This window comes from Salmo salar, chromosome ssa10 (assembly GCF_905237065.1).
Source record: "Salmo salar chromosome ssa10, Ssal_v3.1, whole genome shotgun sequence".
NCBI classification, from domain to species: domain Eukaryota; kingdom Metazoa; phylum Chordata; class Actinopteri; order Salmoniformes; family Salmonidae; genus Salmo; species Salmo salar.
Genome location: NC_059451.1, coordinates 20,964,059 through 21,108,237, shown reverse-complemented (window position 1 = coordinate 21,108,237; position 144,179 = coordinate 20,964,059). Strand labels below are relative to the sequence as shown.

At 42.3% G+C, this 144,179-nt stretch overlaps 6 protein-coding genes across 7 annotated transcripts in view; 1 reads left to right on the top strand and 5 right to left on the bottom strand.

The window, feature by feature from the left end:
- The window catches only part of LOC106613752 (DNA-directed RNA polymerase, mitochondrial-like), a 91,985-nt gene extending 85,921 nt beyond the window's left edge, over positions 1-6,064 (top strand). Inside the window, exons 18-21 of the mRNA XM_014216327.2 lie at positions 266-338; positions 1,613-1,704; positions 4,033-4,106; positions 5,119-6,064. Coding sequence (XP_014071802.2) covers positions 266-338; positions 1,613-1,704; positions 4,033-4,106; positions 5,119-5,168 — 289 coding nt within the window. The 3' untranslated portion in view covers positions 5,169-6,064. The remainder of the gene's footprint in view (positions 1-265; positions 339-1,612; positions 1,705-4,032; positions 4,107-5,118) is intronic.
- An 18,696-nt stretch (positions 6,065-24,760) lies between these two features.
- hcn2b (hyperpolarization activated cyclic nucleotide-gated potassium channel 2b) lies at positions 24,761-93,117 on the bottom strand. Its single transcript, XM_014216326.2, has 8 exons — positions 91,340-93,117; positions 85,001-85,424; positions 82,390-82,551; positions 68,203-68,421; positions 42,883-43,029; positions 40,957-41,197; positions 38,504-38,668; positions 24,761-26,457 (listed from the first exon to the last, which is right to left on the bottom strand). Exons 1-8 carry the CDS (start codon positions 92,236-92,238, stop codon positions 25,499-25,501), a joined length of 3,216 nt encoding a protein of 1,071 aa, XP_014071801.2. The 5' UTR covers positions 92,239-93,117; the 3' UTR covers positions 24,761-25,498.
- Positions 93,118-94,824: 1,707 nt separating this feature from the next.
- On the bottom strand, positions 94,825-108,720 carry LOC106613749 (basigin). Of its 2 annotated transcripts, none has more exons than XM_014216325.2 (8): positions 108,392-108,720; positions 100,220-100,388; positions 99,349-99,437; positions 99,003-99,145; positions 98,469-98,742; positions 96,967-96,991; positions 96,300-96,367; positions 94,825-96,142 (listed from the first exon to the last, which is right to left on the bottom strand). In XM_014216325.2, exons 1-7 carry the CDS (start codon positions 108,453-108,455, stop codon positions 96,313-96,315), a joined length of 819 nt encoding a protein of 272 aa, XP_014071800.1. In that variant the 5' UTR covers positions 108,456-108,720; the 3' UTR covers positions 94,825-96,142; positions 96,300-96,312. The 2 variants fall into 2 exon arrangements, with proteins under 2 accessions (XP_014071800.1, XP_045543430.1); XM_045687474.1 differs by having other exon boundaries at positions 96,967-96,979.
- On the bottom strand, positions 100,303-106,087 carry LOC123724389 (basigin-like). Its single transcript, XM_045687476.1, has one exon. It carries the CDS (start codon positions 102,028-102,030, stop codon positions 101,509-101,511), a length of 522 nt encoding a protein of 173 aa, XP_045543432.1. The 5' UTR covers positions 102,031-106,087; the 3' UTR covers positions 100,303-101,508.
- A 2,816-nt stretch (positions 108,721-111,536) lies between the features above and the next one.
- On the bottom strand, positions 111,537-116,579 carry LOC106613748 (E3 ubiquitin-protein ligase RNF126). Its single transcript, XM_014216322.2, has 9 exons — positions 116,274-116,579; positions 114,997-115,055; positions 114,763-114,823; positions 114,304-114,542; positions 114,043-114,111; positions 113,838-113,907; positions 113,598-113,691; positions 113,318-113,433; positions 111,537-113,097 (listed from the first exon to the last, which is right to left on the bottom strand). Exons 1-9 carry the CDS (start codon positions 116,346-116,348, stop codon positions 112,942-112,944), a joined length of 939 nt encoding a protein of 312 aa, XP_014071797.1. The 5' UTR covers positions 116,349-116,579; the 3' UTR covers positions 111,537-112,941.
- Positions 116,580-134,314: 17,735 nt separating this feature from the next.
- On the bottom strand, positions 134,315-141,044 carry fstl3 (follistatin-like 3 (secreted glycoprotein)). Its single transcript, XM_014216321.2, has 5 exons — positions 140,758-141,044; positions 139,033-139,218; positions 136,330-136,545; positions 135,970-136,197; positions 134,315-135,806 (listed from the first exon to the last, which is right to left on the bottom strand). The coding sequence occupies exons 1-5, from the start codon at positions 140,831-140,833 to the stop codon at positions 135,754-135,756; spliced, it is 759 nt and encodes a 252-aa protein (XP_014071796.1). The 5' UTR covers positions 140,834-141,044; the 3' UTR covers positions 134,315-135,753.
- Positions 141,045-144,179: the final 3,135 nt, after the last annotated feature.

The following is a 144,179-nucleotide window of genomic DNA, read 5'->3' as shown; positions in this document are numbered from 1 at the left end:
TTTGTGGCCCCCACCACCATCAACATTGCCCATCCCTGCTACGGTATAAGCTCTCATGACCCCTCTGAACTCTGCATGGGATAGCCATCTCAAAATTGAACCCATAAACTGTTGTCATACTATGTCAGATTGATTCAAGTCTTAGTATGTCTCCCAGGCTGTGTAACCTCATGTTACGGTGTCCAGTTTCCACCACGATTTCCTTCCACGGCGTCTAGCCCTATATCTCATGTCTCTCTCTTTCTTCCTCTGTGTGCTTCTCCAGCGCCGGCCTAACGTTTGTCTCTGTCCACGACTGCTTCTGGACCCACGCCATCACAGTCGACACCATGAACAAGGTACGTCATATTCATCACCTTCATCATTCCTCCTTTGACCTTAGCACACAGCTCCTTGTGGCTAGGTGTGGTAGAATACTTAAGCAATAAGGCCCAAGGAGGTGTGGTATATGGCCACTATACCACGGCTAAGGGCTGTTCTTACGCATGAAGCAACGCAGAGTGCCTGGACACAGCCCTTAGCCGTGGTATGCTGGCCAAATACCACAAACCCCCGAGTTGCCTTATTGCTATTATAAACTGGTTACCAACGTAATTAGAGCAGTAAAAATAGGTTTTGTCATACCCGTGGTATACGGTCTGATATACCACAGCTGTCAGCCAATCAGTATTCAAGGCTTGAACTACCCAGAGTATAACACCAAATATAGGCCTTCCCTGGTGGCCAGAGTCAATTACTTTACACCACTGGCTGCCTGGCTGTTAATACATGGCTTTACAGCTATTGGCAGCAGACAGCACCATATGTCCCAGAGTTGCATCCTGTTACAGCCATTACGGAGTATAGATGGCTGTGTTGGCCTGTCCTTTTTAGCGTGACTCCGAGGTGTCAACAACACTAAATTGAGACTCTCCGAGGTGTCAACAACACTAAATTGAGACGCTCTGTTGAGATCCAAAATGGCCGAATTACCATAATGGCATTTCTGTGTGAATTATGTTAAGGAAAGTGTTATTTCTTCATCCAATCTCCAATGATTAGCATTGAAGCACTCTAAATATCTTGGTCAGCACCTTAACATATGACATGGGATATTATATTACCATATTTCTATTCTTCAGGCAAGCATTAAATTGGCACCGACCTGGCAGCATAAATGAATGGCCCCAATCACTCTAGCTAGTCTCCTATCCCTTTCCTCCCCCATTTCTACCTCCTTTTCTCCTTCTCTCCTCCTGTCCTCCCCTGTTGTCTATGTAGTATCAGGGTATGTGACCGGTCTCCTCTCCTTCCTCTCGGAGGGATTGTGAGCGTTTCATCAACCTAGTTTAGATCTCCCCAGTCACACAATGGAGACCGACAGAACTAGAGGACAACTGGAGCAACCCCAATGGAGATCATGAGCATAACTAGAGTCCAGTGTCAATGAAGCTGGAGAGTTGAGTAGTGTTGTTGGTTCTGCTTGTATCATGAGGACAGAGTGAGTGACTCCCTCAGATTGCCACTCTATAACTCCCAGTACAGTCAAATGCCAGTGTTGAATAGAGTGATTGCTTGAGTGTTGGGAGTACAGTAGAGTGACTGTGTGTGTTGTGCTCTCTTGGGTTGCCAGGTTTGCCGGGAGCAGTTTGTGGCGCTGCACAGCCAGCCCATCCTTCAAGAGCTGTCCAACTTCCTACTGAAGAAATACTGCTCTGGGCTACTGTAAGTTTCTACACAGCACACACTGGACCTCTGATACACCACACTGGTACTGGCAGTTTAGTTTGCTTTATTTAGCTATAAGATAGAAGGAGGAAAGGAGCATAGAGGGAAAAAAGTGCTGGGGAGGGGAAAAACCTGACTTTATGTCTTTATATGCAAACCTTGCCTATTTTGTGCATTAACAGAACTTGATATTGTGCAATTTTACTGAGAATACATAACTCAACAAAAAGTAGATACAACAGCACTGCCGATGAAACTTTCACTTTCTCTCAGCCATGTATGCAAAGAATGGACAAACATTATCTACTTGGGAGTTTACTGCCGTGATCTCTCTCTCTCACCCTGTATACGCTATGTACTTGTTAAGCCTGGACAAGCCATAGCTGGACTTTAATGATATACAGTGCATTCAGACACTATTCAGACCGCTTGACTTTTTCCACATTTTGTTACGTTACAGCCTTATTCTAAAATTGATTAAATTGTTACAATACCCTATAATGACAAAGCAAAAATAGTGGGTTTTTTTTTTGCAAATGTATAAAGAATAACAAAAAGGATAGCACATTTACATAAGTATTCAGACCCTTTACTCAGTTCTTTGTTGACACATCGAGTCTTCTTGGGTATGACACTACAAGCTTGGCACACCTGTATTTGGGGAGTTTCTCCCATTCTTCTCTGCAGATCCTATCAAGCTCTGTCAGGTTGGATGGGGAGAATCGCTGCACAGCTATTTTCAGGTCTCCAGAGATGTTCGATCAGGTTCAAGTCCGGGCTCTGGTTGGGCCACTCAAGAACATGGACACTTGTCCCGAAGCCACTCCTGCGTTGTCTTGGCTGTGTGCTTAGGGTCGTTAACCTGTTAGAAGGTGAACCTTCGGCCCCAGTCTGAGGTCCTGAGTGCTCTGGAGCAGGTTTTCATCAAGGACCTCTCTGTACTTTGCTCCGTTCATCTTTCCCTCGATCCTGACTAGTGTCCCAGTCCCTCCCAGTCCCTGCCACTGAAAAAAATCCCCACATCATGATGCTGACACGACCATGCTTCACTGTAAGGATGGTGCCAGGTTTACTCCAGGCGTGACGCTTGGCATTCAGGCCAAAGAGATGAATCTTGGTTTCATCAGACCAGCGAATCAGGTTCTTAGTCACCTCTCTGACCAAGGCCCTTCTCCCCTGATTGCTCAGTTTGGCCGGGCAGCCAGCTCTAGGAAGAGTCTTGGTGGTTCCAAACTTCAACCATTTAAGAATGATGGAGACCACTGTGTTCTTGGGGACCTTCAATGCTGCATAAAGGTTTTGGTGCCCTTCCCCAGATCTGTGCCTCGACACAATCCTGTCTCTGAGCTCTACGAACAATTCCTTCAACCTCATGGCTTACTTTTTGCTCTGACATGCATTGTCAACTGTGGGACCTTATATAGACAGGTGTGTGCCTTTCCAAATCATGTCCAATCAATTGAATTTACCACAAGTGGACTCCAATCAAGTTGTAGAAACATCTCAAGGATGATCAATGGAAACAGGATGCACCTGTGCTCAATTCTGAATCTCATAGCAAAAGGTCTGAATACTTATGTGAATAAGGTTTTTCTGTTTTTTATTTGTAATACATTTGCAAAAATTCTAAAAACCTGTTTTCACTTTGTCATTATGGGGTATTTTGTGTAGATTGATGATTTTTTATTTGTTTTAAATTTATTTTTAGATTAAGTCTGTAACTACACAAAATGTGGAAAAGGGGAATGGGTCTGAATACTTACCTAATGCACTGGAGTTGCATGGTGAAGCATACACACATCGTTAAAGTAATAATAATTTCAGCACTGTAGAAACTAAACATACTAAACGCTGGATGGGCTTTAAACTATGCTATCCAATACAGACATGATTTTTAACGTGAACAAATTCCTAGATCCCAGACTGCCTTTGAAGGTAAATGTGTTTAGAATCTCAACAGACCACTTGTATTACAGTAAAAATGCTGTTTTACTGTTAGTGAGGTTGCTTGTAAAAAGTTTTGTTTTTACGGTAATCCCCTGGGCTTGGATTAAGTGTACATGGTATCCACACTGCTCCTTCTGTCGGGTAATTGGGCACCTCAGGCCAGCCCCTCACCCCCTGTGCCCAGGCCCCATGAGGTCATTAGTCCCTAGGAGGAGAGGCGAGGAGAGACAGAGGAAAGCTGGAGATTAGGGAGATAAGCCTGAGGATCCTGCACCACTGTCCTGCTCTTCTCACTAACCGGGCCTCCTGACCAACCTCTCACCACCACAACAACAACAGTTAAATAAGGCTTTTATCCTGTCCTCCCTTCTCCTCCAGGAGCGAGGTCAGAAGCAAAAAGTTTCTCGAGTACCAGAGAATGCTGCTGCTGCTGGCAAAAGTGCCCCAAACAGGTCAGTGTTTTTCTTTTTCTCTCTCTCTCTCTGCGTCGCTCTCTCTTTGCATCTCTCTCTGACTCTCTTTTGTCTCTCTCTCTCTTTGCATCTTTGTCTCTCTCTCTCTCTGCACCCTATGTGACCTGTGTGTTCTGTCCATCAGATTCCACCTCTAATCCCCACAGCATAGACAGAGGATGATTGATAGCAGCATCCGTTGTTCTGTCAGCACCACGTCCATCCATTAGTTCTGAAGGAGGCTTTACGCAACCTCTCTCTCTTTCTCTCTCTCTGTCCATCTGTAGTGGCCGGTTGGCACCAGCAGCTGAATTGCATAAAATTGATTACCATTAATTGTCCCCACCCTCCACCCGCATTCATAATCTGTTTACATGGCTCAGGCAGATGTGGTGGTTTGCTTTGTGTCCGAACCACACAGAGGCCATCACCACGGTAACCCCGGGCTGTCTCCTCTAACAGGATACAGTGGACGAATACTAGCTGGACATAATCCAGGATGATTTTCTGCATCACTCCGCCAGGTTACATTGAACAGGTCGTGGTTAATTTCAGCATCGCCCATTGTTATACAACATAATCGGAACATTTTGTTCCTCTCACATAGTAGGTTACATGTATTAGTTGAGATAGAATAGCTATGCACAGAGTGGGTGTCTTGCCTAGCTGCCGTTTCCCCTCCTCTAAATGACCGAATCAGTATTATAATCTGGTCCCTTATATAGACAGACAGGCTCCTCCACTCAAATATGACAGGTTACAGTCAGCAGTCTGGCCCACCTATATAATGGTAGGGGAAGCATTGACTCCTATAATGTATCTATAGGAGTCGACAGTCATGTACAGGGGCAACTTTTCAGAGTTGAATTCACTGCGGATCTGAAGATAGAGATTTATATTAGACTTGATCAATCACTCAGAATTGGAGAACAATATTTGACAGATCAAAACTTAAGCAATCATCACGCATCACTTTTCACTGAGGTGAGTTTGTGTTGTGTTTGTCTCCCAGGCAACTTTGATCTCCAGCGGGTGAAGGAATCCACTTACTTCTTCAGCTGAGAGGAACAGACAGACAGGAAGCAGAAGCCAGTGGAGGGAGATGAGTGGGATTGACAGGCTGTGAGGCTGAACACTGGGAGGGCTGCGTGGGGCCTGGGAGGCTGGGAGGTCTCGTCTCCCTCAGACATCGGCTGATTGATCCACAGCCCGCTGGGCGAAGCCAAGGCCTTCGGAAGCAGCTCAATCACTCATAATGACCCAGACAGACAGCCAGCCACAGACCATTGTGGGAGGAGAGGAGGAGAGGCCAGCTCTGGAGAGGAGAGCAGCTCCCCCACTCTGGACTGAAGAAGATCTCAACAGAGCTCAATTTTGACCCATGCTTTGACTTTCACGCCCCTGTTACTGTAGTGTGTGGGTGGTTGTGAGAGAACGCTTCCGTGTGTCAGTGTGTGCGAATGACATTTCTTGACGAGAATGTGAGTGTTGCATTATACTGTATTACGCTCGTGTTCCTCGCACCTGTGTGTCCTCCCCTTATCAGGAATACCTCCATTACATAAAGAGCCAGAGACACTGAGAGAGACTTCTGAGTGAGCGTTGATCAGCGGCGTAGCCCAGTGTGGTCAGTCTGTGCCCTCCATCCCCCCCTCCTCCTCTGGGCAGAGTCGGTCGGCTCTCTCCCTCCGGCTAACACCTGGGTCATTAAGCACATGATCCTGCCTTTCATCGATTCAGAGGCACCCAGGAAGAGATGCCCACTCTCATATTTCGAGCGATACTTCATTTACCTCACAAATTTCCAATAGAGACAGTTACTCTCACTTATAGAGAGAGGGACGAAGATATAAATAATGGATGGGAATGAGGGAGAAATCTGTGACTTTGTGTTCTTATTTTCACCTTTTGGAGTAATTAAGCAATAGATTTTTTAAAATAAACATGTATTTCTTAAAGCATCTCTTGTTCATTTGATGATAAGAGTTTTGAATGGATTGTGTTTACAGACATGGGGATTTATTTCATTATATCTGTACCCTTTAATTGTATCGAGCATCATAAGATGGTCTCCTTTTATGAGGCACCACAAAGGGTTTGAAGAATCGCTAATCAACCAAGATCATATTTTTCTGGGCCAGTGCCCACATCTAGAGGTAAAAGAAGCAGGAATGGTATCTGATCTGGGCTTCAAACGCTACAGCAGTTTCAGACAAAAGGTGTTGAGTCGATGTTCAAATGCAAATGTAGCCTTGACCCAAACAGAACTGGCTGTGAGAGGGAGGATGTCATGAAATATGGATGATCCTGCAAAAAAAAAAATGCCACATTCTTTTTTTCTGCTTATCCACTGTGTGACTGGTCATTTTTTTGCCATGAATCTGGCACAGTTACAATTGTATGTAGCTTTGATGAATTCTTTTAGTGTTGCAGTTGAAACGGAATACTTCGGCGACACTACTTAAACTAAACCATTTCATAAATATAGTATTACTGAACAATTCGCATGCCATCTGTCTCGTGCCATCTGTTTACCAACTCCTCATAATGTTCACAAGTGATTACAAAGAAGTAATATTTGCTCTTTAGGCATGGATACATCCTCTTATTCTGAGCAAAGCCCTCTATCATTAACTCAAGTGCCTTGTTTGCAATCACCTCAGAGCCATCTGTATTAATTCCACACTTAGACTTGGTTCATTTTCAGATTTCAATTGAACAGACTGGTTTTTACTCGGCCTTCCCCACTATGCCTCTCGCTGTGTTATAAACCTGTTGATTGTGAGAGGTCCTCTGTTACCGCTGTGTAATTTCAATGACAAAGCAAATCAAGTCGGGGTCCTCGAATGGTCTAAAAAGCACTCTCTGCATATCTCAGCTCTCCCTTCTCCCCGTCAGTGTTCATGTTCAAGGGCACTGCTCTGATTGTTACTGTGAAGTGCTTTCAGGTTCTCATACACTTACGCATATTCCCTTTCACAACTTGGCCACTGACACAGAGTACAAAGCTCTATCTGCAAAATCTGAGCAGAGCACTAAGAAGCGATTGGTGAAAGGGTTTAATCTGTCAGACAAACAGACAGAAAAAGGCTCTGTACATGTCTGGGCTGATGGAACATGGCTGCTAGGCATGGCTAAATGGAGTTTCAATAATGATCTGTGGCTGAGGTATAGATCTGTTGTTCTGATGCATTATGGCAGATTCTCTCTCTCTCTCTCTCTCTCTCTCTCTGGGAGAACACCTTACAGACCAGACTAGGGTTGAATATTTTACCGGTATTTTACAAGTGTTCCATCCCGAGAATAAATCACTGTTCACCAGGGTAACCTGGTATTTCCTTCCAAAACCGGAAGCGTAATTCAAAAGCATATAAATAGGCCTATGTCTGGATTTGATTAGAGATTTGATTGAAAATTCAAGCCTGATGCTACCTGAGCCTGATGAGCCATACTTTAAATGGGATCTGCCCCTTTTTTTCAATTTTCGGCCAAAATGACATACCCAAATCTAGCTGCCTGTAGCTCAGGACCTGAAGCAAGGATATGCATATTCTTGATACCATTTGAAAGGAAACACTTTAATGTTTGTGGAAATTTGAAATTAATGTAGGAGAATATAACACATTAGATCTGGTAAAAGATAATACAAAGAAAAAAACATGAGTTTGTTAATTTGTCATCTTTGAAATGCAAGAGAAAGGTCATAATGTATTATTCCAGCCCAGGCACAATTTAGATTTTGGCCACAAGATGGCAGCAGTGTATGTGCAAAGTTTTAAACTGATCCAATGAACCATTGCATTTCAGTTAAACATTTTGTATCAAGACTGCCCAAATATGCCTAATTGGTTTATTAATACATTTTTTAATTCATAACTGTGCACTCTCCTCAAACAATAGCATGGTATTATTTCACTGCAATAGCTACTGTAAATTGGACAGTGCAGTTAGATGAAAAATAATTTAAGCTTTCTGCCAATATCAGATATGTCTGTGTCCTGGGAAATGTTATTGTTACTTACAACCTCATGCTAATCACATTAGCCCACGTTAGCTCAACCATCCCGCGAGGAACTCACTGATCCTGTAGAGGTTAAACAAATGAAAATATATTTTATATTAGAGATTCTTCGATTCATCCACAGTTTGCCTGGAAGACAGCTTTGCACACTCTTGGCATTCTCTAAACCAGCTTCATGAGGAAGTCACCTGGAATGCGTTTCAATTAACAGGTGTGCCTTGTTAAAAGTTAATTTGAGGAGTTTCTTTCCTTCTTAATCAGTTGTATTGTGACAAGGTAGGGGTGGTTTACAGAAGATAGCCCTATTTAGTAAAAGACCAAGCCCATATAATTGTAAGAACAGCTCAAATAAACAAAGAGAAATGACAGTCCATTATTACTTTAAGACATGAAGGTCAGTCAATCCGGAAAATTTCAAGAACTTTGAAAGTGCAGTTGCTAAAACTATCAAGCGCTATGATGAAACTGGCGCTCATGAGGACCGCCACAGAAAAGGAAGACCCAGAGTTACCTCTGCTGCAGAGGATAAGTTCATTAGAGTTACCAGCCTCAGAAATTCCAACCCAAATAAATGCTTCACAAAGTTCAAGTAACAGACACATCTCAACATCAACTGTTCAGCGTAGACTGCGTGAATCAGGCCTTCATGGTCAAATTGCTGCAAAGAAACCACTACTAAAGGACACCAAGAAGAAGAAGAGAAACACGCGCAATTAGACCGGTGGAAATCTGTCCTTTTGGTTTGATGAGTCCAAATTTGAGATGTTTGGTTCCAACAGCCGTGTCTTTGTGAGATGCAGAGTAGGTGAAAGGATGATCTCCGCATGTGTGGTTCCCACCGTGAAGTATGGAGGAGGAGGTGTGATGGTGCGGGGGTGCTTTGCTAGTGACACTGTCTGTGATTTATTTAGATTTCAAGGCGCACTTAACCAGCATGGCTACCACAGCATTCTGCAGCGATACGCCATCCCATCTGGTTTGCACTCAGTGGGACTATAATTTGTTTTTCAACAGGACAAGGACACAAAACACGCCTCCAGGCTGTGTAAGGGCTATTTGACCAAGAAGGAGTGATGGAGTGCTGCATTCGATGACCTGGCCTCCACCATCTTGACTTCAACCCAAATGAAATGGTTTGGGATGAGTTGGACCGTAGAGTGAAGGAAAAGCAGGCAACAAGTGTTCAACATATGTGGAACTCTTTCAAAACTGTTGGAAAAGCATTCCAGGTGAAGCTGGTTGAGAGAATGCCAAGAGTGTGCAAAGCTGTTATCAAGGCAAAGTGTGGCTACTTTGAAGAATCTAAAATACAAACTATATTTGTTTAACATTTTTTGGGTTACTACATGATTCCATATGTGTTATTTCATAGTTTTGGTGTCTTCACTAGTATTCTACAATGTGGGAAATAGTTAGAATAAAGAAAAACACTTGAATGAGTAGGTGTGGCCAAACTTTTGACTGGTACTGTATGTACTTTTTATAATACTATATTTCCCCTAATGTTATAGCCTACCTCCTCTTTCTCTCTATTGTTGCTTCATTCCTTCCTCGCTTTCAACAGTTAAATGAAATACATTTTGTTGTCCTTATCTTCATCATTCTAATGTCATGCTTCCACAATATAGGACTAGAATTAGGTGCAGACTGCTTTCACTTCTCTTCTCAAAGATTGAATGGTTATGGGTCTGAATAAATAACTGGTATAGCCTACCATCATTGCGCATTCGCTCTTCTTTCAAACTACACCTGAGTTCTATTGGCTGCTGTATTTTGCATTCAGCAAACAAGAGCTTGCATCTGTCTTTGAATAGTTTATTTGTATAAAAAGAAGCCCGGCAAGCTATTGTAGTCTAGCTTTTCCTGCATGGGACTCCAAGAGCTAAGGAGCATTTTTTTATGGAGAGGCCAGCGGAGCACAGGTGCTTGCATGTTGCGCAAGAGACAGAAGCTATAAGTTAGAAGCTTATTATGCATAACCCATTATTAATTAGCCTAATATAAAGGCTGATACTGCATTGAATGTATTACCTGAAAGAGATAGACTAGGACATCCATATATAAATCTAGAACAGGATTATCTATTTAGGATGCAATTTGAATGGAATTGAGAAAGACTACAAGAGTGTTCGCTTGTGAACTGATTTAAAGCAACGATATTTGAGTGATATGCTGTTTTAAAACTCTGCAGCAGCAATAATAAATATAAAGACATCTTTACAATAAAAAAAAATAAGGTAGTCCTCCCGAGTGGTGCAGCTAAGGCACTGCATCTTAGTGCTAGCTGCATCACTACAGATCCTGGTACGATCCCAGGCTGTGTTGCAGCCGGCCGCGACCAGGAGACCCATGAGGCGGTGCACAATTGGCCCAGCGTCGTTAGGGGAGGGTTTGGCCGGGTTGTCCTTGTGCCATTGCGCTCTAGCTACTCCTGTGGCTGCCCGGGCGCAATGCACGCTGACACGTCGCCAGGTGTACTGTGTTTCCTCCGACACATTGGTGCCACTGGCTTCCGGGTTAAGTGGGCATTGTGTCAAGAAGCAGGCGGCTTGGCGGAGTCATGTTTCGGAGGACGCAAGGCTCTCGACCTTTGCCTCTCCCGAGTCCGTACGGGAGTTGCAGGGATGGGACAAGGCTGTAACTACCAATTGGATATCACAAAATTGGGGGGAGAAAAAAAAATCCTTAAAAAAAGGTGACCCTGAAAGCCAGATGGAGATGTGTAAATTAGACGCACATTTGGTCTTTATATTACTGTAGCACAGGCTATGCTGCAGCAAATGTAGGTCTACCTGTCACAAGAAAAAAAAAGTTACCATGATGAGATGATAGGTCTACATGCATTGTGAACTGTGCTACATACTGAGATGGGCTGTATGTCCCTATCCTGAGCGCAGTGGTGTAAAGTACTTAAGTAACAAATACTTTAAAGTACTACTTAAGATGTTTTTTGGGGATATCTGTAGAACTTTTACTTTTACTTCACCGCATTCCTAAAGAAAATATTGTACTTTTTACTCCATACATTTTCCCTGACACCCAAAAGTACTCGTTACATTTTGAATGCTAAGCAGGACAGGAAAAGGGTCCAATTCACACAATTATCAAGAGAAAATCCCTGGTCATCCCTACTGCCTCTAATCTGGCGGACTCACTAAACACAAATGCTTTGTTTGTAAATGATGTCTGAGTGTTGGAGTGTGCCCCTGGCTTTCCGTAAATAAATAAAAAACAAGAAAATGGTGCCGTCTGGTTTGCTTAATATAAGGAATTTGAAATGATTTTGAAATGATTTGTACTTTTACTTTTGATACTTAGTATATTTGAGCAATTACATTTACTTTTGATTCTTAAGTATATTTAAAACCAAAACTTTTAGACTTACTCAAGTAGTATTTTACTGGGTGACTTTCAGTTTTACTCAAGTATGACAATTGGGTACTTTTTCCACCACTCCCTGAGCGTTGATGATTGATCATGCAGTTAGCAGAGAGAAGGCCGTAGAGAAGCCATATTTAGACATTGCATATAATTTAACAATTCCATTTCACGTCATGCTGTTCATGTAAGTAATTTATTATAATTTACCAGTTTCTTGCAGTTATTTATCCAGGGAAAAGGGAGTGGTTTTGTCGGGAAGTCTCGGTAAACATGTTCCCACCATTCAACCCTAGACTGTCATCATACCTAACCAGTCCACACTGAGAAGAAACCAATATCACTGAGGAAATACATAGTGCATTCAGAAAGTATTCAGACTCCTTGACTTTTTCCACATTCTGTTAGTTTACAGCCTTATTCTAAAATGGATTATATAGTTTTGTTCCCTCATCAATCTACACACACTACCCCATAATGACAAAGCAAAAACAGGTTTTTAGAAATGTTTGCTAATTTAAAATAAATAAAAAAATGTTAAGTAACTTTTTTTGTTGCTAATTTCAGACCCTTTCCTCAGTAATTTGTTGAAACACCTTTTGGCAGTAATTACAGCCTGGAGTCTTCTTGGGTATGCCCTACAAGCTTGGCACACCTTATTTGGAGAGTTTCTCCCATTCTTCTCTGCAGATCCTCTCAAGCTCTGTCAGGTTGGATGGGGTGCATTGCTGCACAGCTATTTTCAGGTCTCTCCAGAGATGTTAGATCGGCTTCAAGTCGGGGCTCTGTCTGGGTCACTCAAGGATATTCAGAGACTTGTCCCGAAGCCACTCCAGCGTTGTCTTGGCTGTGTGCTTAGGGTTGTTGTCCTGTTGGTAGATGAACCTTTGCCCCAGTCTGAGGTCCTGAGCGCTCTGGAGCAGGTTTTCATCAAGGATCTCTCTGTACTTTGCTCCGCTGAAAAACACCCCCACAGCATGACGCTGCCACCACCATGCTTCACCATAGGGATGGTGCCAGGTTTCCTCCAGACTTTATGCTTTGCATTCAGGCCAAAGAGTTGAAACTTGGTTTCATCAGACCAGAGAATCTTGTTTCTCATGGTCTGAGAGTCTTTAGGTGCCTAGCGGGCTGTCATGTCTGTCTTACTGAGGAGTGGCTTCCGTCTGGCCACTCTACCATAAAGCCTGAATGGTGAAGTGCTGCAGAGATGGTTGTCCTTCTGGAAGGTTCTCCGTCTCCACAGAGGAACTCTAGAGCTCTGTCAGAGTGACCATCTCGGTTTTTGGTCACCTCGCTGACTAAGACCCTTCTCCCCCGATTGCTCAGTTTGGCCAGGCGGCCAGGTCTAGGAAAAGTCTTGGTGGTTCCAAACGTCTTCCATTTAAGAATGATGGAGGCAACTGTGTTTTTGGGGACCTTCAATGCTGCAAACATTTTTGGTACCCTTCCCCAGATCTGTGCCTCGACACAATCCTGTCTCGGAGCTCTACGGACAATTCCTTCAACCTCATGGCTTTTTTCCTCTGACATGCACTGTCAACTGTGGGACTTTATATAGATAGACAGACAGGTTTGTGCCTTTCCAAATCATGTCCAATCAATTGAAATTACCACAGGTGGACTCCAATCAAGTTGTAAAAACATCTCAAGGATGTTTAGCAAAGGGTCTGAAGACTTACACTACCATTCAAAAGTTTGGGGTCACTGAGAAATGTCCTTGTTTTTGAAAGAAAAACGAATATTTTGTCCATTAAAATAACATCAAACATCATATTGATCAGAAATACATTGTGGACATTGTTAATGTTGTAAATGACTATTGTAGCTGGAAACGGGTGATTTTTAATGGAATATCTACATAGGTACAGTGAGGGGGGAAAAAGTATTTGATCCCCTGCTGATTTTGTACGTTTGCCCACTGACAAAGAAATGATCGGTCTATAATTTTAATGGTAGGTTTATTTGAACAGTGAGAGACAGAATAACAACAAAAATATCCAGAAAAACGCATGTCAAAAATGTTATAAATTGATTTGCATTTTAATGAGGGAAATAAGTATTTGTATACAGAGGCCCATTATCAGCAACCATCACTCCTGTGGTCCAATGGCACGTTGTGTTAGCTAATCCAAGTTTATCATTTTGAAAGGCTAATTGATCATTAGAAAACCCTTTTGAAATTATGTTACCACAGCTGAAAACTCAACAGTGAAGAGGCGACTCCGGGATGCTGGCCTTCTAGGCAGAGTTGCAAAGAAAAAGCCATATCTCAGACTGACCAATAAAAAGAAAAGATTGAGATGGGCAAAAGAACACAGACACTGGACAGAGGAGTTCTGCCTAGAAGGCCAGCATCGCCTCTTCCCTGTTGACGTTGAGACTGGTGTTTTGCGGGTACTATTTAATGAAGCTGCCAGTTGAGGACTTGTGAGGCGTCTGTTTCTCAAACTAGACACACTAATGTACTTGTCCTCTTGCTCAGTTGTGCACCGGGGTCTCCCACTCCTCTTTCTATTCTGGTTAGAGACAGTTTGCGTTGTTCTGTGAAGGGAGTAGTACACAGCGTTGTATGAGATCTTCAGTTTCTTGGCAATTTCTCGCATAGAATGGCCTTAATTTCTCAGAACAAGACTAGACTGACGAGTTTCAGAAGAAAGTGCTTTGTTTCTGGCCATTTTGAGCCTGTAATCGAACCCACACATGCTGATGCTCCAGATACTCAACTAGTCTAAAGAAGTTTTATTGCATCTTTAATCAGTAAAACAGTTTTCAGCTGTGCTAACATAATTTCAAAAGGGTTTTCTAATGATCAATTAGCCTTTTAAAATTATAAACTTGGATTAGCTAACACAGCGTGCCATTGGAAAACAGGAGTGATGATTGCTGATAATGGGACTATGTACGCCTAGGGAGATATTCCATAAAAAATCTGCCATTTCCAGCTACAATAGTCATTTACAACATTAACAATGTCTACACTGTATTTCTGATCAATTTGTTGTTATTTTAATGTTCCAAAAAATGTGATTTCCTTTCAAATACAATGACATTTCTCAGTGACCCAAACATTTTGAAAGGTAGTGTATGTAAATAAGGTATTTCAGAATTTTAATATTAATACATTTGCAAACATTTCTAAAAACCTGTTTTCACTTAGTCATTATGGGGTATTTTTTATTTAATTCCTTTTAGAATAAGGCTGTAACGTAACAAAATGTGGAAAAAGTCAAGGGGTCTGAATACTTTCCGAAGGCATTGTACATGTGTGCCTGAGACAGAGAAGTTGTAGTGAAAAATATAGCAAATTCGAATGTTTCTAAGTGGAACAAAGAGAGTAGCTCCAGCACGCTGCATCAGTTGCATGGCCATACAAGCCATCTCCACCAAAGGGGGTAATGCTTGATAAGGAGGCTGTGTGCATGAACTCATCCTCTCCCTGCAGTTATTTGAGTGCATTAGTACTGTTGCTATCTCGCTCCTGATTCTGTTTCCCCCAGCTTCGGTTTAATGAGATGTAAGCACCCTTCTATTTTGTAAAAAAAAAATAATAATCTGCCGTCAAAGGCCCTGAACGATGGGGAAATGGTAGTCTTTCTACTCCACTGCAGTCCTGGAAGGATTTCCCTTCATTTTGACCCTCTCTTGTTCTGCTTGTCATACTTATACCTCAGTCTGTTTGTTATCACATTCGCAAGCCCATTTACCCCTCAAAGCCCTCCAAATGTAGAGGTTTTTGAAATGGTGTAGGTAATCCTCTCACCAAACACTTGAATAGTTTAGCATGGGAATAATGGTGAAAAGGACATCTCAGTAAATTAACTTGTATTATATTGATTCGCTAGGGGAGGCTAGGGATATTACTAATAGATATTTCAAGGCTTATGTAATACCCTCTTAGAATCACTACATTTTTACTACAGCCGTTGCTGTTGAGCCTGTGATTGCATTACATCAAACAATTGTTGCTTTCATGTGCAATAATCTAACAGTCAAGTTGGTAGATTTCTTGCCGTCCACTAAATGATTTTGCCCTTTTATGTTCAAGTGAACTAAAGCAACCTGGTTTGGTTTAGCCAATAATAAACATTGTTACGTTTTGGGACAACGTGTGCATTTGGGGGTTTTCTGTTGGGAGGAAGACTTTTTGGGACTCATGACTCTCTGCTCGAGCTGAGAAGAGAGAAGGACACTATTTGTTGAGTTTAAACTTTTACATCTGTGAAGGTACGAATTGCATTTATTTAGCAAAAATATCTAACTTACCTGAATTCGCCTGCTGTGGATTATTTTTTTATTTTCTATTTCACCTTTATTTAATCAGGTAGGCCAGTTGAGAACAAGTTCTCATTTTCAACTGCGACCTGGCCAAGATAAAGCAAAGCAGTGCGACACAAACAACAACACATAGTTACACATGGAATAAACAAACATACAGTCAATAACACAATAGAAAAGTCTATATACGGTGTGTGCAAATGAGGTAAGATAAGGGAGGTAAGGCAATAAATAGGCCATAGTGGTGAAATAATTACAGTTTTGTAATTGAACAATGAAGAGATAGATGTGCAGAAGATGAATGTGCAAGTAGAGATACTGGGGTGCAAAGGAGCAAAACAATAAATAACAGTATGGGGATGAGGTAGTTGGATGGGCTATTTACAGATGGGCTATGTACAGGTGCAGTGATCTGTGAGCTGCTCTGACAGCTGGTGCTTAAAGTTAGAGAGGGAGACATGAGTCTCCAGCTTCAGTGATTTTTGCAATTCATTCCAATCAGTGGCAGCGGAGGACTGGAAGGAGAGACGGCCAAAGGAGGAATTGGCTTTGGGGGTGACCAGTGAAATATACCTGCTGGAGCGTGTGCTACGGGTGGGTGCTGCTATGATGACCAGTGAGCTGAGATAAGGCGGGGCTTTACCTAGCAGAGACTTAGATGACCTGGAGCCAGTGGGTTTGGCGATGAATATGAAGCGAGGGCCAGCCAACGAGAGCATACAGGTCGCAGTGGTGGGTAGAATATGGGGTTTTGGTGGGAAAACGGATGGCAATGTGATAGACCACATCCAATTTGCTGAGTAGAGTGTTGGAGGCTATTTTGCAAATGACATCGCCGAAGTCAAGGATCGGTAGGATAGTCCGTTTTACGAGGGTATGTTTGGCAGCATGAGTGCAGGATGCTTTGTTGCGAAATAGGAATCCGATCCTAGATTTAATTTTGGATTGGAGATGCTTAATGTGAGTCTGGAAGGAGAGTTTACAATCTAACCAGACACCTAGGTATTTGTAGTTGTCCACACATCAGAACCATCCAGAGTTGTGATGCTGGATGGGCGGGCAGGTGCGGGCAGCGATCGGTTGAAGAGCGTGCATTTAGTTTTACTTTCATTTAAGAGCAGTTGGAGGCCATGGAAGGAGAGGTGTATGGCATTGAAGCTCGTCTGGAGGGTTGTTAACACAGTGTCCAAAGAAGGGCCAGAAGTATACAGAATGGTGTCATCTGCGTAGAGGTGGATCAGAGACTCACCAGCAGCTAGAGCGACATCATTTATGTATACAGAGAAAAGAGTTGGCCCAAGAATTGAACCCTGTGGCACCCCCATAGAGACTACCAGAGGCCCAGACAACAGGCCATCCGATTTGACACATTGAACTCTATCAGAGAAGTAGTTGGTGAACCAGGCGAGGCAATCATTTAAGAAACCAAGGCTGTTGAGTCTGCCGATGAGGATGTGGTGATTTGAGTCGAAAGCCTTGGCCAGGTCAATGAATATGGCAGCACAGTATTGTTTCTTATCGATTGCGGTTACGATATCGTTTAGGACCTTGAGCGTGGCTGAGGTGCACCCATGACCAGCTCTGAAAGCAGATTGCATAGCGGAGAAGGTGCGGTGGGATTCGAAATGGTCGGTAATCTGTTTGTTGACTTGGCTTTCGAAGACCTTAGAAAGGCAGGGTAGGATAGATATAGGTCTGTAGCAGTTTGGGTCAAGAGTGTCCCCTCCTTTGAAGAGGGGGATGACAGCAGCTGCTTTCCAATCTTTTGGAATCTCAGACGACACGAAAGAGAGGTTGAACAGGCTAGTAATAGGGGTTGCAACAATGGTGTACATCTTGAAGCAAGTGGGGACAGCAGACTGGGATAGGGAGAGATTAAATATGTCCGGTAACACTCCAGCCAGCTGGTTTCAAGGGTTTGCTGCGGTACCATGAGTAACATTGCATTCACGTTCATTGCTGAATCATTAATTGAGCTCCAACGTGAGTCAACATTAGCTTGCTAGGTCAAACAGTGTCATTGACTGAGTTTTAAGAGTGCACTCTATAACCAGGATTTTATTTTTGATTTCTATACTGCAATTGATTGTATTGCATTTGTATACCTAGTCATTATTATTTTAGCTAATACATTTAAGTCAAATTGCATTCATTGTGTGGTTGTATTTTCATACTACCATTATTCTATTGCAAAGGAGTACATTCTGAAAACAATAATCTAAACTTTAAATATCTATTAGTAATATCCCTAGCCTCTCGTTTTTCCCCTAGCAAGTCATTATCATAGAAGTTAATTTACTGAGATGTCCTTTTCACAATTATTCCCATGCTGATCCGTCCGAGTCACAGAGATGACTGTTTTCAGGATGTTCTCCCATGCAATCATAACTCAATAAAAATACAACTACACACAGAATGCAATTAACTTTAATATATTATTACACAAAATGATTAGCCACACAACACAATCACAATACAGAAATAAAACAAAACCCTGGGTATAGAGTGCACTCTTAAAACCTCTCTCACTGAAGTGATGAATGACTCAGCAAACAAATGGAAATCCAACATCACTCACGGCACCGCAGCAAACTCCCCGAAACTATAATTCCAAGGCCGATGCTTATCTATAATCCATGCCGGAAAATGCCCTGCATGTAATAGAAACGATGTCCAGTGTCATAAAATAAGTCCTCCTCTCGCTTGGAACAACTACCATTGAAGCAACGATGGCTACACTCCATAGCAGGTGAATTCAGGTAAGTTCGACAGATAGATAGTTGAAGCTTGCACATGAAAGCAACACGTGTTTGATGAAATGTAACGGAACTACAGCCTTTGCTGTTAAGCCAAAGTGTTTCTAATACATGATTTCAACAGGATATAGTATACATTTGAGGGATTTACAAACACTTAACTAATGATCTGATGTCATGGTACATAATGTGCACAGTAGCGGGTATCCTAGCTATTGAAGCTGCCTAGTGTGAGGAATTTTAGCATGGCTCAAGCTGTAAGGGATCCAAATGTCTCCATGTGTTAGCCAGAACACTCACTCACTGAGCGAGTTCTTTGGGTCATCTGCCAAGCTCCCCCAGTATCGCTGCGTATCTGCTGCCCCGTGGCGTGATGAGTGCCCACCTCTCAGCAGAGCCGGCAGCGGGGCGCTAGGCACTGGCAGCCCCAGAGAGGGATGGGGGGCGGAGAGGTAAAGTAGCATGGGTGGGGTGTCCTTGATCTGACCTAGAGCTCTGATGCACACTAATGGGTGGCGGGGCTCACTGACTGTCACACACACCTCATTACTGATGCAGCAAACTTAGCTATTGTCACTGTCTGCTCAGTGATGGAGTGTTTTTGTGTGTGTGCGAGTGCGAGTGCACGCCATGTGAGTGAGTGAGTTATTGTGCTGGGACGCATTGAGTAAATTAACCTTGGAAGAATAACAATAAGGTAGTGTATTGACAACCATGTCAATTTTTCCCTGTGTACAATTACAATTTAATCAAGAACAGTCAAGAGGATGTTCCATCATTACAGACATTGGCAATGAATGTCAAGGGTCATGACCACTTAGTCATATTGATGCAGCAATTGTCACTAATGGAGGAAAAAGCAACCTTATGAGTGAATGCTTTATTGCACAGTAAATGGTGTATTTCAAAGGTGATAGAAAAGCCAATCAAAATGTTGAGTGCAGAGAACAGGGGAACACCAGTTGATTATATAATGATATAAGGATATGTATACTAATATATATGATAATATATATATATATATATAATGATAATATAATCCCTATTAACATTTGTTAGAAGTGCAATGTGTATTATGTAATAGCTGATCAACAAACATTAGTAATCCAAATGGTATTTATTAGCTTTCCTTAGTACATGTATTGCAGTTAGATATACATCACAACTGGATTTATTTGCATTTGGGGAGCTTTTGTTTTACAGCCACAGAGACAATTAACTAGATGTAGTACGTGGAAACTAGGTATGCTAGGCACTAGGTATATACAGTACATGTGTAATTGGGATCCCTTTTCAAGAGAAATTAGACACGTACTGTTCTTTAAAAGAACCAGCTCCCAATTCTGATTAGCATGTGTACTTTTATTGTTTCTGTTGCTCTGACTAGCTGTAACTATATATATTTTTTCTTCATGGCGAGCCTGGGTTTCCAACCAGCTCTGAAAAGAGACCATCAGCTGTTAAGTCAATTGAGTGCTGTAGTTTAGGAACAATGTTTGGCAATAACAGCTGACTCTGCCACTTTTTTCTCTCAATGTCCACACGCTCTCAAAGACACACTCAAATTGAATCTTATAGTCTGTGACGCAGCTAAAAATGACAGGTTAAATGGGGTCAGTATAGAAAGGAACAAAAACAAAGACCATATTGTGCAGCATACTGTACATGTGCTCGCATCACATCGCTCACAACAGTGTCCGCCAATAGAGATGGAAAGCATCTCAAACAGAAAAGCATTGTTTCAGAAACTACTGTATCAAAGTAAGATGTGTAGGTTATGAGTATGAGGAACATTATACACGTCTATGGCCAAAAATGTGAACTGATCAGGAAGAGGGAGGGATATGAATTCACACTTTTTGGGGGGAATAGCATTCATGAATATACCATATATCTTGTTGCTTACAGTTTAGGATATTGGTAATAAACCAACAGATACTGATTTTGTTCAAATGTCTAAAATATTTGTCCGACCACAGCAACACTTGAAATATAACATGTCAGACAAAGTTCAACTGAAAGGACTAACTGATCATTAATTTCATTTGGTGGAGTGATTATTCCAGAGGCACCCATCATGCAGTGTCAATGGGATTTCTGTTAAAGTTCAAGTTTGAATCTCAAGTTAGGATTAGGCACTACGATGTTTGTGGAATTTCTGGACCCAGTCTCTTCTATGTGAAGAGGACAGGATGATGAGTTAATAACTCCTCTAAAATGTGAGTTTGACGACTGGGCCAAGCTTTCTGGTAGACTACAAAGCCTGTGAAATGTCAGCTCAAGTAACAGTCACCCCAAACGCTCTCTCTCCACCATGACTGGCCACTTCAAAATGACCTCTCTCCCCATCGCAGCTATTTGAATATTTTATTTGCGAGGTTGATTAGTATTAAATTGTCGCCCTTCTCTAATCCATGTTCTGCCTGATTTATCTCCCAGCTTTACATGCTATTTCTCCAAAATGACCTGCCCGGCAACACAACAAAAAAAACAGCCATCAGTGTCTCCCTAAATTAACTCACTGAGCTGAAGCCATTTCTAAAACTGCAACAGTTTCTGTAAAGTACACTATATTTGGACAGGAGGAAAGAAATATGGGGGGGCTAATAAAGCATTTGGAAAACACAGATGCTGCGGATTGTGACAAACGCAGATGCCTAACTTGGCCCAGGGGTGTTCTGTGTTTTTCTGTAAAAAGCTCAGGCACATTATTTTTTTTACAGAAAATAGCTTTTCTCTGACAGTGTGAGAGAAAGGGTTACAGGATTCAAGGCTAAATTGATAATTGGTTTGAGGATACTTCAGGAAAAGTGGTCAGGAACGTTTGCAGAGCTGAGAGACAACAATGCCCTGAATATAGTGTTGATAGATATTTCATGTAATTGTATTGCACTGGAAAAATCAAATGAGCAAATAAACACTTCGTTCAAATTCTTGATAGAGTTCCTGTTGTGTATAGAGATTAATAAAACAGTACCACACGTTTCATTGTTTCAGTTCCTCTGAATAGAACAAAACGTACTAATTGTTATAGAATATGACATATACAGTACATACAGTTAATGTAAGGGTTTAAAAAGTCATTTCAGTCTCTTCCTGGAAATGTAAACCAAAACATCAAGGACTCTTTCTTATACTGCTTGTTATTGCTTCATATATTTATTCAAGTTACAATTTAAATCACAATTTGGCAAGGAAACATCCCAAGAAAGATGCTGGGTAAAGGCTAAACACATGACAACAAATGTAGCTATTGGAGAGGATAACTGATTCTACCCTGACAAAATGAACATGCTTCAGATAGGATTGTAAATGGATTGTATACTAAACACAAATACAGTATAAACGCAACATGGAACAATTTCTAAGTTTTACTGAGTTACAGTTCATATAACGAAATCAGCCAATTGAAATAAATAAATTAGGCCCTAATCTATGGATTTCACATGCCTAGGAACATTGACATCAGTAAACCGCTTTCCCACACAACGCCATACACGTGGTCTGCGGTTATGAGGCCGGTTGGACGTACTGCCAAATGCTCTAAAACGACGTTGGAGGCGGCTTATGGTAGAGAAATGAACATTCAGTTCTAGTGGACATTCCTGCAGTCAATATGCCAATTGTACGCTCCCTCAAAAATTGAGACATCAGTGGCATTGTGTTGTGACAAAACTGCACATTTTAGAGTGGCCTTTTATTGTCCCCGGCACAAGGTCCACCTGTATAATGATCTTGCTGTTTAAACAGCTTCTTGATATGCCACACCTGTCAGGTGGATGGATTATCTTGGTAAAAGAGAAATGCTCACTAACAGGGATGTAAATACATTTGTGCACAACATTTGAGAGAAATAAGCTTTTTGTGCGTATGGAACATTTCTGGGATCTTTTATTTCAGCTCATGAAACATGGGACCAACACTTTACATGTTGCGTTTATATTTTTATTCAGTGTATATGGATTGCATGAAATATTCCCACCATTTACCATCTTAAGTGTGTCATGTACAGTAGATATAAGAACTTCCAAACACTTCCCATAAACAAATCTTAAGCAATTCAAAAACATTGACATTTTATTAAAATTTTGGCTTTTCATCTACACTGTATTGTATGGTATTTATTACATTTTTGTTAAATGCCCTACTTTATTGCTAGACAAATAGTCTCAAAACCTGCTCAGCAATCTAAAAGGAAGTTGGCCATTAAAACCACCTTCAAACACATGAAAGTTCCCAAAGAAGTTTCATTGGGCATAATTTCCAGCAAGAAATCCCTTTCAAACCCACAACCTTGGCACCACCGACAAGGTGGATGATACAGTAAAACGTATGATGAAACACAATGGAAAGTAATAACAGTCCAAAATAAATGGGGCCTGAGGGGATCCAATCTTCTCTCTCATTACATAGTAATGGTGGTGGTGGTGGTGGGGGGGTTATTGAGCAGCAGATGAATTGGATATCAGCGCTTGGAAAGCCTCTTCCACTAATACTTTTGGACACTAATCAGTGGAGGCCGGTACACACATTCAGTGGCATCACTTATGGTAGGAGACACATCATTGAAATGCACCCTCCAAAATGTCTGCTCTGTCCTTGCTGCAGATTAGAATAGAATGGGAGTCATTTAGATTTCAGCATTCCAGAAGCATTATGTAATTTATGCACACAAAATGTACCTCAATTTGATGCAATATTACTGTTAGAATTTGAGAGGAAAGGGAAAAGAAAATGGATTTGTTTGTAACTTCAAATAATCTAAAAAGTCTTGTAATGGATGGACAATGCAGATGAGATGAAAAGTTCAATGCCAAATGGTGTAATGTGTGGGATCTTACCAGGGTGCATCAGTCTCTGTACAGGATAAGAATACATATTAGCGTAATCAATTACACTGCACAGTGCCTTCAGAACATCAGTCAGACTATTACCTTGGATATGTTTTAAAATATAAAACTATGATCTGTCTATTCTAAACTTCAGCTATGCAAATAACCTCATATGCATTTCCATCAGGGTTGAATGAGATACAGTATGTTGATATATTCATGTGATTCATAACCCAAATCAACATGCATATGCATTGTCCAATGGGGATGGATGACTTGGTTTAAACACTATATATATACACAAAAGTATGTGGACACCCCATCAAATGAGTGGATTTGGATATTTCAGCCACACCCGTTGCTGACAGGTGTATAAAATTGAGCACACAGCCATGCAATCTCCATAGAAAACGTTGGCGGTAGAATGGCTTACTGAAGAGCTTTCAACGTGGCACCGTCATAGGATGCCACCTTTCCAGCAAGTCAGTTTGTTAAATGTCTGCCCTGCTAGAGCTGCCCCAGTCAACGGTAAGTGCTGTTATTCTGAAGTGGAAATGTCTAGGAGCAACAACGGCTCAGCCCAAAGTGGTAGGCCACACAAGCTCACATAATGGGACTGCTGAGTGCTGCAGCAAGTAGAGCGTAAAAATTGTCTGTCCATGGTTGCAACAGTCACTGCCGAGTTCCAAACTGCTTCTGGAAGCAATGTCAGCACAATCATTTTTCATCAGGAGATTCAGGAAATGGATTTCAATAGCCAAGAAGCCGCACACAAACCTAAGATCACCATGCACAATGCCAAGCGCAGGCTGGAGTGGTTTAAAGCTTGCTGCCATTGGATACTGGAGCAGTTGAAACGCCCTGACCTCAACCCCATCGAACACCTTTGGGATGAATTAGAACGCCGACTGCAAGCCAGGTCTCATCGCCCAACATCAGTGCTCGACCTCACTAATGCTCTTGTGGCTGAGTGGAAGCAAGACCTCTCAGCAATGTTCCAACATCTAGTGGAAAGCCTTCCCAGCAGAGTGGAGGTTGTTATATCAGTAAAGGTGGGGACAAACTCCATATTAATGCCCATGTTTTTCTAATGAGATGTGGTCGACGAGTATGTGTCCACATACTTTTGGGCATGTAGTGTATATCACTTGCACCCTAGCTGTATTCTGGCCAAGCTAGAATGAAATGTAGGCTGTAGACTCCAAGAAAAATACTGAAATTATACCTACACTGTCATCTGCAAATACAATTTGAGAAAGGGGGAAGATATATTTTATAGATATGAATTCCTTATAAAGACACACACACACACACACACACACACACACACACACACACACACACACACACACACACACACACACACACACACACACACACACACACACACACACACACACACACACACACACACACACACACACACACACACAAAGGATATGGCTTCAAATGTTGAAATCAAGGCAGTGAAATTCTGTCCACTCGTTTTTTTTTCAGAAATATATTATTAATCCCATTAATACAATGCAACATTTTGTTTAAGCCCAACCTGTAAAAAAAAAAAAAGAAATGCAATAATTTAAGACATGGTCTAAAAAAAACATTTTCTTGTTTTCTGAAACAATATTACAGTGACATGAGTAGAACTTTTGTTAAAACCAGTCCGTAGAGAAAAGAGGAAATCCCAGAACAACTTCTGCAAAGCGTTGATGTCATGGCCGTCATCTGAAGCAGGTTCCTGATTTTCTTCTTGTCCCTGCCAGTTTGTATTGTTCGACTATATAAATAGTGGGTGAGAGATGCGTGCTATTTATGTTGAATATGGTTACAGTAAAGAGAGTAAATAAAGGAGAGATGTGGGGAGAAGGTGCTACTACTACGTACGGCCGGTATCTACTATCTATGTCTGTGGGTGGAGTAGAAACATCCCACCTCTGATAATAACTATATTGTTAGTTATACATTGTCTTTCAGCTCCGGTCTCCCGCTCCCTCTCCAAGGTCCCACAGCATATAGTCATATTCAGCCCCGCGTGACAGGGAGAGGGGAGATTATTGGGTAGAAGGACGAAACCTTCCACAGTTCCCACAACCAAAAACCCCTGGCTCTGCAGAAATCTAATAAAGGTCACAAATTGGAAGATAGCCTCGATCTGACATGGTCTGTCTCAGGGTGGCTGGCTTTGGAGTCCTTTTTGGGTAAACCCGAGTCCGGCTGGGCTGGCGCCAAGCCTGCTCCCATGCCCACTCCCATACCCATGCCTGTCCCCAGCGATGTCAGAGTCCCCGGGAGGGAGGCTAGAGGAAACGCCCCCACAGACATCTGGTGGGGCAGCACCATCCTATGAGTCACAGTGCTCCTGAGCCCCACAGAGCCAGGGGGGGTCTGAGGTGGCCCAATGGAGGTTGAGGAAACACGGTTGGACTGTGGTGGGCTCGGGGCCACGGGTTGAGCCCCTCCCTGGGGCAGAGAGGGCTGAGAGGCAGACAATGCCCTGGCGTCCTGACTCAGACTGCCCATGTGCAGAGAGCGGGTGCTGTTATGGGTGTTGGGCCGGTGTGGGGAGCTGGGCACGATCTGCTGGACCAGGGAGAGCTGGGAGCCAGAAGAGGGGCCGTACTGGAATGTCCGTCCCCCAGCAGCTAGGGGGCTCTGGATGGGGGGGCTGGAGAGGGCGGAGGCGAAGGCACCACCGGCGTGTAGCTGGGGCTGCATGGTCTGCTCAGTCTGGGGAGGAGGGGAGGCTGACATGCTCTGCATCACCTGGAACCTCCGTACCATCCGGGGTGACTGCAGGGCCCCGGCCCCTACCAGAGGGCCTGCCATGGGGGGACAGAAGCTCATAGCCACAGCCTGCTGGAGGGTGGCGATGGCTGAGCTCTGAGGTGGGGCTGGAGGAGCGAAGATGCCCCCGTGCGTGGGGGGGTTGGACATGGACATGGCACGAGGCCTCTGCATGTCCACCTGCTGCACCATCTCACGGTCATATTTCACAATCTCTTGGATAATTTCATTCTCTCGGTTGTTGAAGACACCCGAGTTGAGGTCATGCTGAACCTTATGCATTAGGATTGAGTTCTTCTTCCCTGAGGATGGAAAATAGAAGAGGAGAGATGAGACTCTGTTACCTGAGCAGACACTGTTACACTGTAGAATCAGCACAATCAATACATTATACAAAGTAATAAACAGCCAAATGGTCCAATGAATACTCCTAACAGTGCCCTACAGTAATAGCGCTCTCCCCCCTGATTAGTTGGTATTAGAGAAGTTGCTGGCATAGCAGAACAGAGTGTGGGGCAGCTGGAAGCAGTTAACCTGATCAGGACAGACATTTATTCATATCTCTTTTCAGTCTGCCTATCTGGAGGTTGTCTGTAATGGCTAAGGTGCATAAAGATGGAGGAATTCAGATATGACACCATTGTTCTAGCACTATCCACAGACTTTTTAATCTACGGCGCGCAACATGGTTCAGTGTGTAACTCAGCACAATCTACTTTTTGTTTTTTTTAATTGCTGCCATCTTGGAGCTAAAATTGGGATCATGTGCTAATGCCAATATTAAAAAAAGAGTAATGGACAGCACTGTACAATACAGCAAACTTAGGAAATTAGGCGTTTGTGGTAAGTACATGGGGGCCGCCATCTTTATGCACCTTCGCTATTGAATTCACAGACAGTAATTTTGCACTGAGAAGGGAAGATACACTCAAGCCTCCGTATGTGTCAGTGGGCTCACTGTAGATGTTTTAACTTGTGTGTGTTTGTGTACTAGAGCTGGACAAAATGTCATATTGTAATCAATTGAATTCTTGACCCATTTTGCTCGATAACAATAAATAAATAAATGTCAAAAGTTTGGACACTCATTCAAGGGTATTTCTGTATTTTTACTATATTCTACATTGTAGAATAATAGTGAAGACATCAAAACTATGAATTAACACATATGGAATGATGTAGTAACCAAAAAAGTGTTAAACAAATCAAAATATCTTTTACATTTGAGATTCTTCAAAGTAGCCACCCTTTGCCTTGATGACAGCTTTGCACACTCTTGGCATTCTCTGAACCAGCTTCATGAGGAACGCTTTTCCAACAGTATTGAAGGAGTTCCCACATACAGTTGAAAATTGGAAGTTTACATACACTTAGGTTGGAGTCATTAAAACTTGTTTTTCAACCACTTCACACATTTTTTGTTAACAAACTATAGTTTTGGCAAGTCGGTTAGGACATCTACTTTGTGCTTTACTCAAGTAATTTTCCAACAATTGTTTACAGACAGATTATTTCACTTATAATTCATTGTATCACAATTCCAGTGGGTCAGAAGTTTACATACACTAAGTTGACTGTGCCTAAAAACAGCTCGGAAAATTCCAGAAAATTGTCATGGCTTTAGAAATTTCTGATTGACTCAAATGATGTCAATTAGCCTATTGGAGGTGTACCTGTGGATGTATTTCAAGGTCTACCTACAAACTCAGTGCCTCTTTGCTTGAGATCATGGGAAAATCAAAAGTAGTCAGCTAAGATCAGTCAAAATTGTAGACCCCCACAAGTCTGGTTCATCATTGGGAGCAATTTCCAAACGCCTGAAGGTACCACGTTCATCTGTACAAATAATAGTACGCAAGAATAAACACAATGGGACCACGCAGCCGTCATACCACTCAGGAAGGAGACGCGTTTTATCTCCTAGAGATGAACATACTTTGGTGTGAAAAGTGCAAATCAATCTCAGAACAACAGCAAAGGACCTTGTGAAGATACTATTGTACCCGTTTCCTCCAGTATCTATATCCACATTAAAACAAGTCCTATATCGACAGCAAGGAAGAAGCCACTGCTCCAAAACCGCCATAAAAAAGCCAAACTACGGTTTGCAACTGCACATGGGGACAAAGATCGTACTTTTTGGAGAAATGTCCTCTGGTCTGATGAAACAAAAATGGAATTGTTTGGCCATAATGACCATCCTTATGTTTGGAGGAAAAAGGGGGAGGCTTGCAAGCCGAAGAACACCATCCCAACCGTGAAGCACGGGGGTGGCAGCATCATGTTGTGGGGGTGCTTTGCTGCAGGAGGGACTAGTGCACGTCACAATATAGATGGCATCATGAGGACGGAAAATTATGTGGATATTTTGAAGCAACATCTCAAGACATCAGTCAGGAAGTTAAAGCTTGGTCGCAAATGGGTCTTCCAAATGGACAATGACCCCAAGCATACTTCCAAAGTTGTGGCAAAATGGCTTAAGGACAACAAAGTCAAGATATTGGAGTGGCCATCACAAAGCCCTGACATCAATCCTATAGATAATTTGTGGGCAAAACTGAAAAATCGTGTGCGAGCAAGGAGGCCTACAAACCTGACTCAGTTACACCAGCTCTGTCAGGAGGAATGGGCCAAAATTCAACTTATTGTGGGAAGCTTGTGGAAGGCTACCCGAAACATTTGACCCAAGTTAAACAATTTAAAGGCAATGCTACCAAATACTAATTGAGTGTATGTAAACTTCTGACCCGCTGTGAATATGATGAAAGAAATAAAAGCTGAAATAAATCATTGTACTATTAATCTGACATTTCACATTCTTAAAATTAAGTAGTGTTCCTAACTGACCTAAGACAGGGAATTTTTACTAGGATTAAATGTCAGGAATTGTGAAAATCTGAGTTTAAATGTATTTGGCCAAGGTGTATGTAAACTTCTGACTTTAACTGTATGCTGAGCACTTGTTGACTGCTTTTCCTTCACTCTGCGGTCCAACTCATCCCAAACCATCTCAATTGGGTTGAGGTCGGGTGACTGTGGAAGCCAGGTCATCTGATGCAGCACTCCATCAATCTCCTTCTTGGTCAAATAGCCCTTTCACAGCCTGGAGGTGTGTTTTGGGTCACTGTCCCCTTGAAAAACCACACATGCGGAGATCATCCATTCACCTACTCTGCGTCTCACAAAAGACACGGCGGTTGGAAGCAGAAATCGCACATTTGGACTCATCAGACCAAAGGACAAATTTCCACTGGTCTAATGTATCTTGCTCATGATTCTTGGCCCAAGCAAGTCTCTTCTTCTTATTGGTGTCCTTTAGTAGTGGTTTCTTTGCAGCAATTTGACAATGAAGGCCTGATTCATAAGGTCTCCTCTGAACAGTTGATGTTCAGATGTGTCTGTTACTTGAACTCTGAAGCATTTATTTGGGCTGCAATTTCTGAGGCTGGTAACTCTAATGAACTTATCCTCTTCAGCAGAGGTAACTCTGGGTCTTCCTTTCCTGTTTGTTTAACAATTTTTGGGTTACTACAGGATTCCATGTGTGTAATTTCATAGTTTTGTTGTCTTCACTATTATTCTACAATGTAGAAAATATTCAAAATATAGGCAAATCTTGAATGAGTAGGTGTGTCCAAACTTTTGACTGGTACTGTATATTTTTTTAATGCACAGTCACTTTCCGTTAACGGCAGGACTTTTAAGGTGCCAAGTAAGACATGAAAGAAGTTAGCTACTTTATTTAACATGTTCAGGGAATATTACATACATACATACATACATACATACATACATACATACATACATACATACATACATACATACATACATACATACATACATACATACATACATACATACATACATAACATGTCAAAATAGGATCTAGAATGATCAGATTCATTTGAGGCTCTTTAGAGATTAAGTTACCTGCATCTTTTTGTGCATATTGGCTTAGGCTTTATACTACATAATTCAACACCTAAGGAAGTGGAAGTCAAAACATATTAGCTGGATTGCCAACCCTAAATATGATATTGTTGCTAGATAGCCATGTAATTGATCTAATTAATGTCCAACAAAAACTTTCCATTGGTTAGGCCTATGTAGGCACTTGATGATGCATTCACCACAAATGGTGCGCACGGTCCGCCAACGCATCACCTCAATTATATACTCTGTTTGTAAAGCGGTGGTATTTTCTCAATATTTAGTGTTGAGAAATATTTTTCATACATACAGGAAGCAGAGACTCCCCTCTCTTTAACAACAGAAAGATTAGGCAAAAAGGGGTTTTCCTGCAATTACATTTTGAAATGTTGTTCGTATGCTCCTTTCACTCCGTGCACAAGGTGGGGGGAGGGATTGAGAGCGGGCAGCGAAACAGGGGCGGAGGGACAGATACTTTACTTGCAGGAAGCAGGTTAATGCACATTACAGTTGACCAAATAATGGTATGAATAGAACCCTAAAAAACATTGTGTAGCCTAATCACCAGTTTACGGACGTAAGCAAAATGCTTTGGTAAGAGGCGGGCAATGTCGGTATCTGCAATTTTCAGTTAATCGTCCCAGCTATAGCATGCACCACCTGAATTGTAAACACAAGGCCCTATGACCTTTCTGTCATGGTATGTTAAGTCTGACCGATTACACACTCAAACACCTGGGGTGAAGATGGGTGGCCTGTGTTTTCTCAGACATGAGGTGGATCAACATGTGCCTGTGGTATGTGCATGTGTGTAGTGGTTGTGTGGGCCTGGGTTGGTGATGGTGCTGGGGGAGAAACCAATTTGCAGCTGAAATTGCCTCCTTCACGGAGCTCACGCAGGCGGCCAAGTAAGATCACAGATCCATCTCTCTCATCTCTCCAGCGTTCAAAACATTTCTAGTTGAACGCGCATTAAAAAAAAACTCCCAGCATTATTACTTCCGCCCCCTCTCAAGTTTCAGAGTTTCATCTTTACTACTCTGTTTTTCCCCCCCATCAGCAGGGGATTTTCAACTTGTCCGTCTCTATCGGACTTTTAAAAACAAATAGAGTGACACCCACATGAAAACATCAGGTGGAATTGAAACATGAGTCTGAGGGACTGGGAGAACATGGAAAATACAGTCTGACAGGGACATTCACTCTAATTCAAGCTGCATAACTAGCTAGCATGGTACAACACAGTCCAGTTGACTGCAGAGTGGTTGGCTGCTATAGGCTCCAGGCCAAAAGGGCCAAGTCTATTATGTTTCCTTAGGGTCAGGATAGAGTTCAATGAGTCTAGTCTACTGTCTCTTCCATAGACACCTAAAGGCGCCAGAGCACTGTAGTACACACCCTGATCTGCTAAACAGAAGGATCATAGTCTCCTGTCCTGACATTGTGTAAACTACAAGACTTTATAAACATGATTTCTTTGAATGCTTTAGGTGAAGGTGTCGGAAAAAGACTGCGTTCCAAAATAACTCCAAGGTTAACAGAGAATTGTCATCCTCTGAATTACTGTTTAGATCTGGAATTCATTAGCTTTCTACCCGCCAGTTACTTTTTAGTCTAATACTATGCCTTTGATCCAGGATGCTTCTGTTGTCAGTAAATCTAGAGAATAGCTAAACAGCAGACGAATTAACCCATTCGCGTCCTTGTACAATATTTAGCACAATATCAAAACGCACCACAAATCAAATTATGTTTGGTATGAATGCAAAACATTTGGTGTCATCATAGTTAGTACAAGTGTCTAAACAGGCCACAGTGACATTCTAAGATTGTCATTTTCAATTATAATTCCATGGAAAGAACAGGTGTTCTTAATGGTTTTTTTACACTCAGTATATATGTATATATATATATACACACATACTGCTCAAAAACATAAAGGGAACACTTAAACAACACAATGTAACTCCAAGTCAATCACACTTCTGTGACAAGAAATTTCACATGCTGTTGTGCAAATGGAATAGACAACAGGTGGAAATTATAGGCAATTAGCAAGACACCCCCAATAAAGGAGTGGTTCTGCAGGTGGGGACCACAGACCACTTCTCAGTTTCTATGCTTCCTGGCTGATGTTTTGGTCACTTTTGAATGCTGGCGGTGCTTTCACTCTAGTGGTAGCATGAGACGGAGTCTAAAACCCACACAAGTGGCTCAGGTAGTGCAGCTCATCCAGGATGGCACATCAATGTGAGCTGTGGCAAGAAGGTTTGCTGTGTCTGTCATCGTAGTGTCCAGAGCATGGAGGCGCTACCAGGAGACAGGCCAGTACATCAGGAGACGTGGAGGAGGCCGTAGGAGGGCAACAACCCAGCAGCAGCAGGACCGCTACCTCCGCCTTTGTGCAAGGAGGAGCAGGAGAAGCACTGCCAGAGCCCTGCAAAATGACCTCCAGCAGGCCACAAATGTGCATGTGTCTGCTCAAACGGTCAGAAACAGACTCCATGAGGGTGGTATGAGCGCCCGACGTCCACAGGTGGGGGTTGTGCTTATAGCCCAACACCGTACAGGATGTTTGGCATTTGCCAGAGAACACCAAGATTGGCAAATTCGCCACTGAGCACATGTGACAGACGTGACAGAATCTGGAGACGCTGTGGAGAACGTTCTGCTGCCTGCAACATCCTCCAGCATGACCGGTTTGGCGGTGGGTCAGTCATGGTGTAGGGTGGCATTTCTTTGGGGGGGCCGCACAACCCTCCATGTGCTCGCCAGAGGTAGCCTGACTGCCATTAGGTGCCGAGATAAGATCCTCAAACCCCTTGTGAGACCATATGCTGGTGCGGTTGGCCCTGGGTTCCTCCTAAGGCAAGACAATGCTAGACCTCATGTGGCTGGAGTGTGTCAGCAGTTCCTGCAAGAGGAAGGCATTGATGCTATGGACTGGCCCGCCCGTTCCCCAGACCTGAATCCAATTGAGCACATCTGGGACATCATGTCTTGCTCCATCCACCAACGCCACGTTGCACCACAGACTGTCCAGGAATTGGCGGATGCTTTAGTCCAGGTCTGGGAGGAGATCCCTCAGGAGACCATCCGCCACCTCATCAGGAGCATTCCCAGGCATTGTAGGGAGGTCATACAGGGACGTGGAGGCCACACACACTACTGAGCCTCATTTTGACTTGTTTTAAGGACATTACATCAAAGTTGGATCAGCCCGTAGTGTGGTTTTCCACTTTAATTTTGAGTGTGACTCCAAATCCAGACCTCCATGGGTTGATAAATTGGATTTCCATCGATTATTTTTGTGTGATTTTGTTGTCAGCACATTCAACTATGTAAAGAAAAAAGTATTTAATAAGATTATTTCTTTCATTCAGATCTAGGATGTGTTGTTTAAGTGTTCCCTTTATTTTTTGAGCAGTATATATATATATATACACACACACAAACAATTCTTAAGATCTGAGAGAGAGAGATCCAGTCTCCATTGAATTTACTTATAAAGCATATATTCTAGGGTTGTGTACATGGGAGAGAGTGTGAGTGGATTTCTTTAGATATTTTTTGGGTATATACTGAGTGTACAAAGCATTAAAAACACAGGTGAAAGCTATGATCCTTTATTGATGTCACTTGTTAAATCCACTACAATCAGCGTAGATGAAGGGAAGGAGATGGATTAAAGAAGGATTTTAAAGTTTTGATACAATTGAGACATGGATTGTTTATGTGAGCCATTCAGAGGGTGAACGGGCAAGACAAAATATTTACAGTGGGGGAAAAAAGTATTTGATCCCCTGCTGATTTTGTATGTTTGCCCGCTGATAAAGAAAGGATCAGTCTATAATTTTAATGGTAGGTTTATTTGAACAGTGAGAGACAGAATAACAACAAAAATATCCAGCAAAACGCATGTCAAAAATGTTATAAATTGATTTGCATTTTAATGAGGGAAATAAGTACTTGACCCCCTCTCAATCAGAAAGATTTCTGGCTCCCAGGTGTCTTTTATACAGGTAACGAGCTGAGATACTCCCTTTAAGAGTGTGCTCCTAACCGCAGCTTGTTTCCTGTAAAAAGACACCTGTCCACAGAAGCAATCAATCAATCAGATTCCAAACTCTCCACCATGGCCAAGACCAAAGAGCTCTCCAAGGATGTCAGGGACAAGATTGTAGACCTACACAAGGCTGGAATGGGCTACAAGACCATGGTGAAAAGGTGACAACATTTGGTGCGATTATTCTCAAATGGAAGAAGCACAAAAGAACTGTCAATATCCCTCGGCCTGGGGCTCCATGCAAGATCTCACCTCGTGGGGTTGCAATGATCATGAGAACGCTGAGGAATCAGCCCAGAACTACACGGGAGGATCTTGTTAATGATCTCAAGGCAACTGGGACCATAGTCACCAAGAAAACAATTGGTAACACATTACGCAGTGAAGGACTGAAATCCTGCAGCGCCCGCAAGGTCCCCCTGCTCAAGAATACATATACATGCCCGTCTGAAGTTTGCCAATGAACATCTGAATGATTCAGAGGACAACTGGTGAAAGTGTTGTGGTAAGATGAGACCAAAATGGAGCTCTTTGGCATCAACTCAACTCGTCGTGTTTGGAGGAGGAGGAATGCTGCCTATGACCCCAAGAACACCATCTCCACCGTCAAACATGGAGGTGGAAACATTATGCTTTGGGGTTGTTTTTCTGCTAAGGGGACAGGACAACTTCACCACATCAAAGGGACGATGGACGGGGCTATGTACCGTCAAATCTTGGGTGAGAACATCCTTCCCTCAGCCAGGGCATTGAAAATGGGTCATGGATGGGTATTCCAGCATGACAATGACCCAAAACACACGGCCAAGGCAACAAGGAGTGGCTCAAGAAGAAGCACATTAAGGTCCTGGAGTGGCCTAGCCAGTCTCCAGACCTTAATCCCATAGAAAATCTGTGGAGGGAGTTGAAGGTTCGAGTTGCCAAACGTCAGCCTCGAAACCTTAATGACTTGGAGAAGATCTGCAAAGAGGAGTGGGACAAAATCCCTCCTGAGATGTGTGCAAACCTGGTGGCCAACTACAAGAAACGTCTGTCCTCTGTGATTGCCAACAAGGGTTTTGCCACCAAGTACTAAGTCATGTTTTGCAGAGGGGTCAAATACTTATTTCCCTCATTAAAATGCAAATCATTTTATAACATTTTTGACATGCGTTTTTCTGGATTTTTTTATTGTTATTCTGTCTCTCACTGTTCAAATAAACCTACCATTAAAATTATAGACTGATCATTTCTTTGTCAGTGGGAAAACGTACAAAATCAGCAGGGGATCAAATACTTTTTCCCCCCACTGTAAGTGCCTTTGAACAGGAGATGGTAGTTGGCGCACCAGTTTGTGTCAAGAACTGCAACTCTGCTGAGTTTGTATCAAGAATTGTACACCACCCAAAGGACATCCAACGAACTTGACAACAGTGGAAGCATTGGAGCCAACATGGGCCAGCATTCCTGTGGAACGCTTTCGACACCTTGTAGAGTCCATGTCCCAATGAACTGAGCTGTTCTGAAGGCAAAAGGGGGCGCAACACAATATATGTTTTGTAAAACCTTCCTAATATTGAGTTAGGGAAATTGCTGTAAAATGACTCACTGTGCAGTCTCCATTAACTTGCACTGGATTTCCTTATACTGCATGTACTCTAGCGCTGTGTGTGTAAAAGAGAGTGTGTATGGATGTGTTTGGATAGGCTGTTCTGAATGTGTTCCTAATGCGTGGTATACTCAGTGTACAGTGCATTTCGGAAAGTATTCCGACCCATTTCCTTTTTCCACATTTTGTTACGTTACAGCCTTATTCTAAAATAAAACAATTTCCTCGTCAATCTACACACAATACCCCATAATGACAAAGCCTAAACATCTTTTCGATTTTTTTGCAAATGTATACAAAATAAAACCAGTAATACCTTATTTACATAAGTATTCAGACCCTTTGCTATGAGACTCGAAATTGAGCTCAGGTGCATCCTGTTTCCATTGATCATCCTTCAGATGTTTCTACAGCTTGATTGGAGTCCACCTGTGGTAAATTCAATTGATTGGACATGATTTGGAAAGGCACACACCTGTCTATATAAGGTCCCACAGTTGACAGTGCACGTCAGAGCAAAAACAAAGCCATGAGGTCGAAGGAATTGTCCGTAGAGCTCCGAGGCAGGATTGTGTCGAGGCACAGATCTGGGGAAGGGTACTAAAACATTTCTGAAGCATTGAAGGTCCCCAAGAACACAGTGGCCTCCACCATTCTTAAATGGAAGAAGTTTGGAAGCACAAATATTCTTCCTAGTGCTGGCCTCCCGGCCAAACAGCAATCGGGAGCGAAGGGCCTTGGTCAGGGAGGTGACCAAGAACCGAGATGGTCACACTGAAAGAGTTACAGAGTTCCTCTGTGGAGATGTGAGAACCTTCCAGAAGGACAATCATCTCCACAGCACTCCACCAATCAGGTCTTTATGGTAGTGGCCAGACGAAAGCCAATCCTCAGTAAAAGGCATATGACAGACAGCCTGCTTGGAGTTTGCCAAAAGGCACCTAAAAGGACTCTCAGACCATGAGAAACAAGATTATCTGGTCTGATGAAACCAAGATTTAACTCTTTGGCCTGAATGCCAAACGTCACGTCTGGAGGAAACCTGGCACCATCCCTATGGTAAAGCATGGTGGCGGCAGCATCATGCTGTGAGGATGCTTTTCAGCGGCAGGGACTGGAAGACTAGTCAGGATTGAGGGAAAGATGAATGGAGAAAAGTACAGAGAGATCCTTGATGAAAACCTGCTCCAGAGTGCTCAGGACCTCAGACTGGGACAAAGGTTCACCTTCCAACAAGACAATGACCCTAAGCACACAGCCAAGACAATGCAAGAGTGGCTTTGGGACAAGTACTTGAGTAGCCCAGCCAGAGCCCAAACTTGAACCCGATCGAACATCTCTGGAGAGATCTGAAAATAGCTGTGCAGCTCCCCATCCAACCTGACAGATCTTAAGAGGATCTGCAGAGAAGAATGGGAGAAACTCCCCAAATACAGGTGTGCTAAGCTGGCAGCATCATACCTAAGAAGACTCAAGGGTGTAATCGCTGCCAAAGGTGCTTCAGCAAAGTACTGAGTAAAGGGTTGAATATTTATGTAAAGGTGATATTTCAGGGTTTTTTTTTATACATTTGCAGACATTTCTAAAAAACTGATTTTGCTTTGTCATTATGGGGTATTGTGTATAGATGATGAGGGGGGAAAAATAATTTAATACATTTTAGTACAAGACTGTAACGTAACAAAATGTGGAAAAAGTCAAGTGGTATGAATACTTTCCGAATGCACCGTATATAATGTTCCGGACAATCTATATACCAACATTTTTTAAGATCGGATCATTTAAACATGTATTCATTCACATGACTTGATTCATGAAATGTGTAAAAACAGTAACCCCATGTGTCCGGAGACAAAATATAGTACAATATCAACAACTCACATTGTAGACAAGTGCTTTGGCCGATTTAAAAAATGTCTTCAGATTCGTCCATCAGTAAGCTCAGAGAACAAGTGTATTAAAATAAATGTAACATTTCTGTTACGGACATGAATGGGTTAAACAGAATACGAAACCTTTCGTGCTCCCCTATGCTCTAATCAGGTTAGGTGTTAATCTGTTGTCAAAGATCAAAGACAACTCAATCTCCTCTGAATGTGTGAAACCGAACGTCTCGTACTTGATGTGGAATCTGGCTGCTATGGCAACCACTGGCAGGTGGTGGATGCAGGGCCCTTGCACGTCACCGAGCGGTGACATCAGCATCACATTGACCTTGCCTTCGCTGTTTAATAATTTATATGTTTACACTCAGAGCTCGGAATTCACTAACCAGGTGCTTTCTGATGATAGCTGAGTGACTGACAGCGTGGCAACACTGGAGGTAACACAGCAACCAAGAGAAAATATGGTAACTTCCTCCCTTCCACACAGAAGAGGAAAGCATAAGGAAGCTGTTTAGACAGTGTGCTGAGCAGTCCCTTTCACAAATGAGCATCACTCCTTCTGAGAGCACATTTACAGTAAACCCAGGGGAGTACGACACACACAGTCATTTTGAGATAATAATCATATCTTGTGAAAATCATATGCTGAAGATACAGCAGCTGCATCTAAATAAAGGGTCCAAAATGAAATCAAAGAAACCAGGAAAGTCAAAAAGAAATGATTAATGGCATAGTTACAGTAGGTTCCATTGATAGAATACAGTATGCCTGTTTTTGTTCTGCGGATTCTATGAATGACAAAACGCCTCAACTATGCGCATAGCTAATCCTGTATGGGTCAGTGGCTTATTTATTGGTCAGTGGTAGGCTGGTCTCACCTATCCGGTCCAGTCGGTCGATGGCCACAGTCTCGAAGGCTCGTCTCATCATTGGGTACTCCTCCAGCACCTCATTGAAGTTATCCACAGACAGGGAGTAGAGACGGCAGTACGTGTCCGCCCGCACACTGGCCGTCCGTCTGCCTCGGGTCAACAGACAGATCTCTGAGGGAGAGAGAGAAAGACAGGCCGGTCAGAGACAGACACAATTACTACACAGCCAGAGGGAGCATCATTACTGTAACTAAGCTACAGAAAACATGTCAAGAAAAAACATGAGCCATTCGAATGTCATGATCCCATGACAAAGTTCCCTTGGACGTCACACTCGTTAGTCTTCTTATTTCTATCTTATAAAACACTGCTACACTATGATTCAAATATAATGCACACACAATCCTACAGTATCAATTTATCACGTGTGGAAATAGGTCATTTACAGAGAGGATACAGAGCATGAATACAGAGAGGAGAAAGGCATTTAAACCGAAGACCCTGTTGAGACGGCTTAGTGTATGGAGGGAGCTACAGGATTGGATACGTCGTAAAGCCAAGGTTCATTACATTCAGGTGTTACCCTTCCTTCTCTGGCCTGTGGCTGATGGTTGTCTTGACAACCATATGCTCTTTTTACTCTGCTGCCTCCCCGTTCTCCCCCCTCGCTCTCCTGTCGCGTGTGAAGGGTATCCTCTGGCTCTCAGTGAAGGGAAAAAAAAGTATTTACTGTATGCATGGGGGAACTGCACTGGCTCCACTCTACATATCAGCTTTTACAGTGGTAGGCAACCCCCCCGGGGACCATGGAAAAAGAGGATTTAACAAGAAGTGCAGTCAAGTAAAAGATCAGCTACCGCCAGCCGGACAGAGGCCCACACACCATTAAAGAGCAACAAAGGGATGTTCCATTCATGAGTTATACATTTACATAATAATCTTGTCAGTAAGCGGCAGTGACAAACCCTCTCCACCCCAGCTCCCCTCCCACTCTCAAAATGGCTCCTTATTCACAGGGTATTAAAGTGTGACCTTGAGTATCAGCTCTCTCCGCTATCTGATGGGGGATTTACAGTTCTTCACAAGATTAATGAGATTCCGTTCTCTCCGCTATGCCGAGCGCTGCAGAGGAAAGCAGCAGAACACAATGCTTGGATGTTATTCTGACTCCACTTACTCACTCCGGTATTTCCTTCTTTAAAAACAAATTACGGCAAATATGGGCCATGTCGTTTCCCTTATGCCCACATTTAATTTATCTTAGGGCAACTATTACAGTACCTAGTTTCTACCTTCTTTCCATATGCCCTCATCATACTACAACAACAGGACCAAAATGCGGTATCTTCTCCAGTAATATTATTAATTGTAAATAATAGCAGATGAATCGGCAAATACCACCATAAATCCAACAGACATTCTGATTCAAGTGTGCACCTAGCCCCTGCCATGTAGAAAAGGGTTGGCTTCCTGGTGGCATACAGTATAATGGCTTGGCTTTGAACGTTGACGGTTGACATTACTAATTGCTCTGTCATTGGTGTTCTGTGGACTAATTAGCTGTTATTTATGAGCCGTGGGTGTTGCTGTAGATCTCTCTCCTTCAGCATCCGCCCTTGGCTCCTGGCACCTCACAGCCCAACCTACAGCACCACTGAACTGAACTCTGCTCTTCTGAAGAGGAGCCGGATGTGAAGAAAGCCCCCAGACCATGGCCCAGACACATTGGGAAAAGTTGTGCCATTTTTGTGGATCAACAGCAGCGATGCATTCGAAAACAGGCAGGGAAGAGGACAGGCTGCATGGGAAATGGGGACAAAACTGGCTGCAGGGCGAAAAGACTAGCGAGAAGAAGTCAAATGTCAGGGTGTTTTTATTTTATTATCTTGCCTGCTACAATTTTTAGATGAACATAGTTGAGACATTGGTGGTTTGGACCATAGGATTTAGAGCAGGGTTCCCCAACTGGCGGCCCGCAGTTGGTTTTATTTTTTAATACATTTTTTAAATTTGTATTGTTGGACATAAAAGACTAAAAACACCAGGAAATCAGCTCCAAGTAATTTTTATTTTGGAAAACTGTTCCCATGTATTCCCACACATAAAAGATTGTATACAAATGTTATGTTTTAGTCAGATATTTTATCTGTTTGGTCTTCTTGCGGTCAATTTGCAGTCTACAAATTATTTGTAAATACGTTCAGGCCCCCTAACCAGAAAAAAATGTACTTGATGATCCCTGATTTAGAGCGAGAAAATAATGGGAATTAAGTCTACATGAATGTACTGTAACTTATTTAATTTCTCTTCCATAGTAGATGTATGTTATCAGCATCACGATAGAATACAAATGAATTGAATAAAATATATATATATATATATATATTTTTTTTTATAATATGTTTTTCAGCAGCAGCAGCCAGGCAAACATAAAAAAGGTCTGATATTGTTGAGCATACCTCCAAAGTAGGATCCATCAGAAAGCTTCATGCCCATAGTTCCTTTGGTCAGCACGCTGGTCACACCGTGTTGGATGAAGTACATCTTCTTGCCGATGGTGCCCTCCCTGATGATATAATCTCCGGGTTGGAAGACCTCGAAGCGGAGCTTGGTCAACATGGCTGTCACAAAGTTTGGGTCAGCATTGGCAAACAGGGGCATGGATGCCACCAGCTTACGGCAGTTGAAGTTGACAATTTCCTGAGGGAAAATATAATTAATGTAACTGAATTTGAATTGTTAAGTCTAAGACTAACATACACTACATACACACAATCATGTGGACACCCCTTCAAATGAGTGGATTTGGCTATTTCAGCCTCACTTGTTCCCGACAGGTGTATAAAATTGAGCACACACCCAAGCTATCTCCATAGACAAACATTGGCAGTAGAATGGCCTTACTGATGAGCTGACTTTCAACGTGGCATCGTCACAGGATGCCACCTTTCCAACAAGTCAGTTCGTAAAATTACTGCCCTGCTAGAGTTGCCCCGGTCAACTGCAAGTGCTATTATTCTGAAGTGGAAACATCTGGAGCAACAACGGCTCAGCCACGAAGTGGTAGGCACACAAGCTCACAGAACGAGACCGCCGAGGGCTGAAGTGCATAAAATCTTCTGCCCTGGTTGCAACATTTACTACTGTGTTCCAAACTGCCTCTGGAAGCAATGTCAGCACAAGAACTGTTTGTCAAGAGCTTCAGGAAATGGGTTTCCATGGCCGAGCAGCTGCACACAAGTCTAAAATCACCATGAGCTTATCGTGGACTATAGGAAACAGAGGGCCGAACATGCCCCAATTCACATCAACGGGGCTGCAGTGGAGCGGGTCCACATCACTAAGGACATATCATGGTCCAAACACACCAACACAGTCGTGAAGAGGGCACGACAACGCCTCTTCCCTCTCAGGAGGCTGAAAAGATTTGGCATGGGCCCTCAGATCCTCAAAAAGTTCTACAGCTGCACCAGCGCTTGGGTATGGCAACTGCTCGGCATCCGACCGCAAGGTGCTGCAGAGGGTAGTGTGTACGGCCCAGTACATCATTGAGGCCAAGCTTCCTGACAGCCAGGACCTCTATATCAGGCGGTGTCAGGAAGGCCCTAAAAATTGTCAAAGACTCTAGCCACCCAAGTCATAGACTATTTTCTCAGCAAGTGGTACCGGAGCACTAAGTCTGAACAGCTTCCAACCCCAAGCCATAAGACTGCTGAACAGTCAATCAATCAAATGGCTACCCAGACAATTTACATAGACCACCTTTATTACTTCTTTATTTATCTTGATGGTTTTGCTCTGACCCCCATTCACTGGCTCTTTGCACATTCACTAGACTCTACCCACACACTCACACATACTACACTGACACTCCAACACACACCACCACGTACGCTCACAGACACACTTTCACACATGCTGTTCTTACTCTGTTTATTATATATCCTGATGGCCTAGTCACTTTTATCCCTACCCACATGTACATACTGTATTACCTCAATTACCTCAACTACCTCGTACACCTGCACATTGACCTGGTACTGGTACTCCTTGTATATAGCCTCGTTATTGTTTTTATTGAGTTACTATTTACTTTTTAATTCAACAAATATTTGTCTTACTTTTTAACTCTGCATTGTTGGGAACGGGCTCATAAGTAAGCATTTCACTGTAAAGTCTACACCTGTGGTATTCGGCGCATGTGACCAATAAAGTATGATTAGAGTTTTTGTGATTTAAAAGAAGTGGTTCAGAACTTCAGAACTTCTCAGTGGGCATGTTTGCAAAAGACATGCGGGGCAGAGACATTGTTTTTCAGTTCCTTTGTTCCTTTCTTTAAGTGTCAGACCTTGTCAGGGCTTTGATGGTGTGTTTGGTTGTTTTACCTCCCGCAGTGGTTCATTAAGCTCCTCCAGGATGCTCTCTTCATCAAACATCTTGCCCTGGTATCTGTGTTCATAGTAGTCATGGATTTTCTGTCGGAAGTCAGCCGGCAGTTTGTGGAAAGACATGTACTGCTCCACTTGTTTGTACTAGAGAACAAGAAATAGAGGGAGAGGGAAGAGAAAGAAAGAGGGAAGAAAGAGGGCACACTCCAATTAGCATGATATGTTACGTTTGGTATGGTTACATAAGACAGAAGATTACTGAAAGCAAAAATGAAAGGAGGGTGGTTGGTCACGCTTTTAACGTCTAGCAACCCAATGGTTGCGTGTTCGAATCTCATAATGGACAACTTTAGCATTTTGGCTAATTAGCCACTTTACATCTATTTTCCAAGTATTTTAATACTAATTTGAGTGTCCTGGATTTTCATTTACAATGTTACCTCTACCCCTGAGTCCAGGTTGATATAAATGGAGAATGTGGAATTTGTTCTATAGCAGTGTCTTCGAACTCTGGTCCTCGAGTCAACAGCACACATTTTGGTTGTAGCGCGGACAAAAACACCAGATTCAACTTGTCAAGGGATTGATGATTAGTTAACAAGTAGAATCAGGTGTGCATGTCCGGGGCCACATCAGAAATATGTACTGTTGGGGGCACTCATGGACTGGAGTTAGCACCTGCTTACTAAAGGAACAGTTTGTCCAAAAAAATGATGTTTGGCAGACATAGCTATGCGGCTCTAAGACCAACGTCCTCAGGGGATGCACAGCCCGAATGTGCAACTCCCCAAATTCCCAACCAACGCGGCTCCACGTACACGTCAGCCATCCATTTGAATGGGGTGAGGGTTGGAGAAATTGCTTGAGCAGCGCTGAGAATTTGAAAAGTATGAAAGCCAACGGTCCAATATTCTAGAACACTGCTGTGTGTACGCATTCACGTGTTGGACTCCGATAGATGCTTAGACAACGTTTGATAAATATATATTTAACCTAACTATTATTTTAAGGTCATGAGGATATTAACACTAGTACTCAATGCATTGTGGTTGTTGTATGCATTCTCATACAATACAATTCACCATAAACAACCTATTGCATATCCATGAAACCATGAGCTAAACATATGTGGTCCTATACCTCTTACTGTACATTGAACATAAACATACATAGGGAAGACAAGGAATACACGTTCACAGCAATCACCTGACCTATATATGCTACAGAGCTGCTGGGAGAGGGAAAACATTTAGTTTTTGAGGAAAAGTGACAGCTCCTAAAAGCCCCAGAGATTTCCTACATTTACATTTTAGTCATTTACTGTGTCAGATGTGTACCAGGCTCTATTTGACATATAATAAACCACAGGCCTGCTCTCAGTCAACACAAACCAATATAACCCTGCCACAACTGTTTATCTGGCACAGTAGTCATATTATTGGACATGGAACCACTCTTTGGCATGATGATGATGGCTGTATTCAGTGGAGGACAGGGTATTAATTGGAGCAATATGCATTCCTGTACTTGGGTACTATTCTAAGAGGCATAGATGTAAGTTACTTCTAGTGGAATTGATGGGTATATGCACAGGGGTAGTTTACCATTCTGATCTGATGTTTGTAAAGTGGTGGCTGGACTGTAGTACTCTAAGTATACTCTATGCTTGTTCATAGAGAGAAGGTCCCTGCTCAAATGGAATTTCAATGATTCAAAGCATATTCAGTGTTAAAATCCAGTGTTTCCTTCTCTCTTTGAGGTAGCTGCCAATCAAATTGTGTCAATTCTGCTTCATCAAAACATATTTAATGCCTGGTTTTATGAAAACATATACTGTAGTCACAGTAGAGTAAAATGGTGCCCTTTCATGTATACACAGTAATGTAAAATGGTGCCCTTTCATGTATACACAGTAGTGTAAAATGGTGGCCTTTCATGTATACACAGTAGTGTAAAATGGTGGCCTTTCATGTATACACAGTAGTGTAAAATGGTGGCCTTTCATGTATACACAGTAGTGTAAAATGGTGCCCTTTCATGTGTACAGTCTGTTGCTGCAACTGAAGAATAAGCAGGGTATTTGCTCATCCATTGATATAAGAGCAGAAAATTGAGTTTTATTCTAGTTTCAAGCATCATTGGATTTCAGTTAACAATACACACACCTGTCACACACACAACGCGAAACACAAGGACAGAGAAGAAGGTAGCTTAATCATGTGACTTAGCTGTGTATTAAAACAATACAGTAAACGCCCCCTTCCAACCATGGACAACCTTTTCAGCTTCCGTTGAATTATAAAACGTTGAATAGATTACTGTACAGATGCAGAAACAGCCAGAAACAATGGTGAAATATGTTGCGTTTGTAATCAACGGCCTTGGTTTTTATACTACCGGTCCCCACCCATCATTACATCACGGAGGGGGAAGTATCAATGAATCCACACATGAATGAACCAACAGGAAGCTGTGGTCCTATATAGAGTCATAGTGATTAATTGACAAGCCACATGGGCTGATAATGCTAGCCCCATCTGAAGGAGGATTTTGCATAAGCTCTCTCTTTCACTCTCTCCCTCTCTCATTTTCTCTATCTTTCTCTCTTTATTTATCCTTCTCCATATTGTTCTCTCTGTCTCTGTGGTTGGGTTAAATGCAGAAGACACATTTCGGTTGAATGCATTCAGTTGTGCAACTGATTAGGTATCCCCTTTCCCTTTCCTTTCTCTGACTGGGTTCAGCTGTGAGAAATTGCTGCAGTACAGATTCAGTACTCACTACTGGACTCACCAAGGAGGAGATCAAGGGCCAGTCCAGCCACCTCCCACCTCAAGGGCTTTGGTTTCTCTCCCTCTCTGCCCCAACATGGAACAGGCATTTTGTTGCTGTTATGTATGGGCCTGGGGAGGTATATATGTGTTTTAGTCCATGTTTTTCATGAAAGCATCAAACTTGGTACACGTGTACAGTTTAGAGTCCTCAACATTTTCAGAAAAGGAGCCATTGCAAAAACGCCTAGCCGGACAACGCCATAGCTGGACAATGTATTTCCTTCATATTTGCTAAACCAAACATGATAACAGAGAAAAGGTGATGTCTACTCCTATGTTTTTATGGTCAAGGACTACAATGTTGCCATGTACAACCTCAAAAAAGCCCCCTGGCAGCTCTGATGGCCATTTTGCTATTCCGCCATAGCTGGAAAATGCATTTTCCTTCATATCTGCTGAATCAAACATGACACCACAGAAAAGGTGATGTCTACAGCTATGTTTTTATGGTCAAGCATTACATTGGTGCCAAGTACAACATCATAAACAGTTCAGATTATTATATAATGGGGAACTTGGGTAAACTATGGTGAAAAAATCCAACTAAATCGCAGTTTCTGACAACATACACAATATAATGTTGTCTGCTTTTAATTCGAAAATTGGAAATCTATAAATATTTAGCTTTTTCATTGAACATAGCAGTTAGACATACAGTGGATAGTCATATTAATAAAATTATCTGCCGAAATTGTTGCAACCCCTATTACTAGCCTGTTCAACCTCTCTTTCGTATCATCTGAGATTCCCATCGATTGGAAAGCTGCCGCGATCATCCCCCTCTTCAAAGGGGGAGACACTCTAGACCCAAACTGCTACTGACCTATATCTATTCTACCCTGCCTTTCTAAGGTCTTCGAAAGCCAAGTTAACAAACATCACCGACCATTTCGAATCCCACCGTACCTTCTCCGCTATGCAATCTGGTTTCAGAGCTGGTCATGGGTGCACCTCAGCCACGCTCAAGGTCCTAAACGATATCGTAACCGCCATCGATAAGAGACAATACTGTGCAGCCGTATTCATTGACCTGGCTAAGGCTTTCGACTCTGTCAATCACCACATTCTTATTGGCAGACTCAACAGCCTTGGTTTCTCAAATGATTGCCTCGCCTGGTTCACCAACTACTTCTCTGATAGAGTTCAGTGTGTCAAATCGGAGGGCCTGTTGTCCGGACCTCTGGCAGTCTCTATGGGGGTGCCACAGGGTTCAATTCTCGGGCCAACTCTCTTCTCTGTATACATCAATGATGTCGCTCTTGCTGCTGGTGATTCTTTGATCCACCTCTACGCAGACGACACCATTCTGTATACCTCTGGCCCTTCTTTGGACACTGTGTTAAGTAACCTCCAGACGAGCTTCAATGCCATACAACTCTCCTTCCGTGGCCTCCAACTGCTCTTAAATTCAAGTAAAACTAAATGCACGCTCTTCAACCGATCGCTGCCCGCACCTGCCCGCCGGTCCAGCATCACTACTCTGGACGGTTCTGACTTAGAATATGTGGACAACTACAAATACCTAGGTGTCTGGCTAGACTGTAAACTATCCTTCCAGGCTCACATTAAACATCTCCAATCCAAAATTAAATCTAGAATCGGCTTCCTATTTCGCAACAAAGCATCCTTCACTCATGCTGCCAAACATAACCTCGTAAAACTGACCATCCTAACGATCCTCGACTTCGGCGATGTCATTTACAAAATAGCCTCCAACACTCTACTCAACAAATTGGATGCAGTCTATCACAGTGCCATCCGTTTTGTCACCAAAGCCCCATATACTACCCACCACTGCGACCTGTATGCTCTCGTTGGCTGGCCCTCACTTCACACTCGTCGTCAAACCCACTGGCTCCAGGTCATCTACAAGTCTCTGCTAGGTAAAGCCCTGCCTTACCTCAGCTCACTGGTCACCATAGCAGCACACGCTCCAGCAGGTATATCTCACTGGTCACCCCCAAAGCCAATTCTTCCTTTGGCCGCCTCTCCTTCCAGTTCTCTGCTGCCAATGACTGGAACGAACTGCAAAAATCACTAAAGCTGGAGACTCTTACCTCTCTCACTAGCTTTAAGCACCAGCTGTCAGAGCAGCTCACAGATCACTACACCTGTACATAGCTCATCTGTAAATAGCCCATCCAATCTACCTCATTCCCATACTGTATTTATTTATTTATCTTGCTCCTTTGCACCCCAGTATCTCTACTTGCACATTCATCTTCTGCACATTCTACCATTCCAGTGTTTAATTGCTATATTGTAATTACTTCGCCACCATGGCCTATTTATTGCCTTACTGCTCTTATCCTACTTAATTTGCACATGCTGTATATAGATTTTTCTACTGTATTATTGATTGTATGTTTGTTTATTCCATGTGTAACTCTGTGTTGTTGTATATGTCGAACTGCTTTGCTTTATCTTGGCCAGGTCGCAGTTGCAAATGAGAACTTGTTCTCAACTAGCCTACCTGGTTAAATAAAGGCGAAATAAAACATTTAAAAAAATACTGATTATCGTTTATAGGGATTAGCTCTGAATGCGAAAACAATTTAATGGACTTTTCACAAGCCTACTAATATGACTACCTTGCTTGTAAATATTTCACACCACTTTATATTGGCAATATGAAATGTGTGCTGAAATTGATTGTTCCTGTCAAGTCAGCTGTCAAGCAGTAAATTAATCAAAGCTACATACGTCACATGGCCACTCACATCGTATAATATTGTCAAGATGGTGCCATGTGTGGATGAAAAATACAGCATGCATCACAGAAGACTATCTCCACCAGTGGAGGCTCCTCAGAGGAGGAAGGGGACCATCCTCCGTAGTCAATTTCATAAAAGTAGTGAAACATTTAAAAAGTTATCCTTTTCAGATAAAACTATACTAAATATTTTCACATCACCAAATAATTGATTAAAACACACTGTTTTGCAAGGAAGGTCTTCATTAGCCTCAACAGCACTCTGTAGGGCTGCACCATGGTATGGCCGGAGGACAGCTAGCTTCCGTCCTCCTCCGGGTAAATTGACTTCAATACAAAACCTAGGAGGCCCCTTCCATAGACTTACACAGTAATTCTGAGTAATTATGAGTAAATTCTGAGTAATTTACTCATAATTATGAGTAAATTATGAGTAATTATGAGGTGTTGTCCACCCAATCAAAGGATCAGAGAATTAATCTAGTACTGAAAGCATATGATACAGCTAGCTAGTACTGCAGTGCATGAAATGTGGTGAGTAGTTGATTCAGAGAAAGACAATAGTTGAACAGTTAACAAATTAATTTCTTAAAAAATGAAGGAGAAGCAAGAGAGAGAGAGTGAGAGAGCAATATTTCGTCATTTCTTTTCACTTTCACTTACACATACTTAGCAAACAAATGCAGCTAGCTAGCTAGTTTAGCCTACTCAATGACTCGGCTCAAACAGAGGGATACTATGGTAGCTAGCTGGCTATGACTATCCAACACTACACTGGAAATCTTGGTTTTGGTTTTACTAATTTATTGCCACCTGGGCCTGCCAGTGTAACTGCTAAGCTGCTTATTGAACTGCTTACTAACTGTACACTGTAACGTTACTGCATGATTGTAGCGAGTTTACTAATGCGTTAGTTCTATTAGCTATGTTGACTATGATGTTACTTTAGCTAATATGGTGAAAACTATGTAGGCTGTGTGTAGCGGTTATGATATGGTTTGGCATGGAAAGGTTTTTCGCTTATACACATACAGCTGATGTGTTGTGCATTGAAGTCCACAAACGAAGGGAAATGGTGAGAGGAGGAGATCGCATAGATGCGAGAAGGAATACAACGTGGCTGTTATGAAGTGAACTGTGTTTACATGTGATCAGGGGTGTATTTATTCCACCAATTCTGTTTTCAAACGTTTCTTAAACAGAAGCAAACGGAATGAATTAGGGATAAACATACCTGGATTTGTCCAATAGATACTGTTGGACTAATGATTACACCCAAGATCAGCTAGATGCGGGCAAGAGTGTGCAAGGCAGTATTGAATGTGTCACTGTCTGTCACCTAAAAATTCTCTCTCTACCTGTGTACACCTACATTGTAAACTTTCATTCATAGGCTAGGTTGTAGCAACCTCATTATTAGTATAGGGAAAATGTTTGTATCATGTAGTAGCCTGAAACTATCGATGTTACATTGAACTGGGTGAATGGAATATGAATGACAGTCATCCAATATGCTGTAATAGAAATAAGGCCATGCTCATGAGAAGTGTGTAATTATGCAATTATCTCCACGTGTGTGTGGTTATGCAGTTGGGGAATTCAGTGCAGCATCAGACTTGTCATACATTCAAACTCCATTCTTTAATAATTTATAGTGTTGATGTGTTCCATGCATGTCAATGGCCCATCCCAACATTCAGGATGTACAGTCGTGGCCAAAAGTTTTGAGAATGACACAAATATTGATTTTCACAAAGTCTGCTGCCTCAGTTTGTATGATGGCAATTTGCATATACTCCAGAATGTTATGAAGAGTGATCAGATGAATTGCAATGTCCCTCTTTGCCATGCAAATGAACTGAACCCCCAAAAAACATTTCCACTGCATTTCAGCCTTGCCACAAAAGGACCAGCTGACATCATGTTAGTGATTCTCTCATTAACACAGGTGTGAGTGTTGACGAGGACAAGGCTGGAGATCACTCTGTCATGCTGATTGAGTTCAAATAACAGACTGGAAGCTTCGAAAGGAGGGTGGTGCTTGGAATCATTGTTCTTCCTCTGCCAACCATGGTTACCTGCAAGGAAACACGTGCCGTCATCATTGCTTTGCACAAAAAGGGCTTCACAGGCAAGGATATTGCTGCCAGTAAGATTGCACCTAAATCAACCATTTATCGGATCATCAAGAACTTCACTTCTCTCCAGGAAAAACATCAGGGACAGACTGATATTCTGCTAAAGGTACAAGGTTGGACTGCTGAGGACTGGGGTTTTCTCTGATGAATCCCCTTTCCGATTGTTTGGGGCATCCGGAAAAAAACTTGTCCGGAGAAGACAAGGTGAGCGCTACCATCAGTCCTGTGTCATGCCAACAGTAAAGCATCCTGAGACCATTCATGTGTGGGATTGCTTCTCACCCTTTGCCTTGATGACAGCTTTGCACACTCTTGGCATTCTCTCAACCAGCTTCACTTGGAATGCTTTTCCAACAGTTTTGAAGGAGTTCCTGTTATGTGGAGTGGAACAGGGAAACCCAAGAGCAGACTCAGACAAGGAGACTGGGATGAAGTAACCAAGGTATTTATTGACACACAGGGGGAGATGAAGTGCAGGTCAGGGGAAGCTCGGGCGGGTTGCTGGAAACCAGGTGCAGAGGCTGAGGCTGGAGCGAGGGGGGTTGAGACAGGGTAAGCAGGTCCTGAGGGGAATCCAAGGGAGTAGTAGAGTGGGGAATCCAGGACAGAGTAGCAGGATGATGAGATGTGGGACTGGAGACAGGGACCAGAGTCAGAGCGGGCAGAATGAGCAGAGATTTCGATCTGGCAGCGTGGAAGTGACAGGGTTGAGTATTTGTAGAGGTCTTGATTATGGAACAGGTTGCAGCTGGTGGGGATTTGCTCTGACTCCAGCATACCTGTCTCCGCCCACACAATCACACACACACAGAGAGGGAGAGGGAGAGAGTACTGGGGGAGTGGCAGCAGGTCAAGGAGACACAGGATGAGCAGTAGAGGGCGTTGCAGGAGAAAATGTGACAGGTCCCACATATGCTGAGCACTTGCTGGCTGCTTTTCCTTCACTCTGCGGTCCAACTCATCCCAAACCATCTCAATTGGGTTGAGGTCGGGTGATTGTGGTGGCCAGGTCATCTGATGCAGCACTCCATCACTCTCCTTCTTGATCAAATAGCCCTTACACAGCCTGGAGATGGGTTGTCCTGTTGTCCTGTTGTAAAAACAAATGATTGTCTCACTAAGCGCAAACCAGATGGGATGGCGTATCGCTGCAGAATGCTGTGGCAGCCATGCTGGTTAAGTGTGCCTTGAATTCTAAATAAATCACAGACAGTGTCACCAGAAAAGCATGGCCACACCATCACACCTCCTCCTCCATGCTTCACAGTGGGAACCACACATGCGGAAATCATCCGTTCACATACTCTGCGTCTCACAAAGACACGGCGGTTGGAACCAATAATCTCTCTTGGACTCATGAGACCAAAGGACAGATTTCCACTGATCTAATGTTCATTGCTTGTGTTCTTTTGGCGCAAGCAAGTCTCTTCTTCTTATTGGTGTCTTTTAGTAGTAGTTTCTTTGCAGCAATTCAACCATGAAGGCCTGATTCACGCAGTCTCATCTGAACAGTTGATATGTGTCTGTTACTTGAACTCTGTGAAGCATTTATTTGGGCTGCAATCTGAAGCTGGTAACTCTAATAAACGTATCCTCTGCAGCAGAGGTAACTCTGGGTGTACCTTTCCTGTGGCGGTCCTCATGAGAGCCAGTTTCATCATAGCGCTTGATGGTTTTTGCAACTGCACTTGACTGACCTCCATGTCTTAAAATAATGATTTATCTTTGCTTATTTGAGCTGTTCTTGCCATAATATGGACTTGGTCTTTTACCAAATAGGACTATCTTCTGTATACCACCCCTACCTTGTTGCAACACAACTGATTGGCTCAAATGCATTAAGAAGGAAAGAAATTCCACAAATGAACTTTTAACAAGGCACAGCTGTTAATTGAAATGCATTCCAGGTGACTACCTCATGACGCTGGTTGAGAGAATGCCAAGAGTGTGCAAAGCTGTCATCCAGGCAAAGGGTGGCTACTTTGAAGAATCTCAAATCTCAAATATCTTTTTATTTGTTTAACACTTTTTTGGTTACTCCATGATTGCATATGTGTTATTCATAGTTTGATATCTTCACTATTATTCTACAATGTAGAAAATAGTCAAAATAAAGAAAACCCCTTGAATGAGTAGGTGTGTCTAAACTTTTGACTGGTACTATATATAATGCCTATATAAAGGAAGAGAAGTTTAGGCTTAACCCCAGAGATAAAGATACAGTATGCCGGTGGCATCCTACGACACCGACATGTATTTCGTTATGTGAGATAGCTACTGCGTCTGCTATACAGATATAGATGTACAGAAGGAGTGTAACTAGTAAAAATGTTATTAAAATGTTTTTTATAAAGATAAGCATTTTATTGTTAGATTATAGGAGTAATTCTGATAGGCCTGAAACAGACTTCCTCACCTCAAGTTCAAGTGTTGAGTCAGTTGGAGCTCCGGGGCACACTGCCTTCATATCATAGTCCTGCAGTAGCTAAAGTTTAATAATAACCACACCATACCAAACCTTCACAAACGTTTCTAAACTTTATTAGGGTAATATAAAAAGTAAGTCAAGCCATTGTTTATAGGGAAAATACGAGCAGAAGAGCGAATGTAAACCAGGGAAAAAACACACAACCTCCCCTGTACCCAATAAAAAAATACACAACCTCCCCTATACCCAATAAAAAAACACACAACCTCCCCTGTACCCAATAAAAAAACACACAACCTCCCCTGTACCCAATAAAAAAACACACAACCTCCCCTATACCCAATAAAAAAACACACAACCTCCCCTATACCCAATAAAAAAACACACAACCTCCCCTATACCCAATAAAAAAAACACACAACCTCCCCTATACCCAATAAAAAAAAACACACAACCTCCCCTATACCCAATAAAAAAACACACAACCTCCCCTATACCCAATAAAAAAAACACACAACCCTCTCCAAAGCAAAAAAAATAACAACCCTCCTCTATTTTGGACCACCCCTCCCCCAATACATTTCGATCTGTCCCTTACAGAGAAGAGCATAATGTCAGAAACAGAGTTGTGACACTTTGGGCTGTAGTCCTTGTTGTGGGGTTATCTGGCATAACCCTTCTCACTGTTAAATCATCTAATAAGAAAATAGTGATAAAATATGAATTGGCTATGTATTTGACAACCTCTTCTTAATGAAGCTCCAAGTAAAGCTCAGTGTACCTGCAATCAAATGTGTGTCAGAAACACTTTCAATCACACTTAGCATGAGACTACAAATGTATTTTCTTCCTCAACTGTATAATAATTAGACTTCTTTTTACTTATACAAAAACACCAGGGTAGGCTTTGATATATATACATTAAAGGGCAGTATTAAGAGAGTGATTACATAAGTAGAATAAGTCAACGTCCCTTTTAAAGACAAAAAGATAAATCAGTATTTTATGAAACAGTTATGAAATATCTGTCAAACAGGAAATATTAAAAGTTTTGTAAACAGAGAATTCTCATAGCCAAATACAAAAACACACCCACGAGCACACACAAACACACACAGTTTTGTACAGCTAACCTTGTGGGGACACACAATTCAGTCCCATTCAAAATCCTATTTTCCCTAACCCTAACTCTTACCCTAGCTCCTAACCCTACACTTAGCTCCTAACCCTAACTCTAACCGTAACCCTAAACCCCGTAGAAATAGCAAAATGTCCCTAGTTGGTCAAATTTTTGTTAATTTACTATTCTTGTGGGGACCAACACGTCCACACACATGTACACACACACACACACATGTACACACACACACACACACACAGACACACAGACACACACACACACACACACACACACACACACACACACACACACACACACACACACACACACACACACACACACACACACACACACACACACACACACTCTCAATCTGGATATGTGAATGTTGAAATCATTAACTGTATGGAAATCCCCCTCAAACCATTCAGTCAAACCCTTTTGTTTTCCAAATAATCTGATTTTAATCATAATCTAATTCATTCAAAATTAATTACAATCGGTCTTGGCTTTTTGGCATAAACATCCATAGAAGCTTGCAATTTTCACTCCCGATTCCTATCAAAACAATTGGCTAATCAATGCCTATTGATTATTTATTAATGCCTATGATTCTTGTAATTTATCCTGCTTGAATGTTTAAAATGCTTAGAAATATTTATGATTGCATAAAGAAAGTCATTCTAAAGTGTTAACAAAGATTGATTGACTGGAGAGAGCAGTAGCCAGTTTGCTATCATCTCCCAATCCCATAGTGCCTTCAGAATGTATTCACACCCCTTGACCTTGTCCACATTTTGGTGTGTTACAGCCTGCATTTAAAATTGATTTCATTTAGATTTTGTGTCACTGGCCCCATAATGTAAAAGTGGAATTATATTTTTAGAAATGTTTACAAATTAATAAAAAATGTAAAGTTAAATGTCTTCAGTCATTAAGTATTCAACCCCTTTGTTAAATACGTTCAGAAGTAAAAGCTTGCTTAACTAGTCACATAATGAATTGCATAAACTCACTCTGTGTACAATAAAAGAGTTTAACAGTATTGTTTTATGACTACCTCATCTCTGAACCGCACACAAAATAGTAAGTTCCCTCAGTTGAGAACGGAATTTCAAACACAGATTCAACCACAAAGACCAGGGAGGCTTTCCAATGCCTCACAAAGAAGGGCACCTATTTGTAGATGGGTAAAAAAAGCAGACAGATTATCCCTTTGAGCATGGTGAAGTTATTAATTAAACTTTGGACGGTGTATTAATACACCTAGTCACTACAAAGATACAGGCGTCCTTCCTAACTCAGTTGCCAGAGAGGAAGGAAACCGCTCTGGGATTTCACCATGAGGCCAATGGTGACTTTAAAACAGTTACAGAGTTTAATGGCTGTAATATGAGAACTGAGGATGGATCAACAACATCGTAGTAACTCCACAATAATAACCTAAATTACAGAGTGAAAAGAAGAAAGCCAGTACAGAATAAAAATATTCCAAAACATGCATTCTGTTTGCAATAAGGCATTAAAGTAAAACTGCAAAAAATGTGGCAAAGAAATTAACTTTATGTCCTGAAAAAAAAGCATTATGTTTGGGGTAAATCCAACACAACACATCATGGGGACACCACTGAGTGCACCATTATTCATATTGTCAACATGGTGGTGGCTGCATCATGTTAGGGGTCTGCTTGTCATTGACAAGGACTAGGGAGTTTTTTAGGATAACATGACATTGAATATTCCTGAGTGGCCTAGTTAGAGTTTGACTTAAATCGTCTTGAAAATCTATGGCAAGACTTTAAAATGGCTGTCTAGCAATGATCAACAACCAACTTGACAGAGCTTTATGAATTTTAAAAAGAATAATGTGCAAATTGTACAATCCAGGTGTGCAAAGCTCTTACACACTTATCCAGAAAGACTTACAGCTGTAATCATTGCCAAAAGTCATTCTGACATGTATTGACTAAGGGGGTTTAATACTTATCAAATCAAGATATATTAGTATTTTCTTTTTCTTTTTTCCAAATGCTTTTCTTTCACTTTGACAGAATATTTTGTGTAGATCGTTGACCAACTTTTTTTTTTTTACCCATTTTAATCCCATCTTGTAACACAACAAAACATGTAAAAAGTCAAGCGGTGTCAATATTATCTGAAGGCCCTGTAGTAGTCAATATCAAGGTACAGTTGAAGTCATTTAAACTCGTTTTTCAACTACTCCACAAATTTCTTGTTAACAAACTATAGTTTTGGCAAATCGGTTAAAACATCTACTTTGTGCATGACACAAGTAATTTTTCCAACAACTGTTTATAGACAGATTATTTCACTTATAATTCACTGTATCACAATTCCAGTGGGTCAGAAGTTTACATACACTAAGTTGACTTTGCCTTTAAACAGCTTGGAAAATTCCTGAAAATTTCAAAGCTTCTGATAGGCTAATTGACATCATTTGAGTCAATTGGAGGTGTACCGGTGGATGTATTTCAAGGCCTACCAGGAAGCAGGAAGCAGACGGAAGCAGACGTGTTCTGTCTCCTTGAGATGAACGTACTTGGTGCGAAAAGTGCAAATCAATCCAAGAACAACAGCAAAGGACCTTGTGAAGATGCTGGAGGAAACAGGTACAAAGGTATCTATATCCACAGTTAAACGAGTCCTATATCGACATGAAAGGCCGCTCAGCAAGGAAGAAGCCACTACTCCAAAACTGCCAGACTACGGTTTGCAACTGCACATGTGGACAAAGATCATACTTTTTGGAGAAATGTCCTCTGGTCTGATGAAACAAAAATAGAACTGTTTGGCCATAATGATCATCGTTATGTTTGGAGGATAAAGAGGGAGGCTTGCAAGCCGAAGAACACCATCCCAACCATGAAGCACTGGAGTGGCAGCATCATGTTGTGGGAGTGCTTTGCTGCAGGAGGGACTGGTGCACTTCACAAAATTGATCATCATGAGGACGGAAAATTATGTACATATATTGAAGCAACATCTCAAGACATGAGTCAGGAAGTTAAAGCTTGGTCGCAAATGGGTCTTCCAAATGGACAATGACCCCAATAATACTTCCAAAGTTGTGGCAAAATGGCTTAAGGACAACAAAGGCAAGGTATTGGAGTGGCCATCACAAAGCCCTGACCTCAATCCTATAGAAACTTTGTGGGGAGAACTAAAAAAGCGTGCAAGGAGGCCTACAAACCTGACTCAGTTACACCAGCTCTGTCAGGAGGAATGGGTTGAAATTCACCCAACTTATTGTGCGAAGCTTGTGGAAGGCTACCCGAAACATTTGACCCAAGTTAAACAATTTAAAGGCAATGCTACCAAATACTAATTGATTGTTTTTAAACTTGTATGTAAACTTCTGACCCACTGGGAATGTGATGAAAGAAATCAAAGCTAAAATAAATCAATCTCTCTACTATTATTCTGACATTTCACATTCTTAAAATAAAGTGGTGATCCTAACTGACCTAAGACAGGGAATTTTTACTAGGATTAAATGTCAGGAATTGTGAAAAACTGAGTTGAAATGTATTTGGCGGTGTATGTAGGTGTATGTAAACTTCCGACTTCAACTGTAGGTAGGACAATGTAAGGATGTCTACTTTCTACTGCTATCAAACAACTGCAGCAGATAAAGGACGAACAAAGCGGTCTCACTTAAAATTGACAAATTATGTTTTATTTCCAGCATGTCACTAACAATAAAAATCAGACTTGGCGCTCCAGTACTGCTTGTCATGCGGTAGCAGAGAGAACAGTCTATGACTTGGGTGACAGGAGTCTTTTACAATAGTTTGGGTCTTCCTCTGACACCGCCTAGTATATAGGTCCTGGTTGTCAGGAAGCTTGGCCCCAGTGATGTACTGGCCCGTACGCATTACCTTCTGTAGTGTCTTATGGTCAGATGCCGAGCAGTTGCCATACCAGGCAGTGCAACCGGTCAGGATGCTCTCGATGGTGCAGCTGTAGAACTTTTTGAGGATCTGGGGACCCATGCCAAATCTGTTCAGTCTCTTGAGCGGGAAAAGGTGTTGTCGTGCCCTTTTCACAACTGTCTTGGTGTGTTTGGACCATGATAGTTTGATGGTGATGTGGACACCAAGGACCTTGAAACTCTCAACCTGCTCCACTTCAGTCCCGTCAATGTTCGGCCCTCCTTTTCCTATAGTCCATGATCAGCTCCTTTGTCTTGCTCACATTGAGAGAGAGGTTGTTGTCCTGGGACCACACTGCCAGGTCTCTGACCTCCTCCCTATAGGCTGTCTCATCGTTGTTGGTGATCAGGCCTACCTTTGTTGCGTCGTCAGCAAACTTAATGATGGTGTTGGAGTCGTGCTTGGCCACGCAGTCGTTGGTGAACAGAAAGTAGAGGAAGGGACAAAGCACGCATCCCTGAGGGGCCCAGTGTTGAGGATCAGAGTGGCAGATGTGTTGTTGCCTACCCTCACCACATGGGGGCGGCCCATCAAGAAGTCCAGGATCCAGTTGTAGAGGGAGGTGATGAGTCCCAGGGTCCTTAGCTTAGTGTTGAGCTTTGTGGGCACTATGGAGTTGAATGCTGAGCAGTAGTCAAGGAACAGCATTCTCACATTGGTGTTCCTTTTGTCCAGATGGGAAAAGGCAGTGTGGAGTGCAATTGAGATTGCGTCATCTGTGGATCTGTTGGGGCGGTATGCGAATTGGAGTGGGTCTAGAATTTTTGTTATGATGGTGTTAATGTGAGCACTGACCAGCCTTTAAAGCACTTCATGGCTCCCGATGTGAGTGCTACAGGGCGGTAATCATTTTGGAAGGTTACCTTCAATGTCTTGGGCACAGGGACTATGGTGGTCTGTTTGAAACATGTAGGTATTACAGACTTGGCCAGAGAGAGTTTGAAAATGTCAGTGAAGACACTTGCCAGTTGGTCGCACATGCTTTGAGTAGACATCCTGGTAATCTGTCTGGCCCCGTGGCATTGTGAATGTTGACCTGTTTAAAGGTCTTGCTCACCTCGGCTATGGAGAGCGTGATCACACAGTTGTCCGGAACTGCTGGTGCTCTCATGCATGCTTCAGTGTTGCTTGCCTCGAAGCGAGCATAAAAGGCATTAAGCTCAACTGGTAGGCTTGCGTCACTGGACAGCTCACAGCTGGGTTTCCCTTTGTAGTCCGTAATAATTTTCAAGCCCTGCCACATTCGACGAGCATCAGAGCCAGTGTAGTAGGATTCAATCTAAAATCAGTCCTCCAAGCATATAGTAGGTGTATGGATGGACTATGAAGGGTTTAGTATAATTATTATCTGACATTGCTCCAACTGACCGAGGAGTCATGTGACATGTTGGGGGGGCGTGGCCTTGGCGTATTTTGGACTTTGAAAGGGCCTGAGGCCAACTTTGTCATATATGCTTACTCAAGTGTGATGCTGGGGTGCCTCATGGAGCCACCCACTGAAGGTACAAGTGTCTAGGGGCAAGCCTTCTTATATACATTGGCTTGAGACTCACATATGCATCTCCCCTCATCAAAATAGACACGTTAAAGCGTTGACCCTGTCACACCAGCCTTCACATTGGCTCCCCCTCCTGTCCAGCTCAGCCGTTCGGTGTCACCAGCCTTCTAGCTGCTGACAAACCTGCTGCTGGCAAACACCCTTCACTCATCAACCCCGGACTTGTCTCGTCATCATTACACACACCTGGTTCCAATCCCCACTCAATCACTGTACATATACTCCCTCAGTCATTTATCTTTGTCAGTCATTGTAAATGTTGCTTGTTTTCCTGAGAGGAATCTCTCCTACTATTTCCTGAGTACTTCATTATTTTGCACTTTGGGTTTCGTCCCGCATTTATATTATGGTGCTCTAATAAATTCAGTAGTTCTAAACCTGTGACTTCCTCCTTGCCTACTTCTCTCTACACTTGTGACCGACCCCCCCCAGAGAAATCCCCTCTAAGTTTAAAAGACTAAAAATCATTCAAAGACTTTAATCTAAGGACAGTCTGACCCTGACAAGGATAGAAACAGGTGATCTTCAGATATGTTGCTCTTTAGATGCCCCCAACCATGACGTGGAAGGAAATTCAATTCAGAGGACCTTAAGGGTTGTATTAAAAATGGATTGAATCCCTAACTTAGATTACATTTAGAGGTCTTCCAAAAAGTTGTTAAAAAAAGTTTAAATTCAGATTTGGACGTTAGTAGATCAGATTTGGACATTAGTAGATCAGATTTGGTCTCATCCGTAATTGATCTATGACATCCAATTTCGATCTACAACCACAATTTCGCCCTTACAACCATTACTCTAAATCTCAAGTTGGATTGAAAAAGGGTTTTGTGCCATTTCCAATCTATTGCCTAACAACCATGTATGGACTCCCCAGCCAATCTCAACACATGATACTACATTTGTACAAAGCCCTTACCAAATCCATATCTGAGCCTATCCACACTACCCTAACCCCAATTGGATTGGAGTTTAGGAGTTAGCTAAAAGGTTTAAGTTTAGGGTTAGGGGTAGGGTTAGCTAACATGCTAAGTAGTTGTAAAGTAGCTAAAAAGTAGTAAGTAGTTGAAAAGTTGCTAATTAACAAAAAGGCTTAAGTTGTCCATGATGAGATTCGAACTCGCAACCTTAGGGTTGCTAGACGTTTGCGTTAGAAACCCACCCATCCACCCTGACCAACTACCCTACTTTCATTTTTGCACCAGTCTCAATGTCAACAGTGAAGAGGCGACTCCGGGATGCTGGCCTTCTAGGCAGAGTTCCTCTGTCCAGTGTCTGTGTTCTTTTGCCCATCTTAATCTTGTCTTTTTATTGGCCAGTCTGAGATATGGCTTTTTCTTTGCAACTCTGCCTAGAAGGCCAGCATCCCAGTGTCGCCTCTTCACTGTTGACATTGAGACTGGTGTTTTGCGGGTACTATTTAATGAAGCTGCCAGTTGAGGACTTGTGAGGCGTCTGTTTCTCAAACTAGACACACTAATGTACTTGTCCTCTTGCTCAGTTGTGCACCGGGGCCTCCCACTCCTCTTTCTATTGTGGTTAGAGACAGTTTGCACTGTTCTGTGAAGGGAGTAGTACAGTGTTGTACGAGATCTTCAGTTTCTTGGCAATTTCTGGCATGGAATAGCCTTCATTTCTCAGAACAAGAATAGACTGACGAGTTTCAGAAGTTATTTGTTTCTGGCCATTTTGAGCCTGTAATCGAACCCACAAATGCTGATGCTCCAGATACTCAACTAGTCTAAAGAAGGCCAGTTTTATTGCTTCTTTAATGAGAACGACAGTTTTCAGCTGTGCTAACATAATTGCAAAAGGGTTTTCTAATGATAAATTAGCCTTTTAAAATGATCAACTTGGATTAGCTAACACAGCGTGTCATTGGAACACAGGAGTGATGGTTGCTGATAATGGGCCTCTGTACGCCTTTGTAGATATTCCATTTAAAAAAATCTGCCGTTTCTAGCAATAATAGTTATTTACAACATTAACAATGTCTACAGTGTATTTCTGATCAATCTGATGTTGTTTTAATGGACAAAAATGTGCTTTTCTTTCAAAAACAAGGACATTTCTAAGTGACCCCAAACTTTTGAAAGGTAGTGTACATTCCTACCAAAACCCCTGCCACTGTCACTTTAGGCACAGGGTGTGTGGTACAAGGATGAATGGTGGGATTTAGGGCAGACACAAGCCATGGAAAAGTATATATTCTTTTACCACTAAATTGCCAGGCCGTCGGTGGCTCAATGCAGCTGATGAATGTCAGTCAGTAGCTCTGATCTCGACAGCTCTGACTCACTGTATCACTGCAGGCCAAAGGGCAGCTCTGACACCACATCACACTGAGCACAAACACACACACTCTGTCACAAAGCTCCGGGAGGAAGTACAGTATATGATAAAGGGACCCCCATGGCAATCGAACACACACATAGAACATACAGTCAGTGTTTAAAGACAAAGACCCCCCCCCCCCCCCCATACAATACCTGTGTAAGACGGAAACCTATGTGAGTCTGTGGAGAGTCAGTTATACAATAGTTACTGCATTGGATATTCCACTTCACTAGAAGTCAGACAGAAAGTGTAGTTCTTTAAAGCTCCACTGACATGTGACCCTCCATGTCTGCTACAATACAGCTTGTCCTCCAAGGTCATATTTCTGTGCCACTGTCCATCTTATGAAATTAGGCTCAGTGCAGAGATACAGGCAGAGCCGGGGCTATATCTCTTCCTGCACTTATATAAAGATGCATTACATTTTCTGAAATCCAATTTGTTCCCCTCGGCCTGTAGACTTAGGGGAGGAAGAGATCAGAGTTCCTTTATATATTTTATAGGACTAAAGCCACTGGTCTGTGGCGTACTGGCATGATGCATGGCTGTCATTAGGAATGGGAGCTGCTACAGAACCAAAGAAGGAAATTAAATTGTTCCTTGAACTAACACAGGATGCCGTAGGCAGGCAGGATGAGGTGGGGCTCAATGACTTATGTGTGGATGTGTGGAGAGGGGGTGTCCAGGGTGGATCACATCAGAACTGACTTAGCTTAAGCAGGATCCTATAAAACTCAACGAGCCGGGAATGTAAGTGTCATGGACTCGTGCTACACCCCCAATGAAGCATGCTGCTCAAAAGGAAGGACAAGGGGGACCTGAATAGGGACAAAGTCATATACATGAGCTAATACAGTGGTTCCTCCTTTAAAAGTTGCAGTGTACTGCGGCACAGCTTGCATGTTGCCGCAGAATTCTATGGCACTTTATTTAAGTGTGAACCACTGGTACCATTAATGCTAGTTAGTGCTAGTTTCACCAGCAGAGGGCATCTTTGAGAAGCATTTGATAGCCTTTAATAATGTCTGTACTAGAGAATGCGGGCACACGGGAGACCGGGGTTCAATTCCCAGACGGGGAAGAAGGAGTAAGCTGTCCTTGTAAATAAGAATTTGTTCTTAACTGATTCCATAAGTGTTCATAGTTGTGATGTCTTCACTATTATTCTACAATGTAGAAAATAGTAACAAAGAAAAACCCTGGAATGAGTAGGTGTGTCCAAACTTTTGACTGGTACTTGCTTAATTAATTTGAGTAATATTATGATGTTTCTATTCCAAGAAAAATGAAAAACCCTCAGGGTTTTTGTTAGGATGGAACGGAAAATCTGGCGCTGTACAACATGATGGTCTGGAGTACAGTACTGTGCTATTTAGCTAAAGAATCACTGTGTCGTGCGGGCAGGGCATGCGGGAGACAGGGGTTCAATTCATCGACGGGAGGAAGGAGTAGGCTGTCCTTGTTCTTAACTAAGAGCATAACATCTGCACCCTCATTTTCTAATTCTAGTCTAACCAAAAACCCAAACGGAGATTCAGTGAAAATAAAAATCTAATTGATTTATCAAGATCAGTCCCTATGCTTGTCTCAGAGCAGTGCGAAACGGTGCTAAAATAGTTGTAGGCTATTGCTTCTAACTTCAATATACTCTTTAAATAAATAAGACCTACACCATTTTTAACAGCACATTACTCAACACTAGTGACGGTAGGCCTACAGTATATCAAAAAATATGACGTGACTCTCCGCCAATAATTACATATAGAGGATTGGAGGATATTTCTGTAATTCAGTGATATTTATTCCCATAGTAATTTGTTATGGATCCATAACTAAATAAACATAGGCATTTTGAAAGAGTATTTTTATCATTATTTTATTAATGAAAGCATAAAGATGCCATTATTAGTTACATTTTTTTAGTTTGAACATGCAGACTGGCACTAAGAAGAGAACACCGGGAACGCTTCCTTAGTCAGCGCCATTATTAGTGCAATGCCCCTTAAATATTTTAGAGATGATTTCGTTTTCAAATAACGTAAAATGAGCGAGAAAAAGGCAATTCTTGAACATGGGGTGAGACATTGTTATTAATTTGTAAATAAAGCCAGTTTGTTATTCAGAATGATTTTTTTCTGTTTAGAGGGAGAGAAACCAAAAACCTATAGTCATCTCATGGGTCTCCCAGTCGAGGCCGGCACGGGTATTGAACCAGCTTCTGTAACAACACAGCTTGCACTGCTATGCAGTGTCTTAGACCATTGCACCACTCAGGCGCTGTACAACATAACCTGTTGGGGGGCTACAATACTACAGTAAGAGCAAAATAATCCTAACAAAATAAAATAATAAAAACCTTAGTGTAACAACAGATTTAGTAAGTAATACTGAAGTCGTGCACAATTATCAATTTCTATTTAGGTTTATGTCGCCCATTCATTGTCTGTTAGAGACACAGTAGGACCCAAAAGTATAATTAGTACTTTAACTCCCCCTTGCGCTGGTCTGGAGCAATGAAGTGGTGACGCAGGGTACCGTACTAAACCACAAATGACCTCTAAGTCCCGTGGCGTAAGCTCGCAACTATTAAAGGAGTAACCACTGTACATGTAAAGTGTTTCTACACCATCATTTCCCATAACACATTTCATAGTATTTTCTTTTGATTTGTCTTATTCCAATGAGCTTTCACAAGTAGCAAATAAATACCAATCACACTATGGAAATATTGACTCATGTACCAGAGAGGGCACAGGGGTTGTGGTGTGTCAACGAAGACAGTAGGTTGACTGGACCCCAGTGGAGAACTGTTCTGCCCTATAGAGGCCCCTTGGGTCACATCTTTCTTCAGAGCCTATTCAGCAGCGCTGCTGCATCCCTCTGGAGGAGGAGAAGGACAGTAACAGTTACATAAAGCCTAGCGCTCTGGGCGGCGTGGCCACTTGCACGCTGTGTCCTCTGGCGGATGATGTTTCACCCAGTTAGATGTCAAGGACGGAGGGAGGTGAAAGAGGGATGGGGGGACAGAGAGAGGTGAGAGGGGGACATGCTGCTGCTGCCTCATCTGTTACCACACTGTCCTCAATATGAGAGACAGACATGTTACGACAGTGTATCTGTGTTCCATGTCTGTCCTCTACTCAACACCATCAGACGATTAGGACACAGGTTGATGGTATTCCTTGTCTCCTATGTGAGAAAACCCAGCAGACATGCCTGCGTGTGCCCGTATGAGTGTGCGTGTGTGTGGAACCCTTTCCCCAGAGGGTTCTCCTATGGGAACAACTGAAGAACCCTTTTGGAACCTTATTTTCGAAGAGTGTACATGGAATGTGTGACCGGGTGAGATACATGGAGAGGAACAATGTGTACCTTTAGAGAGCCATTGAGAATGAGCTGCTGAATGTCTAATGAGAAACAGAAACTCTGACCGCCTAAGGCCCAGACGCCACACTCTGATAAATCAGTAGCCTACGCATTGTCTAACAGTGTGGATATTGCAAACAATGACAATACCTTTCTCTCAACATAAAAGTGGATTTTCTGGGTGTTAGAAGTACACTACATCACCAAAAGTATGTGGACACCTGCTCGTCAAACATCTCATTCCAAAATCATAGGCATTAATAAGGAGTTGGGCCCCCCTTTGCTGCTATAACAGCCTCCACTCTTCTGGGAAGGCATTCCACTAGATGTTGGAACATTGCTGCAGGGACTTGCTTCCATTCATCCACAAGAGCATTAGTGAGGTCGGGCACTGATGTTGGGCGATTAGACCTGGCTCGCAGTCGGCGTTCCAATTCATCCCAAAGGTGATTCATCCACACCGATTTCGACAAACCATTTCTGTATGGACCTCACTTTGTGCATGGGGACATTGTCATGCTGAAACAGGAAAGGGCCTTCCCCAAACTGTTGCCAGAAAGTGGAAGCACAGAATCATCTAGAATGTCATTGTATGCTATAGTGTTAACATTTCCCTTCACTGGAACTAAGGGGCCTAGCCCGAACCATGGAAAAACAGCCCCAGACCATTATTCCTCCTCCACCAAACTTTACAGTTGGCACTATGCATTCGGGCAGGTAGCATTTTCCTGGCATCCGCCAAACCCAGATTCGTCCGTCGGACAGCCAGATGGTGAAGCGTGATTCATCACTCCAGAGAACGCATTTCCACTGCTCCATAGTCCAGAGAGCTTTACACCACTCCAGCTGACGCTTGACATTGCACATGGTGATCTTAGGCTTGTGTGCGGCTGCTCGACCATGGAAACCCATTTCATGAAGCTCCCAACGAGCAATTATTGTACTGACAATGCTTCCAGAGGCAGTTTGGAACTCGGTAGTGAGTGTTGCGACCGAGGACAGACAATTTTTACGCACTTCAACACATGGTGGGCCCGTTCTGTGAGCTTATGTGGCCTACCACCTTGCTGCTTAGCCATTGTTGCTCCTAGACTTTTCCACTTCACAATAACAGCACTTACAGTTGACCGGGGAAGCTCTAGCAGGGCAGAAATTTGACGAACTGACTTGTTGGAAAGGTGGCATCCTATGACGGTGCCACGTTGAAAATCACTGAGCTCATCAGTAAGGCCATTCAACTGCCAATGTTGTCTATGGGGATTGCATGGTCATGTGCTAAATTTTATAAACAACGGGTGTGGCTGAAATAGTCGAATCCACTAATTTGAACGGGTGTCCATATACTTTTGTATATATAGTGTATCATGACTAATCTGTTTCAACACCGAAATCACGGCTAACTTTTTACACTGCGCTGTCAATACGACCACGCACTGACGCCTGTGTTTACACTATCCTGTACAAAGAAACACTTTTGTGGGGATCGGAGGCGAGAGTTCAGACTCATTGTGTCATTATCACTGTGTTATCTGATGCCTGCCTCAGTGTGTATCCCGGTATACTGTATCTCAGTAGCTGATGATGAATAAAACACCCTCATGTCTGTTGGCCTGAGGAAGATCTAGATGTGATGAGCTGTCTTAGCTGGATCACTGTAGTCACATCGTTAGTTATAACATTAGGGAAGAAGGGGAGCATGAAAGCGAGAGCAGTTCCAGGAATAACGGGGCCTTCGTGGCTTTACATGCTCTTCCTGTGATAGGAGACGTGTGCATCTCTTCAGCTAGAGATCTCTCTCTCTCCATCTCCGTCACTGAGTAGGGAGTAGTGGGGATTGATGTGCTGTGTCAGGAGCATACTTATTGTAACAGGTCTGAACAGTCCTGAGATAAAGTAATGGGCATATTGTTAGCTAGGGAACAGAGAGTGTGGTTTCACTCTACATTAAGTGGCCTAAATGTATGTTTTTAAGAAGTTACATAAAGAGGTAGTGTAGTTACAGAGTAGGTACAAATTGCTACATAGCACTAACTGTTGTATCTCCATCACTAGGGAGTAAGGAATAGGGAGAAGCACATCTCTATTGAAAGTTTGTATTCATTATCCCATGCAGGTGAAATTACTTACATCTGGTGCACTTGTGTATGAATGATAGTATGCAGTGGATACAGATCATGTAAAACTGGTTCAGGGAAACCCTTTCCTGTGAATTTAGTCTGACTTTTATCTTACTGTACTAGCCTACTTAATGTTATCTGATTGGAGACTTGGTTTATATAATCCCTCATTCAAATGCAAATTCATTCTGTTTCAAGCACACAATTTCCCCTCGTCGCTCCCTGATAGTATTGTGAACCAGAAAACAAGATGATTATCTCTCCAAGATAATAACAAAAAGGTATTGGAGACTGAGACAGAGGGACAGAAACTAGAGACAGGATGGAATCATGTCTCAGGTCTTGAAGAGAAGCCAAACAGTAGATGACAGAAGCGGAGTCGGAGGCACTGTTCTCCTCTGTTCTCAACATTAACCAGATGCTGCAATTAGACAACAAAGCCTGGCAAATTATTGCAGGCCAGGGGGACGTGCTGCTGACAGACTGAATAATACACCACCAGATCACCCAGTATCTAAGAACTCCATGGAGACTCAGCTGCAATGTCCTTATAGAGCAGTGTTCTCCTTCTTAAGAGACTTGACCACATGCTTTGATCTGAGGACACTGAGACTGGTGAATGCTGGTAGGGACAGGGATTCTCCTGACTACGTGACTTGACCAGGGAAAACTCTAGGCCGTACTATAACCTATGTCTACGGCTCTGAGTTTCTCCTGGTCACATGGCTTGGTCCTCATCGACAGCGGTCTTACCTTCTCCTGGTACTGGCGCCGGGATGAGTCCAGGGACTGGATGAGGGCGGTGGCGTGGCCAATGAACATGGCATAGCAGGTGGCACCCACGATCATACTGAGCATGGTCAGCCAGATATCAGACATGCTTTCTGGGGCTTGGCGCCCGTAACCGATACACAGCATGTGACTCATGGCCTTGAACAGGGCAAAGGAGTACAGCTCGCTCCACGAGTCGTTCTGTTGGGAGAGAGAGAAAACAGGGTTTCTGTTACAAAAGAGGATATTATGTAGAAAGAATAACATTGCATTAAAACCACATTTTCAATATCACTGTACAAAAAACATGACTATGATCCCAACCTAAAAGTCTAAAATAGAAAGCCTTTAAAAAGAGAGAGAAAGGGAGAGCGAGGGGAAAGAGAGAGAGGGGGGGGAATATGAGAAAGTTCCTGAAAGAAAGCTACGATCACTCCTCTGGAGTAGGTAAGGAGTTTGGCTCCATTGTACTAGCTTGCTGCTTGTTGAAGGCCTAATCACTCCACCATAGTGTTGTTGACTCAGGTATAGAAGGCCTCTTCAGACTGGGCTCTAATGAGGAGCCATTACATCTGCCTCCTCCACTCTGCCTTTGATTTGTGTATACAGTGAGACTAGTCAAGTTAGAGTGATTATAAACACTGTCCCCTCAGCCCTAAACAGCAACACTGACTGAGAAACGCTGCCTGGCTACAGGTTCACTCATCCAGGGAAATGTCACTGTTAATCCAGTGCTTTTGGTTCAGAGTTAGACTGGCCTGGCGGTATTAGTTATTCCGTTATTTGGCAGGGACAATATACAACAAAACATACGTCTCAGAGTAAGAGAAGTGATCCGTTGCACCAACTTTAACCAGCTTTAGCTCATTTACATCTGCAGTCCCCTGGCAGGTGAACATATAAACATGAAAACATTAAGTACAAACAGACATTTAAAAAACAGAGATCAGGACATGCTTTACAGAGCTATCAGAATGCTGTAGAGAGCAGCGCTGAACAGAGCAGTCTCCACTACCAACGATTGACTCCTTCTGGATTTGATTATATCTGCTTTGAATTTATTTGAACTCCATTTGCATTCAATTCAAAATGCTTTAGTTGGGAGAGGAGTTGGGGTGGAAATGAGGAGAAATGAGTGGGAGGCGCCATCAGATTGTTTTGAAATGTGACAGAGAGACGTGGATGGAAGGGAATAATGGAAGGGGATAGATAGGTACTGTGTGGAATTGCATGGGGATGAGATGAGATCTTGGGAGCACTCAGCAGTCAGCACTGAGGAGGGACTGCCAGTAAAGAGCCAAAGCAGAGATGGAGATGTATTTGTGTGCCCTCATATGGAACCTCCCTCTCTCTCTCTTTGCTAGGGGCAGCTTTAGCCCCAGACCTTGTCCTGGTCCCAATACCTTGGGTGTGCAATAGAGGCAGAGCTGCATCCCTTTCTCTCTCTCTCCCTTTCTCTCTCTGTCCCCCTGGTTTATCAGCATGCTGCCTACAGAGCGTGCCCGCCAGGCAAACAGCAGCAGCAACCCGTCACCCTAAGCTCCAAACTCTGAGCCCGGAAATAAGCACACACACACAAACACACGCACCCATCCAATGCCAGATCAGGACAGAATTAGCAGCGAATGATCACGTCTGTGGACTGTGGTCCCAAGACTGAGCTGAAAGCTTGTCTGATGAATATATATATATATTAACCTTTATTTAACTAGGCAAGTCAGTTAAGAACAAATTCTTATTTACAATGACGGCCTACCCCGGATGATGCTGGACTAATTGTGCGCCGCCTTATGGGACTCTCACGGCCAGATGTGATACAGCCTGGATATGTATACTCCCTACCACCAGGCCTATCTGACTGACATGCACAGGTAGCTACAATAACTCTGTCAGAACCAGAAAAACTGTCCAACATGGACGAAAAAAAACCAATGGCGGAGGAATACATTCAGATAAAGTCATGCCTATAAGAAATGTGACAGGGAGATGTAGCGAGCTGCTCTGGCACGGCCTGCTTGACGTAGCTTATCTGAATTTACAATGTTCACCCAGGCTTTTATACTAACGTCTCTATGCTGCCTCACTGCACCCCGAGTTTGAGGAACTGAGCACAGCACACACACAGACAGCGCCTGTGATCTAAAGACCCAATCCCCAATGCAGATGACTGAACATCCTCCACAGTACTGACACATCCATTTTCTCTGTCTCGGTGGGACAATACCATATTTTACCCACCACACTGTGTGTGTGTGTGTGTGTGTGTGTGTGTGTGTGTGTGTGTGTGTGTGTGTGTGTGTGTGTGTGTGTGTGTGTGTGTCGCACCACACCATTACTGCTTCCATACCGACAGGGAGTTGACAGAAATGCTAATCTATTAGAACATAAATCCATCCTACAGGTACGGGAGCTCAAATTTGTGATCAAATGATGAAACATAGTCCCCAATACCTGCAGCAATAACGTCAACAGACAGCCTGGTGTTTAGACAGGAGCAGGTGAGTCATCTCTGTTCTGTACACGCTCTGATTCTCACACCAATATGATATAGGCATACACTTTCCACTAAAAATAACCCATTATAATGACAATGGGTGACATGTGGACCCAGCTCATAAGGTATTGGCTCCGAGGCTCTGTGGAATAAACACGACAGCTCCAGTGGAGCAGGCTACAACCCAACATTCTCTGCCAAGGAGAAGGTGCAAATGCTAGAGAAAATCAAATCCCTCAGTCTAGTGTACAACCGTCACTTAGGATCAAACTCTACACCTTTCACTACATGATGCACGCCACTGAGCTCTGTTTGTTATTCACAATTCAGCAGCAATACAGAGGATAATCTCCCCCATTCATTGCATTAGTCATTCCCCAGCTAAAGGAACAGGGGCAAAGCCTAATTGTACATAATCCATTTACAGAGAGGAGCACTCATGCAGTATGGGTTGTGCATGATCTATGATGGCATAATCAGAGATGAACGCAGATTTGTTCCAAGATCCTGGAGGGAGGTAAGATGTGGAAGGAGAAGGGAGGAGGGGTCGTGGTGTGTGTGTACATGTGTACGTGTGTGCAGGCGTGTGTGTGTGTGTGTCTGTGGGCAGGCGTGTGTGTGTGTGTGTGGGCTTTTTGTCACTATTGCTCCCTCACTTCTGCACTGTGCCTTGGAGCTTACGTTTAACCTCTGAGTGGCCTGCCTTCATAGCTGGATAACAGTGAGTGCTGAGTAAAAGGCTCTTTCTTCAGCTACATTTACCATGTCAGATGCCTAAACTGGCACAGCCATCTTTACCATCCCTAAGGGCCATGGGTAGGCATGATAGGAGGGTTGAGATGCTGAGCCACTCTAATGGAGTCAGTCATTTAATAAATGGAGGATATCCTTATTAGCCATTGAAACAAGGGTATTTCCTGTGGCTCCGTGTGTGTGTGTGTGTGTGTGTGTGTGTGTGTGTGTGTGTGTGTGTGTGTGTGTGTATACAGTGCCTTCAGAAAGTATTCACACCACTTGACTTTTTCCACATTTTGTTGTGTTACAAAGTGGGATTATAATGGATTTCATTGTCATTTTTGGCCAACGATCTACTATGTAATGTCAAAGTGGAAGAAAAATCCTAACATTTATAAAAAATAATTGTGTCAAATAAAACCCTAATATATCTTGATTCGATAAGTATTCAATCCCCTGAGACAATATATGTTAGAATCACATTTGGCAGTGATTACAGAGTCTTTTGGGTAAGTTTCTAAGAGATTTGCACACCTGGATTGTACAATATTGCCCTTTTTTTTTATTCCTTAAACTCTGTCAAGTTGGTTGTTGATCATTGCTAGATAGCCATTTTTAAGTCTTGCCATAGATTTTCAAGCCGATTTAAGACAAAACTGTAAGTAACTAGGTCACTCAGTCTCGTCTTGGTAAGCAACTCCAATTTAGATTTGGCCTTGTGTTTTAGGTTTTGCTGTTCTTAGCTCCATTCCGTTTCATTTTATCCTAAAAAATATCCCTATTCCTTGCCGATGACAAGCATATCCATAACATTATGCAGCCACCACCATGTTTGAAAATATGAAGAGTGGTACTCAGTGATGTGTTGTGTTGGTTTGGCCCAAATGTAACGCTTTGTACTCAGGACAAAAAGTTTACTTCTTTGCCACATGTTTTGCAATGTTTTGCCTTGTTGCAAACAGGATGCATGCTTTGGAATATTTGTATTCTGTAACAGGCTTCCTTCTTTTCACTCTGTCATTTAGGTTCGTATTTTGGGGTAACTACAATGTTGTTGATCCATCCTCAGTTTTCTCATATCACAGCCATTAAACTCTTAACTGTTTTAAAATCACCATTGTCTTGTGAAATCCCTGAGCGATTATCTTTGTCTCCGGCAACTGAGTTAGGAAGGACGCCTGTATCTTATAGAGACTGGGTGTATGGATACACCATTCAAAGCCTAATAAATAACTTCACCATGCGTAAAGGGATATTCAGCGTCTGCTTTTTAAAATGTGTACACATCTACCTATCGGTGCCCTTCTTTGCGAGGCAATAAAAAACTTCCCTGGTCATTGTGGTTGAATCTTACAGATGCAGTAGTTGTATGTGTGGGTTACAGAGATGGGGTGGTCCTTTCTAGCTCAGTTGGTAGAGCATGGCGCTTGTAACGCCAGGGTAGTTCGATTCCCGGGACCACCCATACGTAAGATGTATGCACACCTGACTGTTACTAGGGCCTATTTATTGCCTTACCTCCTCACGCCATTTGCACACACTGTATATAGACTTTCTTTTTTTCTATTGTGTTATTGACTGTACGCTTGTTTACTCCATGTGTAACTGTGTGTTGTTGTTTGTGTCGCACTGCTTTGCTTTATCTTGGCCAGGTTGCAGTTGTAAATGAGAACTTATTCTCAACTGGCCTACCTGGTTAAATAAATGAGAAATAAAAATACAATTTTAAAAAACTAGGTTGCTTTGGATAAATGTTTAATATATTACATTATTACTTTAACCACTATTATTGAACACAGAATGAGTCCATGCAACTTTTGTGATATGTTAAGTACATTTTTACTCCTGAATTTATTTAGGCTTGCCATAACAAAGGGGTTGATTACTTATTGACTCAAGACATTTCAGTTTTTCATTTTTTATTAATTTCGAAAATGTTCTACAAACAAAATTCCACTTTGATATTATAGGTTATTTGTGTGTGTAGATCGGTGACACAAAATCTCAATTTAATACATTTTAAATTCAGGCTGTAACACAGCAAAATGTGGAAAAAGTAAAGGGGTGTGAATACTGTCTGAAGGCTCTGTACACATGTGTGTGTGTGTGTGTGTGTGTGTGTGTGTGTGTGTGTGTGTGTGTGTGTGTGTGTGTGTGTGTGTGTGTGTGTGTATGTATGTATAGGTGTTTTTTAAATAAAATAAAAATAAATATATATTGCACCTTTATTTAACCAGGTAGGCAAGTTGAGAACAAGTTACAACTGCGACCTGGACAAGATAAAGCAAAGTAGTGCAACAAAAACAACAACACAGAGTTACACATGGGATAAACAAACGTACAGTCAATAACACAATAGAAAAGGTCTATGCACAGTGTGTGCAAATGTAGTAAGATTAGAGAGGTAAGGCAATAAATAGGCCCTAGAGGCAAAATCATTACAATTTAGCATTAACACTGGAGTGATAGATGTGCAGATGATGATGTGCAAGTAGAGATACTGGGGTGCAAAAGAGCAACAACAACAACAAAAATAACAATATGGGGATGAGGTAGTTGGGTGTGCTATTTACAGATGGGCTGTGTACAGGTACAGTGATCGGTAAGCTGCTCTGACAGCTGATGCTTAAAGTTAGAGAGGGAGATATAAGTCTCATCTTAGTAATTGTATTTTCCCTGGCTGCCCTGCATCCTCTAGCCGGATGAACCCTGGCATGAGATCCGGATTACTCTACCTCAGGTCTAAGATCATAAAGGACAGATGGATAGTGAGATGATCCAGGGCTTTATTATAATTCCATTGATCTAAGAGCCATACAGGATAAGGTACATGAGATGAAAGCACCTGGCCCTGACTTGGGCTTCATAACAGAGGGGACATTTTGATTTAATTTGATCAGCCGGCTATAAACTTAAATCCTGGCTTATAGTAGAACCGTCTGTATCTAATAACAATTAGGTGGGTGCTTATATTTGTCCTATTTCAGACATGTACCAAGTGTGTATCATACTCATGTGTGAATTGGAAATCCCAACTCCCCGAGACACCCAATGGCATCCCTGGAGCAATTAGGGTTAATTGCCTTGCTCGACGTAGTTGGCTTGGGGATTCAAACTAGCGACCTTTCGGTTACTGGCACATCACTCTAACCGCTAGGCTACCTGCCGCCCCGTATCAGTGGTCAGATCAGGGAGGGTCAGGTATATTAACATGTTGACTGGCTGTTTGATGGAAGGACCTCCTGGTAATTCTCTCCCACAGGGCCTTAAGATAGTTGGAGGAAAGCCTCTCCCACACCTGATGCTCTGGCTCAGTGAATTAGCCCAGAATGGGACCTGAAGAAGTGGCTTCCTGTGTGTTTGTGTTACGGCCGGGTGGAATACCATATTTTACTATACTGAAGACCGGTATTGATGCAAGGACCGGTTTGTGTTTTTACTTCTATAACGGTATTTCACTGTTTGGTTTGTTAAATGTGATACGTCACTCTGCCGCATGTAACGTCCGTTTGTATAGGTTACTTCGCTATACTTAATTCGTCTCTCTCCCTCAACAAGCCCCACCCTGCCACCTGTGACTCGAGGAGCGCAGTTGTTGTTTCTCGACCATGAGACCATTTGCCGTTGACTCTTCAGCCTTCATGGTCAAGACTGACAACATTGCTGCTTTCCACTTTGCTTCCTAATATAAATCCGCAAGCATTCTATCATTACACTTAGTCTGTGTATCTTACTGTCTGCAAACAGCTAGTTTGTCTTTTCTTAGAAAGTTGTGGCTACAATAAATCATGTTTGCTCCAATTGCTTTTCGCTAGTTAGCTGGCTAGCTAATAAATGTACTGAGTCAGAGCAAATGTAGCTAGCTAATGCAGCCTGATACCAGTACTGGTGTAGGCCTAAATCAGCGTGTTGTTTGTGTGTTAGTATCTTCTAAATCAGAGAGAAATAGGCAAAGCATGAATATGTTAGCTACATTACATTTAATGAAGACAAAGATTAAAGGGTCCCCTTGGAAACACTGACCAACATTTTGGTTCCTACCCTGTCACAATAATGCCTCCCTGGCCTTTTCATTCGTTGTCATGTCAAACAACACTGTATTCAAACTGCTCATTATTATATTCTAATTATAGATTTATAATAATCATTGTATTCCCCTTTTTCCAACAGTTTACCCAAGTGTTATGATCTAAATTGCAAGTCAAATCGCAATTTCAATAGTTTGTTCAAAATAAGGCCTAAGTTTTGCACATGTTGTGCAGACCTACATGGCAGTGTGGAAATAATCTCAAACGTGTACAGGAAATGCAGAAATGTATGAAAATGCAGACTTATTGGGGGGATGAAATGAAATTGAACAGTATAAAACAATCAGAAGGGAGACAGACCCATTGAAATCACGTAGAATGTACAGTTGAAGTCGGAAGTTTACATACTTTGGTTGGAGTCATTAAAACTCGTTTTTCAACCGCTTCACAAATTTCTTGTTAACAAACTATAGTTTTGGCAAGTTGGTTAGGACATCTACTTTGTGCATGACAAGTCATTTTTTCAACAATTGTTTACAGACAGATTATTTCACAAGTCCAGTGGGTCAGAAGTTTACATACACTAAGTTGACTGTGCCTTTAAACAGCTTGGAAAATTCCAGAAAATTATGTCATGGCTTTAGAAGCTTCTGATAGGCTAATTGACATCCTTTGAGTCAATTGGAGGTGTACCTGTGGATGTATTTCAAGGCCGACCTTCAAACTCAGTGCCTCTTTTCTTGACATCATGGGAAAATCAAGAAATCAGCCAAGACCTCAGAAAAAGATTGTAGACCTCCACAAGTCTGGTTCATCCTTGGGAGCAATTTCCAAACGCCTGAAGGTACCACGTTCATCTGTACAAATAATAGTACGCAAGTATAAACACCATGGGACCACGCAGCCGCCATACCGTTCAGGAAGGAGACGCGTTCTGTCTCCTTGAGATGAATGTACTTTGGTGCGAAAAGTGCAAATCAATTCCAGAACAACAGCAAAGGACCTTGTGAAGATGCTGGAGGAAACAGGTACAAAAGTATGTATATCCACAGTAAAACGAGTCCTGTATCGACATAACCTGAAAGGCCGCTCACCAAGGAAGAAGCCACTGCTCCAAACCCGCCATAAAAAAGCCAGACTATGATTTGCAACTGCACATGGGGACAAAGATCATACTTTTTGGAGAAATGTCTCTGGTCTGATGAAACAAAAATAGAGCTGTTTGGCCATAATGACCATCCTTATGTTTGGAGGAAAAAGGGGGAGGTTTGCAAGCCGAAGAACACCATCCCAACCGTGAAGCACGGGGGTGGCAGCGTCATGTTGTGGGGGTGCTTTGCTGCAGGAGGGACTGGTGCACTTCACAATATAGATGGCATCATGAGGAAAGAAAATTGTGTGGATATATTGAAGTAACATCTCAAGACATCAGTCAGGAAGTTAAAGCTTGGTCACAAATGGGTCTTCCAAATGTACAATGACCCCAAGGATACTTCCAAAGTTGTGGCAAAATGGCTTAAGGACAACAAAGTCAAGGTATTGGAGTGGCCATCACAAAGCCCTGACCTCAATCCTATAGAACATTTGTGGGCAGAACTGAAAAAGTGTGTGTGAGCAAGGAGGCCTACAAACCTGACTCAGTTACACCAGCTCTGTCAGGAGGAATGGGCCAAAATTCACCCAAATTATTGTGGGAAGCTTGTGGAAGGCTACCCGAAACATTTGACCCAAGTTAAACAATTTAAACGCAATGCTACCAAATACTAATTGAGTGTATGTAAACTTCTGACCCACTGGGAATGTGATGAAAGAAATAAAATCTGAAAGAAATCATTCTTTCAACTATTATTCTTACATTTCACATTCTTAAAATAAATTGGTGATCCTAACTGACCTATGACAGGGAATTTTTACTAGGATTAAATGTCAGGAATTGTGAAAAACTGAGTTTAAATGTATTTGACTAAGGTGTATGTAAACTTCTGAATTCAACTGTATGTGTTGCCACCCTAGGGTCATGGACTACTCATAAAGCAGATGTAGAACTGTTATTATTCAAAAACACAAAATACAGTCAAACCGTCAAAAATGTGAAAAGTATTGTGGCCATAGCGTGTGTGTGTCTCTGTTCTCTGAGCAGCATGGAGGATGCAGAGCAGGATGTGGTGAGTAGGCAGCAGTACCGGGATGCAGTGAGTAGACAGGCAGCCACTCAAAGTGAACAAGTCTCGAGTGGCAGGGAGATGGATCATTTAACGCTGCGTCTCTCATTTGAAGCCATCCGCCTCCAGAGAAATGCTGACCTTGGTTGCTGGGAGATGCCAGCCAGCCTGCGCCTGCCTGCACCGATCGCCCAGGACGACTGTTCTCAGGGAAATTGACATGGAGTACACAGAGTAGAGGCCCAGCTCAGAGGAACAGAACATCAACAGGACCGAGAGGCATGGGTCCATGTGTATGTTTGTGCACGTGGCGTACGCTCACAGTGTGTCAGAGTGGGTGTGTCTGTGCGTTCATACCTGTGTGTGTGTGGCATACACACAGCACTGCACCCTAGCTACCATCATCCCAAATCAAAGAGGGAGGGGAGGGGGCCAAACACAATTACTGCACAGTAAGAGACACTGAGTCAACGTCTGCGCTAGCCATAATCCTGGGCCTGGTTCAGGGACAGTGACGTAGAGCTGGCACGTAGTAGTGGAGCAGTCTACCCAGGCAGGCACAGTCCACCCAGGCCCAGGCCAGTCTGAGGGGAGACGTGGGAGAGATAGAGCCACCCTCCACCATCTGACTGCTCTCTACTATGGGGTAATGGTGGCCATCTGGAACTAGAGACCTGGAACATACAGCTCTTTTAGTTTAAATCAAATCAAGTGCAGCTAAATGCATCGGTTTCTAGCTTCAACAGTGCAGTAATATCTAGCAATAAAAAAAAAACAATACACACATAATCCAGAAAAATACAAAAGTAAGTTATATAATATGAGCCATGACTAGAATACAGTATATACAGTACCAGTCAAAAGTTTGGACACCTACTCATTCAAGGTTTTCTTTATTTTGACTATTTTCTACATTGTAGAACAATAGTGAAGACATCAGAACTATGAAATAACACATATGAAATCATATAGTAACCAAAAAAGTGTTAAACAAATCAAAACATATTTTATATTTGAGATTCTTCAAAGTAGCCACCCTTTGCCTTGATGGCAGCTTTGCACTCTTGGCATTCTCTCAACCAGCTTCACCTAGAATGCTTTTCCAACAGTCTTGAAGGAGTTCCCACATATGCTGAGCACTTGTTGGCTGCTTTTCCTTCACTCTGCGGTCCAACTCATCCCAAACCATCAACATTGGGTTGAGGTTGGGTGATTGTGGAGACCAGGTCATCTGATGCAGCACTCCATCACTATCCCTCTTGGTCACATAGCCCTTACACAGCCTGGAGGTGTGTTGGGTCATTGTCCTGTTAAAAAACAAATGATAGCCCCTCTAAGCACAAACCAGATGGAATGGCGTATCGCTGCAGAATGCTGTGGTAGCCATGCTGGTTAAGTGTGGCTTGAATTCTAAATGAATCACAGACAGTGTCACCAGCAAAGCACTTCCACACCTCCTCCTCCATGCTTCATGGTGGGAACCACACATGCAGAGATCATCCTTTCAGCTACTGGGACCACCCATACGTAAGGATTGATTTCCACCAGTCAAAATGTCCATCGATGGTGTTTCTTGGCCCAAGCAAGTCTCTTCTTCTTATTGATGTCCTTTAGTAGTGGTTTCTTTGCAGCAATTTGACCATGAAGGCCTGATTCACGCAGCCTCCTGTGTTGAGATGTGTCTTACTTTTATTTGGGCTGCAATTTCTGAGGCTGGTAACTCTAATGCATTTATCATCTGCAGCAGAGGTAACTCTGGGTCTTACTTTCCTGTGGCGGTCCTCATGAGAGCCAGTTTCATCAATAGCGCTTGATGGTTTTTGCGACTGCACTTAAAGAAACTTTCAAAGTTCTTGACATTTTATGGATTGACTGACCTTCATGTCTTAAAGTAATGATTCTCTTTGCTTATTTGAGCTGTTTTTGCCATAATATGAACTTGGTCTTTTACCAAATAGGGCTATCTTCTGTATACCCCCCCTACCTTGTCATAACACAACTGATTGGCTCAAACGCATTAAGAAGGAAAGATATTCCACAAATGAACTTTTAACAAAGCACACCTGTTAATTGAAGTGCATTCCAGGTGACTACCTCATGATGCTGGTTGAGAGAATGCCAAGAGTGTGCAAAGCTGTTGCGGAAGACACATTTCAGTTGAAGGCATTAATTTGTACAACTGTCTAGGTATCCCCCTTTCCCTTTCCCAATGACTATGTACATAGGGCAGCAGTCTCTAAGGTGCGGGGTAGAGTACTGGGTGGTAGCCTGCTAGAACAGTTACAAAGGTTCAGGGCAGGGTCCTGGGCGGAGGCCGGCTAGTGGTGACTGTTTAACAATCTGATTGCCTGGAGATAGAAGCTGTTTCTCAGTCTGTCGTTTCCAGCTTTGATGCACCTGTACTGTCCCCACCTTTTACATGGTAGCGGGGTGAACAGGCTGTGGCTTGGATGGCTGAGGTCCTTGATGTTCTTCTTGGCTTTCCTTTGACACTGTGTGCCATGGATGTCCTGGAGGGAAGTATGTCCCCGGTAATGCGTTGGGTTGAACCAGCCTGACAGGATGCTCTCAATGGTGCATCTGTAGAAGTTTGTGAGGGTCTTAGGGGCCAAGCTGTTGCACCTTCTTCATCACACTGTCTGTGTATGTTCCCGCTGGCATCTAGCCCCCTCTGGCCTATACAACCCCTCCCATCTGGGACCAAGTCTTTCTGGTGTCTGGGGCCATATTGAGTTAAAAATACATTTTTCAGCCCAACTCTCTGTCCAATAAATTGCAGCGATCCGATATGTTTAAGCATGTGTGTGTGTATGCCTGCATGCCTGTGTATTGATGAGCCCCCTGCCTCTCCTGTGCCCTCTAGGGTTGAGGAATAGAGTTCACCTGGAACGGAGGAGCTTTAGCAGACAGGTGGTGTGACTGACTAGGACCGTACAGCTGAGAGAGTAGCTGGCAGCCCCAGAACCCCCCCCCCAGGTCTTCAGGACCTTTACTACCATGCCATTACAGCTAACAGCCATGCCATCAGCACTGTCATGCCATCAGCACTGTCATGCCATCAGCACAGGAGACACATTTATGTTCTACAAGCATAGAGTAACCTGCAACCTGTTGAGTTGCCTTAATGATATTGCTGTGCTGTAACATAAAACTCCAATGGGTAAAAACACAAATGCTTCTGCACATGCTATTTCCAAGTCCAAATAAGAAAGTATTGAGACATGTCCATGTGAAAACAAATAGTTCAGGCAGGAACTAAAATAACCAAGCAATGTGTTGAATCTCTGAGTCAGGTGCATCTATGTTGATCCTCAGTCATGCTAGGCCTCAGCCTGTTCAAAACACATTTGTCTGTGAGCACTCAGCCAGAGATTGATGGCTTGTGAGGGCTGATGGATTGCTAGCACTATGATATCTGGAGGAAGAGAAGGAGAAGACAGGTGTGCTGCTGCAACGTGCCCCCTGCCTGTTCACGTCTTCTGACTTTATTCTCTCTGTAGTGTTGTCAGTCTCCTCTCTCTACGAGGAGTCTGCAGGTGGACACAAACAATGAATCATCTGTGAGTCCACAGACATCAGAGCAAAGAAAAGGAACGAAGTGCCGAGAGAGAATGACAGGGCCTTTTTGTCTTCCTTTCTGACAGCGAGAGAGTGACATGTGCTGAATGATTGGGGTCCGGGCCTGAGACTAGAGAGAGCCTGTTGTGACACGTGACAACAAACCTTCAACAAGCCTCTTAAGTACTACTATAATTGCTTGTTTACAGCAGGCCTGGGTGAGTGTGTCATTCTTAGCAGGAGCTGGTTAGGAAACACCTGTTGGTCCTTGAATGTTTTTGTCTCAGTGAAGACAATATATTCACTCTAATATGGTCTGTGCCTCGGGATTCTTGCTTTTCCCAGCACTGGTATTTTGGATGAGCATCTACTTCAGACCTCTTTTGAGGTAGGAAATACTCCTTCACGGCAGCACTTGAATGACTGATTTTCCGGACCTAGATTAAGCTTACTCCTGGACTATAAAGCATGCTCTGTGGAGAACCACTGAAGGTGTTTTTAGTCCAGGAATAGGCTTCATCTGTGTCCGCAGCCTAGCCTCAGGGCAATTCGTAAGATTTGGAATGTAAATCTGTTCCCCTCCATTTAGTACGAAACATTACACTACGTTAGGTTACATTACAAATGGAATGGCGGTCGTACAATATATATATATCATACGAATTAAAGGACGTATTGTATTATACGTGTTACCCGGTTGTACAACAGCATACCAATTAGATGAGGTAAGTTCATACCTCATGGGTGATGTATAGTATTATACGTTCTTCTCTGAGACCAAGTTGTTTGTTACATGGTAACAACAAAGGAGAATTACGGGGTGGATAAATATCATTGGTGGATAACTATCAACAAAGGTTAGGATAATTTATGTAAAAAGTCAGGGGAACTAAAACAACGAAAGTTAGGAAAATGTAACTAAAAAAGTTAGATGAATTGGGTTAATACGGTTAGAATATGGATTAGCTAAAATGCTACAGTTGTCCCTGCTAGACGGTCACGGTCCAACTTCCCTCCTATCGTTTCTGTCTTAAGTAACCATACCAAATGTAACATATTAGACTTATTAGAAATGCAAATATTTACGTAAAATACCAAACGTCTGCCCAGTAGTCCAGTCTGGTGTCCAGGAATTGGCCCCTAGAGTACCGGATGGATCTAGACTCTAGAGTGTGTATTAAGCAGCACTTACCACCATCTTGTTGAGAGAGACCCAACAGTCCTGGGGGAAGTCCTGCAGCATGGGAACCAGGAACTGCAAACAGCCATCCCAGTGACACAGCAGCAGCATCATACCAATCAGGTTGAAGATACGCATCACTGCACTGGCCAGGTCATAGGTCATGTGGAAGATCTGTCACGAGAGGGTCAGAGAGAGAGGAGTCAGTGGTGTGTTACACACCTCATTCATTCACCATTTCACATGGACTTAGCCTGTTAACATAGCCAATGAACACATGATTAAAAAAAAATAGAAACAGATTCCATTATTTGCATTATCTGGTTACAACAGGATTTGGATTCATGATCGGATTAGTTATTGTAATTAAATAAGTAAGTTTACCGGTGCCAATGATGCACAGTTGCTTTTCTGTACACACAGAAGTTGAACTTAGTTTGCCTTGAGAAAGGAAGTACATCAAATGACTTCAGTGATGACGGCACTCCTTTCCTCATCAGAGGCACTAAAAGCTTTGATGAGTCAAATATGACCAAGAGAGATAAGCATGGAGTGTCAAAATTAGAGCTCCATCGAAGTGTGAGCCAGGTGATTCAGTCACCTCACAAGACCTCACGCAAACCCATGGGTTCAAAGCTTAACCGAACACAAAATGAAAAGCAGCTCTGATAGACAACACAAGGTTGGAGTGCCTCCTTTCGTTGTTTGTAAAAGTGACTGTATTGGAATATCGGTGGTGAAAAAGGCCAAACAAGCATCCTTCTGCATGACCTCTTTCTAGCTTTGTCTCAAAAGCCCTAAAATGAAAAACAAAATCCCTGTATTACTGAGTTTGGGTGATATTGGGTTATTTTCACAGTGCCTATGCAGCTGTTTCTGTATCTGTTTATGGACAATTTACCTGCAGCGTACACACACACCTAAATAAATGCAATGGCTTGTCGTACACCATTAAGGTCAGCGGGCTCAGATTGGTGCATTTAGCGTATCGCGGTGCCCTCACAGGCAGCTGCTCGCCATCTCTCAACTCCCCCTCCATGCTTCTGCTATCAGACTCACTGCCCGCAAGCAACAGGAGGAGGAGGAGAAAACACTTGAAGGCCTTGCATTTTGATTAGGATCCAATCATGGGCTAAAACGAAGTCTTCAGCTAACTAGCAGAACTATGACATGTAACATGTGTCACTGTCAGTTGGCTGGAAGGGTCAGGGCACATAGCGTAGATGTGACAAGAACCTTATGGCCTGCAGCCCATTACTCAAATAAAAAGAGGTCAAAGCATTACGCAATCCACTCTAACACATTACACAACAGTTCCGCAGCCACTAATATGGAAATACTGTATCAATTCAATTAAAATGTAATTGTTTATGGATTCTGATGAAATCATAATGCTCTAGACGGGAATCAGAAATGAGAGCATGCTAAGTGAAAGTCCTCCTAAACCCACAACGCAATCCTAGAGTACCTAGTGCACTGCTGCCTGGCCAGCCTAGCTCATGAAAAAGGTAACATCCACTCAGTCTGGACGTGACTGCAAATGGAAGAGGTTGATACAAGCTTCATATTCCCGGAAAGCCTCAGTGTTTTTACTGCTGCATCCTGTCTAGCACCTAGAACACAAACTAACAAGCACGTACACATAAACAGCCCAATGCAGAGGGGATGACACTCAGGGAATACGTGGGCCTAGATAGGGTATCAGAGAAGTGCTCCAAACAGCTGTCAGCTACAGGCAGTAGTAAAGAAGACTGTGTGTTCCCAGGTGTTCCAGGTACATCTTGATGAGCACATTGCTCTCTAACAAAATGAAGTCATTGTATGACATGGAGTTAAGGTTCCTCCTTTATTCAGTGAGTTGTCTAACTGGCCCTCTCATGCTCCAGATGAGGTGAGCAGCTGCCCTGTGCAGAGCAGAGCTGAGCAGTGGACGAGAGGCACTCGGTTACGCAAGGGGTTGATTCAATAATTAGGGGTTGTGTCTGGCTCAAATTACCACTCTGGAATCAAGAAAATAATTGTCCCATTAAGTAGAGTACAGAACACACACACAAATGAGTCATCAGACTAGCACAGAAGGGGCATGAATGTATGTTTGGCCATCCTCCCCTCTGTTTGGTCAGCACAGCTTTACACATCCAGTCACATCAGGGTAAAACAGGCCACTGTGACTGGCTGCACGCCACAGCCAAATGCTGCGATGATGAGGCTAACTGGCCGACACAGTCACTGAGAAAGCAAAGCTGTGAATCTCAGCATCCTGCTGATGTATATCACTACAGATACAGAGAGAAAACAGTGTTGAAGGCCTGTGATAGTGTGAGACTAGCCTATTATTGGAAGGACATTACCCTGAAGTAGGTTGGGTTGATGATGTTCATATCTGACTCCCTTCTGTACTTGCCCTGATTTGACAAACTAAAAGAGCTTATTCCTTCTACTGCTGCCTTAACATTGCGGCCTACCCCCTCTTTCCATTGGTCGATGCAAGTACTTATGCAAGTACTCCATTGGTCGATGCTATTTTTCTTCTCCTCAAGACCAGTATGTAGGAGATCTAGTTTCAGGCACTTCTTTCACGCTTGCTATGTTAGGTCAAAGTAAGTTCTAGAGCCCAGTTTACCTCTTCCCATTGGTGGATGTAGCGGATGAGCCTGGACAGCCTGAGCAGCCTCAGCAGACTGAGGATCTTGGTAAAGCGTAGGATCCTCAGGGCTCTGGCCGTCTTATACAATTCGGAGTCTATCCCCTTCTCAACGATCAGGAAGATATAATCCACAGGGATGGAGGAGACAAAGTCCACCAAGAACCAGGTCTTTAGGTACGTCCTCTTGATCTTCCTGGGGTCCAGGATGATCTCGGTGTTGTCCTCAAATACAATGCCTGTGCGGAAGTTGAGGACCAGGTCCATGAGGAAGAAGGTGTCAGAGACCACGTTGAAGATGATCCAGGGCGCGGTGGTCTCGTCCTTGAAAAAGGTGATCCCAACGGGGATGATGATGAGGTTGCCCACCATGAACATCAGCATGGTGAAATCCCAGTAGAACCTAGAGGGCAGGAGAAGGAGGTTAGGGGACAGAGACAGTTATGGTGGAAGAACTCGGGACACCTGAACTTCAACTCCTGTTCAATCGAGTACAGGCGTAACTAAATTAAAAACAAAGAATGCAATATAACATTTTATGAAATAGTTTGGGGAATGGCCTTGTCGCGAGGGAAGATCCTCAGAGACAGATTATGTGATGACAGTTAGCCCTATGCGGGACCAATTGACAGGTGCTATTACTTAGTAATAATAGTACAATAACAGTACAGTAAGTGACTAGGGTATATCATGATGAGTACTAGTTCAAGTAGAAACTGTAGTATCACTGTTTTCATTGAGCAAATGTTCTTATTTGCTGTTTGCTGTGCATATCACATGCAAGTAGTTGGGAAAGGCCAGGAACGTCGCAATACATTATCACTATACTGAGGAGCTGATAAGATACTGTATGTACTGCGATTCTCAAGATTCCCACCATTCTCACAAATCACGATTCTACATTTAATGCAATTTGATACTGCAATTTAATTGCGATTTGATGTTCCAAACATATTCTCACTATATGTCTGCTGCAGAGACAAGAGAGAGCATGAGAAAACAAGTTTTGATCAGACCGGGTAATATAAGTGCTGAAAACAAATAAGCACCCTAAATTTAAATAAAGATGGAGAACAAGCTATGAAGGAAAAATACTGGTGTTTGGGTGCAAGTAACTAGTACAAGCTGATGCTACCTACAGTGGCAAAAATAAATAAACAATACTAGGAGACAAATATCAATATAGCATCATCCAAAAATAATATCACGATATGTAACTATATGGATTTTTTCCCCCCCATCACTAAAAGTCGCTGATGTTGCTTTATCCATCTGACAAGTACCCTCTCGACTTACTGCAGCCTGCTCTGTACTGTCCACATCTCACAACACCCTCTGTCAGACAGGGGCACACGGACAATAACACACACACGCACAGAGGCAAGCTCACACACACACACACACAAGGCTGGTGGCATAGCTTACTGTGAAACAGTTCACAATCAACAGTCATATCACTGCAACCTGTCAAAAATCAAGTCAAGGTCACGTCAAGGACAGGACAGGAGGGGAGACGATGGGGGAGAGGGTAATATGAGGGTACAGCTGGTTGGTGAATTGATTCTAAATCCTTGCTACAAAGACAAAGGGTGGCATAAGTGAAACCAGAATAGTAGGCCTATCAGTATATTTGAATTATTGTGACTGCCAGGTTATGTAGGATAGTTACACTACAAGTTTATGGAATTTTGCATATGGAATGTTACACTTGACAATAACATGTGTGAGATAAGAGATGGATTAATATTGAAGAGCTCAACTGAAAATACATATTGAATTGTGCACCTAGTGTAATATCAGTGGCTATCAATATTGCTGTCTAATCAACCCAAGGTAACGGGAGTCAATGCTTGGGAAGAGTGTAACTGATAGGTGGGCCGCTGAGTCATGTCTTGATTGACTGATCCTGCCTGATCGGAAACGAACATCGATGACTCCACTGAGTGAGTGATGAGATCATCCTTCCAACGATAAGTTGCTACAGGAGGCTACATAACAGAAATGCCCTAAATGTTGCCGTGAAGTTTGCAAATTGCTCAAACTTACTGTAGCGGAGAAGTTATTGGTTGTGAAATAGGCCTACTCTACCAAAATTGCTCTCCGTCTAAACGCACAGTATGTGACAGTATGCTGTCATGTTGACAGTTTTGACTGTCGGGCTGTTTTTCATGGTTCGGGCTAGGCCCCTTAGTTCCAGTGAAGGGAAATCTTAACGCTATAGCATACAATAACATTATAGATGATTCTGTGCTTCCAACTTTGTGGCAACAGTTTTGGGAGGCCATTTTTGTCCTGTTTGAGCATGACAATACCCCCATGCCCAAAGCGAGGTCCATACAGAAATGGTTTGTTGAGATCCGTGTGGAAGAACTTGACTGGCCAGCACAGAGCCCTGACCTCAATCCCGTCGAACACCTTTGGGATGAATTGGAACGCCGATTGCGGGCCTAATTGCCCAACATCAGTGCCCAACCTCACTAATGCTCTTGCGGCTGAATGCAAGCTTGTCCCCGGAGCAATGTTCCAACATCTATTGGAAAGCCTTCCCAGAAAAGTGGAGGTTGTTATAGCTGCAAAGGCGGGACCAACTCCATATTAATGCCTATGATTTTGGAATGAGATGTTCGACGAGCAGGTTTCCATATACTTTTGGTCATGTAGCGTATCTCACCCTATGTGAACCTAACCTGCAAACTGAATGCTACCTTACAAACATACATAACAGTACTACTTTACATTTGTATTACTGAGTGATGAGTCAGTGTACGTCCCTGTGTGTCTCTCCAAAAGATAAGGTCATGTTGAGGAAAGAGGGAGCAACGGGATCGGGGTGCTGCTTAATAACACAACTCATCATTCACTTTAAAAACCACTCCAACTTTAACCCTAGAAGAGATGATGCCTTAACTCTTTCTTGACATAAAGACCTGGAATTCACTTAATAAAAAATTGTGGTGCCTCATAATTACACGTGCACGTAATGGCATTGATTATCAGTTTAAAATAGCTGTCTCCATACGAGGGAGAGTCTGTCTTAGACCGAAGCGTCTGATTTCGGGGGAAAGCCTAAACGTTTATAGGAATCTGTTGTAGAGCGATGTGTGAAAATGAGAGGAGAATAGTGAGGTATAGGGACGAAGCAGCTGCAGTGAGATAGCTCAAGCTGATTTTGCATTCATGAAAGAAATTGATCCCGATTTTAATTACAGAGTACTAAATTAACACCGACACCTACCCATAACGAAATCCAAAAGATCAAACTAGATTGGTGTGTTTAGTATTTTCAATATGACATCTAATATTAATATATTTGCATGCAATAATATCCTGTCAAGAGTCATGCATGCATGGTTCCGTTCATGTAACATTCATATTTTATTAATATGCAATGACAAAATAAATATGAAACATGTTTGACCAAGTTGTGTGACAAAACAATATCAGATGTTTGTGTATGATACTGTAATCCAGGGATGGGCAACTGGAGGCCCACACACCCTCTTTTGAAGGCCCTCGGATCAATCCCCCTGCCCCCCAAAAAATATATACAGTACCAGTCAAAGTTTGCACATACCTACTCATTCAAGTGTTTTTCTTTATTTTTACTATTATTGTAGAATAATAGTGAAGACATGAAATAACACATACGGAATCATGTAGTAACCAACAACAAAAAAAGTGTTAAACAAATCAAGATATATTTTACATTTGAGATTCTTCCAAGTAGCCACCATTTGCCTTGATGACAGCTTTGCACACTCTTGGTATTCTCTCAACCAGCTTCATGAGGTAGTCACCTGGAATGCATTTCAATTAACAGGTGTGCCTTGTTAAAAGTTCATTTGTGGAATTTCTTTCCTTCTTAATGCGTTTTAGCAAATCAGTTGTGTTGTGACAAGGTAGGGGTGGTATACAGAAGATGTGGTATACATCTTCTGGGTGGTATACAGAAGATGTGGTAAAAGACCAAGTCCATATTATGGCAAGAACAGCTCAAATAAGCAACACCATCATTACTTTAAGACAGGTCTGGGCAATTCCAGTCCTCGGGGGCCTGATTGGTGTCAATGTTTTGCCTCAGCCCCAGCTAACACACCTGACTCCAATAATCACCTAATCATGATCTTCAGTTTAGAATGCAATTTGATTAAATCAGCTGTGTTTGCTAGGGATGGAAAAAAAGTGTGACACCAATCAGGCCCTCGAGGACTGGAGTTGCCCACCCCTGCTTTAAGACATGAAGGTCAGTCAATCAGGCCACAAGTGCAGTTGCAAAAACCATCAAGAGCTATGATGAAACTGGGTCTCATGAGGACCGCCACAGGTGAGGAAGATGCAGAGTTACCTTTGCTGCAGAAGATAAGTTCATTAGAGTTACCAGCCTCAGAAATTGCAGGCCAAATAAATGCTTTACAGAGTTCAAGTAAGACATATCTCAACATCAACTGTTCAGAGGAGACTGCCTGAATTAAGCCTTCATGGTCAAATTGCTGCAAAGAAACCACTATTAAAGGACACCAAGTAATAACAATAAAATGCTTGGGCCAAGAAATATGAGCAATGGACATTAGACCTGTGGAAATCTTTCCTTTGGTCTGATGAGCCCAAATTTGAGAGAGTAGGTGAACGGATAATCTCTGCATGTGTGATTCCCACCGTGAAGCATGGAGGAGATGTGATGGTGTGGGGGTGCTTTGCTGGTGACACTGTCAGTGATTTATTTAGAATTCAAGACACACTTAACCAGCATGGCTACCACAGCATTCTACAGCGATACGCCATCCCATCTGGCTTGCGGTTAGTGGGATTATAATTTGTTTTTCAACACGACAATGACCCAACACGCCTCCAGGCTGTGTAAGGGCTATTTGACCAAGAAGGAGAGTGATGGAGTGCATCAGATGACCTGGTCTCCACAATCACCCGACCTCAACCCAATTGAAATGGTTTGGGATGAGTTAGACCGCAGAGTGAAGGAAAAACAGCCAACAAGTGCTGAGCGTATGTGGGAACTCCTTCAAGTCTGTTGAAAAAAGCATTCCAGATGAAGCTGGTTGAGAGAATGCCAAGTGTGTGCAAATCTGTCATCAAGGCAATGGGTAGCTTCTTTGAAGAATCTCAAATATATTTGATTTGTTTAAAGCTTTTTTGGTTGCTACATGATTCAATGTGTTATTTCATAGTTTTGATGTCTTCACTATTATTATACAATGTAGAAAATAGTAAAAATAAAGAAAAACCCTTGAATGAGTAGTTGTGTACAAACTTTCGACTGGTACACACACACACACAAATACACACACACACACACACACACACACACACACACACACATAGTGTTTTTAAGAACTCAGTCAGGGTCTCAATTTACTGTTGCGATTTAGAGTAGTAGAGTACACAAGGTGCAATTCAGAGATTTGGCTGTGCATCAGCAGTTTTACACTCAGTCAATTAGCCCATGTCAGCCCAGAAAAACTAAATATTGCTAAATTAATTTAGAGGCCAGCTATCTAAGCTTGCTATCATCGTAGAATTAATGGCGTCCCCCCCCCCCCCAATTGATTTTGTTAGTGTCACTCAGATATCATATTAAAAACAGCAAACATTTCTCATGATGAGCTCAGACTTTTTGTGGCCCCCGCCCCCATCAAAGATGCCCATCCCTGCTTGTAATATGACTATATTATTAGGGAATCTGAGGGAAACGCGTTATAATAGGCTACCATTAATAAAAAGCGCATGTAGCATTTCATAAAGGTGATAACCTGGGACACATTTTATCAACAGTGGGGGTGTTTTAGATTTATTTCATGCGGTATATGTTTGCCAAGTAACTTCACCAACAAGGCCTTTTGGTCAGCTGATTTACGCACGCGTCCTCACTGTAAATCTCGAGACATAAATAGGCCTTTCCTTATAAACTACTGATGTTTCAGCAACGCAACTCTCATCCCTAAATCAAGTATTTTCCATGGACTAGGTCTTTAGACCCCAATATATCAACACTGCGAAATTATGAGAATGTGCAACATACCTTTTCAGCTTTTAGATTCGGTGTTCTCCCAATATATGTTGCCTAATTTGACATTTAGTGGCAATGCGTTACTCATGAAAAGCAGCAGACCGCACTGACAGCAAACGTCAAAATGGATGTCAACAAATCTTATAATTTAACATCTCATAACCAATTTGTTATAAAGCATTGGAAGTAGTTTATGTTAATTTATATTCAAGTTACTTATTGGCTAAATTGTTTAGCCCATAGATCACATGACCAATTTTAGCCCACCTCAGAGTGGCACTTGACTCAACCCATACCTGAAATCGCTGTATGGATGAATAATCCAATTACCGGCCGATTGGACGCGCTCTTGTTCCTTTTCCACCGCTTTTTGGCTCCCAAACATACGCAGGGAAAATTTATTAACTCCAGGCTGAAGCATGGAACTAAATTGGCGCTGCATATAAGTCCGATTGTCCTGCGGTTCCCCATCATCTGGCACAATCTGGGGTCCATCCTCAGATTTAAAAAATGCGAGAGAACTCCTGTTCTGTTGGTTCTGCACAGAGGACGATGATTTTCTATTAGGGGCATTTGAGAAGGAAACTCTGGAGTCCTTTTTCTCATTGCCAGTAGTTGTGGCCCCGGCCACCTCGGGCCCTTGCCCCTGTGCTAAGGACCCGGCTGAGGTGATCGAACCGTCCATGCTGGCGACTCTGGAATTACATCTGGTTGGCCTTTTCCCGTTGTCCGGTGCAACGATTCCACCTGTCCGTTTCTCCTGCCTAGAGACGATGGAGGACAGGCTCCCTGAAATGTTGGGGTCCCTTCTGCAATCTCCGTTGTTGTTGCATATCACACCGGTAGTGCCTTCACCTGTCCAACAAGTAGCCAACCCGGTTACCGCTGATCCTGTGGCTGAGTCCCTTCCAGCCCTATAGTATGAGCCGCCACGGGCAGCAGCATCTCCCTGGCATAACAGAGCACAGTTTGTGGCGCCTGTAGGAGCACAAGGTGCGGAATCTTCGCCTTGCATGAACCACAGCTCATTGTTGGAGTTCTTGCGCGCTGTTGACGATGCTCCCCCTCCTGGCGTAAATTGCTTCATCTTCAAACTTAGACCGTTCCTATCGCCTCCGCCACCAACGGAGCCGGTTCCGCACAATAGAGGCTGCTGGAATTTGGACTCATCTTCTCCATCCTCGGCCTCGTCCATAACAGCGCGCGGGAATAGAGTGCGCGCCTTCGGAACCTTTGCGTGGCTGGGCGGCGACGAGTTCAAAGCAGCCCCAGCCTATTGTATCCAGTGGAAACCACTTTAGGATACAGCACCAGTGGCGTTGCTATGGCTGCAATCTGGCTATTCGTTTCATGTCACAGTGAAACGGAGAGCCCGTCCTATTACCTATAACCTCAGAGCCCTCCTCTCCTCCTCACGAATGACATCCAAGGGAAAGTTCCAGTGTGAGATGACAGCATGGTGAACCAAAGAAAGTGATGAAAAAAAAGTCATACAAGTGTGAAATATTTTATATATCTGTTTTGAATATTGTATTTTCAATACAAATAGTTTGAAACATTCAAATGCAATAGTAGCCTTGAAAGGTCAATCGATCAGCACATCGGCAAATTTACTCCATTTTATGCACAGCATGCATGTGTAATCACCAAATAATACTGTTGGATTACTTCACCTGAGAAATGGAATATGTGCCAATATAGGCTACAATATCCACCAGTACAGATGTCGATTTATTCAAACACATTGATAGGCTACGTCAACCATGCCACCTAGAATCACAATGGTTCCTCCACTGATGATTAAATGGCACCCTCTGGTGTCGAATCTTCTCAGAATTATTTGGATGTGTAGACCTACTGATGTAATATTGTACAGCGAGTCTATATCGGTTTGGACTATGAAATCAGACTTTTAGTCCACTCATTTACTAGTCTCCCTAGGACCTAGGCAGACAAATTGCCTCCCACAACATAAGCAATGTTCCAGTATACAGTTGTGGCCAGAAGTTTTGAGAATGACAAATATTAATTTCTACAAAGTTAGCTGCCTCAGCGTCTTTAGATATTTTTGTCAGATGTTACTATGGAATACTGAAGTATAATTACAAGCATTTCATAAGTGTCAAAGGCTTTTATTGACAATTACATGAAGTTGATGCAAAGAGTCAATATTTGCAGTGTTGACCCTTCTTGTTCAAGACCTCTGCCATCTGCCCTGGCATGCTGTCAATTAACTTCTGGGCCACATCCTGACTGATGGCAGCCCATTCTTGCATAATCAATGCATGGAGTTTGTCAGAATTTGTGGGTTTTTGTTTGTCCACCCGCCTCTTGAGGGTTGACCACAAGTTCTCAATGGGATTAAGGTCTGGAGTTCCCTGGCTATGGACCCAAAATATTGGTTTTATTCCCTGAGCCACTTAGTTATCACTTTTGCCTTATGGCAAGGTGCTCCATCATGCTGGAAAAGGCATTGTTCGTCACCAAACTTCGTGGATGGTTGGGAGAAGTTGATCTCGGAGGATGTGTTGATTCTTTATTCATGGCTGTGTTCTTAGGCAAATTGTGAGTGAGCCCACTCCCTTGGCTGAGAAGCAACCCCACACATGGATGGATGCTTTACTGTTGGCATGACACAGGACTGGTAGCGCTCACCTTGTCTTCTCCGTACAAGCTTTTTTCCGGATGCCCCAAACAATCGGAAAGGGGATTCATCAGAGAAAATGACTACACCCCAGTCCTCAGCAGTCCAATCCCTGTACCTTTTGCAGAATATCAGTCTGTCCCTGATGTTTTTCCTGGAGAGAAGTTGCTTCTTTGCTGCCCTTCTTGACACCAGGCCATCCTCAAAGTCTTCGCCTCACTGTGCATGCAGATGCACTCACACCTGCCTGCTGCCATTCCTGAGCAAGCTCTGTACTGGTGGTGCCCCGATCCCGCAGCTGAATCAACTTTAGGAGACGGTCCTGGCGCTTGCTGGACTTTCTTGGGTGCCCTGAAGCCTTCTTCACAATTGAACCGCTCTCCTTGAAGTTCTTGATGCTCCGATAAATGGTTGACTTAGGCGCAATCTTACTGGCAGCAATATCCTTGCCTGTGAAGCCCTTTTTGTGCAAAGCAATGATGACGGCACGTGTTTCCTTGAAGGTAACCATGGCTGACAGAGGAAGAATAATGATTCCAAGCACCACCCAGCTTCCAGTCTGTTATTCGAACTCAATCAGCATGACAGTGAGCTCCAGCCTTGTCCTCGTCAACACTCACACCTGTGTTAACGAGAGAATCACTGACATGTCAGCTGGTCCTTTTGTGGCAGGGCTGAAATGCAGTGGAAATGTTTTTGGGGGATTCAGTTCATTTGCATGACAAACAGGGACTTTGCAATTAATTGCAATTCATCTGATCACTCCTCATAACATTCGGGAGTATATGCAAATTGCCATCATACAAACTGAGGCAGAAGACTTTGTGAAAATCAATATTTGTGTCATTCAAAACTTTTGGACACAACTTTACGTAATGCTGTTGTCGTAGGTCTGGAATTTCCAAGACTACTCCTTTACCATTAGGTAACTCCTTCTGTATGTATGCCAGCTTCAAGTCATGCCATTTACCAGAGGACCAACACCTTGCTCTACAAACCCATCACCAACGACCATCCAGGGCACTTAAAAACAGTAACTTCATAGCTTTACGTGTGGGATGGCCTATAGCATATTGCCCTGAGGAAATAAACCAAAATGTCCATCTTATTCAAGCAGTAACAGACAGACCATGTCTCTTAAATCAGATCACTTTATTGAGATTGTGCAAATTGGTACAGTTGTGTTGAATCTAATTGGTTACTTTTAGGCTAAATAATTGACAAAGTCATATTTTCACATGTACGTCTTAAACTAACAGTGCACATCCAGTCACAACACTAAATCAGGTTAGTGCAACATGTGGCTTCTGAGTTGTCTACAAAGTGGAGGTTAGAAAAAGGACAATGCTTCATTAGTGTCAATCATGTTTAGGTTCCACATACCCTTCAAAAAAACAAACCATTTAAAAATCGCCTTCAATTCTGATTAATACATTAGTATTAGAATTTGTCGTTGTTCAGAAGCAGAAAACCCATCTCTTACACTTGGTCCTTTTTCAGGAAGTATTACTATGGATGTGACTATGGCAAAAAAAAGCAGACAATTCAAAACTACACCTTATAACATTTTATTAAGTAGTAAAACTCCAAAAAGCTTGTATTTTGTTTTGCAATGATTAGCCTTTTAAAATCTCAACAGCGCATGTATTAAATACAGCAGAAACTCAGGGGAAATTGCATTCTAATCCTACCTGCTGCGTTTAATTTAGGAACTACCTACAGTATTATAACTTCCACTGCGGAAAATCAAATACAGTGGAGGAAGTAAAATGGACTGTGTTAAGGTGTATCCTATAACTCAGCCAACTATGTGATGTTGAAGGGTCAGGGCACACATCTGAAGTCAAAGGCTTCAAGTCATTACTTTACCTACAGCAGGGATGGGCCACTCCAGTTCAGGGGCCTGATTAATGTCATTTCCACCCAGCCCTATATCTAAACAGACCTGATTAAACTAATTGCATTCTAAACTGAAGACAATGATTAGTTGATTATTGGAGTCAGGTGTGGTAATAGGGCCTGGGGCAAAAGCTTGTCAGTGTCCAAACATTTCTCATTCTTAGCAGGATCCATGTTGCTTAACAGGTGGCTGTTCACGCTTGCAAATATAAGAGCAGATATTTAGAAGTGAAGGACAGTGGAGGAAGCTATAAGCACAAATAGAAAAACCACCAATAGATCATTCCCACGTAAACGTTTACAATGGACTTCACTACGAACAAACACTTCTAGAACGGCAATAAAACTCATGCAAAAACATGTTTTTTTTTGCCAATGGCCTTAAGCCGAAAGCACAATATGGAGAGAAATATAGAAGAGGACAATTCAGTCCATTTCTCAAGACATCAACGTTCAAGAATTTTTAAATTTAAAGTTGTTTAAAATTCGCAGGGTGCACTAGATTATGTGACGCTCAGCAAATGATCTTCATCCTGGAAGATAGTCATCAGGATATCTGTCAGGAAAGAAAGGGGACTGACAATTAGATTGAGAGCTCAACCTCTACAGGAGGTTTACTGCTTTGATTTTGCAATCAGAATAAATGTATTTGAAATAGGCTCATCCAGTCGAGTGGGTTGATTCTAAAAGCCCTCACACACACACACACACACCTCTCATCTTCTCTCAGTTGGAGTTCCTTTGCCTGACATCCTTGTGGTTTGTAGCAGCATTGCTTTTCCTGAAAGACATTTTTCATCCAGAACTTTACAAACAATACAGCAATGTATATCTTTATTTTGGGGGGGGGGGCACCAATTTTTTTTTTATCCCTTTTCCGTGATACCCAAATTGGTAGTTACAGTCTTGTCCCATCGCTGCAACTCCTGTACTAACTCAGGCGAGGGTCGAGAGCCATGTGTCCTCCGAAACACGGCCCTGCCAAGCCGCACTGCTTCTTGACACACTGCCCGCTTAACCCCGAAGCCAGCCGCACCAATGTGTCGGAGGAAACACCGTACACCTGGCAACCGAAGTCAGCGTGCGTGCGCCCGGCCCGCCACAGGAGTCGCTAGAGCACGATGGGACACCGACATCACGGCCGGCCAAACCCTCCCCTAACCCGGACGACGCTGTGCCAATTGTGTGCTGCCTCATGGGTCTACCGGTTACGGCCACCTGCGACAGCCTGGGATCGAACCCAGGTCTGTAGTGACGCCTCTAGCACTGCGATGCTGTGCCTTAGACCCTTGCGCCTCTCGGGAGGCCCATTTATATATTTTCTTCGTGAGATATGAATTGTATTGCATTTTTACATGTCAGTGTAAAATGTGTACTTACAGGGGAGCAGAACCTGAGTCCTCATCTATAAAGCAGCACAGGGACAAGAGAAAAGATGTGTCAACAGCTGAATTGGTCAGAGACTGTCTGGTAGGGAGACATTCTAATGAGAGCAAGGCATGGAGAAAGAATGCTTTCCACAGACAATGGAAATGGTGACAAAGTTCCAAATATTTCTTTAAGTAGGCCATTGTCAAGTGATTACAGTCAATTAAGCAAAACAAGCATACACTGCCATAGTTCTATCTACAATAAGCAAATACAGTTACATCGCTTGAACTTAATTTCATTTAAAAAGAAAACTGCAGTTATGACAAATCTACCTACACTGTATCCCAACTATGATACCATATCGTCGATCAGGAACAATCTGTTCTAAACATCACTCAAAATAACGCAAACAGGACAACCAAGTGAAAAGAGAAAACTTGCAGGGACAATGCAACACCGAAAACGGTTCTAAACAAAGCGTACAGGCATACTGCAGATTAAAAGGAACCGTCTGGACATGACCGTTCAGTCACCGGTTAAATCAAAGAATAGGTGCCCTCAGGCAATGAATGAGATCAATGAAATGATATCCCTATTATAAAAAATGTAAATTACTTGTCATGCATGAGATCAAGATGCAGATGGCATGCAAGACAAGATATTAAAAAAGGTACACAGAAATATGACATGAGCAACTTCCTGCTTACAGACGTCAACAACTGTCTGCAAGCAGGAAGTTTCCCCGTGATGTCATACTGCTGTCTGTACCTTTAAAACCCTAAACCCTTAGGTGTTTCCAACACTACAAACCATGACATTAGGCCTAATTTCCATCTCCACATAAATCACATGACTTAGGCTATTTAACCCTTTTACTGGCATGACAAAAACACATTGATTGGTGGGCATAAAAATGTGGCTAAGTTTTAGCAGTCTGACAATGTAAGTCAAATTTTGCCCAAATTGGTCCAATGTATGAATGCAAGGCCAGTGGAAGAGTTCCTTATTAGGTACATTCTTAACGAGTGAACGCAGTGCATTCCCATAGCTTCTCAGTTACGTTCATCTCTGGTCAACCACTTCCATCTGACATGCAGCTTTGATCACTTACCAAAACGCAAACGCAGCAGCGAACAGAGAAATACAAAATGAAGAAGAAAAAAAAGTGTTCTAATAGAAAACCAATTGCTTTTGATCAAATGAAATTACTAAAATCATAAGTGGAAAACATTTAAATTGCAAATCAAGAAGACCAAGTAAATAACAGTAAACCTGCTATATCCAAACCATTAAGAAAAGACAAAGTGTTGAGATATCATTAAAATGGCAGCTAATGCACAGCAATCTTTGGAGAATGACAGCGCATCTGAAACTAAGAGTGTTCTGCCACTGGAGGGCAGCAGACACTCACAGCCAAATCATATTGACTTAGCGAGGTATGCCACTTCAGAAATCAATGGCAAAACAAGAGTACTTCTTTTCGGCATTTCTCAGCGGGTGTGTCTACGTACCGTCGTTGATCTCATCAGGCTTTCTCCTCTTCTCGTAGATGAAGATGATGCTGACCAGGATGATGACCTCGGCCACGATGCCCAGGAAGGGCCAGAGGGCGGCCAGGCGGCTACGGACGCGCAGGTGGATCTTGTCGAAGGCCGAGCCCACTTCGCTGGCACCGTAGCACATGTAGTCGCCCATGTCCATGGCGATGTCCAGGTCGTTGATGGTCAGGGTGGTCCTGTTGGGGGTGCTCTTGATCTCATACCTGTCAGTACCGTTGGTGATGGCCTGAGAATGCCATAAAAAGGGAGCAAAAAGTCATTGAATACTCAACTCTTATCTCGGGCAGAGACCTCTTTGGATAGTACTAGTGCGTGTGGCATTACTGTGACTTCAATCAAGATATTGATTTAGTCAACGATTCCTAACATTGGAAAATAACTGCAGCATGTGACTTCAATCACTCATTTCAGCATCAGGGGTTATTCTGGCTCAGTGAAACTAAGTGTGTTAAGCCTAATGGTGTATCAACGATGGCAAACGCATACCTTCTTCAGCATTTCTTCTCCTTCCAGTTTGTACCACTTCCAGTCAGTAGGCAGTGGATATCCATGACTGACACACACCAGCACACCCTTGTCCTGCTCATTTCCATGCTCAGAGCGTTTGTAGGCCGAGACATGGACAGCAGCTAGTGACAAACACACGGATGCAGGTATTTATTGGATTGCCGCGATTCATCAAACACACCTGCAGTTGTATAAAACTGGCTATATAAGCCCATTACAGCTTTCAGATACTCAAAGTGCACTAAAAAGGTAGTAACATTCAGCGGCATAACTAACATCAGTAGAAGAGTCTTCACTTTAAAAGAAGTTAAAACGGATTACTTACTTTTGACTTCAATGGATTTCTTCACCACAGGATCAGACAGGAAGACGCAGTCATATACTCCACCAGAATGGAAATCAATTTTAGCCAAGCTAATGGGGGGAGAGAAAAAAAACAACGTAAGCCCTAAGGATGGGAAACAAAGACCTACAGACTTCACTCAATGGCTTCAAACACATCCCAGTCATGAAGTCACTTTGCCTGTAAAAACACACTACAAAAGATGCTGCCCCAACAGGCTGAACTTCAAATGGCTTCCTGTTGCTGTTGAGAATGAGAAGCAACCGGATAAATATAAACTGCCTCTCTCCTTGTTACAAACGCTTCTACTTCCCCCTGGTAACAACGATCGGACTTGTGTCGGCACTGAAACCCTCCCTGCTCTTTACGTCTGATGGGGAATTATGGTTATCATGTGAGAGTGAGAGAGTGGAACTGCTAGGGGGGCGCTTATCCGTGCTGCTGTCAAGGCTACAACCAAAGCTGCACAGTTCATCTCGCTGCTAATTAAATGGCAGGGAATGCCTGAGCAGGGCCTGGAGTGTTACCATTAATGGATGGTATGTGTGTGCTAGCGAGCGATAGAGTGAAGGAGAGCTAACATGTAGAAAATATATGGAGGATAGGTTGGAGTGGTTGTTCATTCAGTGCTGCTGTGCGGTCAAAATCTGTGTGACCTACCGCCCTGCTGACCAAACATTAAAAAGGCATGGTCGCTAATAATGACAAGAAATGACTGCTAGGTTCAGAACAATAGCTGAATCTCAAATCAGCGAGCCCAGCTCCGGGAAATCGTTCTATAGCTCAGAGGGATTCCCGTCCATCTGGTGGCTCAAACATGCAAACACACGCTGCCTGCCTGGCAGGCACTTACATGTACTCGGTGTAGAGAGCAGCAGAGTCCTGCTTGGATGCCTCGATCACATTGCCATTCCTCATCCAGTAATGACCTTTGACTGTGGACGGGGGGTTGGTCAGGTTGCACGAGAGGATGGCAGAGGTCTGGTTGTTCACCTCAATAGGTGAAGACACAATTAAGGGATCTGTAGACGAAGTCAACATATTAATAAGCCGTCCTTTGAAAAGATCACTTCTAGTAGGATCATTACTGTAGTAATGTTACCACGACAACAAGCCAAGTGTAACTAATTCTTGCATGTCTTTTCACATACAGGATATTGCTAAAATAGTTTAGGGTAACTAAAGACAAAAAAAAAATGTTATATCTAAGTAGTGGATTTAATCCAAACGTATGTATGTATAGGGTTTACAGGATAAAAGGCTCTATTGATACCAACATGTTGCAGCACAAACCTTGACTGTTCGGGGCTTGACATGGCTTTACTATCCTTTAGCCTAAACTTCATAGTGACAACTGATAAGGTCTAGCTTAGCTTGTCAAATGTTATTACTTTCATAATCAAATTTCAAGCCAAGAACAGCACAATATAAAAGGCAGTGCAGAGCTTTCCAAGAAGAGGCGGATCACATGGGCAGGCACCTAAAAATGGAGAGCTCGGGCTGAACAAAGAGTTCAAGAGAAGAGGGGTTACACAGGGAAGTTAATCTAGGAGACCATGGGGAGAGGAGCTTGTAATCAACACATGCAGAAGAAGCAACTGGCAAGGTATGGTAGGTTGGTGTTCCACTGACAGAAGAGGATCTTTTGGTTTGGTCCAGGTAGAGAAAACAACAAATACTGTCAATAAATACTGGAAAGATGCCCTATGGCTGAGAATCAGAAAGCTGGGTTGCTGTCTCCTGTAGATCATTTAGTACTCCTAAAGAGCCTAAACAGGTCTAAAGAGTGTAACCACCACAGGACAGTGTCAATGTTAGTATCAATTACACATTCTATACCTTGGACAAGACAGCAAAATAGACAAAATGGAAGCCAACAAGAAGCTAACCAACCCATAATCTGACCCCTTTAAAAACAAAATTAACATTTTATGATTCAAAAATTAGATCTAGCCATTTACAGGTTTCAGACCTTATGACCAGTATTATCAATATTATGAGAAATATTTTCCTAATTCTTTTAAAATAAGGCTTTGACATAGGCCCAGTAAAAAAAGGCATCAGATTGAGGGTAGTGCTACGGCAGGTAGGACACGTCTAAGGAGAGGCCCGGCCACGCCTTGTGGTCAGGTTTGCTCTCCACTACTGGACATCATGGGAGCTCAGTGAGGGGAGAGTAGGGGAGTCTGGGTGAAACAGGGCAGAGGGCAGGAGAAGGTGTGGGACAGGAGCTGGACCCCTCGCTGTCCTCTCTACAGGGAGATGCTGCCTGGCTGTACATAAGGCCTCCCAACACTCACATTCAAACACTATAACGTTAGCCTGTGAGCGGATCCACTTGATTTTGGGTGCAGTCTTCAGCTCGTTGCGGTCAGGGTCGTTGGAAGCGCGGCATTCGTACGTGCCGGTGTCATTGAGCGTGAGGTTTAAGAGGTGAATGGAGCTGGTGGCGTGCAGGATGTAGGTGGCGTTGATCCCGACACGGTCTTGCCGCGCCCCATCGAACAGCTGGGTCATGGTCTCGTCGGGCTCCTCACCCTCTATGAACCACCACTGCACCTCTGGGATGGGGTTCCCTGTCACCTCACAGTGAAGCTCTGCAATGTCCTCTATCAGTTTCATCTGGGACAGGGGCGACTTGACAAAACCAGCTGAACCGGCCATTGTGGGGTGGTTTACATTGATTTGGGTTCAGATTGGTTTTTAGCAAATCCGACAATTTTATGGAGGTGAAAGTAAAATGCGATGGAAAAGGCAAGCAGGCAAAAAAGAAAGAAACAAAAGGTTAATAAAAAACACATGAATGAGAGAAGGCACATGAAAAGAGTAGGGGTTTGAGTAGCATCCTTTTAACCAAAATAGTTCATGCCAAATGGCTTTTTAGAGTCCTTGATACTCAGACCCATTGCAGATATAGAAAAGTTGAATGACATGCATTAAGACAAAAGCCACTAATAAAAACAGATACATTTCATTAAGGGCAATTGAAAATGTTTGTTTTTTTGTTATTCATCGCACGAGTGGGCAAAGTCGATGGATGAAAATTAAAACGTCAGATGGGATTCAAAATGGTCTGTAAATCTATTACATTCTGTCAGTTTGTCATTGTGGTGAGAAGTGCAGGGCTTAGTTATTAAATCAAACACCTGACCTGACGTTGAGGACATTATGTACAGGGTTTAATACCCAGGAAGAGCAACAGAGGAATAACATATGCACGGCTCGAGGCGCGCTCTGTAGAGTTAGCCCCCTGTAGGGTTATTTCTATCGAAGCCCACGAAACAATCTTAAATCAACACAGGAGAACAAAACCTTGGCATACCTTCAAGATCCAGGCCCACTTGAATAAACAACCCAGGAGATCAATGAGAAATGCTTCAGAACAAACTCAGGGATCCCTATGTAACGCTGCTTGAACAAAGACAACCATGTTCAGACAACGCCTGAGCCACACCCTCTTTCTTTATTGTATCCTTGCATAGTAGGACAACAACGTGTGGTGGTAGGTGGACATTTTAGTTGGCCCCCTAAAGACCAGAGACCGCATGTACCCATTAACATGTCCAAAGTCAAACTTGTGAATTGGATTGGGGTTGGAGGCACGCCTGCCTCTGGCTCTAAAAAAATCATGTGACCTTTTAGCTAAGGGTGGCAGGATCCTTTTAACCATAACAAAAAGGTCACCTTCATAGCAAATGCTGTACAAAACAAACCCAAGTAAATGCAGATAGTGACTTCACATAGGCCTGAACGAAAATCATACCTAAAATGAGTTTCTCTAGCTTGTATCAAACTTTGTAACCCACCATCAAGTTCAATCCCCCCCCCCAAAAAAAATTTACATAAAAAAACATTTTGGAAAGAGACCTGACCAAGAAGACCGCTCCAGTATACCCCTCCTGAAATGAGCGTGACTCACCAGTACTGTAGGCTACATGTAGTCCTAACTGACTGCTTGGAATGGCTGTCAAGTTAACGTGCTACAGTTTTCTAACTACATAGGGTCATGCTCCACAGGCCACCTACTCAGTGTAAACAACTAGGTTTCTATTTTGTGTGAATTTTAGCTGGGGACAAATAGTACATTTCAAAAGCAGGTGTGATAGGCATGTGACTGCAAAATATAAAACATTAACCCAAAAATGTCCTGCAACAGGTGAGAGAAATAGTGATCATAGTCATTACAGTTGTTTGTATGCAGCATTTACCCTACCCAGTGACCAATTATGCTGACAGAAAATGGGCACACAATCAAAATAGCAAACCAACAACATGAATCCTGAACACACTGTTCAGGGCAGAGGGGCAGACAGGGCAACAAATGCTACTAGCAATAAAGATTTATCTGAGAGGCATATATGTATTAATATTCTGTTACATAAATCAATGGGCTTTTATGAGCCCATCGTACTTCATGACTCCGCTCATTTGCATAGGAAATGCTTTAAAACGTGCTTTTCCTGACCTCGTTTAACTGAAGGGAAAATGGCTACCTGCTTTCTATAACCTACTTCTCCAACCAAAGTTTTGCTCAAGACGAAGCTGGAGCGCAGTAGAAATATAATTGTATTAATGATCTGGAGTTGCCATAGCGGAAAACTGCCCGTCCAGCATGGGGACTGCCTGTGTGCTGTATCTTCACAGGCATCTGCAGTCCTCTGGGACATGCCCTCTAAAGCTTTCATGCCACTCTGTATATCTGGGTCAATGGAGGACCTCGCAGAGTAAACGGCCCAATGCAAAGTCCAGTCTCCCCAGACTGTCCTGGCAAAAAGCAATGTTTTTTGTTAGGTTTACCAATTGAAATTGTTGGGAGCATATAGGGCAGGTTATAGTGTGGGACTTCTCTATAAAATCTGCTTTTTAAAAAGCTAAATATGAGGCAAGTTTCAAACATTTGGTACAGTTTGTAGGATTAACCAAAACCATTAGGCCTAAAATGGAGCCCTTTTCACACCAAATTAAGGGAGCCAGCAATCTACTCGCAATAAGATTATACATCATCCCCATTGTTCCTTAATTAGAATGTTTGTCATTAATTGGTTCAAAACACATTAAATCATAATGAATCCACATACTGCCTTGTTTGACACTGAACATAAGTTAATACAATGGACCCTCACTCTGAATTGGCTAAGTTAACAATGAGTGCATGATGCACAGCATGCAATGCTTTATTAAGTACTCAAGGTTGCGTAATGTATATAGACTGCCATGTCTTGAGGCTCTTCCAGGCTTAGAAAGTCAGCACAATCTTAAATAGACAAGGCAGTGGTTGTGACGGAATGTCATGAGATTAAGGTAATCTAAATGTGTTGCAGTCTACGCTAAAAAAAGACTCCCACAACAATCTTGTAAACAAAGCTTCTTGCTTGTTTGACACATTTCATATAACACATTCACATACATTTGTAATCATATAGAAACGTAATATTCTGTGTGAATTTAAATGAGGTAGCATGTTGTACCTCAATTGCATGTTATTAATCTCCATAGAAAAGGTTACACATGATTGAGGTAAAATATAGGCCTACTTTTTTTATTTAAAATGGGATGCCTTTATATAGGATACAGCAGCTAACCTGCTAGTTAATGTCTAATGAGTCAGGCAGGCAAACTGGTCTACACCGGCTTAAAGACTGCAGCTAAAAGCACAAGCTGAGCTTTAGCTCTCACACAAAACTAGCTGAGACTTGAAACACAAGTGTCCGGTTAGTCTGCTAATTTACAAATCCAACACACCAAAAAAAAAATACATTAGTTTATTTCTTCATAAACCAGCCAAAAGCAACTGCATTGGCTGTTTTATGAAAAATAAACCAACGTCTATGATATTTGGCCAAAGGTGGTGTTGGATCACGGGAAAAATTAGCACGCTAGCTAGTAGATATTATCTGTAAATGTTGTTTTAAATAGGAAAACTAGTGTCATCAAGTTATTTAATAAAATTATTTTTATGAAGATGGCAGGTTCCAATTGCAAAATAAACTATTTCACCTAGCGTTAACCGTTACAAGGCAGTGATTCTGATCACTGCAATGTGTATAAATTAGCTAGCTGGTTAAACCATTCATAGACACCAACTACCTTTAGCGCCTCTACTAAACATAGTATCTTCTTGCAGGCGTAGTTTGGTTAAAAGCCCAGATGCTCATTCTTAATATTAACATGCATCGCTTGCGGTAACATTTTGGAAACAAGGAAAGTAGCCATCTTTCATATCTGCAAGAAATCATTAAAAAAAAGGAAAAAAAAGGTTCAAATACTACACACCTTTAAAGGTTTAGTGTTCCCAAACTGCCATATTACAGCGCTGGTGTACAGAAGACAGACGCGGCCACCTACGCTAATTAGTTACCTAGCGTGATCGAACAGTGTCGCGAAAGTATAGCTCGTCGGATGGTTGCTAGAAAATACCCTACCGTTACACTTGTTCAGTGAGCTGCACTGGGGTTGGAAAACTTACCTTGATGCATGAATGGGATATGCTACTGTACCTTTATCGACAATATATGAACACAGGTGAAGTCAGAAGTTTATATACACCTTAGTCAAATACATTTAAATTCAGTTTCACAATTCCTGACATTTAATCCTAGTAAGAATTCCCTGTCAGGTCAGTTAGGATCACCACTTTATTTTAAGAATGTGAAATGTCAGAAAAATAGTAGAGAGAATGATTTATTTCAGCTTTTATTTCTTTCATCACATTCCCAGTGGGTCAGAAGTTCGCATACACTCAATTAGTATTTGGTAGCATTGCTTTTAAAATTGTTTACCTTGGGTCAAACGCTTTGGGTAGCCATCCACACGCTTCCCACAATAAGTTGGGTAAATTTTGGCCCATTCCTCCTGACAGAGCTGGTGTAATTGAGTCAGGTTTGTAGGTTTACTTGCTCACACACGCTTTTTCAGTTCTGCCCACAAATTTTCTATTGGATTGAGGTCAGGGCTTTCTGGTGGCCACTCCAATACCTTGACTTTGTTGTCCTTACGCTATTTTGCTACAGCTTTGGAAGTATGCTTGGGGTCATTGTCCATTTGGAAGACCCATTTGCGACCAAGCTTTAACTTCCTGACTGATGTCTTGAGCTGTTGCTTCAATATATCCACGTAATTTTCCGTCCTCATGATGACATATTTTGTGAAGTGCACCAGTCCCTCCTGCAGCAAAGCACTCCCACAACATGATGCTGCCACTCCAGTGCTTCATAGTTGGGATGGTGTTCTTCGGCTTGCAAGCCTCCTTTTTTATCCTCTAAACATAACGATGGTCATTATGGCAATGATCTTTGTCCCCTTGTGCAGTTACAAACCATAGTCTGGCTTTTTTATGGCGGGTTTGGAGCAGTGGCTTCTTTGCTGAGCGGCCTTTCAGGTTATGTCGATATAGGACTTGTTTTACTGCGGATATAGATACTTTTGTACCCGTTTCCTCCAGTATCTTCACAAGGTCCTTTGCTGTTGTTCTGGGATTGATTTGCACTTTTCACACCAAAGTACATTCATCTCTAGGACAGAACGTGTCACTTCCTGAGCGGTATGACGGCTGCGTGGGCCCATGGTGTTTATACTTGCGTACTATTGTTTGTACAGATGAACGTGGTACCTCAGGCGTTTGGAAATTGCTCCCAAGGATGAACCAGACTTGTGGAGGTCTACACATTTTTTTTTTTTAGGTGTTGGCTGATTTCTTTTGATTTTCCCATGATGTCAAGCAAAGAGGCACAGAGATTGAAGGTAGCCCTTGAACTGTGTCAAGCAAAAGTAGATGTCCTAACTGACTTGCCAAAATTATAGTTTGTTGACAAGAAATTGGTGGAGTGGTTGTAAAACTAGTTTTAATGACTCCAACCTAAGTGTATGTAAACTTCAACTGCATTTAGTTCTGGTAAAGTGTCCTTTTTGTTCTCATGCTATTGAGCTGTAGCCACAGCAGCCATTGTGTAATTGCACTTCACGTAGAACAAAGGAGCTGATTGACTAACACTACCATTCCAAAACGCTAGCTTGTATGAGGACGAGAAGGGCAGTTTTACAGGAAAACAAGCATTATTTCATTCTTGCTGTATCAGTTATGGATAAAGGTACAATTTGGGGCACAGTGGCATATCCCATCCCTGCACAGAGGTGCGTTTTCCGACCTATATCTTACAATGGCTCCACATTGCATTCCTACCCCAGTGCAGCTCATTGTAAACAAGCATAATGGTAAGGTTGGTATTTTATAATCTCCACCCGGCACAGCCAGAAGATGACTGGCCACCCCTCATAGCCTGGTTCCTCTCTAGGTTTTTGGCCTTTCTAGGGAGTTTTTCCTAGCCACCGTGCTTCTACACCGGCATTGCTTGCTGTTTGGGGTTTTAGGCTGGGTTTCTGTACAGCACTTTGATATATCAGCTGATGTAAGAAGGGCTATATCAATACATTTGATTGATTTGATTTCTGGCACACAGCATATGGATCTGTGCAAAACTGCTACAGTAGCTAAGTGTATATTTTTTATTTGAAAGTCTCGCTGATATGAAAGTGGCATATCAGCATATGTTTAGAAAACATTTTAGCAAGGGATGATATACGTTTCTAAATGCGTCGGAATTGTAGTTCACATGGAGCAAACCGTGGACGAGGCAAACCGCTGAAAACCCTACGGGGAAGTATTGTCTGAACGGATCAATGGTTCCTACGCTTGTAACGCTGGGACCATTATACTAGCTAACGTTAGCCAACTTAGCTAACGCATTACAAAAGAACATTATGTTTCCTAGCTAGCTAGCCACTGGTTCATTTTCTAAAGTAGCTCGATGGTAAAGACTGACTGATTTAAAAACGTTGTGAAAACATTAAACTGTAAAAATAATGTCTTAACTACGTTTACGAAAGCACTATATCAAATCAATAATTGAAAAGCGCTAACGTTAGCTTGTTTGTTATCAGTGAGTTAGCACGGCACACACAACCGAGTTAGTCTAACTCAATGACTGTATGATGTCTAACTAGCTAGAAAGCAAGCTAAAAAGATTACCTGTCAGGGCATCGGCTCGGTACAAGCACAAGAGGAGGGCACTTAAACCCCACAGCAATTTCATTTCGACGACGTCCTTTTCTAGCACAGATATATACTTTCACAATTTGTTTTAATACGTTAGCTCTGCTCCACCATCGGCCGAGTTGGTCGTCCTCTATTTGTTCCTCAATTCAATCGGTCACGTCGTGAACTAGCACGTACACATGACATGACATGACGCTCGGGCGTGACCAAAATAGATTTGATTACCAAACCACAGAGTTTCTAAACCCAGAGGCGCAGCATCACTTCCGGGAACGCTTGCGGAAACAGACTCTTCATACTTCCGTTAGCAGATAAGGCCAGGGTTTGAGAAGTCAAAGGGCGCGTTTGAGTGGTAAGGCGAAAGTAGCCGACTGTAGACGGAAGTCAGAAGAGTAAAGTCGAGGGAGGTACACGTGCACCAACAGCAAGTCGGACAATTTATGCTGTTTCTAGGAAACGCGAAAATGGCACGCTCCTTTGTTACTGCTGATAACAATCAATATTTATTGGTTACATACACATATTTAGCAGATGTTATTGCGAGTGTAGCGAAATGCTTGTGTTCTTAGCTCCAACAGTGCACTACAATCTAACAATTTACAACAATACATACAAATCTAATAGTAAAATAATGGAATAAAGAAATATATAAATATTCGATCGAGCAATGTCGGAGAGGCATTGACGAAAATACAGTAGAATAGAATACAGTATATACATATAAGATGAGTAAAGCAGTATGTAGACATTAAAGTGGCCAGTAATTCCAAGTCTATGTGTATAGGCCAGCAGCCTCCAAGGTGCAGGGTTGCGTAACTGGGTGGAAGCCGGCTAGTGATGTCAAGAAAGTGGCTGCTATCGAAATTCCACTTCTCCTGCACAAAGCTGAACATGATCCATTTTTTTATACCTTTATTTAACTAGGCAAGTCAGTTAAGAACAAATTATTATTTTCAATGACAGCCTAGGAACAGTGGGTTAACTGCCTTTTTCAGGGGCAGAATGACAGATTTCTACCTTGTCAGCTCGGGGTTTCGATCCGAGCACCTTTTGGTTATTGACCAACCACTAGGCTACCTGCCGCCCCAAAATCTTCCAACGAATGAATATCCTGATGATAAGGAATTTAGATAGCAGCCCAAGCTCTTGCTAACATTCACTAGACTTGTTTTGTATTTTTGTGTTGGTTTTCTTAAAATATAACTAGGTAGTGAGTACATAGGCTACTAGAATGGGATATGCTCCATTGTATGCCATTACTTAATGCCCATGTACCTTCCTCATTATCATTTGTGATTGTGCAACATGGAATTGTAACAAATGTGATTAAATGGAGTACACAAAATATCTTACTGTATGGAAATGTGGTTCACATGTAGGCCTATGTAGTTAGATTGTAAAGATAAAGATGTATTTAAACTCTAAATAGTCATCCACCCAAAACAGTTCATGTGTAAGGGATAATCAACGAAGGGCTATGCGTTCTGTGGAAAATAATGAACGACGTGGAAGATGTGTTCCACGACGCTAGCAGAGTGGAACTGACCTTCCACGGAGTTGCATTATTTTCCAGAGAACGCATAGAGCCCCATCCCTTTCATACCATGGTTATACTTTTTTTGACGCTATGAATGTGTTCATTGCTGGTAATGTGTTCAACGTCCACTGCTTTTGAGTTGACGGCCTGTACATGCTCAGTTAGGCCACAGCTAGACTCGATGACGTGTGGCTGCGCATGAGTTTAGCTAGCCAACGTCGCCATGACATCGCCTATCGGGGAAGCGGTTTCGTTTATTTTATTTAACCAGGTAAATTGCCTAAGAACACTTTACCATTTACTGCAACGACCTGGGGAATAGTTACAGGGGAGAGGAGGTGGGATGCATTCCAGTTGGAAACTGGGGATGATTAGGAGGCCATGAAGGTATGAGGGCCTGATTGGGAATTCATACTCTGTTTTTGACAAAAACCCCCTTTGGAAAATGACAACAAAGCAAATTCTCCCTATTTTTTGTGGTATGTCACTCATGGATGTTATTCTCACACAATACCAGACAACCATTTATATGGTTTACTCTTAAAGTGGTTCAGGAAATCTCACTAAATAGATAGGTGTATCAGTGGCAATGAATCTAGAGACCTACTACATTTCTTTGGAGGAACTGACCGCTTGAGCAATTGTTTTGTATTATAATATAACAGAATTGTGGCAAGCAATTCTTCAAATCTAAGTTGATAAGATTTGCCATGTCTACTCTTGCAAATGTACTAATTACTCTGTTTTAGAAGCTGAAAATGTGAACTCATTCATGATGTTCATGTTAAAAGAGACGTACCAATGTTGCATTGGGTGTATTGTACAATAGGCATATTCAATGATACTTAAAGTACATTAGATACCGTATAATTAAATATTTGGTCCTAAAATACAGCAGGCACTGTGTTTGTTGTGTAACGTTTATCCAATACATGCCCTTTGGTGGATCGCACAAGTAAAAACAAAAACAGGACAACAATTATTTTCCCTTAACCAAACACCTTGCCAAAGAGGGGTGTGTCATTTCCAGTGTTGGTCATTCATGAGTTCATTGTATTACCCTCTGGTGAGTTCACAACTTCTCAGGGTAGTAAATGTCATATCATTGCTCTAAATGGGAGTATGAGACACCGTCCCAGAACAATTGTTGATTATAGCCCTTGAAAACAATCGTTATATCCATTATGCAACAAGGCTTTGTTTTTATATAGGGTGACAAAACAATTACCTACAATTCCAAACTGTATGAATAGTTGTGTTGTTGTTTCAGGCAACTACATCAGAGGGTTGTGTGACAAACAGTAGCCATTTTGTATTACACTCCCACCTAGTGTCAAACCCATGTCGGCATGAGGAAATGCATAAGTAATCGACACTGAAATCTACTAGATAACCCATGAGCAATAAGATATTGGTCTGATAGCATTATCATTTCTGGGACAATATATAGATGTTTGAACTACCGAGCACCAAATTTCCATCCAGACATGTTTATGATAAGCTTATATATATATATATATATATATATATATATATATACACACACACACAGATAAATCAATATAGAATCATTCACTTGAATATTGAGCGGTAGCACCCAAAACATCTTTATTTTCAAATCAATGGTTTTGTTCAGGGGTGTACATCAACTGCAAATCAATATTTCACTTAAAATTGTATTTTCTGAATTTTTTACATTTAACTTAATGTAAAAAATTAAAAAAATGCACTGAAACTCACTGATTATGTATGATTGAATAAGAAAAGGCTGAGTTAGAATGTGTCTAGCTTGGTTAACTACAATGGATTTTCCCTCTGTAGTTAGAGGAATTCAGTAACATTTGACAATCCAGCATCCAAATAAATTTTCCAAAAAACCCCAAGCCAAATGTAGTTTGTTTTTTAATTGAAAGAGCAAAACAATGGCACCAGTGCAACTTAAGTCAGTAAGAAACTGAGATACCCAATCAGGTGGACCATACTTATACTCAAACTGGAAATCAAATTCTCCTCCATCACTACGACAGTGGATGAATCAAATTATTTAAATATTTTAAAGGTGTGGGCTACAAAGAATCAGAACAGTGCAATTTGAGGCCATATGGCATAGTGCTACAAGCACTGGAAAGTTCCAGGGGATGAAGGGGGAGTGTAGTTGAGACATACGTGATGTGTATGGTTGCGGTGGGAACAGGTGGGACTGAGCAGGTGTAATGTCGTCGATGTTGGTTGAAATTTGTGTGCATCGGTTTATTGGTCTTTTGTTTATGTAGGGTTGTTATTGTTTGAGAATTTAAAAAAAAAATGTAAGTATGAATGATAAATTCATACATACTTTTGTTAAAAAAAAAAAAGAACACTTAAAATTTGATAAGATGTTTCCAATCCATGGAAACAAGCTGCAGAATCCAAACAGAGTACACATCCTATACTTAGCCTCCTTTCTCCTCCTCCACTCCTGAAAGTTCCCATTTTGAGGCCTACAACTGTACAGATATGGATGCTACTTAAAAAAAAAAAAAAGTGAATGCAATATATTTATCATTTTTCACAAATTGCTGTGCATCCAAAGTATTAAAATTAATATACCTCTCGTTGTAAAACAACTCTGTCTTGGTAAGAGGAGACCAGAAAAACCTCCCTACCCTTGTCTGCCCTCAGAATGCAGGACTAACTGGCTTGATCTGTTGTTGCATGATGAGGTTATCCAGAGTGACCGCCCCTAATGTTCCTATTCTCCCCAGGCAGGGGGTCAGCCTTCCACCTGGTAAGGCGCACCATTCCTGAAGGCTTGAGGAGAGCCTCAGATGGGGAAGAAACACATTGACTTTCATTTGATTGGATTTCTTCTGGCTCCAGTCCAGTGTGAGACAGCGCTCCAAGTGAGGATGAGACTGGGTGTGCGCTCTTAGCTCCCCTCTACAGCCAGAGACTGGCACCCACTCAGGGCAGTTCACAGGGTGGTGTGAGGTGGGGAATGTTTTTTTTAGCAGTTGTTGGCTGAGTTCTCGTTGTTGGTTGAAGTGGAGGACGGGGGTGTAGGGGATGAGGCAGCGGCAAAGTTCATCCCTGATAGACCTGGAGGATTCATAGCGGTGTTCTGTCCACTCAAGCTTTTCCTGCACACTGGACATGTGTCGTGCTGTGTCAGCACACAGGGCCATAAACACAGAAGACATCACTATATAATTAGTCATCTTCAAGAATTGAAAGTAGGGCCAGTAGTTTTTACTGACCACTTAACACTTGCCTAGGAGAATATATGTTTGTGGTTAGGTGATTTGGGGGGGGTCAGCATAAGGTCATATAGGTTTTGTCAATGATAGCACTAAAAGAAGGGTGTATGAGTGGAAAGGTCTTACCTGTTCAAGCCATGGTATTATGCAATCATTGTGAAACAAATGATTACATGGAAGTTGCCTAACATTTTCTCCAGCACTGTAGTCTTCTTTACACACTGGACATTCTAGACCTGAGACTGGAAACAGAAAACAAATTCAAGATGTAAATGGCTTAAAAACACCACCAAACCCTATGACGCACTGACTTCCGTAGAAAAAGAACAAGACCACAACAAGTCCAGCGCACAGGTGATGCAATTGACTGTGCTGTAAATGTGTGTTAATGTTCAGGGTCACTCACCAACATGCTCCTGTGTGATTGGGATTGTGGGAAGGCTCTTGATTTTGTCCCTGTCAGCTGGCGGAGGGCCAGTGTTCTCAAATTGATTTAATAACTAAGGGACACATAAAAAATACATTTTTATTTCATACTGCGCAGATCTTGCTGACCAAACGCAACCATTTTCACAATGCAAATATGCAGGCATATTTTTAAATTAAGAAACTTGAATAATGTGAGCGGTAAACAGTCGATACGTACCTGTGTAATGATTGCATCTAGTCCGTTGGCACCCCAGGCATAATCCATGGGGTTTGAGTGGAGCACGCCCCTATAAAAAGGAAGATAAATAAACAAACGTCAGATGGAAGAAAGAGAGTCCGTTTCCTGACTTCAAAGTTGTACATTTAAAAAAAATGAAATGGGGCATAGTACATCCCAGTATCCTGAGACTAATTGTACTCACCAGGGTCCCACACCAATATTTGGCATTGCCGTAGGGGCGATTATTCCATTCACTAGCTGCTGAATGATTCTACACAAGATGACAAAAAAACATGATTATGTTCTGCATGCATCCAAAAATGAAACCTAATTTTATCATTGCTTACATAAAACATGGGCGACAAGCTAAATCATCAAAGCTCAGAGGAAAAGAGACAAGCCTGTCACTGGGAACTGCTGACACATCTAAAGTTAAAAAGGTCCCACAAGTCACTGAGGTTACCCCTCTAGAGTGGGCACTCCCTCATGTCTCCCTGCCTGTCCCCGGATGTCATGGCGGCCGCGAGGTTGCCTGGTGCCGTAACGTTGCCGTGATGCCAATTCCTGTTCCCGCCGGTTCTCTGTGTCGCGGTTGTCCTCTGTTCCCTGCCCCGCTCCAAAATCAAAGGAGTCGTCAAAGACACCCAGAGCAAACTGTCCATAACCCGATGGGAATGTAGCCATCTGTGAAGAGTCCACATTCTACAAGAAAAGGACATTTAACAAACAGCCGCATTCATAAATTACTTGGAGTTCTTTCTGTATTATTCAATGTTTATAGTCAACAGAAATCCCAACTACGTCAAAATTCAACTGAAGAAATCTTTCCAGAATGCACAAAGGCGTGCTTTTGTGTTTGCTAAGATAATATCATGGTCTAGCCTGGGTTTATCAATAAGCAGAATGAATAAGCTGCAAAAACCTCAAACGACTGTTGGTTCTGATCACCGCTGGAGATGGTGGATGTGGACCCATTTTCACTGCTGTTCAGGAAGAGAAACATAGAAGACAACAGTTAGTTTTTATATTTGTGCACACCCTCTTGACCAGAGTGGTGTAATAATAGGGAAAAGTTATGTGATGCCAAGTGACAAAATCAATTGAAATCTTTAATCAGAATGTCAACAGTATGCCTGCCATCACACATTTAACAAACCTTCTTTCCTCCGGCAGTTCCTCGATGAAGCCAGATTCACACCGTGGACATGTGTAATCCTGCAAACAAATATTACAATGCCTTTAGGTGTCCTTTTCACATTCACTACCACACAGTGAGCAATTAGCTATTGAATCCCCACTTCACTACATTCAATTATGAACGTGGACAACTTCAAAGAACAGACATTAAAATGAGATAATCCAATTGAAATACAATAACCAACAAATAATCCTGGAAGGACTTGAATTGTGTTGTGTTCAGTATGTAATTCAGTTGTCATTAGCACCAAACTGGGGAAAGCCTACAGATGAACATGTCATTGTGAGACACACCTTTAGTATTCTATGACAGATTGTTCCAGGCCCTGACTGTTATGCTGGTGTGATTTAACTGAATGGCACACACACAGAAAGAATGCAACATGCCATTGTCACTGACTGTAGCATTTCAAAACTAGACATAATATTTTACATTTGCCATTGAAATATGCCAGCAAACAACCAACCTATGTCTACGCTTTCTAGAGAAAACCTTAACGCCATAATGGAAATATTTACAATAAACTGTTCCTTGGAGATAATGGAAAATTAAGTCAATATCTCACGACCAGCTAAATACAAATCGTCCTCTGCTGCAGCTGATCTGGATGTAGTCATAAGGCCTACAGGATGTTTGGACACTGAATGGAATTCTTTAGTAATCATTCATTGCTAATCTGGAGGTAACTGTCATCACATGCCATTGCCAAGCATTGCTGACTGATAAAAGGACGTTCTGATGCATTCATTGGCTAAGAGTGCTTGTCCCATCATGTCAGATTTCTTGCTAGCTAGATATGCGAGTCACATTTATATCTTACATAAATGTAATGCCCTAGCTAAGTAAACTAGTTAGCACGTACACAGCCAAGCTAGATACTGTAGCTAGTTACAAACGACGCAACTCCAGACAGGCTGGCCAATTAGCTAGCTAGCTTAACCGAAAACCATATCAGATGCAGCTAGTTGGTTAACTAGATAGTGAGTCTCTGATTTCAGACACCATCCTTCCAGCTTAAAATATTAGCTAACTTGTTCTCATTAGATACCTGTCAGTTGCCAGACATGGACAATCTGGTTAGCTCACGTTAGCGTACTGCTTAGCTAGATACTAGCCAGAGTGGCTGTTAGCTAGCTAGAAATGCTAAGGACTCCAAACGTTCAAGACCAACAACAATGTATCTACTCTCCACGACTATTGTCTTTAACTTCTTGCTTCGTGTCAACGTTACTTACCGGGAGGCGAGGGCTGATCTCTTCCGAACATCTGTGACAGAAAAACTGTCTGGGCCATGGAGGTGCTTCCGCCATCTTTTTGGTTGTAGAGGGAGACAGTACGGCGAAATGAAGGGGACAAGAATCATTCGCTCACTATAATATAGGCATTACATCTCAGTGAATGGACGACGCGCTATAATGAAATACATTAAACTTCCCAAATGTCTTAAATCTGTATAATTCAGTAGGTAGCTAAAGAAAAACAATGGCATCTTTATGTAGGCCTAAATTAGCATTTCGTCGCACTAGTTTCCAGTAAAATAGCAATACAAAACATCTTCATGTGCTTCACTGATGTTTGTTGTATAATGATAAGGTAAGAAGCAATACTAAGCCAATATGCATTTCTGATAGTTTTTAAAATAAATTAACATGAACAACATACATTATAACTAAAGAAATTCCGGGGAATAATGAAGCGCTATGTTTTATTTCACTTTTCTGATGGCGGGTCTACGCAGTATTGGCACATGGTGGCGCTTTTGTGTCCTAACTATATTGTTTTGTTGCTGATATCCAGCAAATATTGCCCCTCAGCAGGTAAAGTATTCTTCATATTAATGTACAGGATTGTGGTACATTTAGTGACCAGTTGAGAACCTATTGGCAACCTTCCTTTCACCTTATGTAATACTAAAAGATCCAGAGTCCAGTTCAAAAAATAGATAATGCTGGTCTATTCTATTACATATTTTGGGGGATTTTACTATTGATGTGGATAAACCCTGGCTGACTGACAGGGGGCTCTGTATTGAAGCCACCGTGCAGCCATATTTTGGAAGCTATAAAAATGCATTTATTAATGTCTACATTAGTTTTTGACAAGTATATTATATTAGACACCTTATTGCATACGTTTGAATTATATTATGTGAACTGAATATAAACAAATAAAATAAAAATATAAAAACCTATTCCTTATAGTATTTCTTCACAGTATAGGTCTATTAACAAATATATATTTTTTTACAACTAACCCATTATAGACCACAGCCTGTCGTACTAGGGAACGCCTACTCTAAAGTGCGCATGTGCAATAACTCAATTCACCCTTGCATTCCTTCTAAACAACTGAAGTTTTTTAACTATGTCGAAGGGTAAAGTCTACAAAACTTAGTCTACTCTGTACGTAACAGATTTTAATTTTGGGAACAGAAAATTGTATTGAGATCAAATGTTTCATCGATGAGAAAATGTCGGCCAAAATCCATTTCATACCATCTTCTCCCACTGCCGGCCAAAGGGTATCTTCTCGTCACCATATTTGGTAGTGAGTGGAAACGCCAGCCGGATGCTTCACATTTATACATCCGGTGAAATATCTGCCTCATTGTTCTATCTGTGGTAGTAACGTTCCTGCCAGTGATGTATATACCCCCTGGGTTGTTTTTCGATGTTTTGGTCATTGAGAGGCTTTGAAGCCACCGGTCGGCCATATTGGCACTGCCCAGTAGGAGCAGTGCTCCATAGGAATTCATGGAATCCTACAGTATTTCAATTAAATGTTTTAAGGACAAAATTATGTGTCTTTATGTATTTTTTGTTGTAGAGGGGACAGTAACATTAGTACTCTCATTTTTTAAAATATATATTATTACATTTATGTTTAGCTCACATATCATTTAAAAGTATGCATTAAGGTGTCTGTAATAGAATAAATGTGTTAAAAAACGAATGTAAACATTAACAAATGCATTTCTATAGCTTCCAAAATCTTTTTTGACAATGGAATACCAAGATGGCTCCAAGGTGGCTTCAATTCAGCACCACCTGTCAGTTATCCAGGGTTTATACACATCTTTGGTTACTGTCCCTGATTCATCACATAAATACTAAAATACACTTAATTATGTCCATGAAACATTTTATTGAAATACTCCTATGGAAGACTTCTCATTCTGGGGAGTACCAATATGGCGGCCAGTGGCTTCAAAGCCTCTAATTGGCCAATGCATAGCATGACTCGTTCCAGGGTTTATATATACACATCATTGGATTTGACAAGCTGTGGGTTTCAGAGATATTTTAGATATACAAAGTTGATAGTTTGGATCTATTTATCTGTTGTCAATGTACATAATATACTGAACAAAAATATAAACGCAACACTCAACAATTTACAGTTCATATGAGGAAATCAGCCAATTTAAATAAATTCATTATGCCCTAATCTATAGATTTCACATGACTGGGAATACAGATACCAATCTGTTGGTCACATATACTGTACCTTAAAAGAAATGGGCCTCAAAATGATCTTGTCACGGTATTTCTGTGCATTCAAATTGCCATTGATAAAATGCAATTGTGTTTGTTGTCCATAGCTTATGTCTGCCCATATCATAACCCCACCGCCACCATGGGGAACTCTGTTCACAACATTGACATCAGCAAACGGCTCGCCAACATTACGCCATACACGTGGTCTGCTGTTGTGAGGTGGGTTGGACGCACTGCCAACATGTCTAAAACTATGTTGGAGGCAGCTTATGGTAGAGAAATGAACATTACATTTTCTGGCAACAGCTTGGTGGACATTCCTGCAGTCAACACTTGAGACAACTGTGGCATTGTGCTGTGTGATAAAACTGCACATTTTAGAGTGGCAATTTATTGTCCCCAGCACAAGGTGCACCTGTGTAATGATCATGCAGTTTAATCAGCTTTTTGATATGCCACACCTGTCAGGTGGATGGATTATCTTGGCAAAGAAGAAATGCTCACTAACAGGGATGTAAACAAATTTGTGCACAACATTTGAGGGAATTAAGCTTTTAGTGCGAATGGAACATTTCTGGGATCTTTTATTTCAGCTCATGAATCATGGGACCAACACTTAACATGTTGCGTTTAAATTTTTGTTCAGTGTAGTTCAAACATCACATTTTTAAAGCATTTTCAAGATTGCACTTTCTAGCTGGTCTTGTAGTTATGTAAAAGAGGAGAGCTTGATTGATAAGACCCAGGGCACCATGCAGGTCTGTTTTTATTTTGGAAATGAAAAATACATCTCCTTTGATATTTCACTCTTTCACAGGTAGCTTTAATGTTATCTCCAGAGAGCCATAACAATAGTGATTTATGGTCAGCTCTGGCAGCTTTGTAAGATACTGTATCACTCCAGCATCCAGGGGTATTGAGTTTACTGTGCTACCTTGAGACAAATCTCCAGTACTTGGCACCACATGTTGAGAGTAAGTAGGAGTTTCCGCCTGACTGTCCTCTAGCCAATCCCAGCTCTCCAATCTGCTTGGCTGATTTGATGTGTTATTTCATACTCCTACCATACCGAAACCATTATAGTTTTTCAAACACAGAAGTCTTAAAGACATAGACCCAGAATGAAGCCTTATAATAAAATACAATACATCAACATTAAATGATGCCAAACTAGGATACTTTTGATTGATTTGGACTAAATACAGTTGCCATGTTATTGCCAATATACCTTTAAAACTAATTAGAAAAATGGCATAGTAAACACAATGTATAAATTGCCCAGCCTAATATACAAATTGCCATGGCCTTTACAGCCTTGTGGATAGTTATGCCTTTTAAAATATTTTCCATCACATTAGTTAGTCTAATACGAGGACTACTTCTCTTTATCAACTGAGAACATTTTACAGTGATACGATTTAATGTGGATGGAATGTTCTGCCCATAAGAAATACATAGTAACCCAGTCAGTTAGTCCACAGCTCCAGTCCTGTATCCTGTGCTGTGTCTGATCACTGTTGGAGCTGGAGGGGCACTTCTGTTCTATGGGCTGTGAATAGAGAGGTCTGATAGCACTAAGGTTGCTATGTCTAAGTCGCTATTGTCTCCCTGCTCCCCTGTGTGCCATCGCTGCAATCCAATGTTCATTGTTGCACTTACATCTGGGGAGTGTCTGTGAGCAGACTGAGCAGACCAGGGTCAGAGACAGGTCATGTGAGCTGTTGGAAACAATGCAAGACTGAGCAAGCCCTCTGATCATGCAACCGAAGTAATATGGGGTTGAGATATTGAATTGATAAGTGTTGAAAATAGAACTGAGCTTACCATTCAAGTATTTTAGGGTGTCCCTAAGTCATGTAGAAGTAAGATATGGTGACAGGCAGCAGTTCAATATGAAATATATAAACCCCACCTCTTTAAGGAATACCTGGGATAGGATAAAGTAATCCTTCTACACCCCCTCCAAAAAAAGATATGGATGTACTATTGTAAAGTGGTTGTTCCACTGGATATCATAAGGTGAATGCACCAATTTGTAAGTCGCAGTGGAAAGAGCGTCTGCTAAATGACGTGAATGTAAATACGTTGAATAGCTCAAAATGTGTGTATGCCTAGAGCAGGGCTGTTCCTGGAGAGCTACCCTCCTGTAGGTTTTCGCTCTAACCCCAGTTGTAACTAACCTGCATCAGCTTATCAACCTGCTAATTATTAGAAGCCCTGGCCTAGAGTAAATGGAATGGATTAACACTGTAATAAATCAAATCAAATTGTATTGGTCACACACATATTTAGCAGATGTTATTGCAGGTGAAGCGAAATCCTTGTTTTCCTAGCTCCAACAGTGCAGTAGTATCTAACAATTTACAACAATCCACAAATCTAAAAGTAAAATAATGGAATTAATATATAAATATTAGGATGAGCAATGTCGAAGTAGTATATACATATGAAATGAGTAAATTAGTATGTAACCATTTTTAAAGTGACCAGTGATACCATGTCTATATACAGTGCCTTTGAAAAGTATTCAAACCCCTTGACTTTTTCCACATTTTGTAACATTCCAGCCTTATTATAAAATGTATTAAATTGTTGTTTTCCCCTCATCAATCTACAGTCGTGGCCAAAAGTTTTGAGAATGACACAAATATTAATTCTCACAAAGTCTGCTGCCTCAGTTTGTATGATGGCAATTTGCATATACTCCAGAATGTTATGAAGAGTGATCAGATGAATTGCAATTAATTACAAAGTCCCTCTTTGCCATACAAATGAACTGAATCCCCAAAAAACATTTCCATTGCATTTCAGCCCTGCCACAAAAGGACCAGCTGACATCATGTCAGTGATTCTCTCGTTAACACAGGTTGGAGATCACTCTGTCATGCTGATTGAGTTCGAATAACAGACTGGAAGCTTCAAAAGGAGGGTGGTGCTTGGAATCATTGTTCTTCCTCTGTCAACCATGGTTACCTGCAAGGAAACACGTGTCGTCATCATTGCTTTGCACAAAAAGGGCTTCACAGGCAAGGATATTGCTGCCAGTAACATTGCACCTAAATCAACCATTTATCAGATCATCAAGAACTTCAAGGAGAGCGGTTCAATTGTTGTGAAGAAGGCTTCAGGGCACCCAAGAAAGTCCAGCAAGCGCCAGGGCCGTCTCCTAAAGTTGATTCATCTGCGGGATCGGGGCACCACCAGAACAGAGCTTGCTCAGGAATGGAAGCATGCAGGTGTGAGTGCATCTGCACGCACAGTGAGGCAAAGACTTTTGGAGGAAGGCCTGGTGTCAAGAAGGGCAGCAAAGAAGCAACTTCTCTCCAGGAAAAACATCAGGGACAGACTGATATTCTGCAAAAGGTACAGGGATTTTCTCTGCTGAATCCCCTTTCCGATTCTTTGGGGCATCCGGAAAAAAGCTTGTCCGGAGAAGACAAGGTGAGCGCTACTATCAGTCCTGTGTCATGCCAACAGTAAAGCATCCTGAGACCATTCATGTGTGGGGTTGCTTCTCAGCCAAGGGAGTGGGCTCACTCACAATTTTGCCTAAGAACACAGCCATGAATAAAGAATGGTACCAACACATCCTCCGAGATCAAATTCTCCCAACCATCCAGGAACAGTTTGGTGACAAACAATCCCTTTTCCAGCATGATGGAGCACCTTGCCACAAGGCAAAAGTGATAACTAAGTGGCTCGGGGGATAAAACCAATATTTTGGGTCCATAGCCAGGAAACTCCCCAGACCTTTATCCCATTGAGAACTTGTGGTCAATCCTCAAGAGGCGGGTGGACAAACAAAACCCCACAAATTCTGACAAACTCCAAGCATTGATTATGCAAGAATGGGCTGCCTTCAGTCAGGATGTGGCCCAGAAGTGAATTGACAGCATGCCAGGGCAGATGGCAGAGGTCTTGATTGATTCTTTGCAAATATTGATTCTTTGCATCAACTTCATGTAATTGTCAATAAAAGCCTTTGACACTTATGAAATCCTTGTAATTATACTTCAGTATCCCATAGTAACACCTGACAAAAATATGTAAAGACACTGAAGCAGCAAACTTTGTGGAAATTAATATTTGTGTCATTTTCAAAACTTTTGGCCATGACTGTACACATAATACCCCTTAATGACAAGGTAAAAAGGTTTTTAGAAATGTTTGCTAATTTATTAAAAATAAAAAATAGAAATATGACATTTACATAAGTATTCAGAACCTTTACTCAGTACCTTGTTGAAGCATCTTTGGCAGAAATTACAGCCTTGAGTCTTCTTGGGTATGGTTGGCACACCTGTATTTGGGGAAGGTTCTCCCATTCTTCTCTGCATACCATCTCAGATTGGATGGGGAGCGTTGCTGCACAGCTATTTTCAGGTCTCTCCAGATATATTTGATTGGGTTAAAGTCCGGGCTCTGGCCAGGCCACTCAAGGATATTCATAGACTTGTCCCAAAGCCACTCCTGCATTGTCTTGGCTCTGTGCTTGTCTTGTCTTGTTGGAAGGTGACCCTTCACACCAGTCTGAGGTCCTGAGCGCTCTGGAGCAGGTTTTAATCAAGGATCTCGGTACTTTGATCCATTCATCTTTGCCTCAATCTTGACTAGTCTACCAGTCCCTGGCGCTGAAAAACACCCCCAAAGCATGATGCTGCCACCACCATGCTTCACCGTAGGGATGGTGCCATGTTTCCTCCAGATGTGACACTTGGCATTCAGGCCAAAGAGTTCAATTTTGGTTTCATCAGACCAGAGAATCTTGTTTCTCATGGTCTGAGAGTCTTTAGGTGCCTTTTGGCAAACTCCAAGCGGGCTGTCATGTGCCTTTTACTGACAGGTGTGTGCCTTTCCAAATCATGTCCAATCAATTGAATTTACCACAGGTGGACTCCAATCAAGTTGTAGAAACATCTCAAGGATGATCAATGGAAACAGGATGCACCTGAGCTCAATTTCGAGTCTCATAGGAAAGGGTCTGAATACTTACAGTTGAAGTTGGAAGTTTACATACACTTAGGTTGGAGTCATTAAAACTTGCTTTTCAACCACTCCACAAATTTCTTGTTAACAAACTATAGTTTTGGCAAGTCGGTTAGGAAATCTACTTTGTGCATGACACAAGTAATTTTTCCAACAATTGTTTACAGACAGATACTTTCACTTCTAATTCACTGTATCACAATTCCAGTGGGTCAGAAGTTTACATACACTAAGTTGACTGTGCCGTTAAACAGCTTGGAAAATTCCAGAAAATAATGTCATGGCTTTAGAATCTTCTGATAGGCTAATTGACATTATTTGAGTCAATTGGAGGTGTACCTGTTGATGTATTCAAACTCAGTGCCTCTTTGCCTGACATCATGGGAAAATCTAAAGAAAACATTGTAGACCTCCACAAGTCTGGTTCATCCTTGAGAGCAATTTCCAAACGCCTGAAGGTACCACGTTCACCTGTACAAACAATAGTACGCAAGTACAAACACCATGGGACCACACAGCCATCGTACCGCTCAGGAAGAAGACGAGTTCTGTCTCCTAGAGATGAACGTGCTTTGGTGCAAAAAGTGCAAATCAATCCCAGAACAACAGCAAAGGACCTTGTGAAGATGCTGGAGGAAACAGATACAAAAGTATCTATATCCACAGTAAAACGAGTCCTAAATCAAAATAACCTGAAAGGCCGCTCAGCAAGGAAGAAGACACTGCTCCAAAACCAAAAAAGATCGTACTATTTGGAGAAATGTCCTCTGGTCTGATGAAACAAAAATAGAACTGTTTGACCATAATGACCATCGTTATGTTTGGAGGTAAAAGGGGGAGGCTTGCAAGCTGAAGAACACCATCCCAACCGTGAAGCATGGGGGTGGCAGCATCATGTTGTGGGGGTGCTTTGCTACAGGAGGGACTGGTGCACTTCACAAAATAGATGTCATCATGAGGAAAGAAAATTATGTGTATATATTGAAGCAACATCTCAAGACATCAGTCAAGAAGTTAAAGCTTGGATCTTCCAAATGGGTCTTCCAAATGGACAATAACCCCAAGCATACTTCCACAGTTGTGGCAAAATGGCTTAAGGACAACAAAGTCAAGGTATTGGAGTGGCCATCACAAAGCCCTGACCTCAATCCTATAGAACATTTGTGGGCAGAACTGAAAAAGTGTGTGCGACCAAGGAGGCCTACAAACCTGACTCCAGCTCTGTCAGGAGGAATGGGCCAAAATTCACCAAACTTATTGTGGGAAGCTTGTGGAAGGCTACCCGAAACATTTGCCCCAAGTTAAACAATTTAAAGGCAATGCTACCAAATACTAATTGAGTGTATGCAAACTTCTGACCCCCTGGGAATGTGATGAAAGAAATAAAAGCTGAAATAAATAATTCTCTCTACTATTTTTCTGACATTTCACATTCTTAAAATAAAGTCGTGATCCTAACTGACCTAAAACAGGGAATTTTTACTAGGATTAAATGTCAGGAATTGTGAAAAACTGAGTTTAAATGTATTTGGCTAAGGTGTATATAAACTTCTGACTTCAACTCTATGTAATTAATGGTTTTCAGTTTTTAATTTTAATACATTTGCCAAAATGTCTAAAAACCTGTTTTTGCTTTGTCATTATGGGGTGTTCTGTGTAGATTGCTGTGGATTTTTATTTCTTTAATCCATTTTAGAATAATGCTGTAACGTATCAAAATGTGGAAAAAGTAAAGTGGTTTCAATTCTTTCTGAAGGCACATAGGGCAGCAATGTACTTTATGTGTGTTTCTATGCAATTTATCTAAGTACAGATGGTAACAGAAATCACCAGACCGAAGTGTCCTTTAGGAACAGCATCGCCTACCCCTGGTGGTACAGTCAGAGGAACAGAAAAATATTTTGTGTATAGGCAGCCATTGTCCCGGGCATGCTGGTAGGACGACTGTCACCCCATAGAGTTGTTCCAGACACTCCATCAGGTAATGCCCTGCACAGTTCCGCTCGGCCCCCGAGTACCTAGACACACAGCAGTAACACATTTACTGGGCCTCTTAGTCATGCATGCGTCACTTATTTCTGCTCCCACTGAACAAGATCCCTCTCCTACACATGCTGGCGGAAGCCATGCGTCACAAGAGCTGAGCATCACACTGTAAAATCCCAGAAGTGAGTCCCAGAGTTAAAATATGTCAGTAGTTAAGGAAAGAGTTATGCCCAACAAGTCAAGACAGACATAAAACTCCTCAACACATAAATTAAAGTGCCACTTAAACACACGTTAGGCAGTGTGGATTGTCTGCCAAACTAATTCCAGGCCATGAGATCTTCTCTTTGCTCAGCTCATCCAGTGTTTTCCATTGTGTGACTAGACTCTGTGTCATACACACTGGCTGCACTGCAATAGTCCATTAGCTTTGGCGATTACATCATTATACAGCTAAGGAAATATAGACGTCAGTGTGGTCTGCAATAACATGTGTGCACAATTAGCAACAAAAATCCAATCTCCTCTGTCATAGTAAATGTGATCTTAGTCACTCTCTGCACATGCTCTTGCAATACCCAAGAGATCTTGATATCATGGTAGTTCGAGAGTGACTTTATGACCCATTGCTTCACTAACACATTATTACAGTCTTCCCTGGACATGTCTAAGACATGAGTGTGAACACAAAGTGTGCCTCCATCCCTAATCTCGGAACCAAGTCACCATGGTGAGGAACGGTGGCAGAGGGCCACAGCAGACAGATTCAGATCCCTATTTGCATATTTTCCAGGGTGCCTTTTCGAGTGAATTTTATAGTTAGCAGTACCACCCATGACTGTGTTTGCTAGTGACAGAGACATGGCTTTTGCAGGCATTCATTTTCAGTTCTGTGGCCTTCACCATTATATCCTAGGTGAATATGTCATCATTAAAATACAATTATTTAAGACAATACTTTACTTACAATATTTAATACAGCCTTATATGAGGGCCTAGTTTTACCCATATTCAGTGGCCTGAAACTCATAGGTTTCAGGCCACATCGGGCCTGCAAGTCACATTATGTTGGCTTGCAAAGTGAAGTGTAATTCCTATTGGAATCCAGCCAGAGTTTGGATATTCACCCTCAACCTGCATTCAGAATGACTGCCATGGTTGGGAAGACTAAGATATGAGACTACCTAAAGCTTCTAAACTGGAATAACCATTTCAGTAACGGGTGCAATAAGTCCAACTAATTTACACTGCATTTAGACAGGCAGATCAATTCTGATCTTTTTTTCACTAATTAGTCTTTTGACCAATCAGATCAGCTCTGTAGAAGAGCTGATGTGAAAAGATCTGATATGATTGGTCAAAAGACCAATTAGTGGAAAAAATATCAGAATTGGGATACCAGTCTAAACGCCGTCAGATTGGACTAGTTTATAAAAAATGATGCTATTTATATTTGTGAAGAATAAGACTAATTAATCAATCAATGTACATGGATAAACATATATATATTGAACAGTGGCAACCCGTCATTCAGGGCAGGTGGGGCTTTTCTCCACGAGGAGGTGATATTATAAAGTTGTTGGGTCTGTAACCATGTTTTCCAGTGAAAGTTCAGTAATAGACCCATGTAATTCCAGTTGATATTGGGATGATTGTTTTGTTTGCGCAATGCGCTGTCTGTGCTTCGGTATAGGCCTATTCTCTATAAAGTGGATCCTTGTGATTGTATTTTCCTTCCTTTTTAGACCACATAGGCCTAATAAAATACTTCAAATGGTAGGCTAACCGCGTCTCTCTCTCTCTCTCTCTCTCTCTCTCTCTCTCTCTGGTTACTTAAAGAAGAGTAAAATTAACACCTCAGCATCTGCTAAATTTATCTGTACTAACACCTACCTGAATCTCTGTCTGTGTCCATTTTGAAGGTGCTGAACGAAGGCCTACCTCTTCGCAGCTCGTTTTCTTGCACTTACTTATAATTAGAGCTTAGTGTTAATGATATAAGAACAGACATTATGAATCTACTGAACATAAATGTAATAATGTTTGTGTATTGTTCAAGAGTCAAAACTCATGTCGACATTCATTATTATTGAAGGAGAATATGTTTTTTATCCAGTTACACAAATCCACAAGGAGTCAGTAGAAACCATATTTATTTAAGCAAGTCAGCCATATCAGCTATGGTTTTTAAAAAGGCAGTAAATGAGGCTGAATGAACTTTTTCGCTGCAAGATGAGGCTCCACTGATAGCCTGGTGTAGCGGGAGTAATGATACAGCAGCTCCCGAGTGGTGCAGCGGTCTAAGGCACTGCATCTCAGTGCTAGAGGTGTCACTACAGACCCTGGTTTGATTCCAGGCTGTATCACAACCGGCCGTGATTGGGAGTCCCATAGGGTGGCGCACAATTGGCCCAGCATCGTCCGGGGTTAGGGTTTGGCCGGGGGTAGACCGTCATTGTAAAAAATAATTTGTTCTTAACTGACTTGCCTAGTTAAATAAATGTTAAATATATATATATTTTGAAATACACTCCATGGTGCTGAAAAGAAAGCTCCGCTGTCGGAACAGCTTTATGTAGGCCCTAACAGTTTGTGGGCATCGCTTGTCACCGTTATAGTGCAATTAATGTATTGTTCAGTGTTGTGTTGTGTAGTGGCTTTGCTGGCATGCATCTATTTTTTATTTTTTTGTTTGCCCCACCAAGATTTACATACTAAAATTGCCACTGATATTGAAACAAACAATTCAAAAAATCTACCTGCAATAGCGCATGCAGGGAAATCTGATAATGATGGGCGTGGTTTTGGTTGAACTCTGGTTATTAATATATTAACACTGGGGTTATTTTACAACAAAGAGTGTTGATTTAACTCTTTACGGTGTTAATTTAACTCCTGAATCAACACTAGAAAGGTTACATGGAAAAATAAACACTCCTTAACACTGGCCAATTTGCTATGTGCTATGAAAGGGACACATCTGCTGGCTTCCATACATTTCAAAGACCTTTTAGAATTCTGAAGAACCGTAGATGCCATATCAAGGTTCCTTACTGGGCAACGAGTTCTCCAAGGAACTTCAAGTGCTGAGGAAGAACCATTTAAGAACTTTATTTTTTCCATTGTGTTAGACACAGCATATGTGTCAAAAGGCTGAGTGCGGTGAAAACAATACAATTACCAAAAGAGCAACAACAATATATAGTACCAGTCAAAAGTTTGGACTCACCTACACATTCAAGGGTTTTTCTTTATTTTTACTATTTTCTACAATGTGGAATAATAGTGAAGACATCAAACCTATGAACTAATACATATGTGTGCAAAGCTGTCATCAAGGTAAAGGGTGGCTACTTTGAAGAATCTGACATCTAAAATATATTTTGATTTGTTTAACACTTTTTTGGTTACTACATGATTCCATATGTTTATTTCATAGTTTTGATTTCTTCACTATTATTCCACAATGTAGAAAATAGTAAAAATAAAGAAAAACACTTCAATGATTAGGTGTGTCCAAACTTTTGACCGGTACTGTAGATGGTGGAGGAGATACATAGTGGGGCTTGTGCGTCAGACTGTTATTGTCGACACGCTCCTGCACTGAGCCGGGACAGATGTTATCAGGGCAGAGGCAAGCAGGCAGGCAGGCAGTCCTCCAGTCTAGAACTCCCTCACCATAAGTCTGTTGCTGAGATGTGTGTAATAGTCAGAGGAAATAGATTCCATATGGCCACAGGAGTTCACTGGGGGTACATTGTTCCCTTCTGATGAGAAGGGAATTCTCTGCAGTTACTTTTGCTATCTAGTTGTGTCCTTGTTGTTAATCTATCAAGTTGATATAAATTGTCACCGTTTGCTTGTATCTTCGAAACGTTGATTTACGCTGCTGAATGTGCACTTGTCAAAAGGTTATGCATGACTTCTGTGAACGAATACAACCAACTATGACAAATAGGCAGGCATTTTGGCCCTCTCTTGAGCCAACATTTATAAAATAGTTACTGCCTGTGCCTAAATTACCCCACCGAATGTATGTCAGTGATGATGCTGATGGTGTAAGAAACAACATCTACTCAGTTGCGTAAGTTGACTTTGGGTAACATAACTTCCCCCAGTGACGCATTCAACCTGTGCCCACACCTGGGTTCAATCAGTGACCTTGTCATCACAGGGTGCAGAGGGTCAATCAACAATAATCCAATCCCATTCATAGACCAAACAATTAAATGGTTGTTTGTCACAGCTGTAATATTTTGCTAAGAATCTGTATGAAAATGATATCACACTCCAGCAAATCCAGCTGCCGTCTCCACTGACTCAATCAGACCACACACAGACACAGTCAGGGGTCAGGCTGTCCCAGTAGACACATCCAGGAAAATAAAAGTTGCATAATTGGGGACAATTAACTTTTTGCGCAACTTCCCAAATCTGTTGATCTCTTGTCTTGATGGTCTGATTAACCCCCCGCAATTGAAAGCATGGCCCTCAATTGCTAACAGGGCACTGCTGGTGTTTAATGGTGCAGGTGGAGTGATATGTTAGCCTAGTGGTGGCACAGTGGATGACAAGTTTATGTTGACAACGTAATGATGGAGTCAAATGGATACATATCTTGCAGTACTTGAAGTAGAAAACTGAAATATCACATTTACACAAGTATTCAGACCCTTTACTCAATACTTTGTTGAAGCACCTTTGGCAGCGATTACAGCATCAAGATGATGCTACAAGCTTGGCACACCTGTATTTGGGGAGTTTCTCCCATTCTTCCCTGCAGATCATCTCAAGCTCTGTCAGGTTGGATGGGGAGCGTTGTTGCACAGCTATTTTCAGGTCTCTCCAGAGATGTTCGATCGGGTTCAAGTCCAGGCTCTGGCTGGGCCACTCAAGGACATTCAGAGACTTGTCCTGAAGCCTCTTCTGCATTGCCTTAGCTCTGTGCTTAGGGTTGTTGTTCTGTTGGAAGGTGAACATTCGCCCCAGTCTGAGGTCCTGAGCGCTCTGGAACAGGTTTTCATCAAGGATCTCTCTGTACTTTTCTCCATTCATCTTTTCCTCGATCCTGACTAGTCTCCCAGTCCCTGGCGCTGAAAAACATCCCCAGTGCATGATGCTCCCACTACCATGCTTCACTGTAGGGATGGTGCCAGGTTTCCTCCAGACGTGACGCTTGGCATTCAGGCTAAAGAGCAATTTTGGTTTCATCAGACCAGAGAATCTTGTTTCTCATTGTCTGAGAGTTTTTAGGTGCCTTTTGGCAAACTCCAAGCGGGCTGTCATGTGCCTTTTACTGAGGAGTGGCTTCCGTCTGGCCACTCTATCATAAAGGCCTGATTGGTGGAGTGCTGCAGAGATGGTTGTCTTTCTGAAAGGTTCTCCCATCTCCACAGAGGAACTCTAGAGCTCTGTCAGAGTGACCATCGGGCTCTTGGTCCCCTCCCTGACCAAGGCCCTTCTCCCTCGATTGCTCAGTTTGGCCAGCCTAGGAAGAGTCTTGATGGTTCCGAACTTGTTCCGCTTAAGAATGATGAAGGTCACTGTGTTTTTGGGGACCTTTAATGCTGCAGAAATTGTGCCTCGACACAATCCTGTCTCGGAGCTGTACAGACAATTCCTTCAACCTCATGGCTTGGTTTTTACTCTGACATGCACTGTCAACTGTGAGACCTTATATAGACAGGTGTGTGCCTTTCCAAATCATGTCCAATCAATTGAATTTACCACAGGTGGACTCCAATCAAGTTGTAGAAACATCTCAAGGATGATTAATGGAAACAGGATGCACCTGAGCTCAATTTCGAGTCTCATTGCAAAGGGTCTGAATACTTACGTAAAAATGTCTAAAAACCTGTTTTTGCTTTGTCATTATGGGGTATTCTGTGTAGATTGCTGAGGAATCTTTTTTATTGAATACATTTTAGAATAGGGCTGTATGTAACAAAATGTGGAAAAAGTCAAGGGGTCTGAATACTTTCCGAAGGCACTGTATATTAATTAGTTTCAGCTGTGGGGTTGGGGCTGTTTAAAATCAAGTGGTGTGATGTGGAGAGTGGGTGGTCTCTTTGAGAGCCCCAGCATGTTTTTGTCAAGACGTCTATGCCGATCAAACTATTGGGCGTAAGTTACTGGAAGTTGTCAGTTGACTGTAGGAAATGACGCACCATGACGACGAAAAATAGACAAAAATAGGCATGGAGAGAGAGCTATGAGGACTTGTGTATGATCAAAATGGATGGACCCAACAGCTCTCAAACTTGAATGTGTACACGTAGTTGCTACAAGTGTTTGTTTGAAAGTCTAAACATTTCACTTGGAGCTCCTGACAGAGGGATTTGTGCCATGTGTATCTGTTAGATTCAGAGCAACAGAGCAGTGTGTTCTGGGAAAACCCACGGATTTGCATGACACATCATCTACAGCAGGATTACACACGCAGTCCCACTCCCTCCATTCAGGAAGTGGCCTTCAGAACAGCCCCCTTATGTGTAGAAAACAGATTGCTCTGTGGAGCATGTGTGTCACGTCCTGACCAGTATAAGGGGTTATTTGTCATTGTAGTTTGGTCAGGGCGTGGCAGGGGTGTGTTTGTTTTGTGTTGTCGGGGTTTTGGGGTTTTGTTCTATGTTTTGTATTTCTATGGTTTTTCTATGTTGTATATTTCTTTGTGTTGGCCTGGTATGGCTCTCAATCAGGAACAGCTGTACATCGTTGTTGCTGATTGGGAGTCATATTTAGGTAGCCCTTTTTTCACCTGTCGTTTGTGGGAAGTTGTTTTTGCATAGCTGTGCGTAGCCTGCAATACTGTGCGTTCGTTTGTTTTCTTGTTTTGTTAAGTGTTCAATAAAAGTTAAGATGAGCACTCAACCTGCTGCGCCTTGGTCTACTCCGTACGACACTCGTTACAATGTGATCATGGTGTGCTACGAATCACAAGCCCCGGGCCGGGCAACACAAAAATGGGAATGAACGTGAACTGGCAGCTGCAAGGCTGCTGGTCTCTGATCCCATGTACCATTTCCTGCCATGTGCCCTTGAGCAAGACACTTAACCCCCCACATTGCTCTCCATCCAGGGGCACTGTACTGCTGCTGACCCTGTGCCTCTCGACATGTGTGTGTGTGTCTGGCAGTGGAAGCTGGTGGGAAGAGCTATAGGAGGACAGGCTCATTGTAATGGCTGGAATGGAATTGTGGTTTTCATATGTTAGATGTGTTTGATACCGTTCCATTAATTCCAATCCAGCCATTGCCCGTCCTTCTATATCTCCTCCCACCAGCCTCCTCTGGTATCTCAGGTGTTGGGGAAGGCTGAAAAACATTTCATTTTCAACTAATTGACAATAAATGTGTTTTCTGTTCTACTGTTTGGTCACAGATATTCCTTTAGGTCACAGTTTAGTCTAGATTGGTGCCAGAAACATTGGTTTGTTTATTGGGTGGGTCACAAGACAATTGAAACGGCTTTAGATGGGTCACATGAGGGTAGTTAACGGTCTGGGAACCACCGCCTTAAAGTGTTTACATTTCCCCATGCGTTCTCCATAATTAAACTTTACTTCAAATTCCTTCAATTTTAGGCCCTTTGGTACTTCACTGTAATATAGAATAGCCTGTGTAATATACTTTTATATGCCAATTATCACTATGTGAAAAACTGAGCTGGCATTATTGAGTGGTGCATGCCATTGGATCACATTGAGGTCAGGTCTTGGTTGCTGATGACAAGATCATCAGGCCATTAAAGTTTGTACCAGAACTCAGTAACCTAGGCTAAATGGAATGGGTTAGCAGCGTCACACATTCTTCCCGCTATGTCATCTGATACCGTATCATTTCATTAGAAAACAGAAAAGAAAAGAACATAATTTACAGTAGAGAAATTGTAGAACAAGAAATAAGATGCATGCATATCAGAAAAACAACCACTTTTCGATAGCATTGTTATTGCCCGTTCGAGCAAACATTTAAGTCCTTTCCCAATGTAATAAAAGGGTGCTTGGATCAGAATATAAACATCTCCCAAAGTTAAACCAGATGCTGGCCCAGTCAGTCCAGGAGTGGTTCTCAGTCAGAGTAAGGAAAACAAGGAAGGTATTTCATACAGAAAAGTGAGTCAGTCAGTGGCCCTCTGTCTCTCACCTCACCCACCTCCTCTCCTCCAGAGGAGGCTCCACAGGGACAGGAAACGGGGGCCTGTCCCCCTGCTTTGATGCTCCACCGCCCCTCTCCTCTGGTCTCCTCTCCTCTGAGGCCTGTCAGTGGGCTGTCAGGCGCCAGGGCCATTGCACGCACAGAGACTGCAGCATAGTAAAAGCCGTCCATCACTCTAGCCCACCTGTTGCTCTTCTGTGAGGGTAGTTAACGTGGACAGTTCACCACAGTTCATAATCAGGAACGCGACCTCCTTTTGGCAGTAAGTGATAGATGCTGTGCATATAAGCTTGTCACGCAGCCACATGAGGCTTGAAATGACTGCCATTGATACATTTCTTTACTATTGTGTGTATTTTTAGACTGACGAAGGGCATGTTAGCATTACATATAGAATGGCAATTACTGTGCATGCAGTGTCTGTACTGTAAGTGATATATTGTATGATAGAGGGTAACAGAGGGTAGGACAAAGTCTGTCTGGAATTATACACTAAACCAGAGAGACCATAGCCTATGTACCATTTTCTTTAGCTAACATTCCACTCCTTGTCATTGCCAATGAGACAATTCTGACTTGTGTAACAGGTGTTACTCCTTTGTGCTGAATTTAATGACGGTTGAAGTCGCACCAGAAATGAAAGAGGCATCATGACAAATACTATAGTTTATGTTGAGAGTACAAAAATACAAAAATAAGAAGATACATTTATCATTTAAATTTCACAGTAGGTACACTGGTACATGTACATGAAATGGAGTTGTATTTACAATAAACTACTTTTAATTGTTCAACAACAGTATGTATTTTTTTTGTTGTTATCCCAAAATCAATGAAATCATCTAGATAAATGGGCAGCACTATTCATTCACATTACGATAACTTATTTGCAAATAGCTATCTGCCCATTTGGTTCAAATGGTAGACAGTATTTCAACATTGAACAGATAAATTCAGCTGCATAGTCTGGGGATCCGGTGAGTTAACTTGAGGTCATTTGGCATTCCCAGACAAATTTGATTCTGTTCTCAATTTGATAAGGCTAACAACATTTGTCAATTTTTTCAGTTCCACTGTTATGGTGTATTCAACAACCCGAATGGCATTATATTGAACTCGTAGGACCTACAAACATATGAAATAAACAAAGCCAAGACTTCAACAGTGAAGGTATTGTAAAGGCTTGGTGTCGAACAAACAGCCTAATAAAACTGCTGCAGACAGAACTAAACTTTTAATTTCAGTAATCAGCGGGTGGCTCAGAGTTTTGATTGGGCTCCAGCGTAAACAGTATCATACTCTGTGCAGGCAGAGCAAGAGGAGACATGCTGTATACTTTGTTTTGGCTGAGACTTCCCTCACCTCCAAACAAGACCGAAACATACTTGACATACATGACTTCACATGATTGACATATACTAAATGTGGTATCCAGTAACCAAACAAATTGAGGTTGCTTGCCATGTTGCTTTTAGGGGACTAATGCACTTCATTTAGGGATATGAAAATACACAAAAATAAAAACAACTCTCTGAAATAAAAGAATGTCAGTGACCATTGAAATACATGTACATCTAAAAACAAAATACAATAAATACATTTTTTTTGTAAAAGCTGACCTATGGATATATGGATTTGTATACAGAGTAAAAACATAAATATAACAGATTTGATACCTTCTCCAATAAATAGTAGTGGTATTTATTTACAATATACACATATCTTCCTCTACTCAAAGTCGACTACATATTTATTTTTTAAGATATATGCCTTTCATCTGTTTCCACAGTTTTACGAGCAAATCATCCCATTTAACATACATTGCATGCATCAACAAATACAGTATTGGTTTCCTTTTGGAATAAAAATGGTTTCTTCCAGTAGGTTCTCCCACATCAAATGTATCGTCATTCTATGTACAGGTGGTAGAGATGGAAGGGATAGGTGACTGTAAAAAAGAGATCAACATCAATCAGAGCTTGGGGAGTGAACAGCGGGACAACACTGGTTCACCTATCGAAGGTGATCTCTTGGAAATCTTTGTACCAGGTGGACTGTAGTACCAGGTGGACCACACCAGAACTGTCCCTCTAGAGTGAATTCTCCTCACTGCCCTCCAAATCCAGAGTGTTCCTCGGAACACCTGAGAGAGAGAACCCAGGACAAAAAGATAAAGCACAGCCAACACATGCCAAATCAATGCAAAGTACTAAATATCTAAAGTCATTAGAAAATTAATTTAGGTTGTTTATTCATTTCTATACTTAGGCTGTGTTGACAGATCAGGAAAGGTGAAGGGGACTTACTAGAGCAGTTTCCATAGTGACGCACTCCTATGGAGCGCCCCAGGAAGCAGGTGGCTCTGCGGAGGTGGCAGGCACTGGGGTAGGTGATGTTGTCGTTGCCACAGATAGGCACCTCAGACTTCAGCGGTATTGGGCAAGGGGTCATGCGGCACATGACACAGTGGGCACTGTTAGTCTGGTCCGTCACACAGGTGTGGGTACCCGGGCACACCACGTTGGAGCACGACTCTGGACAGAACATGGACACATATTTGTATCCGATATTGTGTGTAATATTGCTTCAGTAGCACAATGAGTACTTGAAATAACCAAACTGCTGACATATGCAAGATAAGTCGTTTGAAGCACAGGTGTCCTCACTTTTGCATTCTCCCTGGTACATGACCTCCAGATCAGGGTGGCCCTTACAGCGGGCCATCAGCAGAGCACACTCATCACGGTAGGACTTCCCATCGCTCCCACACACAGCATGCTTTATGGAGATGTTAGTGCAGTCAGGAGAACACACACACTGAGGACGTCCAAACATCATCTTACACACCTTCCCTGGGCCGCAGTTCACACCATCACAGGTCTCTGCCCAACATAGAGTAGAAAGTCAGTATTATTGTCAAAGCTTTAACTTACATTCAATGGTCTGTCATCAAGATCATCTGATGCTCAAGATTCATTCTCCACAGAACAGAATAAAATGGATGAAAAATGTTGTCTTCACCGCAGCATGATTCATCCAGCAAAACATTTGCAATAAACACATATTTTGTTTATGGTCATGCTCGAGGATGTCTAGTCTGTAGGAATGTGTCTGAGGTTGTGCCTGTTTCCATGACAGTGGAATGGATCCCTGCAATGGGCTAAGTCTCATAGATGGATGGAGGGGTGTTCGAGCAGACCGAGCCAGTTCAAAGGCCTGTCACTGGGTTTTACAGGCTGACAGATGTGGCAGGAGGAAACGCAGGCTAAACGGACACTAGTAGACTGTCCAAGGCCTAGCCAGGTCAATAGGAAGTCTCCTAGTACTGTAACCCTAAAACAACACAGATACCATCGCCACTTTCAACAGGCTTCTCGGGACCCGTTTGATCCTGATACAGAGTGATGTTCGGCCCTGATCCCTGAGATCCTGTAAAAAAGCAGGACTTTATTTCCTTTCTCTGCGAGCACTTGCTTTAATATCCTGTTATTCTCCATCTCCAAAGAGGCCAACTCTGCTACCTCTGGGTTTCTCACACAAGTATTAGATTTGTCCCCCTCCCTTCCAGGGAATCCAAGCAGTTCCCTTTTTCTGTTATGTTTTGGTCTGGGTTTACTGGCAGCCGGTTATGATTTTATACATTTTCACAAATCAATGCAGATTGAAAGATAGGCCAGTTATGGAGTTCTAGTCAACACCCAGGAATGCTTTGAACCACTGGAAATCAGTAGCCCCAAGAGGACCAACTGTGGAGGTTCAGTCTGAGTCTGACAGGGAGTGCTACAGTATGATAATAGAACAGCACTTCCCCACAGTATCACATGTACATTGATGCTGTAGTTTTGTTCTTTCAGTTGGACTAATGATCCAAATAGTGCTCCACATTATGAGGAACAGACATCTGGGCATGTGGCAGACATTTCTCCTGTGGTAAACAGGAATGTGTTTTTTTTTCTCTGAGGGGAGGCAACCAGGCCTGTGTCCCAGCCAGCATTGGGAAATAATTCATGCAGAGTGAATTAGAGGAGGGAGGAGGAGGAAGGTTATTTCCAATTTATTCAATTTTTTCAATGTCATTCATTTGCACTGCAACTTTGAGGAGATATATTACTGAACAATTCCATTGTGGTAGAACAGCCTCTCGATAGAGAGATACAAATGCATCTAAATGATTTAATTTTGTAGCGTGTCTTTTATAACTTGTCTGCTTCTCATTCTGGATCACTTGAGTTCATTCACTTATCATTGAAGAATCATGTTATTAATGAGAACATTTCGTCGTTTCCTTATGCTGACATGTCATTCTAATGCTGCTGTTGATTTGGCTCATACCGTTTTGGTAATAAACAGCATGCTGGAATAGCCTTATTCTCCATTGAAAGAAGAAACCATGATCCATCATTCCCTAGTTGGCAGGGATGCTACCGCATTTTGAATCTATGATTCAATTGGTATTTGGTAGCTGCTCAAGGCTTCAGCCTAATCATCCTCACATGGCTTAAAATAATCCACTATACCCTGGCCAGAGAACACATGCACATGTTCAGGTGCCTTAGTTTCTAAAAACAGGCATAAATATCCTTGAGTGAACCTGAATACCTGGCCAATAGTGGAAGCGACTCAAAACAGCTGGACAGAGTTAGATGGAACACCTGGCCCAGATCCACAGCTAAGTTTTCAAAAAACTTATAAGAGACCTCTGGAAATCAACTTAGCTTGGAAATTCCATATGGATCAAAGTAATCCCAAGAAGAAGACAGGTGGTCTGGCTATGGCCAAATGAGCTGCCATTTGGAGCTATACTCAAATGTGGCCCCTAAACTTCTTTGCTTTATTCATTGTCAGTTATGTTTCCATGTATTAAATATGATCTATCTCTTATTCATCCAAATAGGCTCCAACACATCTAAATGAAATGTGGCAGTATGAATTTTTTTTAGAGAGGAACACAAAGGTAAGGAGGTTTTGATGCTACACGTGAGCAGCTGTTGCTGATTTCAGATCGGCCACTGCTTCTCAGTGACTACATTTTCCCACAATGACAAAGACCTGCACCCAATCTTGCATTTTGTCACTTCTTTGTCAGAGGCTGACAACAAGGGGGACCATATGAAGAAGCTTAAACCAATCCTAACTTGTCTGAAGTACCTTTAGGACACTGCCTGGGATGGTGGCTTGCAATAAAATGATAAAGCGTCAAGGATTGTGATAGTAGGGAATCATAATCAAAATAAATCAGCATCTACTTTTAAGTCAAATAGTTTGAGAAAAAGCATAACACCCTCAATGATGATAGGGTTGACTGATGTTGTCATTTTGACACAGTTGGTTCACAGCAGGTCATTGTGGGAACTGTAGTGTGCTGTTACCTTTGCAGAGTTTGCAGGACACGATTCCCAGGAAGCCCAGCAGGCTGACCTCGTTGATGGGCAGACTGGTGTTGGACCAGGCCGTGTCTAGACGGCCCCCGGCGCAGCATTCCTCCCTGCTGACCCCACGCATCAGCACCATGTCACAGCGCTGCTCCTGGCTCTGCTGCAGCCAGCACATCCCCGCTGAACACACCACAACAAACACAATAACACGTCTAGTTGGATTTTTTCTACATACTTGACATACATGAGTTCACATGATTGACATACTTAAAGTAGACATACTTAAGCAATAAGGCCCGATAAGGTGTGGTATATGGCCAATATACCATGGCTAAAGGTCGTTTTTCTGCACAATGCAACGTGGAGTGTCTGGATACAGCCCTTAACCGTGGTATATTGGCCATCACAAACCCCAGGCCTCCCAAGTGGCGCAGTGGTCTAAAGCACTGCATCACAGTGCTAGCTGTGCCACTAGAGATCCTGGGTTCGAGTCCAGGCTCTGTCGCAGCTGGCCGCGATCGGGAGACCCATTGGGCGGCGCACAATTGGCTCAGGGTAGTCCGGGTTAGGGGAGGGTTTGGCCGCCAGGGATGTCCTTGTCCCATCGCACACTAGTGACTCCTGTGGTGGGCCGGGTGCAGTGCATGCTGACACAGTCGCCAGGTACACGGTGTTTCCTCCGACACATTGGTGCGGCTGCTTCCGGGTTAAGTGAGCATTGTGTCAAGAACCAGTGCGGGTTATGTTTCGGAGGACGCACAGCTCTCGATATTTGCCTCTCCCAATTCCGAACAGCAGCTGCAGCAATGAGACAAGACTGGATACCACGAAATTGGGGAGAAAAATGGGTAAAAGTAACAAACCCAAAAAATGTAAATATATATTTATCACAAACCCCAGACAGAGGTGCCTTATTGCTATTATAAACTGGTTACCAACGTAATTAGAGCCTTAAAAATAAATTTTTGTCATACCCGTGGTATACGGTCTGATATACCACGGCTGTCAGCCAATCAGCATTCAGTGCTCGAATCACCCAGTTTATAATTGAATGTATACAATGGCCTCCTGGAAATACAAATAGCCCACTTCAGTTGACTTCAGAGCCAGAGCCCACTTGTACAATATTCAGGACTCTGTGTACTCTACATCAAAGTGGGCTGAATGGACCAGACCAGTCATAGCCAGACCTGGCTGACCTCTCTCTCCACACACAATACACTTTACCAGCATTTTAATCCACCAATTCAGACAGGAGAATAGAGACCTGCTGTTGCACTGTCATAGTTTTGTTTATAGGTTTTAGAACTCATCACTTACACATCTCTCATATTGTTTAAAAAATAATATATAAAATATACTAAAGTAGCCAAAATGAGACATTAAAATTACTTTGGAATCCAGAAATATGCAGTTCTGTATATTAATTCCAACCAGTGATGATACATACATTATTATTAAGCTGTAGTAACACCAATGTGCACCTGCACTCTGTAAATATAGAATTCTCAGTATCAAGCGAGCAAAACTATGGCTCTAGTTGGTTTATTTTCATTCTACATTTTTTTACTATCAATTTTGAATGATACAAAACTTTGAATAACGTTTAAACATAAACTATTAAAGTTAGACTATTCTTTTTATAGAAAAACTTTAATAATTAATCATAATGTATAAAACATAATTTATTAGAAAATACATTTGAAAAGCTTTACTCACCATTTACATGGTATCTTCCAAAGATTTGACACAAAGCAACAAGTGTCACACCGAAAAGAGTAGTCAAAAAACCCATGGTGACAAGAAAATATAAAGTTCTAAAATAAAAGTTCTGGCAAAACTTGCAAAAAAATGTGTTTGTCCTTTTGCAAATGGTTTCAAATATTTTGAACTTGCCAATGGAGAAGTTCGCAGAGTTCTCTCTCTTAAGTGAATGAATGTGTTGTTAGTGATGTTGTTCCCCTCTTTATAAATATTTTGGCCTAACCCACTGAGTTATGCTGCTGGGATAGGCAATGGTCTCAGCCAGTTAAAATGCTGGAACGGACAGTGTTCTACGTGAGACGTCCCCTCACCAGAGTGCAACAGATGTAACTGCACCATGCATCTTCTGATAATGTTATTGTGATTGTAAAGTAGGCATACCACATTTCGAATTGGTTTTGCATCATTTTAAATTATTATATGGACATAAGTAATACATCATTTTTCATATAAATATTTCAAATAATGTAGAACCACTTTAGCACTTTTCAGCTTTCAATTGTGTTACATAGAGATCATTTGCTCTGTGGACAATGTTAGCTATAATCAATAAGAACAATATCACAATTCTGTCTTTTAAAAAATGGTATACCGATAATAGGAAATACAGTTCCTTCGGAAAGTATTCAGACCACTTGACTTTTTCCACATTGTTTTACGTTACAGCCTTATTCTAAAATGGATTAAACAAATTGAAATCCTCAGCAATCTACACACAATACCCCACAATGACAAAGTGAAAACAGGTTTTTAGAATTGTTTACAAATTTATTACAAAGCAAAAACAGAAATACCTTATTGACATAAGTATTCAGACCCATTTACATTTACATTTAAGTCATTTAGCAGACGCTCTTATCCAGAGCGACTTACAAATTGGTGCATTCACCTTATGATATCCAGTGGAACAACCACTTTACAATAGTGCATCTAAATCTTTTAGGGGGGGGTTAGAAGGATTACTTTATCCTATCCTAGGTATTCCTTAAAGAGGTGGGGTTTCAGGTGTCTCCGGAAGGTGGTGATTGACTTCGCAGTCCTGGCGTCGTGAGGGAGCTTGTTCCACCATAGGGGTGCCAGAGCAGCGAACAGTTTTGACTGGGCTGAGCGGGAACTGTGCTTCCTCAGAGGTAGGGGGGCCAGCAGGCCAGAGGTGGATGAGCACAGTGCCCTCGTTTGGGTGTAGGGACTGATCAGAGCCTGAAGGTACGGAGGTGCCATTCCCCTCACGGCTCCGTAGGCAAGCACCATGGTCTTGTAGCGGATGCGAGCTTCAACTGGAAGCCAGTGGAGAGAGCGGAGGAGCAGGGTGAGACTCAAAATTGCTATGAGACTCGAAATTGAGCTTAGGTGCATCCTGTTTCCATTAATCATCCTTGAGATGTTTCTACAACTTGATTGGAGTCCACCTGTGGTAAATTCAATTGATTGGACATGATTTGGAAAGGCACACACCTGTCTATATAAGGTCCCACAGTTGACAGTGCATGTCAGAGTAAAAACCAAGCCATGAGGTTGAAGGAATTGTCTGTACAGCTCCGAGACAGTATTGTGTCGAGGCACAATTTCTGCAGCATTAAAGGTCCCCAAGAACACAGTGACCTCCATCATTCTTAAATGGAAGAAGTTTGGAACCACCAAGATTCTTCCAAGAGCTGGCCGCCCAGCCAAACTGAGCAATCGGGGAGAAGGGCTTTGGTCAGGGAGGTGACCAAGAACCAGGGAGGTGACCAAGAGTTACTCTGTGGAGATGGGAGAACCTTCCAGAAATACAACCATCTCTGCAGCAATTCACCAATCAGGCCTTTATGGTAGAGTGGCCAGACGGAAGCCACTCCTCAGTAAAAGGCACATGACAGCCTGCTTGGAGTTTGCCAAAAGTCCCCTAAAGACTCTCAGACCATGAGAAACAAGATTCTCTGGTCTGATGAAATCAAGATTGAACTCTTTGGCCTGAATGCCAAGCGTCACGTCTGGAGGAAACCTAGCACCATCCCTACGGTAAAGCATGGTGGTGGGAACATCATGCTGTAGAGATGTTTTTCAGCAACAGGGACTGGGAGACTAGTCAGGATTGAGGCAAGGATGAATGGAGCAAAGTATAGAGAGATCCTTGATGAAAACCTGCTCCAGAACACTCAGGACCTCACAAGTCTCTCAATGTCCTTGAGTGGCCCAGCCACCCAATCGAACATCTCTGGAGAGACTTGAAAATAGCTGTGCAGCATTGCTCCCCATCCAACCTGACAGAGCTTGAGAGGATCTGGAGAGAATGGGAGAAACTCCCCAAATAAGGTGTCCTTAGCTTGTAGTGTCATACCCAAGAAGACTCAAGGATGTAATCGCTGCCAAATGTGCTTCAACAAAGTACTGAGTAAAGGGTCTGAATATTTATGTCAATATAATATTTCAGTTTTTTCAAAAATATATCAAAAATATTTGTCATTATGGGGCATTGTGTGTAGATTGGTGAGGGGGGAAAAACAATCTAATCAATTTAAGGCTGTAATGTAACAACTTGGAAAAGGTCAAGGGATCTGAATACTTTCCAAATGCACAGTATGACATGAAGCTTTTCTTATAGCCTGGATTGTTTTAAGAGTGTAGTGACCATAGTGACTTATTAGGAATATTTTCTTTGCAAATGGAAGCAGTCTCTTTACACTTGTCTGGCTCTGTCGTCTAGGTTCTGTCTGGTTTGTGTTGCATGTTCTCTCCTCCAAACGAAACTCAGCAGATTGTGAGATGTGATTATGGGAGACTGCTGTTACACAAGTACACAGTGCTTTGTGGATGTGTGTCAGATTTTGCTTATGGGTTAATTAACTCAAAAATAAAGAATAGTTTAATAAGAATTCAATAATGATTCTTAATTTCCCTCAGTGCAGATGAGCCTAATTTCCTCAACTCTACTGACTATTATTGCACTATAGATTAACCTAAACTGTATGCAAAGTGAATCTGTATCATTAACTAACCAATGAAATCAGACACATCCTGCCTATAGACAGTCTCAACTACCACTGAGCTCGATGTGGTTAGATAAATACCCACATATTAGAGATTGGTTATCAGTCTTTGGGCAAGCTAGGGGACAGGCTTTTTCACTTTTTATGAGGGAGGGCACATTAAAGCTAATACGTGATAAAATCAATTTGTGGCCCCAAGTCAGTCTTCAACAGCGACAGGGCCACCAAGGCAGAGAAGCAGAAGCAGATACAAAACATCTGTATCAGAGCGATGGCAGGTGATTGTGGTGGCTTGGAGGGGGACTGGCACCAAGGCAGGGTAGGTTACTTTCAAAATGTAATCTGTTAAAAGTTACTAGTTACCTGTCCAAAATTGGAATCTTTTGGATTACCCAAACTCAGTAACAC

What these genes read in the sequence shown, in the direction of transcription:
- hcn2b (XM_014216326.2), bottom strand. Translation starts at nt 92,238, where the DNA reads ATGGACGAGGCCGAGGATGGAGAAGATGAGTCCAAATTCCAGCAGCCT. An exon ending in ACATCCACCAATGGGAAGAG is followed by an intron (nt 82,552 to 85,000) that starts GTAAACTGGGCT and finishes CTCTCGTGACAG; the next exon opens with ATCTTCCACATGACCTATGA. An exon ending in TTAATGAACCACTGCGGGAG is followed by an intron (nt 41,198 to 42,882) that starts GTAAAACAACCA and finishes ATTTTCCCTCAG; the next exon opens with GAAATTGTCAACTTCAACTG.
- LOC106613749 (XM_014216325.2), bottom strand. Translation starts at nt 108,455, where the DNA reads ATGAAATTGCTGTGGGGTTTAAGTGCCCTCCTCTTGTGCTTGTACCGA. An exon ending in CCGAGCCGATGCCCTGACAG is followed by an intron (nt 100,389 to 108,391) that starts GTAATCTTTTTA and finishes CTTCGTCTACAG; the next exon opens with ATCCCTTAATTGTGTCTTCA. An exon ending in GAGAAGAAATGCTGAAGAAG is followed by an intron (nt 98,743 to 99,002) that starts GTATGCGTTTGC and finishes TGGCATTCTCAG; the next exon opens with GCCATCACCAACGGTACTGA.
- LOC123724389 (XM_045687476.1), bottom strand. Translation starts at nt 102,030, where the DNA reads ATGGCCGGTTCAGCTGGTTTTGTCAAGTCGCCCCTGTCCCAGATGAAA.
- LOC106613748 (XM_014216322.2), bottom strand. Translation starts at nt 116,348, where the DNA reads ATGGCGGAAGCACCTCCATGGCCCAGACAGTTTTTCTGTCACAGATGT. An exon ending in AGAACCAACAGTCGTTTGAG is followed by an intron (nt 114,543 to 114,762) that starts GTTTTTGCAGCT and finishes CTTTTCTTGTAG; the next exon opens with AATGTGGACTCTTCACAGAT. An exon ending in AATCACACAGGAGCATGTTG is followed by an intron (nt 113,434 to 113,597) that starts GTGAGTGACCCT and finishes TTCTGTTTCCAG; the next exon opens with TCTCAGGTCTAGAATGTCCA.
- fstl3 (XM_014216321.2), bottom strand. Translation starts at nt 140,833, where the DNA reads ATGGGTTTTTTGACTACTCTTTTCGGTGTGACACTTGTTGCTTTGTGT. An exon ending in GTACCAGGGAGAATGCAAAA is followed by an intron (nt 136,198 to 136,329) that starts GTGAGGACACCT and finishes TGTTCTGTCCAG; the next exon opens with AGTCGTGCTCCAACGTGGTG. An exon ending in TCACTATGGAAACTGCTCTA is followed by an intron (nt 135,807 to 135,969) that starts GTAAGTCCCCTT and finishes TCTCTCTCTCAG; the next exon opens with GTGTTCCGAGGAACACTCTG.